Raw genomic sequence first — 109,667 nt, 5'->3', positions numbered from 1 at the left:
GTGAAAGCCGTTATTACCATAGGGTGTTTGAGGATGAAAATACTCCAGCCTGTCAACTCTCTGGCTTTCTACATCAAACATCCCCCTCCTTTCCCACCACCATATTTGCAATTCACACATGGCATGAGGCCACTTTTTCTTTCTGACTCCTAATGCCAGGAGATAGATGCTGTTCTGTCCACTCTGACTGCCAAACAAGGCACAAAGCAGGAGGGGAGCGAGTGCTGTGTGCTGCCAGCTGCCCCCCAGCTTCTTTATTCCACAGGATTGCAAACCCATCCATGGATGGGTATCCATTCTTTTGCCACAGGGCCCAGTGGAGCAGGGTGTAAGACTGCATGTAATATTATTAAAAGGTTCCCTTGGGTTGTTTTTAGCAAAAATGTGAATCTTCTGCTTGTTTTCCAGCAGAAGATCAGTTACAAAAACAACACCAAGCAGAAAGGCTTTTTTTGAGAACAGGGGCTCTGTTTACCATGTTAGCTTCAGGGAAAGTTATTTGGGACAAGGGAGGAAGTAATTAAATCCTTGTTTACCATCTTGGAAACCCAAATCCCTTTGGTTTACACAAATAAAGAGAAAATGGCTCAGTGGCATGAGCACATGGCTGTGACTAAGGAGAGCTAGGTTTGTTCCCTGCTCTAACTCATACAGCTCTCTCAGGCCTTTCTTCCCTCAAGATGAGATTAAACCCATTTGGTTGAATTTGGTCCCAGCTGAAGACCAAACCACTCATCAGCAGTGAAAGACAGGATATTCCTAATGTCAGATTTGTCCAATAGCACCAGATGTACTGACAAGTCTTGCAAAGGAACTGGCCTTGCTTCCCTGATTATTAGGCAGCTGTAATAACCCGTTGGACTAAACAGCTGAATTAAGACAAGAAGAATGTACTCTGCTTTTTGGGCTTCCCATACATGCAATGAAGATACCTAGTCCTTCCCCACCTGACAGTGGGGTGGAAAAGATCCTAATTATTACAACCTGCTCTAATGCTGAAATGCTGAAGGCTATAAAAGCCTGACTGGAAGCAGATCTCCCTACCTGAGAAGGCAGTGGTGGAAAGTAATCCACTGATTCCTAAATCCTTTCTGTTTGGTACATACACCTGTCCTGGCTGTTGTATAACTGATTTGGATCTCCATGGTGCTCTATGCCATCTTTTGTGAAGTGGTATTTCTCTCCTTGCTGTAGAGATTACAGTCTATTGGGGGAGGCAGGATGAAGCTGCCTGTGCTGAAAGAGCCCAGAAAAAGAGGATCATTAGTTCCTGATCTCAGCTGCAATAGGGCCAAGGCCAGGTTTGCTCTGCCTATAGAAATCAGCATTGCTTCATGTTACAAACTGAAGGTGTTATCAGACATCAACTTGAGGGTCTACAAGACTGAGGAGAACAGAGCAACAGGGACTGAATCCTACCTGAGCAGTGAAATGATTTGGTGTGAGAAAGCTCTCATTGTTCAGGGTCCCTCTGCCTTGGCATCCAGACAGTTATGGGTGAAACACAGACTAATCACAGGCAGGGAGCACATCAGAAAGCAGAGTGACTCTACAGACACCATCCAACAGGAGCCTCCTTGCCCTTGGTAAGTGGTCAGGACTGCCTCAAACCAAGGCAAATATGGGTCCTCTGGGAACTCTAATGTTTTACTGGATCACTTAGTTTCTCTTGATGAGTGCTGCTTCAGAGTCTCAGTTGCCTGGATCCCGGTGGGGATTTTGTTGATGGGGGTTTATTGACTTCTTGTTACCTTGAAGTTCCCACAGCGGGGGGAGTAAGAGGTAACTCCTGGAGTCTGTTTATTTTATGGGTTGGATTTTTAAGAGTTTGCCAATTGTACCCCAATTTTAGGAGAAGTCATTTGTTTATTTAGCAATGCACTCACATACTGATCCATAAAGAAAACTAGAGTGTTATTTAATAAGACCCAACAGAAGGTCAGCCCTGGTTCACTGGTAAACTGATCAATCCAGAGTGCAAAAAGCACCTCTAAGGAAACTCATCATGTCTACCTGAGGGAGGTACCAGCCAAATATCAGCGTGATTTGTACTCCACTGAGTTTTCAGGAGTTTCTGTGCCCATACCTTCCGAAAGAAAAATGCTAAAAGGTCCAAGATGGAGTAATTTCTAACAGCCTTTACTTCAGACCTCTGGAGAGACTTTCAGAGTTGCAAAATTTTTACAGCTGGGGCTGCAGATCCAAGTTTGCATCTGTGGGAGAAAGAACAGACTTGAATGCACTGAAGTCTCACAGCAGGGTCCCTGAATTTCCATACACTGGAGCTGAAATTCACCTCACCTCTCTTAGACACCTAAGAATTACTTGTCTGGACCTAAGACAGTTCCCTGGGCTTCTTCTACAGCTGCATGTATGGGATAACCTTGGGACAGCCATCATAGGAGGGAAGCAGCTTTCTGGGAGGAGCTGATTACTCCCCAATGAAAATTGTGGGAAATCTTGACAATTGCCTTAACCCCAGATGAGTTTCTCTTAGATGTCCAAATCAGGTGAGAAGCACCTCCCCCCTGGTGTGCCCAGTGACCACGTGCACCCATGGGGAAGGGAGCCACAAGGTGCTCAGGTCAATTTAGCTTATGCTGTGTCCCACATTACAAAATCCTCACATGACTGAGAGGCTTAAGATGCAAGCAGCCTTAATTCAAAGAGGCTGAGACAGATCTGAGGGGGTTTTACAAGTGAGACATGTCAGCTTTCACCCAGGGGATTTGCCATGGAGTCCTGGGATGGAGCCAGGTTGAGCAGATGACATCCCATGCTCATCCAGCAACAGTTCCCTTGGCAAACAGTTCTGGACCATTACTTTGCATGGCTGGGGATCCAGGTCACGCAGCAGTCCCTGTTCCACTGCAGCAGATGCCTTGTGAAAAGCTGGCAAGCCACACGTATTCCCAGGACCACAGGTCACCTTGGCCAGTACAAACTGCATATATTCTATGTATAGGGGTGTGCATAGGTAAAACTGTTACCATGTCTGTGCCCACAGAGGGGAATAATCCAAAGATTTTGAACCTAGATCTGTGATTTTTGACTTGATGAGGGAGAAAGGAACAATCAGGCACAATGTACCTACTAATCAATTCAAGTCACTGTGAAGAGGCACAGTAGAATGGAGCTTTCAGAAGGACTTTGCTATCACTGGGATCTTTAATACATCTGTTTAGAAAGGGATGAACGCACAGGCCTGCCAGGTCTCCTGCATGTCCCTGTTCTTCTCCACTGACTGCAAAGAGGGCCTAAACAATTACCTTAGATGAGATATCTGTATTTAGATGTCTTAAATCAAGCGAGATTACTTGTACCTAAGATGCCTACATCTCCCTGAGGGGTTTGCAAAGACATGCTAGTGCTAAACTCAGATTGAATTGGCCAAATGCTTTAGAAAGACCTCTAAATGAAATATCTCTAGATGCCAGCCTTCACTGACAGGCACTTAATGGCTTTCAAACATGGTCTCCTAGAAAATTCTGAAAATGTGGTCTTGTGTGAAGCTGAGGTTCCTACAAGCCAATCCTTCAGAGCCTTACAGGCATCCAACGATGCCAATGGGTATCTGCTAAGCCACAGTGCATTTACGAGACTTGTGCATTTTCAAAGGCCTCTAAAAATCTTAATCTCAGGAGTCTGAAGATACCACAACAGGTTGAAATGCCTGAAAATCCAACATTTCTTTGAAGAGAGATACAGGGAAGAGAGACTTTTCACCAATTTTATGTTTTTATTTTTGCTGCAGGCAAAAAACTTGAAACTTGGTTGCTGTTTCAATGCTTTGAAAGGAAAAGAAGCTGTTACTATTCCTGAGCACAATCAGAGGCCTGAGCTCTCTCTTTAAAGAACATTCCAGGTTGGGCAAGTAAGCAGGCTAACCACAACTGTGCTGTTTCAATTTGTTCCCAGCACAGCCAGTATGAGTTTATGTCCGCCTGCAAAACATTCTGGCCTGGTTTGTAGACGTGCTACTCACAGCTACCACTTAGATAAAGCTGTAGTGCTGCCCAGATCACCTTTTTGCACCTCAGTTTTCTTTTCCCGAACACAATAAAACCCATTCTTCATGGCCTAGGAGTGTATAGTGTCATACAAATATTATTATTTATGGTGATGAGAACGTGAGCTTTGCATGGTACAGTGGTCTGGGGGTGCCTACTTGCCATTATTTTGGAAAAGACAGGAATTAACCTGCATGTTTGAAATGCAGCATGTTGTTATTGCTCTCAGACAAACAGAATTACCTCCTCTTAAAATCAAAGGTAATCTGTTTTACTTCAGTGAGATGTGGTGATGTCCCCAGAAAACAAATAATTTTTGGCAAGTTGGAAGAAGCATCAAAGGAAGGGAAGGATGGCACGCAGCACAAATGGTTTTAATCACACATAAGAGTGAAGTTCCTCTAGACAGGCCTATGTCTGATATGCCATTGTAAATGCTCTGGGGAGCCTGGATTAAGAGCATGGATTAAACCAAGTGAATGGCACAAAGGTACTCAGGGTTCTTTGGCAGACTAACTGGCAAAGCTTTTGCCACTTGGCATTAGGCAGCGCTATACTGTCCCTTTAATGCAGTGTCCTGGTTCCACGACTTTGATTTTCAGTGGGTGTTTGGTTATCCGAGTCCATGCCTTCTTTTTGACAGCCACAGCTTCTCAGAACACACTGCACTCCTGTTTGACATTAACAATGAGGATGCTGAATTGGTTGTAACAAGGATGCACTGTCACTGCACAGCCCCTGGAGAGAGGGGAAGCTCTAATTTCAGTCCAGTCCAGTTTGGAGGTAGTCAGAGTGCTCTGGAGGTGTCAGCTTCTTCTTACGTGTCAAAGAGCCTGCAGTAGCTGCTTCCTAGACTAGGCATACTGAGATGCCTGAGTGGATGGAATAGATTTGGACAAAGTGAGCTTGGGGAAAGGCTTCTTGACAGGGCTGTTCCTCTTGAAATCAGTTTCCTCTGGAAATTGCTGACTTGTTTCACTAAATTTAGGGACTGGGAATGTGCTGATTTTATTAGTGTATTCCGTAGGAAACTGATGTTTCACTTCAACTATTTCAATACTATATAATGTATTACATCGTCATCTCACATAACATGTCCGTTCAAACTAGCTTATATAAACATCCAAACAAGAAAGTCAAACTAAAAATATCTAATATCATTTTAGTACTTCTGAAATGAAGCGTTTTAGCACATTCATTCAGCTGTATGTTTCAAAACTACGGTGCTCTCTTCCAGTTAGGAATGAAAGGACATTTGCAATGTCTGAATTGCCTTTGGAACATGAACAGCTTGAGCTGTGATGGTTGCTGGAGCTGCATGGCAGGGATTGATTGTCAGAATGCTGCAACAATTGTTCCCCTACATTTTGTTGGGCTGCAGTGGCATTTGGAGGCTACGGTCAGGGTTTGAGGCTCATATTCAAGTAATAAAGGTAATACTTGACCTTCAGTCACACAGAATAGAAGCACTGGACCTGATACGAAGAAACCAAGTGACACCAGGCATGGCAGAAATGGGATTTACTGTGCTTTGGCTAAGCCTTTACTTGATGTGGTTGCTGGGGAGAAAGATCTGATTGAAGGGCAAGTTGGGTATTTCCCTAATCACCTGTGATTAGTGGTGAATGAGGACTTGAGCTTGAAGGACCCTCAGTATTCTGTGAGCCTTGACGCAGACGGGGTCTTGATCTTGGATTAAATTTCTGGTAACATCAAGATTGGGAACAAGTCTTAAATGAGCACCAAACAAATGGGATTCAAACCCCCTCTGCAACCCAAGAAAATAAAAACTTCTTTAAAATTATCATTTAAATGGAAGTTGAGGCAGAGCCATTGAATTGACTATCCAGTCTTTGAACACCAAAGAACAACTCATACATAGATGATTTCTAAGCAAAATCTTCTGTTTGAAATTTGTGATTACTTATTATTATATACTATTGGTAAAATGCAGATAGCCCTGAATTTCTAAGCCAAGAATGGCCCTTACCCAAATTAAGGAACATTTAAGGGTGGCCTGTACTGGATGACTGGGAGTTCTTGAATTAAAATATGCCTCAGAAAGGGAGGAAACCAAAATATTATTCAGTCTGAAGCAATCTCATGCATTTAAGCTCCTGAAGGGCTTGTGTTTCTTTACTCTTGAGGTTCATTATGTCACCAGAAAAGCTTCACTATTTTACTGTGGAAGTAACACAACCACGAAACATTAATTTCCAGGAATGTGGAAACCATGAAATATGGGTTTTTCTACTAAATTAAGATTTTACTTTTCTCTCTTCTCACATAGGTAAGGGAACCAATTTTCATTATATATTTATGTATATACATTCTGGAAATTCTGATAGGAAAGATATACAAAACACAGGAAGAACATTTTTACATTGAAAAATGTATTTCACTGGTAACCACACCAACCATTTATATTCCGTTTTTCATCTTGAACCACTTTGCATTTGATATCCATCTTGGAACCACGTCTCTCATTACTGAACTGCACCCACTCTGGTGTACATATGGCCAGCTGATATATTGTGCCCTGTAAGCTGTGGCAGCTGTTTAGATTTGTATAAAATTCTTTATTCCCCTGTTTCCACAATGCCATTCTCTCACCATTGCAGTGACCAACACCACTCAGGTCTGCCTGGCACAGACACCACTGTACAAGGATCTCCAGTAGTCCCCAAGTATTCTATACCATGGCAGATGCCTCTGGCTGGAAGAAAAAGTGGTGAAGGTCATATTAATTTTTAATACATGTAAAGGAAAATACATAAATATTCCTCTCTTTTTGCTAATCAGTGTTACTAATTATAGGACTGATGCCTGTTTCCTGAAAAAAACAAGTGACCAAGGCTGCCAGAGTTCAAGAAACATTTGGACAATGCTCTCAGGCACATGGTAGGATTCTTGGGACTGTCCTGTGCAGGGCCAGGACTTGGATTTTGATGACTCTTGTGGGTCACTTCCAACTCAGGATATTCTATGATGCTAAGACTCCTTCAGGTATCTGCACACACTCCTGTGCACACAAACACCACATCAGTTTTTAGCAGCCTCGGTAGAATGAAAGCAATGTAGGTGGCTTGGAGGGAATTTGAAGTCTTTAGTTCTGGGAAAAAATCCTGAATGCAAGTGTTCACCTAAGGTTTCTGACAATGTTATATACTCAATTTGCATCCAATACCAGCTGATTGGAGTGGAAGAATTAGTCAAAACATTCTAGAAGCGTATGTGTCATGGGAACCATAGGTTTCTAGGCTACAAGACACGCCAGAATATTCACCATATCACCAGTGTGGTTTTCCTTAATGCTACAATTAGCAATGGAACATTAACAGAAGAGTTACTGGATAAGATTTGATGGCAGAAAGCCTTCTGCCATAAACTGGTAATTCTCAACATGTGCAAACATATTGCTAGAGAAGATGAGTTATGCAATTAAAATTAAAATTGGAGATTTGTTATCAAAGGACAGCAATGTGTACTAAAACCCAGCTGAGAGGCTCCCTTGTCTTGTTATCTTCAGGCTTCTTTTTTAGTTAATCTAACACAGCTGACAATATTTGACACAGCCAGTTCTGCCTCCAGTCATGTGAGGGATGTTTTATAGAACTCTTTTCCACTAGCACACAGAGATTTGTCATAGTGCAACTCCTTACAAAGTCTGAAAACCTTTGCCAGAATTGCATCTCAGGGGAGTAAGATGTGATAAAAATTCTGACAGAGTCAGAACGTTTCTAATGTTATCATTAATTTCTAGGTTTTTGAACAAGCCTTAATAACATTTTAAGTGCAAATTATGTCAAAAGTTCAATTCAAAAGAAACATTGGATTTTGTCTGGATAAAAAATTTTAAGCAATTTGGAAAACTGTGGTTGTGCGGCTTTCCCTCATAACAAATTTCAAAATTCCCCCTTTACATCTTCATTTAGAATGAAGCAGAATTTCAAATTCCGAATTTGTTTGCAAAATGAACTTCTGTCCTTCCACAGCACTTTCTGTGCCTCAACCAAGAGGGCAAGAAGCTTAATGTATAATTTCTGTGAGCCTTAAGGAGATGGGCTGCATGTTAGTATTTTCAAATCCAGGCTTATACAGCTGCTCTTTGAATATAAATCATAGCTTTTGGGTTACACTAACACTCTCTGCAGTTTAGCACAGTTGTTAATTAATACAATACTGTATTAGTTCTTTTTACAGTCTTACTATTAACGCTCCGTGAAATCCCATTAGCTCTGCATATGGTGCCAGACTTGTTCTGAATGTGGGAAAGAAAGAAATGTACAGTGGTATGAATAATAAAGAGAGGCTTTCAAGTGGTTTCCACTGTGAACATTCTGAAAAAAAATATTTTCCAGAATGTAATATGTGGGGCAAGCTTTTCACAAAATTTCAATGCAAACATGCAGATATTTGTCAGCCATGTTTTCCCCCAGAGTGTGAAATCCCTTATGTACCACTATTGTTCTATGGCAGAAACATCAGGAAGATTAAGTAGCTCCTAAAAATGGAAAATTAACCAGGTTGCTTTATTGTCCAAATTGACAGAAATGCAAAAAAAAACCCCAACAAAACACGCAAACAAACAAAAACCAAACTGCATAGCTGATGCCAATAAAAAGATAAAACTTTCCTTATATTCTTGATTCAAATATTTTAAAGTACAGGTAGAGAGGACAGTCAAAATTTGGGTGAAGTTTTCCAGAAGTTACTTGGATTTCCTGCTTCAATGATCTGACAGATCCTTTTTGAATTCCAAGAAGATTTAAGTGCCATAGTAAAAACCAGGCTCGTTTGTTAACACTTCATACAGAACACTCCAAAATGAATTAACTACTACAGAAACTTCAGACCTAATTATTTTCTACTAGATGAGTTTTGTCCAGTATTGACTCCTTAATGAGAGAGAGATCCGACAAGGAGGTTAGGAAAGCTTTTAAAAATGGAAAGATTGATGAAGCAGGCAGGATTTAGAAGCAGACTATTCTTGGGAGGAGCTGGCTCCATTGCCATTCTCTCTTGACCCTTTAGGAGTTGCTGCCCTAGACCAGTGCATGGTTAGGAGGATTCCAGTGGGCGCTTTTCTCCTTCCCGGTCCCATGGTTCATCCATAGTCCAGTCTCTGCAGTGTCATTGGGCAATCAGGAATGGGCAGGGCCTTTCTGCATGGCTAGCATCCAGACAGGGACACATTGCTCAGGGAACCCCTCCTGCCTCTCCTCTCGAAGGACGGTGAGTCCGCTCATTTCAATAAGGCTGTGCAGGATGTTCAGGTCTCGGATCACGCTGCTGTCCAGACAGTCCAGGGTACAGCCCTCCCTGGCCACATTGTCCTTCAGAATGATAACACCATTATCCTTCAAGCCATCCTGGCACCGGATGAGAAACTCCAGGAGATCTTTATCTGTCAGATATCCTACAGATGAAAAGATGGAAAATAGATCACTATTAACTATTCAGACTCCCTCTGTACATGTCAGAACAGTGCCTTGATCTGAGTCTCCATACCCTGTTCACTGCAGAAGTTCTAGTCCTGCCAGATTTAACTATGAAATCTTGGGCAAATCAACAAGATCAATAAATACAAACTCCAATCAATATTTAGGATCCGTATTGGTAGCAGCAAGAGATGTGGACAGAAGCCACTGAGGAGAGTGGAGAAAATACTAGGTGCTGAAGGGTTCTTCAATCTGGTGGTTTAAGTCATAATAAGAATCAGTGGCAGGAAGCTGGAGCCAAACAAATTCATATTGGGAATAAGTGACAACTGTTTAACAGTGTAAGCAATTACCCATTGGAAACTACCAACACTGGGGTTTACCACCTCTTGAAGTTCTCGAACCAAGTGTGGTTGAATCTCTCAAGATATGTTTTAATTGAACACAAACCACAGGCTTAGCATAAGGGTAAAGGAATGAATAGAAGAGCTTGTGATATAGAGTAGGTCAAACTAGATAATCACAGTCCCCTCTGTCTTTTATTGCTAAAAATCTCTGTAACTTTGTGTAGCACTATGTACCCACCAAAGGAGTTCTGGATCAAAGATCCAGCAAAGAGTGCTAGACCTTCCACAATGCCAGTTAAACTCCTTGTGTTACTCCATACCCCATGGGATTTTTGCAGGTATGTTTATATTTTAAAATAGTACTTTTGTCAATATGTTATTGAGATTCCGTTTCTTATCCTTCCTTCTCAAAGATCAGGACTTCTGTTATGTTAAGAACAGTGGTGTAGAGCTCAGAGAAGAGCAAAATGAGAACTCCCACGTGTGAAACATCTAACATGAATTAACAAGGACAAGTGATCAGAAACTGAATGAAAAACTTGGGAAAAAATCATCATTTGTATTTTCTACTCAAAATAGTTCATTTTCTTGATGGAAGATTTAAACTTCTAGAAATGGAAGTTGTCATTTCAAAACCACATTCTGACATAGCATGTCAAGTTTCTTTAACCACTCCTAACAAAAAACCCTAAAAATAAAAAATCCCCAAAACCTAAAGCTGAATACCTTTCAAGATGAAGGAAAATGGTAATTTCTATATGAAATGTAAGATTGCACTTTTATTTTTTTTACAAAATGACTGCCAGGGTTCACATACTTATGCATGCATAAGACAAATCAAGATTTCATTGGCAAGATTCACTGAAGCTTTTGAACACCTAATTTGGAACTTATTTTTCTCTTGGCTTTTAGTGTAGTTTCCTAAGAAAATGAGATCTTCAAGGTGTTGCTCTCTAGCAGACAGTCCTGCCCTCGCTCTATCAAATGAACTTGTTAGCATATTTCAGCCAAATTCAAGATGGGGTAGAAGTTTGATTACTTATTAAGATCACTCCCTATTTCCTTGACATCGATGGAGAAAGAAGATTCAGATCTGTGTCTATGCTGAGAAGAGGATATGTTCCCTTAATTAGGAGCCACATATCTGACCAACACAGCCTTACACAGGTCTGAGCTCATTCATCCTCATTTTGACTTGGATTTGCTCAAAAGCTGAGGCAGGAGTTACGTTTACTGCAATGACTCATTATTAAAGAAAAGCAAAAATACAAAGGAAAATTATGCTGGTCTAAAGCAATTTGTTCAGACTGCCTCTTAAATAATTCCTTCTGCCTTCTGAAACTGCACCATGGGCACTTTGGTTCACAGATTAGGAGAAAACCTTCTTTCCACTGCAGCAGATTTTTTTTTTTTTTTTTTTTTTTTTTTTTTTTTTTTTTTTTTTTTTTTTTGGTAAGGTACATAACCTGCATTATCTGATTGCCAGTCTGTTGCTGTAGATGCTGCAGGGTATTCACTGGGGTGGCTGCAGGAGAAGAAGCAGATATTCCTTATAGGAGGGGCTACTGTGGGACATAGCTAAGGGAACCTGTTTGATAAACATCAGTGGATGTAATAAGACATGATCTGATTTACAGTAATGGCGATTCCACTATGGCTTTTTTCCTGATTGTTTCCTGAAATACCTCCAAGTCTGGATAATCAGCTGACTCAGAAACCATTGTTCACAAGTGAGGCCAGCCCCGTGTTTCTCTCTGCACCACTGGTAACTAAGAAAGAGTATTCCTGCTCAAGAAAACCCACATGTAAAGCCTCCTCCTCAGCTGCACCTTTGCATGCAGGCTGCTCTCCAGGAACTGGTACTTTTCTCCAACACATGACCTGACAAAAACAACTTGATTTGTACCCACTGTGCATGTGGCTTGGGGGAACTCTCAGAAGTCTCTTGTGATGTTTTAGGAAGCAGTCCCAAAGATTTGAGAACTTCCTTTGACCACAGGCTGTCTATTCTGTGAGATGTCAGGCTAGAAGAATCACACAGAACTAACCTGAAACCCACTGAATCCAGATGACATCGTATCTTTGTGGGGCTGGTGTGAATTCCTGGAGGCTTTTGCAGTAATACATCTCCACTCTGTCCTCCTTGCCCTGCAGGTAGTTTGGGACCTCAGCCAGGAAATTCTCCATCATATCCACCAGTTCCACACTCTTGAAAACTGGCAACAGGACGTGCTTGCTGATCCGACCTATCCCAGAGCCACAGTCCAGGGCGCGGTTGGTGCCAGCTTTCCCCACCCCCTGTGGGATACAAGAAAATCATCTGAAATCTGAAAAATACCACCTGAAAAATCACAGCAACCGTGTTACCCACTACAGCCTTTAGTTCAGCCAGCCTAGTGTCTTCTCTCCTTATCTGTGCAGGGCTGTTGCAAGATTGATAAGAATCAGCACGGCTTTGGGTACCATTGTCTGAGCTGAGCTGGGCTGTCACATTCCCAGGCTGCTGCTGCTGGGACTTCTTACTGTATTTACTGCTGTACAGTAAGTTTTTGCTTGGTGTAAGAAGAGACAGAGTCTTTCACAAGCTCCTAGCTTTCTCAGAAGATCCACAGCTCTTCGTAAAGTCCTTGCAACTTCAAATATTCACACCTCAAAGGCAACTACTTGGCTAGATAAGCCTCATTCTGCACCCTGTGAAGGCCTAATAAAAAAGGAAGCATACACCAAATACTGCATTCAGGCAGTAACTTCTGCAGCACAGAACTCCCAAGGTGCCCACAGGCATTTCTGTAGATACATAGAATCCCTGGGATCAAAGTGCAGTTCTCAAAACAAATTGTGTTTGAACAAAGATCTTGGAGTGGTAGGTAACTTATGACAACTCAAGAAGTTTGGGCTGGAGCATATACAGAATTTCTCTTTTAGGCATAGAGACAAGAAAGATGATTGACTAGATTTTGCTTAACTGTTCCTTTTTTCTTCATAAATGTCATCTTTGGACAGAGATCAGACACAAAGAAACATGGCACAAAGGCTGTGACTATGAGAAAATAATGAGGGGCTGTAAAAGAAGCTTTATAATGAAAGCTGTATTTCACCCCTAAAGCTTCCATTCTAGCTATAAAAAGGCTCTTAAGAGCCTGCTGCTGTTCTGTAAAACAGAAATTCCAAGTCTACAAATGCACTGACTGTGGGATAGGAGCTCCCCTGGCCAAAGTTATCTGTTAAACAAATATCTTAAAAGCAAATGTAAACACCTTTTCCCTGTCCCCTGGAACTGAGTGTTGAAGTGAAAGCTATGGGCCAAAGTCCCTGCGGCAACTTCAGTGCTCTCAAAGGAAATAAGCCCAGGAAGGGTCTTGCTCTTCCTGCTTATTGGGAGACCCCCCCTTTGTAATGAACCAAGCATAAATCATGTAACTCACACTTTTTTGGCCTGGCTTCAGTGGGTAATTCAGTAGATTATTAAGGTCAAAGGACAGTACTGTCAATGACATGACTATGAATAGCCCAGCCGAGCATCTGATTACACGGAGTAACTGTAGAAAGAGCACACGGCCCTCAAGGGCTCTCACCAGTCTCCAGGGCTGCTGCTCCCAATTTGTATACCCAGGAAGATTAATCTCCTGATGTGTGCAAGAGTCCACAAACCTTCAACCCTATTGGACTCTGGAGACTACCTGTTTGTAGTTAGCTGGAAAATGGGAGCCATTCCTCATCCACAGGCTGCACTTAGGAGCACATGGCTTTTACCGAGGACCAGACTAAGAAGTAACAAGGAGTTCAGGAAAGGCGAAGGAACTGTGTCTTGGATCTTTACAAGGTGGATTTCCACATTGCTGGCTGGCACATACATACAGGTCTACACTGATGGGATTAACTAAAAATCTTTGAGAAAGCTGGTGAGAAAATCAGGATGATTTACCAAAACCATCAGCAGAATTCGACAAAAAGCCAGGTATCTCCTCCAACATTTGTGTTTTACAGAATCGACAGCCACAGGACCTTGCTCAAAACAGGGAAGTCATCTCCCATGATACATCACAGCAAGGACCTCCAATGACACATCTCCGTGTGCCATTGAGAAGAAGGAAAGGGAACAGTCATGGGAGATGAAGTTCGATCCCACACTTCGCTGGCTGAAAAGGAGCGAGAGCTTCGGGCAGTCAGTTGAGAACCCCTGTGAAACACCACAGGTCCATTTGTAATGAAAATGTTGACATAATTCCATGTTCAGCTAATATATTTTCAGTTTGGAAGTGCTCAGGGCTTTGACAGAGTATTAACATTTTCTTTGGAAGGCAAACATTTTCCCAAAAGTCTAATTGAGTTGAAAATCAGACTCCTTATTTAAAAAAACAGTATAAGTGAAAACTGTAAGCCAGAACAGGCTTCAAAATTTAAGACTGACTGCTCCTCTGACTATTTGCTTCCCATTACTCAGAATCACTGTCCTTTAGGACACATATACACCCCAAGATTGTTCTGTAAAGCTGAATAGGGCACTCATAAATTTCATTCGGAATAAAAGAGCTGTGGGATATGTTCCTGGGGCTACTTCAGGTCTTGGAAGAGCAGGAAGGCAGCGAAGCTAAGCAGGACAAAAAGAGGACTCAGAGTTCAAGAAACAGATAAAAATCACAGTGGTTTTCCTTCTAAATAAATTTTAAAAGAGCATGTTTTCAACAACATCTCTTCTATCACCCTGACCAAACAGGAGAAAAATCACTTTCAAGACGTTTTCATTCAGCAAGTGACCAATCATGCAGGTGAGTTGGGGGCAAGAAAGGGAGAAAGCATTTAGGGCAGAGAGGGAGCTGTAAAGTCAATATAATCTCCATCTGTATTATTTTACACACCTACAGCTCACAACTGATCCTGAATTAATGCTTTCTTTGTTTTTTTTAATTTTCTTTTTTACTCGCTACCTCCAGATTAGGCGCTTGGAAACACAGTGTCTGTGTGGACATCAAGGCATTAGCACACTGCCATAAATATGCAGGGCTGTAGCTCTGCTGATAACCCTTCCCCATGGCTGTACCTGAGACAGCCTTGAGCTTGTCTGCACAGCACTGTTGGCTCAAGCCATGTTGCTCTTGGTTTGAGTTCTGCCCACACACACATAAAACCTCTTAACTCGAACACAGTGGCACTTTCAACTCTGTTTGACTTGCCTGGGAAGGAGACAGGCTAAAATATAAGTAAAGTCCTTAGTCCTTTCTGTAATTCCTTCCATGTGCCCAGGCAAGATAAATTCTCCAATGGTAAAGAAATCTGTAGCTCTCTTTACAGTGGTGCTAAGAATCATGCTAAGAAATGCCATACCTGAAGGTATGCAACATCAGTCATGTAAGGGAAATGTCACTGTGTGGCATTTCCACGCCAGCCAAACTAACTCAAGAGGAGTAATTTGAGTGGAACCGGGCAACTAGTTTTTTTTTAGGGAACACTGGTTTTGCCAGAATATAAAGTTTTAGATGAATAAAAGTCTCTGTGAAATTGGTATTTCAAATCTAGAGAATAGTTTTAGCCAAAAAAACATGGGAAAGAATGTTGAAAATGTCAAAGTACTTCTTTTTTCATAACTTTCAAGGAAAAAAGAAACCAAACTTGTCAACTTTTCATTTCTAAAGAGCATTTTTTATTTTGGAGCTAACTTGAACTCTTGAAAACAAAGGGAGAAGTTTTTCAGAGGGTGAAACAATAAAAAATTGTTCAGTTGATCTGAAACTAATTTTCCTAGTTTCCAATTTTGTTAAACTTCTCTTAAAAAAAGAGAAAGTATATTAGAGCAATTGGTTTTTTCTATCTTGATCACCCTATTGGTTAAAAAAAATATTCATAGAGCCATAAACTTGGAAAGACAATTCATTAGCTTTATTATAAAGTCACTGCTGCAGAAAGACACTAAATATTTGTATCTGGTTGAGCAGGATTCCAATTTCAGTCGTAAGAAAGGAAAATAAACCACAAATAGCATAATCAATTGACTGCATCTCAAGAGAGGCTTTAACAAACTAAATCAGAATTAGCAAAAAGTGCAGACTCCTTTGTGTTCCTTTTTTATTTTTTGTCTTGTTTGACCTTGGCCATTCAGAGTATCCTTTCTATCCCTGGCTAATTATAGGAGTAGGAATTCTGCTCTGGAGTATTTTGTATCTGTCATCACACCTGATGCATTGGGTATGATTCCTCTTTCACATGTGAAACTCTCTTACACACTGTACTTCTTTCCTTTTTGGGTCTTGGGGAGGAGAAGGTGTAACAGTGTGACACAGACCTGCTGCAGGAAACTGCATCTATGTGATGTCTAGGCAGGGTGAAATCTTCCCCTGAGTACACACTTATGTACCACTTGAATTCCCCAAATGTCCTTAAAACAAGACTTAAATAAAATTTAAGGAATGTGCCTCGACTGCATTTCATTTTTTTCTGAAAATGCCATTTTCAGAAATGTCATTCAGAGAACATCAGGTTCATCTCCTTACTGAACCTCCTTTTTTATTTTCACATTTTGTGTTTGTTGACAGCATGATACAGTGAGGCTCTGAGAAGCCTTTTTTGCATCAGCATTAATACAAATGACTGTTGATACTAAAAAATGCAGCCATTCACTTGTGTTTTGCTGGCTCACAGCCCCTAAGTCTCCCGCTATCAGGTACAGCAAACTTTGCCATCACTTGGCCTTCACTGCTCTGCATGATTTCTATCTGTTGTCAAGCCACACTCATTTTCCATCCCAATCCATTTAAACTGTGCCTTTTTTATTTCCATCCACAACATCTAATTAACCTATTGAGCTTTCTTCCCACAGTGGATCATTAAGGCTAAAAAAAGGTCATCTGGCTATCCCAAATTTGTACATTTGAGAAGGAAATTAAAGATCTATGGTAGCATTATATAGAACTAGTCATTTTGTCAGCAGGAGAACTTAACAAATTTGTTTTGCTGTAGTTTTGTGGATTCTTTAACATTTAATACTGTTATCGAGCTGTTTAGTGGGCTCTTTCCCTGGGAGGAGGGAAGGGCAGTCAGAAAACCATCAGACCACACTTCTAAAGATTTTCAGATTTCCAAAGACGCATTTAGGACTCAACAGGATTTTCAGAAACCTAAGGACCAAAGTGATACTGCTCTTAAAATCCCACTTGGCATCTCCTCACAATTCAGGTCAAAGCAGACCTTTGAAGATGTTTACAGACCTTTAGTAATCTGCCTGAAAAGGTGTTCAGTGACACTGGAATATTTAAGGAAAAATATTATGCCTAGTGTGTAATTTATTCTATATAATTCCAGTGTGTGGGATATGGGGGGTTTGTTGCAACATTCTCAGAAATGTCTATGAATAGACAAACCAGAAACTGGGCATTCAGTCTCATCTAGTTTCCCAAATGGACTGCAGGCATTTTCACAGACAAATCTGCCACTGAAGCCAACAAAGATTTTATCATGAAAGGTCCCAGTCCTGCACTGAGAATTAATCCCTCACCCAGACCCAGCTACAAGAACGCCTTGCACAATCCTCATTGCAGCTTTGGAGAATTAGGAAAGGAAGTAAAACAGGTAAATAATGATGTAAGACCAGGCAAAATGTGCATTCATGCTGATGCATGACCTGGGAGAACTCAACTAGACCCAACAACAGTGGTGACCTGTGACTGCGAATCAAATGTGACACATGGTGCCACTTAAATTAGATGTGGCTGGACACCGTGCACATAATTTTTGACACATCCACTACTTCTTGCAGAAGATGAGATTAAATGACTCACCCCAACAAACTTCCTGAGAAATTCCCGGGAGGATTCAACATCTGTGTTGGAGAGCTCGATGTAGTCTCCCATCATTCCTTCTTCCGTGGCAGGCACCTCCCGGTAGAAGTGTTTGGCCCTGGCATAGAACTGCATCTCCCCATTGATGACTTGACTTGTCAGAGCGTAAAGTTTCACTGCAAGCAGATAAATCACTATTTTATTGTTACTGACAGGTATTTCTGGCTTAGTTAATTGCTCTGGAGGCATGATGACGAAGATCTATGAACTTCAGTTGAGCCTTCAAAACACCAAATCTGTTTCTAAAGCAAAGGTGGAACGAAAGGTGTTGGATTAAATCCTACAAGACCTTGAAGGGATCCAGCCCTCAGGCAAATTCGGTGCTTTCCAGGTTCAGAAGTCATTTTCAAACACTACATTTTCATGTCAGTGAAAAATCACTTCAGGTTTGAGTTGAACATGCATGCCAAGGACAGCAAGGGGTCTGATTTTTCCTGGAAAAGCTGTGGGCAGCATTTACTACTATGCAGGGTCATCATTTCTACTATCACTGACCTAACTGTTGTGCAGATTTCCAGATAAGCTTTCCAGCTATTGACAGCTGCATGAAGAGTGCACCAGGAAGAGAGTGGATGAATGAGGCACTTGCTCTGGTTTATTTTTAGTGATACTGTACGGTCTGTGGCAATGCAAGTCAGCTGAACCAAGGAGCAGATGGTAGTCTCAGGCCTAAATGAGTACGCAGAGGGGACACAATTTAGAAGAGACAGTCCTAAACTGTCACAGGTCAAGGGGCAAGGTAATCAGTGGGTGATATACTGAAAGGTTCCTGTGTGCCAGAGGCTTGGATGTTTCTTTTCATTTCTTGGCTACATTGCTGGTAACATACAGCAGTCAGTAGTTTGAAGCTGTTTTATTAAAACCTGTGAGTTCTGCTGAATAAAGGGCTATTTTGCCCTGTTCTTTAAAAACTGACATCTATCCTCCACATCCTGGGTTTTTCTGTACATGATGTGCATCAGCATATCAAAAGTAGTTGTTTTGCAGCTCAAAAGTTTGGATTCAGGCAGGCTGTAAATTTTGCTTGGAAATCATCACCCCTGAGTGCCTCATGTGTGCATACAAGTGTCCAGGCATTCTCCTGTGTGTATGACAGACCCTCCACCAAAAACACAACTCCAAGCCTGACAGTGAAAGCCAAGCAAAGAGGAAGGACAGAGTCACACTAGGAGCAAGCCTTTGCAAGCACTGCCTTGCAGTGTGAGACCAGCTCTCTGCTGCAGGTTCCCAGCGCGCTCAAGGCACTGGAAATGATCCAGCAGCAAACACCTTTTGAGTTCATAACAGAAGTGAGGGAGAGCTCCCTGGCAGCTGCATGCACAGAAAGACCAGGGGGCAGTGCTTTGTCACGGCATCTTTAAAATTCAACGGAAGCACTGCCAGCTGCTGCTGGGAAGGGGCTGAATAGGCCGTGCCTTGCTTATGCAGGCTGGGGAGCAGGAATTATGCCCTCCACACAGAGGATGACAGTAAGACCAAAGGCCCTGAATATAAGCCTGGAATGTACTTAATTGAGGGCAAGCAAGCTCAGCAGGGAATGATAAGTGTGTGCCAGCCCATCCTCAGCAGGAGAGTGACATTTTGGAGGCTAATGAGGGGGGGGGACAAAGGAAATAGGACGGGGAATAACTACCACCAAGGACCACTCGGAACAGAATAGTGCTATTGGGTTACATATAAGCAGCATGCCCAGCATATCCCTCATCCAACAAAAGCAGTATTACCAGCCCTTCTTGTCATCACCTGCTTAAGTCAACTGCTGAACGGATACTATTAAAGCTTTAATCCATTACACATTTATGTTATGCCTGAGAAATTTATATCACAAGAAGCACTGAGCCCAGCAAGGGTCAAACCTGGGAGTTTTACACACTCCACTGATTATATTCACGTACTCAGAAGAAACCATTTAGCTGAAGAAATTAATATGAAGGGGGCAGCAACCAATCCGCAGCACAGTTTGGTCAGGGTGGCTCTCGGAGCCTGGGAAAAAGACTCCATCAGTGGCTGTGATTTTTCCAGTAAGGGATCCCTATCCTTCTCCAGAAGTGGCACCATCTTGTCTTCTCTGCATCTCCTTTAGCTCCATTTCAGAGGTCAGCCTGTCTGCTGAACAGAACTGAATCCCTGCATGTTGGCTTTGCGAGATCCTCTATATAAGAATCCAGTGATGATTCCAGGGGTTGTTTAACAGACCTCTCAAGGGACAGTGATTTATCCCATTTTGCTAGATTGAAAGGAAAGGCATTTACAGGCTGTCTGCACACCAGGACAGCATGAAAAACAAATATTCAGAGTCCTTCTACTCAAAACATAACCCTGACCTGAGGCAACACATGGGGACGATATGCTGTTCAGAATATCAGATCTGGTGTGTGTGCTCTCACATTTCTTGCTCAGAACCAGTATCAGGCTTGCAGAATTCCTGCCAGGACTTGCATGCACACACCAGCTGATTGCAGCTCCTCCTGGGCCATCTGGGGCCCCAGAGCTCTGCCCTACATGCTGATATCCGAAACCAGCTCTGGGTGAGCATCCACAGGGACTTCTCTATGCATTAAACTGTGCAAAGATGTTTTTATGCATGTCTCCCACCCCAGGGCATGCAAAGACACGGGCCAATGCAAAGAATGGCACTGTACCCAAAGTTTTCTCCTGTGGACCCATAGCCTCACTCGTACAAGTGTCAGATCTAGAGGGATGATTTCCATCTCTTGCTCCCTCAGTGTTGCTCCTCCCTCTCAGGAATTTGCAGCACTGCCAACTCTCCCAATGTACAACCCAGTTTTCTAGACACAGTCAATCAACCTTACCTCTGATCTGCCTCGCAGCTGTACCTGGCATGCAGGCTCCAGCAGCAGAACCACAGGGTTCTGCATCTCAAGAGAGGACAGGCTTTAACAAACTAAATCTGAATTAGAAAAAGGTGCAGGCTCGTTTCTGTTCCTTTTTTTGTTTGCCAGCTTGCAAGAACGTACCCCAAAAGAGAAGCGCCACATGTCCTTGGTGGCCGTCAGTGTTGCAGCCGTGCCTCCCCTTCATCCAGGACCTGCCTAGCCAGAGGCATCTCCCTTTCCATGACCCATGTGGGACTATCTCATGCATCAGGAAATGAAATACTTGTGAGGCCTGCTATGGGTACACAGCCTGCCTTCAATGAACTTCGTGAAGCAGGGCATAAGCAGGATAGGACGACGCAGGCTGCAAGTTCCTCAGATATCACAGGGCAGGCAGCTGTCTAACACATGAGGTTTTCAGTGTTAGGGCAGGTAACTTGCAAGATTAAAGGTCAGAAATGTGCTTCCAGTAAAGAAGAAACTTTTTCATGGCACACTTGTCCCTCAGCTGAATCTGCTGGCAAGTCCCCAAGCAGAGATGGTTGAAGCAAACCCACTGCTCAAGCAGGCTGAGGGCACAAACGGACACCCTAAAGGTCACTCCAGTCATGGGACATTAATAATTTTCAGTCACTGCAAACACAGTCTCAATGCAGAGTGGTGATCTATGGCTGAATGCCAACCAATGTGGACTAGACAAACTATCCACCTGAGCCTTTTGCCCTGCAAAGTTCAAAACATTCTCTCTCATATTTTCTTATGGATCAGTTAAAAATGTTGTTTTCCAGTGCATCTCATCTAAATTTCTAAAGAAATGGACCACTTAATACATAAGACCTAGTGCAATCCCAACCTGATGTACACTGACTTACAGTTCTTGACTGCAGGGTTTCCTCAGCTAAATTTCCCTGGCAGAAATAAATGTTGCAAGCAATTTTTATAAGTTTTTATTTGTGAACATTATTTTGTGGCTCCAGTTGCTTTCTGCAAGATACTGAACTAATTCCAGTTTGGCTGAGTGCTCCCTTTTAGATGCAACATCTGCTTTGTGCATCAGCTGGAAAATAGTTATCTGCATGGATGGTAGAATCTACCTCTCTACTGTGGTCTGAGCACCATGTAAATTCTGTTTTATAGAGGATGAACATCATCCCACCCCCAAAGCAGATTTTACTTACAGCCACGTGCCTCACACACAAGAGTATTTGTCTCCAGGGATGGATCATCTCAGTTTTCCACTGCAGATCTCAGCCCAGTGGCACCGAGTCCCACAGCCCATGTAAACACGTGCATAATTTCCAGCACCAGAGTAGCTCCATTAAAGTCCACTGGGCTTAAGGGCTCTCACACACATTTAAGTACATTTTTGGATCAGGGCCTAAAGTTACTCATGTCTTTTATTTATAAATGTTACCCTGGTCTGTAAAAGTGACATGTTTCTCTTAACAGGCTGTGATACCAGATACGCTCAGCTCCTAAGTAAACATTCCTAGAAGTGCTCCACCACTGAACCCAGCAGTGGAGTGGGGGTAGTGTGGAGTTAGCAGAGTTTGAAGGAAGCTTTGGACCTTGCTGACCCTGGGCAGCACTGCAAGATTCGATGTGAGTCTTGGTTTCAGTGTTATTACTCATAAGTAGGGATAAGCACATGCTCAACTTCCCTGCTAGGTCACAGTGTTGCTCTAGTCCTTTAACACTGTTTACACAGAGATACCTGGCTCTAGTCTTGAAGCCTGAGAAGTTCAGCTCATTTCTGCTCTGTTCCACTCTGAACTGAGCTGGAAACTGTCATTATGCAGAGGTGTTCAGACCTGCCACATTCTGTCCTCTCCATCACAGAGAGCACTGGATCACAGGAAAGTTGAAAGGCACCTAAGGAAGTCTCTGGTCCAAACTGCTGCTCAAAACAAGGACAGACATGATGTCAGAGAGGTTCATCAGGGTTTAGACAGCTGGGTTTAGAAAGCCTCCAGTGATGGAGAATTGTACAACTTCCCTGAGCAACCTGTTCCAATGCCTGACTGCACATAAAAAGATTTTTTCCTTATAGCCAGTCTGGGCTACTTTTGTTTTGATTTATGGCCACCAGCCCTTGTCCTCATGCCTCATACAACTGTGCAGATCTTAGCTCCATCTTATTCATTACCTTCTTGGAGGTACTAGCAGGATGATATTTGGTCTCTCTTCTGGCTGAACATGCCCCATTCCCTTTGTCTGTCTTCACAGGGCATGTGCTCCATTTCCCTCACCACACTGGGGGGCTTCCAACTCATTCCATGTCATTTCCTGCACTGGGAGTCAAGACTCTACACATATGATCTAATGACTGCTGTAGAAAAGGGGATCATCACTTCCCTCAGTCAATTAGCTATGCTTTTGTTAATCCATTCTGGGATACTGTTGGCTGCCTTTACTTCCAGGACATTCAGCTGCTTCCTACCAAAACCCCACCAGCTGGGCCACTCCCTGGCCAGACACTGATCAGTCTGTGGTGTTGTTGCCAAGGGTTTTTCCTATCCAGGTACACAACCTGGCATTTGGGTTTGAATTTCAGTGGACTTGAATGGCACTAGGTTCCTACTGTCCCTTTCCTCCAGTCTATTTAGGTGCCTCTGGATGGCAGTCCTGACTTGAAGCTTGTGGGCAAATCCTGCCAGTTGGCTGCAATCTCTGAATGTGATGATAAAACAGTCCTTCAGCTCCTCCTGGTTATTGATAAAGATGGCAGGGGAGTTGAAACCAGATGAACTTTAAGGTCCCTTCCAGCCCAAACCATTCTATGGTTCTAAACAGGACAGGTCCCAGGACAGATCCTCATAGGATTCCACTGAGTTCAAGATTTGACCACAACTTTCTGAGCCAATCACCCAAACATTTTTTACCCACCTGACTGTCCCCCTATCCAGACCCTGACATCATAGCAGGATGCGAAGTTCCCTGGATGTGTATTCACAGCATATGAACTACTCCACCTGTCCTCGTGCCCACTTTTACTTCATGACAATAACCATGGAGTAAGAGACATGATGCACGTTCACATGAAGGCTGGGCTCACAGTCCATCTTCCATAGAGTCAAAGTAATTTGGATAAGCTGGCAATAAGCTTGTAAGCTCCTTAGTTAAGTTTTATGAGTCAGGTCATGGAAAGCCTGGCAGAGGGGACCTTTGGTCTGATAGAAATATTTTACAAAGCCTGTTGGCTAGGAATGGAAATTCAAATAAAATTCAGACAAGAAATAAAATATAGTTTTATGAGTGAAGCAATTAGGCCTGGAAACAGCTGAATGGTGACTGATGGATTCTCAGCCCTTTGAAACACTTAAACTAATGTATTTCTGTGTTCATAAAAACATACTGGGACCCAGAAAAGTTACAAGCACAATGCTGGAATTTTTACATGAAATTCTAAATTAGATGGTCATAATGGTACCTTCTAACCTTAAAATGATGTAGTGGTACTTACATCAACAGTAGGAAATCCTGCTCAGTTTCTAGTAAGTTGTGTTTATTTTCAAAACAAATGAAAGAATAACATTTTCATGGACTTCATGAGATTCCATCAACCTGTAATTGACTTCCCTTCCTTTCCATCTTTCCTTTCTTTCCATTGTTCACAGGTACCTACCACTAGAGATAGGAGTATTTATCTTCCATGTTTCATTTTAAATAGCTGCAGATACTGCTGCATTTAAAAAGCCACATTAAAAATACTAAGATGCCATGGAAATGTTTTTTCTCTTTACGGGATTCATGAATTCTACCCTTTGAGCAGAGTAATCACTGGCATCTGTACAGTTCACACAAACAGGTAAGATAATCCTTTTGCCTAAATGGATCATTTAATTAGAAAGGAACCCCCAAGAATTCACTTAAACAGATTGCACAGACTAATCCTTCCCATCTTAAAATTCCTACAGTTCTGACATGGAATGTAGGCTGAATAATTCTGCTTAAAACATGACATACAGACTCAAGTCAAATCTACTTTTTGGCTTTATTACCACTGGGAAATTTTGTTTCTTATTCAGGGTCAAATTTTCATAAGAAATGAACATTTTCTACATCTTAGAGAAAAAACAAACAAAAACCTCCAAAAACCCCAAACCCTCTTGCCATTTTGTACCAGAGGCTGTTATTGAAATTTGTCTATAAAAATTTTTTTGGAAGTGTTTTCCTCCCAGAGAACAAACAGTAGGTTAGACAGTCTGCTGCAGGGATCTGCGTAACAAAGACTCTCGAAAAAAAAATTTCAATCACTACCTTTCAAATCACTACCTTCACTTGTCCAAAACAATACAAACACCAGAGCTAAGGACACCCAGAATGACAACAAAACAGGTATCAGGCCAAAGAAAGAATGGCCTGCCAGCTCTGCTAGTTTTGCATTTGTTCTTCCAAGTTCCAAACAGGTCAAAGCATGTTTTACTCAAATGATGGCAAAAAAAGGAAAAGTCACCCAGAAAACAAACTACTCATTCACTCTTGCAGTCTTACCCTTTCCTTCCTCTAAGAATCTGTGGAGTATTTAGGTGAAACAACAGGGTACTGAACTAGAGGGAGTTGAGAGAGTTCTAAACTCTTCATGGAGCATTGTAGTCTCTCGAGCTGGGCTTCTCAAAACCACTACTCTCCTCACTGTCAGGAACGTGTCTGCCCTCCGCCATCTGACACCATCCACCTTTGCAGAGCACAGTCACACACACACACGGACACTCCTGCCCCAGCTACTCACCCAGAGGAAGCTTTTCCAGCAGATAAAGGTAACACTTAAAGAAGTCGTTTTGGATCGCCTTGTGCAAGACAAAGGACATGCTGTGCCGACAGAGTTCTTCGTCTGTCTTGTGCCAGCGTGACTTAAAGGCCAAATGTGCTGCTTTATAGGCCATGATGAAGATTTTTTTTGGTGAAAGTGGACAGCTCTTGTGGCTGGTGTTCCTTGGAGGACCTGTCCTTCCGAGGAGGCAGAGGCAGTGTCATTTAAATTGTGGCAATGTGCTGTCATTCTATATTGGGGTGTGTGGCAAGGGGTGGAGGCGGGTGAGAGGGGAGTGAGAAATGCTGGATCTTGGCACTGGCTCACAGTTATCCCTGGAGTGTTGCCTTCTGAAACAAGCAGGTGCTGGAAAGTGAAAAAAAAATCCACCAGGAAATTGCTTAGCCAGGGTAAAAGTATATCTACTCCAAAAAGGAGTGGCTTAAATTCAATTCCACTTTTCCTGATCTTTTCAGCTTTCACTTCGAAGGAACCCAGATATTATCCAGAATGTCCGTCTTATATCTTGCAGGGTGATTTTGTTTCTGTGTCTCTCCCCCACTATTAGTTCTACAGTCCAGGGCACTCAAAAGGAAGGCCAGAAGACAGAGCATGGATGTGCTTCTACACAAACTGTGAATCCTACTAAACTGTGATCATAGCAAGCAAAGAGAGAAAGCAACTGATTCAAGCATCATGTTTTGTCTCTGTGTGTGACAGGGCAAGTCACAATCTATGTCTGGGTTCATTTAACCTGTTTAAAGGGTACAGATTACCTCATCATCAGGGACTAAATGGAAGGAATTGCTGTCTGGTAACACAGGAATGGTAAAGTCAGGGAAGGATAGGAGCTTTTTGCTTTAGTTAACAAAATACAGAAGAGCAAAAAGAGATAAACTGCCTATTTACAAGGAAAATTTATTGGTTGGAAAAGAGCAGGTTCAGGCCACTGCATGAAGGGGGCTGTATATGTTTGTCCCATCCCAGAGGAGGTGGGACAAGGGGTCCCTCAAGGGACAAGGAGAGACAGGCATTGCTTCAAAACCTTAGTCTCTCCTTTGGTAGCTCAGGCTTTCAGTGTGGGACAGCCTCAAGCCTCCTGAGTTGCAAAGGGACCTGGCAAGGTGATGGTGACTTCCTACTGACTGCCCTGACCTCCACACAGTGTGTTCATAGGCTTCCTCTTTCCAAGCTGTTTGTTCCAGGTGTCTGCAGTATAAGTACACTGCAATGCTGAAACACAGTCAGGAAACAGAATGTTCCAAATACAAATGGGCTGCCCTACATCCCCAGAAGTACTGCAACCTCCTGAAAAATATCTGACCAAGTTTTAAGAATAGCACAAAGGTGACTCAACCTTCACCAAGGAAAATAATTCTTATTTGGAAAAATATACTTACTTTTCTTTTAAGTGGGATTGGTTCCCTAGTCCAGCTCACAGCTGACATGTGGGAATTTGTCACAGTCTAGGGGCTGGAACAGCCACCTGGGATGGCGGTGTGGAGGAGGGAGCCATACAGCCACAATACATAAGTAGCCTTATCCATAATGCAGATCTCCCTGCTTCATCCTGTCAGAGAGGTGTGCTCGACAGGGTGCCACAACAGCCAAAGGTAATCCTGGTTTCACTCGCCAAAGTGAGATTTCTTCTTACAAGACACCATAAAACCCATAAGAATTGTTGGGCACAGTGACATACACACTTGTCTTTCCACAGTACCATTCTCAACCACCCAACACAAACGTGCCAGAAATAGCAGTTCTGAAAAAAACAGGGTTAGTTTTTCAGGGTGAATGTTGATTATAAGTCTTTTAGATAAATTAATGGTGGGTTTGACTCAGAGTAGTCCTGTCCTACACAAAAAGAGTGAAGATCTCCAGAAGGCTGCATAAACACTACTCCTATTATTTTACCTGCATGTGATCAAATCCCTGTTGCAGCTCTGTAATCTATGAGTTGCTGTGAACACGCCCTTGGTCCTCAGATCCTAGTGCAGCTAAGCAGGTGAATCTCAACAGCACTGAGCCTTTTAAAGCACTTTCAAAGCACTTCCTATTGCTGTCAAAGCTTAGAGGAAACAGATTTGTGCCCAGAACTGTGTGATAAAGGTTGCATAAATAGCAGGGTTGGGTTTGTTTGTTTTGGGCTTTTTTTCCCAAAGTGGATGCTATATTTTTTATTTGTCAACAGCAGCATATTAATGCTTTCTTCTAAGAACAACTCACACTTCTAAGAACACAAGTGGTTCATGCTGCTTCTAAACCCATATTCTGAACAGGAATAGTATCAATTTACCCAGAAGCTGTGAACAATTCAAGCACTATTACACACCCCACATTGGCATTAACAAGAAGTCTGGGGCTTGCGTATGGGCACGATGACACCCATACTACCCATGGTATGACTGCTGAAATGTGAGCAAACCCACATCTCAACCTTAGTTTCCTTTTCCAAATGGCCATTTGACTCTTTCTGAAGTTGGAGCCAGCTAGCCATTCTTTTTCTTGGTGGTAGGGACCCTGGAGAATCCAGACCTCTGGATAAATTGGAGTAAACTAAAGTAACAGTCTACACATCCATAATGCATGACAGTCATTGGCTTGAACAGCTTCTGGTCTAAAATAAGAATGCACTTGTATTTATGTGGGTAAGCAAATAGTTCCTCTGTGTGACTTCCTCTTCCTTCCCACGAGATCAGGCAGTTCTGCGACAAGAGGTTTAGCAGAAATTAAAATGAGGGATCAGCTAGAGTGGCTTCTTGTTAAAATACCTGCAGCTGATCTCTGCCTAAGTAGCAGGTTTAAAATAAGGTATCAGATGGCTTATGATGAGTTGCTGCAAGATCCAAGGCGGATCTGTTTGTTGGAGCATCAGGGTATTTAAAGAGTTGGACTTGCTTTTATATTAGTAGGTAACCACCTGTCTCTGAAGATTTGAGCTGTACACACTACTTCTGAAACACATCCGCTGCACAGAAGAGAAAAATAAAAACATGTGCACTAGCTCCACATATCATATAGGTCACAAAGGGTCAATTTTGCCTTTAAATTACTGTGTTCTGCTTACAAAACACCTGGTATGCAATCTAATTTCCACACAGACAAGACATCAGGACTGCTGTAAGATTTCTCTTTATCTTAGAAAAGCTTCTCTAGTCATTCTTCTCCCTCACACTAATGCTTGGCATATGCTGTCAGGAATAGATGCGGTTAAAGCAAGTAATTTTTGTTTTATCTTTGACAACAGGTTTTTAAGAGTTCCTGAGAACCACGGGATGATGTCAACAGAAGAGGCACAGGCAGAGGGCACATGTGCAGTTCTGAAGGCAGTGAAGGACAGCTGCAGGTTGGATGGCAGCTGGTAAGCTTTACAACTGACTGCTGCCTGGGTTGTTCTGGCTGCAGCTTTGGTGGCTTATTCAGAGCAGCAGTGAATGCCCCTGTCTGGGTGTCAGGCTGGAAAACAGCAATATGAGAGTGGATGCACAAATTGTCTGACTTGCTGAGGTCTAGAACTCTTAGTCACAATCCTAAACACCACTCATGGGTCCAATTAGACTTAGCAGTTTTCAAAATTATTACTGTGAAAATACTTTCGTTTTGAGCTTACTGTGGAATTGACAAAAAAAAAAGTACTTTGGGTTGATGAGAAACTCAAATACTGCCCTTTTCTCACACACAAAAAAATTTCTATGTCAGGCCAAACAAAATGTTTTGGTTTGTTTGCAGGGCTATTTCCCTTCTTATTTTTTATTTGTCTATTTGCAATCCGTTTCAGGTAGATTTGGTTTCAGCTATCATTTACAAATGCAAACAAGAATAATGTTGTCACCAGCAGACTGGTCAGTCTTGCAAAATCACTCTGTGGCAAGGAAATGCAGAGCAAAGCAAGTCCTTGGGCAAAGACTCAACCTTGGGAGGATAGGACTTCTGATGTCTCAGGAGAAACCCTTGCTTTGAACCACATTTCCAAAGCAGAGTTCACTGCTTGTAGGTCAGGATGACTCACACCCTTCAGGGCATATCCTGCACAATTCCCACGAGCTTTCATGGGTGCAGACACAGCAGCAATCTGTTATCATTTATACAATTGGAATTTAGCAATCTGGAATTCCATCTAAAGCAACAAAACACATCTGAGCCCTATGGGTAAATACATTAAAATTAATGTAACAGAAATTGGCCAGAGCTCTATCCCTATGGAGGGAATACACACTTCTTTCCCTCTAATCCTTCTAGCTCTGGTGCCAACGCTAAATTACATTATAAAGGGAGTGAGAGAAGCCACTCTTAGGTAGGAGAAGGAGCCTGAAGATCATGTCCCAAGCACAGTGACAGTCCCAGCAGGACCCTGATTTGGAGATCCACAAACAGTATGCTAACATAAATAGCAATATTTGGGAAGACTTCTGCATGCTTTGGCCGTGAAGATTTTATTTGGTTCTGGCTAGGGACGCTCAGTAGTGCTGAGGATGAAGGGAAGGAAGGGCAGGGTTCCTGATGAAACTGCAGCAGGGGCTGCTCTGTTTTTCTTGATAAGAAGCATGACAGCTGTGCCCACAACATCTGGTTTTCATTGAACACTAGTGAGAGTTCCTTGCTGAGTCTCTTCCACCCCATATGTGGTGGTTTAATTGATGGAGCCTGAGAAGGTTTTAGGTCCAGCATGGAATGCCGCCTTTCACTGTGATATGTGACTCCAGATACAGTAAGGGCTGGGCTGCTCAGAGTCATCTTTTAAAAACATTTCTTTTCAATATTGAATTTTGAGTCTATTGCCCTCTGTTGGCTCAAGTGCAGGGTAAAGCTCCTTTTTGAGGTGAAAGCTAACAAAAATCTCCTCCTGGCTGAGTGGTGAGGCTTGTGGGTTTTGGGAAATGCAGAATCAAGTCTGCTGTAGCCTTGTGTGTGTGAATGTGCATAATTCCTATGCCCCTGTAGTTCTGTCTAAGAATGCAGGCACAGCTCTTACCAGGGAGGAAGGGCTCTGGAAACTGCCTGTCTTGGCCATTGAGGACTGCACATAAGAAGAATGTTATAAGGAATGACCAGAGGGGATAGTGGTTTGGAGAGCAGGGATAAAGAGGATGTTGCACATGCAGGAAACAGCACAAAAAGCAATACAGAAACCCCTCAGGGAGAACTGGGCAAGTGGGACATAAGTTAGCCCTCATGTCTTTCAGCTCTGGCATACAACTGCCAGAAACGCTTTGGTAAAAAGTCTCTCAAGGATTTATCTTCAATTCCAAAGCAAAAGGAAGATGGCAACCCACACCATCAAAGCACCTTCTGCACACAACACTGCCAGAAAAAACATGCCTTTCCACTTCCTCTCAGCTGGATCCTTCCTACCTAAGGCATGAGACTGACCCATCTGCTCAGACCAAAGAGCTACTGCCCAGTTATCCTGTGTCTGACAGCCACTGGCAGCAGAGCCTAGGGAACAGCCTAAATCCATTAGGTAGGAAATATGCTTTGGCTGGTTCTTAGCACTTACATGCTACTCCTGCACAGAGCCAGACCAGGTATCACAGTGGTATCGCAGTGGTAGGGAGGAGAAGAGAGATCCAACAGAGAGGAATTGTGCAGCAAGATTCCTTTATTTAATTATTTTACAGCTCTTTTATAGACTTTTTTCTTCATAGTCTAATTGGTCAAAGGATCAGCCACCCCTTGGGGTGATTGGCTAAAATCCTAAAACATCCATTGTCAAATATTTTCCTGCTGTACCATAAACAAGGCTTTGCAAGGTTGCAGGTGTTCATAGTTTATAGAACTCTACTAATCTCTTCCGTGAGAGAGAAAAATATCTCACGGGACTGGAAAGAAGCAAGAGAAATTCTTGCTAGCAGCATATTTGCATCCACAACCAGGTATTTTCCTGAACTCTTAGAAGGCCCAGGCATGAAGTCCCCCAGTGTGGGAAAACCAGGGCACATGCTGGTGATGTGACATGAGAGTGGTGATGCGAGGAGGGTACAGCCTTCCTGTGGAGTGTGAACATCCTGACAAAAGAGAAACTCCACCCTGAGAAAGAAGAGAGCGCAATGGGTAAGAACAGAACTATAGAAAGAAGTGCTGTGGGTACACCATGGACGACAGAGAGCATTTAACCTTCTCAATCTGCATCTCTTTTTGCAGAGGCAGAGATGTAAAGATCCAGACTTTCAGATCTGGAGCTCTGTGGATCCCTCCCTGCTGTTGGCTCGGATGGCAAACATCAGACTGGCATTTCCCTGATCTGATACAGCAGCACATTTCACAGCAGTGGTGGTGAACATCCTTTCAGTTAGAACAGTTAGAACAGTTAGAACTAAACTGGAAAATATATTGTTCTGTGAGCCACAGAGCAATATGAGTTTCCTTCAGATCTGTCTTTCTGCTTCTATCTGAAATAAGCCCCATAGCTCCTCTCACTTGCCATCTATTAGGAAAGATCCACCCTGGACAAGAAATTGCCTGTACTGCAGCCAGTCTGGAGCTGCTCTGGCCAGCAGTTCCTCTGTGCTGTCTGTCTGTCTGGCGAGTGTGCACAGAGGGACTGACCCCTCACTGCTGCCAAAGAGCTGAACTCTGCTTAACTCTCCCTCAGCACAGTCCCTATGATGGGTCTCTCCCTCATCTACCTGGCAGCCAGAGCACACAAACCTCTAGAAATTTAATTAACTTCCAGACTCTGTGCACATCTTTCAGTGGTGATTGCACTTGGCCAACATGTCATGAAGTTATTAAGAGGGAGGGAGAATAGACCTTAGATAGATGAATGCAGGCATAGGTAAGGCAAGACAAAACTAATTTCCTCAGGAAGTCAAAGCAAAACGAGCTGAAAAGATAAAGAAAAGTTGACTGCACGAAACAAATATGACAAGTGACCTTGAAAAACCTCTGGCACCTTTAGCTCCTGAGAAGGAACTGTCTGGCAGAAGCCTGTGAGTGTGTGTGAGAGTGTGTGTGTGTGTGTGTGTATGTGTGTGTGCATACCAGGGAGATGAGAGGGGGTCAGGAGCTGTAAGCAGCATTTTTTGTGGATCAGTAAAAGTATCAGGAGTATAATACCCCTTGCATTTCTGATACATTTCAGGATCTGTGACACTGCTGGCTTGATCAGCCTTCATCCTTAACCTGTCTCTGAGTTGTGTGCAGTTTCTCAATATCAGGAACTCGCCAGTTAAATCCTGTGCATGCCTAGGAACATTAATTTTTCCATTTCTGAAACACAAAGTGATAAACATCAAGGGGCAAGAAAACTAGATTAAACTCAGCTCTTGGACAGCATAAACACACAGGAAGATGGACTGCAGAGACTATAAATACACCTCTTCGTATGAAATACTGCTCTTACACAGAGGAGTGGCTCAAAATTTGCAGAAATCACCTCTGTTCAGAACTGAAGTGGAAACCTACATGATCAAGACTGGAAATTGTTTGCTTTGCACTGATACTTTCTAGATTAACTCTCAGACTAGAACAATTCAAAAGCCAAATGTATGTGTGTTGTCCTTTGGAACCAAAAAATGATCAAGACATGAAAGGTTTAAGATGGTTAAATGTTTCCTCCAGAGGCTGGGGATTAACAGTCTGGGCAAGTAGCAGAGGAGAGAAATAAAAAAAAAGAAGTAAAATAAAAGAAGGAACTCTTAAGTGACCTGACAAGGGAAACTTAAATCTTATTTTTAAGAGGTTAGGTTGTACTAAAGCTTGAAAAATTAAATCCACAGCTGTCTCCAGAGGACTATATCTCACTGAGAAAGCTTCAAGTAAGTTTATCATGTATCCAACACCTAGACATTGGACCTCAGGGACCACTAGGATAATATTTCCTCTGGATTAGCAAGAAAGCTAGCAAGTGACATTTGTATGAGACTAACTTTTAGTTTAAGGGGTTTTCTTATAAAATGATAAATGAAGAATAAGCACACTGGGAAAGAAAGTTCTTGCAGTTTGTAAATCTAACGCAACCCCACTATTTGTTTAAAAATGTACTGTTATCTCCTAAATTAGTTTTATTTGGTGACATCAGTAATTTGATGTTTTTACATCTGTCATCCTCCCAGTGAGGATCAATGTGTTCCTTATGAGCAATATTTTTAATCTCATAATCCCCTTTATGACAAATGCTTTTAATTTCAGAGACCACGAACACTGGCACCGAGACAATATATATAAAAAAAAATCAAGAGCAAAACTACAGGAAACACAGGATGGATCTGGCACAATTACAGTGCTTTCTTTCTTCTGGGATTCTTCACTACTAGCCAATAAAGCCCAGGATATTTTGGAATGTTACTAATTAACTCACCTCACTATGCCTTGCCACAATAACTGATATACCCCTGGGTTCCAGGGGAATATTAGGAAACATATGAGATGGTTGGCTGGGTGAAGTAAGGACAACTTTAATATGCTAACTTTGAAATCTGAAATCCAGTAGCAAATTGAGTTTTGTACAAAATAAAACTCAGAAATCCACAGAAATGCCAATGTTGGAGTTTTGTAGCACAAAGAACTTTTTATTTATGTACTTCACTCTTTCTGTGTCTATATAAAATACACTGGTGTGAGGAACAGACCACGGGTCCCCACAGCAAAATGCTGCCAGTCTGTGGATGGGTTACAGTAATGTAGCATTGCCCTGTTCTGCCCACAAAGAACATCAGTGACAACTGTGTTTTCCAGTTCTATAGAAAATCCTCAGTTGCATACCTATGTGCACAGATGTACATGTAGGAGGTGGAATGAAGAAAAAGCATACAGAGCAAATAAGGGGAATTGCTTAAACAGCTTACAGATGGTAACTAAATTAGTTGAAAGCTGAAGGATTGTTTTCTCAACACACAGCTCAACAGCACTGTAAAACTTCCATTATTGTAACCCAGAAGCTCCTGAGAACCAGTAATTTCAAGAGCTGAACTCCTGGTCTCTCATATTTTCTTACCCATGGCCAGCCAGACCAGTACCTGTTTCTTCCTTCCCCCAGTGCTTTCCAGGCTCCTGGAAAGCACAGCTGGGAGAGTGAAGGAATATTCTTCACCCCATGTTCTCTTCCACCTCTCTGTTGTCACCCCATACACCTTGTTTTGAACACCATCACCATCCTCCTCTGACAGTCTCTTCCAGGTGCCCCAAATGCTCTCCTGCCTTTCCTTCACCAAGCAGGGCAAAGGGGCAAGTGCACTAAATCAAACACAAGTTCAGCCTCTGCTTGGTTCCTTTATGATGTAAATAAAACAAATTAGCATCAGGGCAGACCCTGTGAAAGGATTTACTGTACACTCACCCACATTCTTTTTCTTAAACTCCTGATACAAAGACTGGTAAGAATGAGGAAGCATCAACTCATAAATCCTATGGTAAGTCATTCCATTTGTTAAGTGCTATCCCACTAAAATTTTATGCTTTATTTCAGGTCTGAATTCATCTAGCTTGAATGCCTCTCCTTGTACTTCCACTCTGCTACACTCCTTATGTGCTTAGGCTAAAATTAGGTGGAAACAAATACAAAAATACTATCTGTAAAAGTAGAAGGATTTTCCCTGATATGAAGACCAATGGTGGTGTTGTCCATGATAGCTAAAAAACTTAACAAAAAGATTTTGGCTGTGAAGTGTTGTGCAAAATCTTCACTTCTTAAAGGAAATAGCCATGGTCTGAGGTATTTAGAATAAATATTGAAAAATTGATATTTCCCTGTTGAATCCATTTGAAATGAGTTAAGTCAAATGTCACCAGAGCAACATCACTTCAGCTGAGGTACTCATTCCTTGTTCTCCCTTTGCTTTTTTTTTTGACAAAAACTGAAAAAAAGGCAATTATTGTTGTGCAAAGTAGAAACAATTTGATGACCACATGCAGAATCTTTTTCTTTTGAAGGGGAGGAATTCCTGATTTCTGATGCAATATAGACTTGTTCAAGTGTAAAAGAGACCGCTCCTTGAAAACACTTTAGCTAGTGCTTAACTTTATTACTGTGGCAAAATTAAGCATGTGCCTGAGTGGTTGCAGAGTCAGAACCATAAAATGTCACAGCCTTTATAGCTGTGAGTCTGCTTTCTGCCTGCTGCATCTAATAAACATTAAGAGGTGAAATTCTGTCCCCACTGGGGTCAGTGGTAAACTCTCATTGATTTCAGCAGAACCAGAATTTTGCACAAGAAATCCCCGTCATTGTCATTAGGGGTCACGAGATGACATGAACAGAGAAAAGCCATCTGTTCATTCTTTTATGGACACTTCCATATTTAATCTTTTAGGGCTGTTTGTCAGAAAATTAGGAGAAATGGAATATGCAAACCCTAGAGAAACAAATACTGAACATACACATCCAGAACATACTGACAGGTAGGTGTGGCACTTGGCAATGTGCTTTAGTCATGGCTTTGGCAGTGTTAGGTTTATTCTAGGACTCAGTCTTAAAAGTCTTTCCAACCTCCATGATTCTAAGATGCTGTGAAAATATACAACATGCTCTTTCTCTCAGCAAAATTCCTTCTTAAAGGACTGGTCTCAAGGCAGGCACTAGAAGTCCATGTAGATGGTTACTTTACTACAACTCCAGCTCCAGAAGGAGCTACAAGGCCATCAAAGAAGAGCAATTCCATGGAAGGCAGCGATTATGATTTCAATAGGCCAAAGGAGAAAACAGCACACTCTGCTCTACAGTGAATAGTCAAAAGAAAACTCTTTGAAGAGGTCGGTTTCTTTTCACATCTTTGGATGTTTCTTTTTACATCTGAAACAAGGAAAACCTACAGGTTATTTTCTTCCCTGGTTTGAATGAGTTGCAAATTGATACATTTACTCAGTGTTGGATTAAATATATTATAAAATAAAAATCAGCTCTTAATGGAGAATCTTGTTTTCATTTTCGTAAAGTCTCATATTCAAGAATAACAAAAGCAGCCAGAATTTGCCAGCACGATCATGTGCCACTGAAAATGCCCTTCTCTTGCACAGATGTCCCTATCACTGCTGATCAAAAAGGCATTCAAGAATCACCTTGATCTGTGCTCCAAGATTAATTCCATCCAGCAGAGCTAAGCCAGACCTTCCCTCTGCATATCAGATTTTGCTTTGCCTTGTCTCACTTCCTCCTCCCAGCAAAAATTTTTAAGCCCAGGGTTTATTACCTCCATTCCTCAATCACTTACTGTGTGACAGCACATCAGAACAACAGCATCTCCATCTCCCACTGAGCTGCACAGTCTAATCACCTAGCATGTTTCCCTGGAAGTCATCCTCTCAGAGTGCTCTACTTTATTTTAACTAATAAAGAATCTTAAGTAGTTTTATGCACAGTTCATTTTACAAGGTCTAGGAAAATATCCCGTATTCATGATTTTTCCCTACAAAACCACTGAATTATTTTTTTTCCAGAGAGCAAAATGCAATATTCAATGGATAGATTACAAATCTCAGGGTTGCTTTGGTTTCTCAACTCCACAAAACATGAGATTAGTCCATTACATTTTAACAATTCCATTGCTACAGAAAAACAGTATTAGTTATTTTGTTTGATTTTTTTTTCAGGGTGATGTGAAAGAAACCAGTCCCAATGCATTTTCAACATGCAGCCATGTCATATACTAAGGGCTCATTGAAGACAAGGGAAACATCTTTTTTGACTTAAAAATCACTGCTAGTATCAGTACTTTTCAGTCATAAGAGAACAAACAGGAAGAAATAAAATCAGGTTTACCATGAGGCAATGTGGTAGGTGCTGCTACAATGTCACTGAGTGTATTCTGTCCATCTGGTTAATAACATCTGTTTGCACCTTGACCAAAAAATAAAAATCTGGGTGTTTTTTGCATAAAAATGTTGTTAATTACTTCATCTGTGCTTATTCTACCATATACTTATATATATATATATGTACACGTACATACATCTACCACATGAGAACACTCCACAGTTCTGTTTTTCCTCGTTTTTTACCCACCTGCTTCGCTCCTCCTCCCCAACTTCTCTTCATGCAGCTTCCTCCACCATTCTCCTCCTGTTCTGATTTTCTCTGCAACTCCCATGCTCTTTCACACCCTTCCTCCCTCACTGCAAAAAATCTCTTCTTCAACCTGACTCCAGAACAATATTTCTTACAACTGTTCTAAGAAAAAAACCAAACTACTCCAAAATCCCCCAAACAAAAGAAAAAAGTAGAAACCAAAGATCTTGTACATTCCAGCTTCTGCTTGCAACTTCATCACCCTTCTGCCCCAAATACCATACTCTCTTTTCTCCTCCTCACATGCACTTCTACCATGCAGGTGAGGGGATCTCCAGAGTCTCGTCCCATAAACCTCATCACACTATAAGGGAAGGGATGTAAGGAAATGGTGCACTACAACATCAGAAGTTCAGGGCCGGGCTGTAGAACAAAACCTCAGGCAGCATGTGCTCTACAATTTAATTTTAAAGGATTCTTCCACACAATACATGGGTTTTGGTATTTATGCCATGTGGTTTTCTAAACCCAGCATCAACTAGTTGTCACTGACCAGCAGAATTATCTGATCTTGGCAGTTCTGGTGGCTCATTCCCTACAAAGCTGAAGTATTTCATTTGGACTCTGTCAGGCTGAGACAGCCTCTGCTGTCCCTTCAGGTCCTGTCAAACAGCCAATTTTAGCCGAAACATGATGGCACATTTAACTAGAATAAATGTTTCTTCACTTGTATTTTTCAGGTCTCACATTCTTTAGTATCATTCTCATCTTGTAATCTTTGACCTACTTTGCATAGGTGTCTAAAACTATTCTCCATTCATAGGCATATGTTACCAGATAAACGAGATAAATTCATAGTGAAATAAATGGAGATTGTCAGGTACTAAGTGCTCAGTAAATATCAGACTATTATATGGATTCAGAGTTTAATGTTTGGCTTATGCTTATCTGGAGAGCTGCTGATATCACTGGAGAATTATCACTCTGATTAGGTAGCTATATTTTTTTCTTTATGACAGTATTACTGTGATAAAAATAGAATAAACATAGTAACAAAGGCGTTGTGTTCTAGCAATGTTTTGTAAATTCATTGCACTAAGGTAGCACTTCATATTTCTCAGGGTACTTTCTTTTTGTATTTTCTGTTAAAACAAAGGCAGGGCACTGTGTGGATACCACAAAATATTTTATTCTGCTTGGTTACAGATTATGAAAGTATAAAAATTCTTAGTCTTTAATAGGATCAGTAGACATTAAGTATTTATGCTTAGCATTCTGCCACAATAAAAGCAAAAGCTTTGTTGTCTATTATTTATTTCTGTATTACCCCTATGACTCTGGGTAGAGAGAATTTTTGGTTGTATGTTATGGGGCAGCAAAGAGCACTCCAGAAAACTACAGCCCATTAAGATCCTTTCTGATACCTCCTGGATATGATGCTGTTTGCTTGTTCTTTAGAGAGGCTTGGAAACAAGATAAAGGGACAGAGGATTCAGGTGCTGGCTGTACAGTGTAACTTTTCCAATATGCTTTTGGACTTGCAGCTATTTTGCCTGAGTCTGGAGCTACAGCAGTATCATCTCTGTGCTCTCTGTGCGTCAGTGTCTGGGCAGCAGTGCTGCTGACCCAGAAGGAAGATTATGTTTCAAAACACCAAGGCTGCCTTAAGGCTGGGCTTAGCCAAGAGCTGCTGCTGAGGACCAGTGACCAGTTCAGATGGCCATAATGGGGCAGGACACCACAATAGCCCTTCTTCAGTCCTCCTCTAAATACTGCACACAGAGTCTTGAGCATCTCTTATGAGGAGAGACTGTGGGAGCTGGGGCAGTTTCGTCTGGAGAAGAGAGGGGATCTCATCAATTTGTATAAATGTCTCAAAGGCAGGTGCCAAGAGGATGATGCCAGACTGTTTTCAGTGGTGTCCAGTAACAGAATGAGGAACAATGGCCATGAACAGAAACACAAGAAGTTCCACCTCAGCATGAGGAAGAAGTTCTTTGCACTTCTTTTGCAAAGGGTGATGGCAGAATCTGTCCAGGAAGGTGGTGGAGTCTCTCTCTCTCTGGAGACATTCCAAACCCACCTGCATGCATCCCTGTATCACCTCTCCAGGTGACCCTGCCTTGGCAGAGGGGTTGGCCAGGATCATCTCCAGAGGTCCCTTCCAACTCCAGCTATGCTGTGATCCTGTGAACACGAAGTGCCCTCACTCTTGCTGCTCACAGGTCCTGAAGTACCTCTCGCCTAAAACAACTTCCTGATTAATTGAAAGCCCATTTCATGATTTGTCAGGAGATGGCAGTGATGTATATCAATTTCAAAACAATAAGCATTAAATAAATACAGAATACTAAGTAAAGGGTACCAACCCACCGACCTCTACTATAGCTTGAGTTCGGGTCAATTCTTACTCTCGGTCAAGTCTCTACCAGCTTGAACCATAGCTGGTCATATTGACGCCCAGAAACGCAACGTCTCAAGTTTAGAAACTTAACTCTTATGTGCACATTTAGAGGGAAAACCCAGCTTCTTCCGTTCATCTCCTGATCCTTTGTAAGCAAACAGCCCGTGAGGAGCCAGGACCCGGCGGGGCAGCACCTCCCCCGCGCCTGCAGGGGGCGCTAACGGGGAGGGAAAGGCGGGGCGGGCAGCGGGAGCGGCGCGCGTGCGCGGGGGCTGGCGGCGCGTGCTCAGAGCGCGCGTGCGGGGCGGGGCGGGGCTCGCGCTCTCCCTGGTAACGAGCACCGCGCGCGGGGCCGCGCCCTGCCTGGGCCGCCCCCCCCATCCCCTCACAGCCCCTCACCGCCGCCATGCAGAGCGAGGACGCCCGGTACCTCAAGAGGTAACCGGAGAGGATGGGCACGAGGCGCGGCAGTTCGTGCTGGGGATGAACGGGGTGGGGGGAGACCGTGGCGGTTGAGGCGCGGCAGCTTGTCCTGAGGGATGGAATGTGTCAGGTTGTGGGGCGGGAGACGCAGGTGTTGCGGGGTGTTGCAGAGGGGTGGATGGACGGTTGTGGTTCGGGGAATATAGGGGAGCTGAAGGTGTGGTGGGCGGTGAGTGGGTAGTGGTGGGTTGGGGGACAAGAAGGGGCTGTGGAGAGGGGGTGGAGGGAGGGGCTGACGTGTCGCTGGTTGTAGTGAGGACTGGCTTGGGGATGGATGGGAGATATTAGGTGGGGAGGTGACAATGGAGAGTATTTTGAGAGGGGAGATGATGACGTGGGTGGAGGTATCGGGAGTGAAGAATGGCTGTTTTGGAAGCTTTCTGGAGATTGTGGTGTGGTGGGTAAGATGGGTGAGGGGTTTGGGAATGGGAGACAGATTTGTTTAGGCGGTCCCCCCTCCGCCTGCTCCAGTCTGTTGGGTAGAAGGCTTGAATGAGGACAGGGAGGGTGAAGGATCAGTGTAGGTTACAAAGGCAGGGTAGGCAGAGAGATGGGGTAGGTACTGCTGGGGGAAAGGTGGTAGTTTGGAGGAGTGCTCTGGTCTGGGGATGGCTGTGGTGGCATTTTTTGGTGTGCTAGGGATGAGGCACTGAAGTGACAGCAAGTTGAGAGAACAGATGCTCTTAGGAGATGAGTGAGGAGGGTCATTGTGTGTTAGGTGTTGGGATGGGGCAGGTGGCTGATTTGGGGGTCAGGGATGGGATAAGAGACAGTAAGGCCAGGTTCAGAGAGCAGCTGGGAGACATGGACTGATTCGGAGGAGAGCTTGAGAGTATGTCATGGCAGATTGGGTGGGACAAGTGACATGAATGGAAGAGGTAGGTGTGGTATATAAAGTGTATGGTCTGGGTTTGATGTTGCAGATGTGATGAATGAATGGTGCCTTTTATCTATTTGGCAGTGAGACCAGTCAGCGTAAAGAATAGGGTCTGAGTTGGCAACTATAGGATCTCTGTCAGTTGTTTCAGAGGAAAAGTGACTCAATTCCAAAAGATGCCAGGTCATCTAGGCCTCTGTTCAGATGTGATGTGTGAGCAGTGTCACTTGCTCCTATCATGCAGGTGATTTTATCCATCATGTCTTGAATCGTACGGAGTTCCTGGTCTTCTCTTGTTTTTTACTTCCTTTCCAGTTACTAGCATTTGCAGAATTTCATGTTTAAATTGTCTAGGTTTTGCTTTTTCTCCCCTTATATGCCACATATTAAGACCCATAGTTGGAAACAGCGCAGGGGAAAAAACCCCTCCTGATAATCTTTGAACATTAGTTCTGTCATGACAGTGCTATGATGGGTAAAAAGTAAATGGCCACCCTTAGTTAAATCAATAGCTGTATCTTTGGAGTAGTGTCTGGTTTTTAGCCTTGCGTGTTCAGTTTGTTCCATCTTACATGATTTTGGAGGAATCTTTCCTTTGTAGTCATCCCTGCAACAAGTGTAGTTTTCTTTCTTTTTTTGGGAGCACAAACCCAAAACTACCTGCTGTGCTGTTTAATGTGACCAGGCTGGTGTGCAAGTCTGGTACTCCTCTGCTCCCTGTTTCCCTCTTGTCATCCTCCATGGGCACTCCCCCTCCCACCAAGTCTGACTTGCTGGGATTTGTTATTGGATTTTCAGCTTTACCCACGTGCGCCATTTGTCCCACTTTTCATTAGGATAGTTTGCTTTTGCTTTTTCCCTCTAAAGGAATTAGTTAATAAAGAATATTAACACTCCAGCCTTGGTTATGTGAGCTCAGCTTGTCCAGCTTTTGTCTGTAGAAAAGGCCTTCCTCTTTTAAACCTTGAAGTGAACTGCGTTCTTGTTGACAAAGCAAGCAGTGAAGTGAAAGGACAGGCTGATGTGCATGAGAGCTCCCCAGTGCATTGCTGCTTCTACTTGTTATAATGTTTGTAGTTTGAAATGTTTTATGAAGTGATTTACAGACTCAAGATGTGTAGAAAATTGGTAAAAAAGATGTTTGTAGATTTGGGGGAGAGGACGGTTTTTTTCTGTAAATAAAGATGTACCTTGTGATGCTGACAATCTGAATGCAGTGTTTTCCAAATGAAAAGCAACTTCAGTGGCTGGGGAGTACATTTTAGTGTAGGTCTTCAAGTATTTCACAAGTTAGGATTTTCAGAGAGGGAACTTGGCTGTGTATTGATTTGTGACTTCATTAGCTCAGAAATAGCTCAGGCAGAGAGGGTGTTTGTCAGTGTGAGAGGGTAGAAAATCTCTGCAGCTGCAAGTTGGTCAGTTTACACATCTGTCCCTCTTAAGGAAAAATTAAATGTGGGAAGTCCTAAAACAGTTTAAGCAGTCTTAAGCTAAGACTCTCCTGGTTGCTAAGCTGATCTGTGGTTTGCTGTTGCCAAAAGGAGGAGGTTTCACTCCTTCTTCTTCCTGATAATAAATGGGAGGTGTTGTTCCTTTTCTATAGATGACTTCAGTTCTGTGACACATTGAAAAGCTTCCTCTCTCCAAAATATGGAGAGTTTTCTGTTGGATTGCTGCAATTGACTGTGACAGGGATTGATGAGCCCTCATGTTGAACTCCAAGGTGACTGCCAGGAGCAGGGAAACATGGGAAGATCTAGTCCTTTTGGCAATGATGAGCTGTTAGTTCACCTTTATTCTTGTAAAACTTTACCAAACCCCTGTTGTCTACCCATCCTTTTCTTTATATCTGTAAATATTACTAAGCTGTCACTAACCAGAGCTTTGACTGTCAGGAGCCTGAGTCAGGAGCAGTTGGCATCTCCTGGTAGATCTTAATATGGGAGAAATATATTTGGAGGTGGGGAGTGAGAGCTGGATTCTTTTGAAATAGATTTGCCATAAGCTTTCTCTCCTGCAAGACTGGACCTTGTGAGAACAGAGAACATACTGTAATGAAACATCTGCATCAAGGTACTGTTAAAGGGGAGCAAACCCAAATATCTTCAAAAAACTCTTAAGTCATAAATGGAGTTTTGCTATACTCTCATGGAAAATGTTGCTCTCTAGCAGGGAGATATATTTGTTTGCTTTGTAGCTTTATGTCCTTGCAAGGCTGGTAGCTGGAACTGGACTCTTCATTTCCCGCAGCAGACTTCTCTGTGGTTTGTGGAGTTTTTTGGCTGTATCTCAAGACAAAGGTATTTTTTGCAGTTGTATTCTGCAGAAGGGAAAGTGGACACCAGAGTAGCTGGGTAGATGGAGACAAATCTCAAACATTTTCTGCTGAGAGTGGTTACACCACAGGCTGCATCTGGATTTGCTGACATTTTCAGCTCTATGAGGTTGAAGTTGTTTTCTCTGACCCAATTGACCCAATGCCAAGGCTACCTGCTGATATGACTACTGGTGAAGCCACTTGTAATTCTCCTTATGGACATGATCTGTCTAAAAAAACTGAACGTCCAACAAGAAAACACAACCCACATCCCAAAAGCTAAATCCACATTTTGGAGGTGTTTTTAATCTGCAGTGCTTTAGCAGCCTGGTTTATGGCATGACTGTACCTATTTGATTGGCAGTACCCAGTGGAAAAGGGACAAAAGTCATCTTCACCAATAAATAAAAAATGTGTCACTGTATTCTCTGGATATGGTTCTGCCACTGCTTGAAAACAGAAATGAGGTGTATCTTCATGCATCTGAGCCTTTCCTCAGGAGCCTTGTGGACACAGAATTCTTGGCACAAAGGAGGGGAGAGCAGGACAGGCCCTTATGGCACTGACATGCCCCAGAGTACTTCCCTGGAGAATACTTTTCCCAAGTATCTGTAGCTGTAGAAAAGCAGGTAGACATGATTTATATCTTTTGATGGCAGCTGTTGATTTTTGTAATCCCTCAAGCCTGGCAGCAGGCACAGTGAGGTGAAGAACAGTAGCAAAGAGGCTTGTGCTTCAAGAGAATAGTTAAATTGAAATACAAATTATTTGTAATTCAGTCTCGTAGAATTTTAACTACTAAGAACTAGCCAAGAGAGTGACAAAAAAATCTGTTTTTAAATGACTCCACTAATTAAGGCCATTAAACAAAGATTTGTCAATACTGACAAGGTTATGGGGAATCAAATGGGAAATTCACCTCCTTGGTGAAATGCATCTTTTTGCTCATTGTGGCAATTTGGAACAGGATAACTTTGATTTCTTTCCTTACCTGATTTTTGTGACTCAGGCTTGACCAGTGGCTTGGATGTTTCTGTACAACGCATAGTAGTCAAGAATATGCCACTGGCACCAGGCTTTGGTACAGTTGTGTAGGATGGAATATGGTATGGAAGGAGAGCAGTACTTGGGTTTAGGGTCTGAATAGAACAGGAGGCAGGTAACTGATTTCTGCTCTGGTATGTTTTCTGAGCTTTTCATTTAATTTTTTTTTTTTTTTTTCTCTTTATGACAGGAAGGTGAAAGGAGGTAACATAGATGTGCATCCATCTGAGAAAGCCCTCATTGTCCATTATGAAGTGGAAGCAACAATTCTGGGAGAGCTGGGAGACCCCATGCTGGGGGAACGCAAGGAATGTCAGAAAATGTAAGGTCATAGCAAGATCTGATAGTTTATTTCGATCTTCATAGTCGTAGATTCAATAACTCAACATATCACCTTGCCTCTAAGAAGTTGTAGGTTATAATCTTCATGCAGCTTAGTGCTGGGCTAGCAGAGGGTTTCAAAGCCAGGAAAGAACACGTACCTAGGAAGGTTAACATGTGAAACACGTGCTGTAAATTGCTTTTCAGCCATGTCCTTTAAGGTGTTTTGTAAAGAAAAGTGATTACTCCTGTTTTACATGATGGGTACTTGAAGCAGAGAAAAGTAAAGTGATTGTTTCCTGTGCAAATGGTAGTTCGTGTTGGAGCAAGAAATATCATTACAAGAACCTCCTTGACAGCCTTATGCTCCAGCTGTTGGCTCTCCTGTTGTTTTGATCTGCCCCTGCCCAGTCAGTGAATTCACTACAGTATCTGCATTTTACTTTTGCCTGATAATTTCTTTCAAGACCATTAAAATATTCCCCACTGGAAAAGCCCAGAGAACTATCAAAACTTCAGTTTTCAAGCTGCAAGGTTGGACCTATTCTAGAGGGTTTTATCTCTAAAATGATTTCTTTTTGAAAATTTTAGCTGAAGTTGCTACCTGTGTGAGTGCATATAAGAAGAATAATTGGGGGGGAAAAGAAGAGAATCCTTAAATTATCTCAAATTTCTGAAGATATCAGAAGTGTTCTTCTGTCATCAGATGCAAGCATAACTTGCATCTGCAGGGTGGTGGAAATCCTTTTTCCACCCTGTTGTTAATACCTACAGAGATTTCTTACTGCTCACTGCTTGTGGACCTGGCTGCAGATCTGCCAGAGCTGTGGGAGGCTTCTGGCACTCCAGAAGAACCTTACTGTGCAGACAACACCCAGAACTGTTTTTTATTTGGGTCTTTTTTGTGTGCAGTACTCCTTTGTGGTCCTGTGCACTTTTTATGGGGTATATTGCAAATCAGTTACTGTCTTTTGTATCAAAGATGGTTGTAAGGGATCTGTTCCTACAGCTGCATTTAATGTTGCTGCTTGTCAGCTCATGGATAGTTATGCTTCATCAAATCTGTTTGACAGTTGCTTGCCTTTTGGAGTTCAGAGACACGACTTTGACATGAAAGGCACAGGCACTGGGTGTATCAGGATCATTCTGCTTCAAGAAATTCATGACTGTGTAAACATAATCAAAGGACTGAAGATGAAAAAAATTTAAGAACTGAAAAGAGACTTGTCTGTATTGCAGAATTCGTCTGAAGAGTCTTAATGCAAATACAGACATTGGTTCCCTGGCTCGAAAGGTTGTTGAAGAATGCAAGCTCATTCACCCTTCCAAGCTTGGAGAAGTAGAACAGCTGCTGTACTACCTGCAGAACCGCAGAGATGCCTCAGCAGGAAAAGGTAAAAAATACAGGCACAAAGTAGCTTGGGATGGGGGTCCCTCTGCCTTGAACAGCTACTGTGTGAGGTGTTTCTAGCTGAGATCCCAATGTGCCTGATGAGTTCTTTGGGGATAGTGACAGTAGGGGAGAGGCATGGTTTAATCATCCTTGGAAAAAATTATGGTGTTGGAGTGAGATTGGAGGAAATTACCTTTCTAACAATGAAATTTATTTTATTATTTTGGTTAAACTTAGCATTGATGCTTCTTACTGGCTGCCTTGTGCTTTAGCAGGACTTGAGAGGTACAGATTCTGCTATTTGGTTCAGCCTCTTCATTTTGAATCTGCACTTGCAGTGACATCAAAAGTCTCTGTGAGGATCTTCCCAGAAAGATCTCTGGCATCACCTCTTGCAAGGGTGGATAGTGTGCCTAGGCTGAATTTGGGCTGTGTGTAAAGCTGGAGAGTTTCAGAGCCTGATGGTGTAGCAGACAGTTTGGGGTATTTCTCTCTCATCTTGTCATCTTAAGTTCCTGGCCTTTTGGTGGTCCTATTTATTCTTAAGTTTACCTTAAACTTTTTGCTCAGGGGACAGTTTAGTATTAAACATTAGATCCTACATTACCTTGTGGTTAGTAAGGTTTCTTGCAACCATGAAATGGTAAGCTTTGTTCTTGAGCTGGATTCCTAGTGAGACAAGTTTAAAACAAAGATTTATATTATATATGTGGTTTGACTGTACACACTTTGCATGTTTTACCTTCTTTCTCTCTGCATTTCTGTCTCTTGGTGTGTCACAGGGCACAAGCACAATCAAAACTGCTGAGGTATCTCACTGTGGAAGTGCATGTTGTCACTCTGGGCTTGCTCTAAGGTTTATTACCCTCTGTCTCCCCAGCTGATGGGGCTATAACTGATCGTTTAGACTGAGTTGACAAAAGGCAGCTGGGGGTTTGCCTTACTGCTTAGGGACTGTTCAGCTTCAGAAATCTGAATTAGTCTGGCAGATCAGCTGGTGAAAAGGACTTTGACCTTGATTTAACTAGAGCGTGTGTAACTTAACTGCACCCATGTCTTTTTCTTTATAGAAAAGAAAGAGAAAACCAGCAAGCCAAAAGATCCACCCCCGTTTGAAGGAACAGAGGTAAATATTGGTGTTAAAAGAGAAATGCAAACCCCCGTTTACTACTTCAGTAAGCAGTTATAAAAGGGAGGAGGGGAGAGGAAATGCTGAACTTTTGTATTTTTCTGCTTCTTGTTTTTTAAACTAAGAACTTGGTTTGGAAATATTGCACAATGGAAAAAAATTATCTCCACAAAGAGAATTGCATACATAAAGTGACTTGCATACTTGCCCCTCCAAGTATAGCATGCAGCAGGACAGCCAGTGAGGTCTGGAACATTGGACAGGACACAGAGTTGTGTCTGAGCATCCTTTGGTTTTAGGAATTATATCTCCTCAGATTTCCTGGTGTTCATTGGCAGTGATTCTGTGTGTGTTGGGGTTTTTTAACTTGTATTTTATCTTTGCTTAAGATGTGTACTCAGAAGCTTTTGTCTCACGACTGAATAACGTGATTGCTGGTGTTGAATTGCCATCTCTCTGTGAAACCCTTACTTCTGACTGCTTTCAGATTGATGAAGTTGCCAATATCAACGATATGGATGAGTACATTGAGTTACTGTATGAGGACATTCCTGACAAGGTGCGTGGCTCTGCCCTCGTTCTGCAGCTGGCCAGGAATCCTGATAATTTGGAAGAGCTGCTTATAAATGGTAATTTTAAAACCCAATGGTAATTTCTCTTGATGTGCTGTTAATTTGTGTCCAGGGAAAAGTAGTTCACCTTTAATTTGGGATTTTCTTTAGTTTGCTAGACTCTATTTCTCTGTATATAATAAGGTGGCCATCAAAGCCCAGTTGGATCTCTCTACAAATGGAAGCTGCTCAGACTGGTCTTAGGTGGGCCTAATACTGAAATCTTCCTGGCCTCTGCAGGCTTCAGCTTTTTTTTTCTGATCCTAGTTATTTTGATGCTAAATTAACTTCGGCTGGCATTACTGCTGGAGATGAGAATGTATTGTTGTATTCTGTAGATGAGGAAACTTGCCTTGAAAAGCAGATTTGAAAGCCGACATAAGTTGATTTTGTAATTTTCTTTCCTTGCCTCTTTTGCTAAGCCCTTATACCTTTACATTCCTTGAGTAAATGATGACTTCAGTACATACCTATCTTGAAGTGTCACCAAGGAAGATGGAATGGGATGGGAATGGTGAGCCATGAAATAATGGCTTGTCCCTATGAGTTGTTGAAAATATTTTAGTGCTTTGTGTTCCCAGTTGCTGCTTTTCTCATTCTGATCAAGTAACTTGGTGTACATGAAGAGAGCACATGAAGAGATAGGGGAAGGTGAATGGAAAAGTGAGATGAAATAAGACAAGGAGAAATAAATTATTAAATAATATGAAGTTCATTGGGGGGAAAATAAATAGAAAGGTGGATAAGAAATACTGTCTGTCAAGGTAGAATTTAAAGGAGGGTTGAAAGTGAAAATTGTCATGTTTTAGGCTGGGGACACAATGTAGTTTGGAACACAGAGCTGGCAGAGGCCACAAGGTCTGAAGGTTAGTGGTAGTTCTAAGATGACTTTGGTGTGTGGTTGCAGTTTCCTTCCATACTGTCTCCTCATAGGGTTTGTGACAGGATGACCACCCAGGGTACTCTCTAGTTCAGTACAGTCTCCAAATGGAACTTGTGAGCAGTGTTGCCTGTTAAAGTGAGATACCTGGGGAAGTCTGCCACTAGAAAACTGATAGATGTAGAATAAGGTGTATTCAAATTCTGAGGCTCACAAGATAAAAAGGAGGGACACAAAATGCTGATGCTTCTCTAAATCTTGTTTCACTTCAGAAACTGCCCTGGGTGCATTGGCTAGAGTGCTGAGGGAAGACTGGAAACAAAGCATTGAACTCGCTACCAATATAATTTACATTTTCTTCTGCTTTTCAAGGTGAGTGCAGAGTCCCTGGGTTTAGGGACATAAGGAATGTAGCTCTGCTTAGTGGCTTTCCATTTGTTTTCTGCACTGTGCTACGGAACTTCACTGAAACAGGAAAAACAGACAGAAACACACTTCTGCCTCAATTTTATTGCTTATAACAAAAAGAACCCTCATGGTGAGGCAGTGTCTAAGAGAGCTGGGAAGAAACTAGTAAAGATTCTGACTCATAGCTTTGTGTCAGAAATAAAAGGTGGCTGAGCTGCCACCTGTAATTTCCATCAGCACTCTATAGGGAAGAAACAATGTTCAAAACTGAAGTGAGTGCTTGCTCTTATTTAGCTATGCCAGTGTTTCAGCATACCCTGCCTAGAAAAAATTCAAGCAGAATTTGCATTTACCTTGTTTTTAGGTCTCTATTGTATTTCTGGTGAGGAGAGAGTGCTGTGAAGCACTTGCAGTATGGAAGGCAGGGCTGAGGGGAAAACCTTTGCCTTTATGCATGGAAAATTGGAATGTGTTTTTATTTTGACCTGGAACAACAAACTGTTCCTTGTCTTTCTACAAGTTGAGAAAATATTCGTGTTTTCAGGGATTGTTCCTGTTTTGAACTATTTTTTCAATAGGGAAGTGCTATAATGGGGCACACAGTAAATACCTTTTTTAATATTTCATGTGGTGCAGTATCGGGTCATTGCCAGCATAGATATCAAAATAGATACGGAGTTCTTGGCATTTATTCCTCACGAGTATTATTTCTTCAATGTAGTTTCTCTCAATTTCATGGAATCATCACACATTACAAAATTGGAGCCCTGTGTATGAATATCATAGACCATGAGCTGAAGAGACATGAGCTTTGGCAGGAAGAACTTGCTAAAAAGAAGAAAGCTGATATCCTTTTGATGTTCTGGCATAGCTTGATGGCTTCTGACTTGTCTTGACAAGTGTTGTTGGGTTATACAAGATGAGTATACAGCACCTTCTGTAAAAGCAGTAGAATTTACTAGAAAGTGCAAAATACAACTGCAGATATGAAAAAGCCCAAGAATGACGAGTTTGGGATGCTGAAGCTACTAAAGCAACACAAGAAAAAAATGCTGTATTTTATCAGTAGTATGTCTTAGAACAGATGTGCTGCTTATTAGGGTGTATTATATCCTGGCCTAGAAGGAGAGAAGAATCATAGCCTGGATTACAGGTGTACCAAGCTGTTGCTGAAGTAGAGTCTTGACACTGGGTATTCCATAGATCTCTTGCTTTTAACTAGTGATTGAGTAACAATTTTGAGGACAATTGTCATCTAGCCTGTATAACTTTTCTCTGAACTCCTTAACTTCTGCAATTCACTTGATGAAGATCCTGAAAATCAAACTCTGAAAAAGGACTATGAGAAAACTTACAAAAAATACAAAGGGCTGGTTGTCAAGCAGGAACAGCTGCTGAGAGGTACCAAATCCAAGTAGCAAATTATTTTGTTGTTGGTAAATGTGGCTGAGGGATTCCATTTGATTCTTGTTATAACCAGGATGTCTTAAACATACTGAATGTGTGGATGAATATGGAAGAGTGTTGCCAAAGAATAGGGAGAAGACAAGTACTCAATCAGATTGTTTGACACTATTAATAATTTTAAAAGCCGTTTGTCAGAAGAAGAAGAGCGAAAGTGATCCACTTTGCTTTGCTCATGATGTGGGTTTGGGAGGATTTGGGTATTTGGGTTTTTTGACTTTGCCTAACTTAGCTTCTGTCTGACTCATTGATTAGATTTCATTCTATCTCAGTTTCTGTACTAAAATACACTTAATTTTAGACTGAAATTATCTGAGTGGCAAACCTTTCCTGAGAGGGGCTTTTTAATGGTTCCTGTTGGAATTGAAATTTGAAAAAATACATACCACACAACATGAAAAGCTTCTAGTGATCATAATTTTAGGTTTTTTTTCAAAGCCATGATTAGAATTAATCTTCTTAATGCTTTTTAAAGAGGAATAAAAAACGTTCACAGGCAGTTGCCTTCAAAATGCATTGAAAAGGGAGCATAATGCTTCTGAAAGTCTTGTCTTCAGCACTTAGAGTGTATATAGAGACTTGTTTAGTTGTGTTGGTTTTGATCTGTTGGTATGATTTGTTAGTTGCGATTTACCTGCTCCTGAACCTTGCTGAGGATACTCGCATTGAGCTGAAAATGAGAAACAAGAACATTGTCCACATGTTGGTGAAAGCACTGGACCGGGATAATTTTGAGCTGCTTATCCTTGTTGTAACCTTCCTGAAGAAACTCAGCATTTTCATGGAGAACAAAAATGATATGGTGAGGCTTGTAGCACTCTACTGCATTGCTGGAAAGGTTGGAGTTCTGAAAACTTTGTGTGGTTGGAGGGAAGAGGGAGACACTAAGTATCTCTAGCTGTAATTATCCTGTTTTGTTACAAGTAAAATGAGTAGAAGAAAAGAAGCACAAGATCCAGTTGTAACCTACTGCAAACATTTCTGAGGAGCTGTCATCCCCAACAGAGAGTATGATCCTGCTGCTGTTAGCTCCTAAGAACTGGAGGCAGTTATTCTTCATAAGCTTTTTTTTTTTGTTGAAGTCTTACACTTTTGAAATTGTAACGTATTTTTTTTTATGACTTCAAGCTCTAGTCAAGTATCTCCTTTACGGATCTTTTAATAGATGCTTGACTTCACCTTTGTGCCTTTATTACAATTTATTAGATGAAAATGATACATTTTCCTTATCCAAGAGGTAATCTGAGATCCATGGTACACATAGATTGTGAGATGAAAAGATCTGTGTAAAAGCAGTAGTGAATTAATTGGACCTTTGCATGCGTGTACACTGAACACTGCAGACAAGAAGTATCTCCCTTATTTATATATGGTACTTGGTTAGGAAAATAAGAATTAGGTCTACAGCCCACTGATTTGCTGGCACACTTTCCCCATTCCATCTGATGTAGTGGAAAGACAAATGAAACAAAGTTGTTAAATTGATTTTATTTCAGAGTGTTCTAACACTGAAAGTGTTGGTCTGCTTCAGGTCAGCTGTCTGAGCATTCCTTACTGATAATAAAGATGATACTTTTTTTTCCATGGTATTATTAAGGAAAGCTACCAGTGAATAAGAAGGTGTTCTGATATTTATATTGGGCAATAATACAGAAGTGTCAAAGGCAAAATGAACAAAGATTAGTTGTGCAGCACCTGATTCTAGGTAAAACTGAACAATCCATATGTATTTATAGCAAATTCTTCCCTTGGCTATTCAAGGACCATATTAAATTCAAGGCAGTGAGATGGGAGTTCTTTCTATCATGATTGTTTCTGATCAAAGCCGTCCAGTCAGTTGTTTGATTTTTGCACTGTGCTGTGTGGGGAGAGCTGTAGTTTCTTTTCTTAGTATTCATTCAGTGTCTATTTATAACCAAACTAGTAATATACGTGGAGAAGTCTCAAGAATGCCAAGTAATTTTATGTGCCTCCTTCTGGCCAAAGAAGGATCTGGGAAACAAAAAAAATGAATGCATTTAAAAGATTATGTCAAATAAAAGCACAGAAATGTTGTTTAAAACATGGTAAAAATGTTCTGAAGTCTTGCCAGTCAATGTTCAGACGTGTTTTCTGGCTGGTAAAGTGAACGTGATCTCAGGAACTGATACCACTTCTCAGTTCCTGGATTCCAATTTTTAATTTGAAAGTGATACATGTTTCAAGATGACTTTCATGCTTTTATTAAATGAACATACCGGATGGCATGCCTCTTCTTAGAGCACATGCACACTTCTGTCTAGGGGTTCATTTGAAATTCATAATGAAAGGTCTCAAAGTCTTTTTGGATGCCAGTTTTCTGTCTTTCTTGGTTGGATCTGTCTTTGACTCTACTGGCAGTTGCTGCAGGATTGCTTGTGTTTAAGTTTAAATGAGTTTGCTCACCCCAATCTAGTTTTGCAAGTGATGTCTTCACCACATTCCTGCAGTATTCCAACTGTGAGGAATGTTTCCAAGACATCTGAACTTTTTGGTTCAAAATCTTTTTTAATCAATGTTTCCCAGTAACCTAGTCTAGAAGACTTCAACCACAAAGGCATAAGCAGAACTACTTCAGATGAAAATGCATTAACAGTCACTATTATGGCTACAAATTGGATATTGAAGCCAAAGTAAGTTTGGGTGGATTATGGATTTTTTTTTTCTTGAAATACAGGTTGAAATGGATATTATTGAAAAACTTGTGAAAATGGTACCATGTGAACATGAAGACCTGCTGAATATCACTCTTCGACTCTTACTAAATCTCTCCTTTGATACAGGCCTGAGAAGTAAAATGGTCCATGTTGGTTTGCTTCCCAAACTCACTGCACTCCTGGGTATGTTTTCTTTTGGTCTTACACAGACATTTCAGCAGGGACAGTGGAGCTGTTTGCATCATGATATGATGTGCCTAAAAGTTGCTGTGTTCTTTTGTCTTTGCCACTTCCTCACTACTCCCAGCTTCTCAGCATTTACATCATCTTGTCACACACAGGTTTAAACAGAAGTTTAGAAGGTTTCCAGTAGATTTATTTCTAGGTTATCCTAAACTGTAGAATGAATCTTCCAGTCTTTAAAATTACTTCAATATCTACCTGAAAACCATGTGAGTTGACACATGAATGATGTTTGTAGTTCTGGGGGAGCACCTAGGAAAAATAGCCAGCAACTTCACAGAGCCTAGCTGATGGAGGTACAAACTATATGTATATATATATATATTTATTTTTAATGAAGTTTGATATACCTGCTGGCTCTTGTAACTTGTCTAGCCAGATCAGAAATCTCCCAATTTTGTTAGTTTTAAGTCTAGGCAGTACTGATTTCTGTACTTACAGTTTGGGAATCTTGTGTTAAGATCATGCAAATACATCAGTTACAAGTGAAACTTTTTGTTGTCTCTAGGGGAAAGCCATGGAAACAATAAGGAGTTTGTAAAAAGCAGAGAATTGTTCTATTTGATCATTGTTGTATGCTGGAGTTCTGAGGAGGGATTTTTATTGCTTTTTGTGTGTTCTTTGGCTGATACTACCTGGAGGCTGCTCTGCTAGATACACTAAAGGTTTAGCAGGTTTTGGCTCTAAGGATTGCTGAGTGGGAATAGAGGATCTTGTCTTGTGTGAGTCACTGATGTAAGACATTGCTAGAGTCTTCTGACATACGTTGACTTTGGGATGTGCTAAATCCAGTGCAGATGGTGCGTCCAGATAATGGCTGGAGCAAGGGCAGTGCAGTGGTGAATCTGAGCTTTCTCCTCTAGCTTTGTAGTCTCTTAGGATTGTGTGTCTCCTTAATTCTTCTTCAACCTCAACATGGCCTTATTGCTGTTTAGTTAATACCATAAAAACTTACAGTGCTTTGGAAGCCTTAATCCTGTTGGTGATTATTATATAACAGCTACCTGATGTATCCTGAAATGACATCACCTCTTTTTATGCTTTCTATCCCACAACCACATTTGCACTGGTCTGAGCTAGGACGATGAAAATTGGCATTTGAAATCCCTCTTCTTTATCTTTTTATCCTCAAGACAATGTTATTTGGTAGTAAAGTGAACTGAGAAGTGGAAGCTGATGAGGAAATATCTTTTCTCTTGTTTGAGAGAAGGTCTGGTTAGTTAGTTTGATTCAGCTTTGGTTGTAAGCTTTCTGGAGCAGGAACTCTTCCCTTTTGCTCATACTGCAGATAATGCTATGATCTAAGGGAGGCTTCTGGGGGATTGTCACCCCAGACAATGGCACAACAAATATCACTGAAGTCCCTGCTCCCAGAAATTCCCCATTTAATTAGAGTCAGACTGAACTCACCAGTTAAATATCTGCTTTCTAGTGTCTGTTTCTAACGTGGAGAGGAAAATTGCTTTTCAAATGCCATTCTCTTAGAGTTGTAACTAGGCCTGTGTGGAGGCTGTTTAGCTCAGAAGAACTGGTTGCTAAAATTGGAGTCTGTTCCTGAAGTGGCTGTTAGGGTAATCTACTGCAAGTCCTGCTGGTACTTCCAGAATATTTACTGTGTGTTTCTTTTCTCATCTTGGAAGTATTCAACCATTTTATTCTCTTTTTTCTGAATTTTTTTTTTCATAGAGGCATGTGCTGTTTGCCCTTGCTTCTCCCCCTAGAATTGGTTGATACTTACGTTTGGTGTGCTAACGAGAAAATCTAGGTAGAAATATTGTCTATTACTTGTTTCTTTAAGCCATTGCTGTGATTTGTGAGACTCTTCTTGGTATGGTAATTCAAGCAATTCTCAAATGCATCACTTGGCGTATCCTATCTGAGAGAAGTCTGCAACCTGAATAATAAAACAGCAATGTGCCGGATGCCCCATTTATACAGGTTATTTGGGTATTAAACACACATTATTCAAGTCAGTACCCTTCAGTTTACATTTGCAGGTCATCTCCAAGTGCTAACACAGCACAAGAGCTGTTGACAAGTCCCAGTACAACTCCTAATGTCAAGAGGTCAAGTGTGCTGACTCAGCCTCCTGAAATTAAGCATTTGTGCATGCTGGGCCTCTGGGTCTTTAGCATGGGGTTTGAGATGAGTATAAATTAAGTGTAGTAGGTGTTTAAGGAGAGAGTTGAGATTGCAAAGAATTAAAGGATTTGTTAGGCAGTGGTTTAGGGCTGAGCATGGAGGTGGATGCAGTCTTCAGTTCTGGAAGATGTGCTGCTTTCCCAAGGGACACTTAACTGGGAGCAGGAAGGCTCTAAATGTAGGTAGTGGGGATGAAGCAGTGGGGATGGTCTGAATGAAGCAGTGGGGATGGTCTGGCTTCAGCTGAGCTCTCGGGAATGGAATAAGTATGCCATGGGTGTAATGGAGGACGACCATCTTCTTTCTTTCCATTGCACTCCAGAGTGTTGAAGCTGCTGTTGAAAGCATGGACATGAGAAATTCTGCTGAAGTCTCTGTTTCCATTTTAATTAGCTTTTCCTTTTTAATGGTGCCAGTGCCTGCTTCCCCATGTAGCTGTGCCAGTCAGCACCACTTGCTCATTTTCGTGGCCTCTCTTCACAAGTCTCAAGTATTGTATATGACAAGACTCCTCTTGCTCCCTGCAGGCACCCAAATTAATCAACTACAGCTGATCTTTGTTATACTGCAACTCTCGAAGAGCTGTGTGCTGCTGAGGGAAGTTTGGCTTCAGACTTGAGATCTGAAGCTGAAGCAGAGCTGTGGAGGCCTGTAAGATACAGTCTGCTGTATTCAGGTTTTTCTATATATAAGATGGTTGAGGAGCTATGAAAAGAGATTTTGTTGCTTTGTGTGACTTCCGTCCTTTAAGAAAACCTTTTAAATGTTGAATCACCCAGGCCCTGCAAAGAATGTCTTTTGCAGTGTGGCTTTGTTTTAATACTTAGAAATTTTGTTTAGAGTGATCTTTCCTTTCTGTGCCAATATGTGTGAAGTAGGACTTCAGTTGCCTAAGGTGAGAATTCATGTGACTTCACCAAGTGGTTTAAACTAGATGTTTGCCTGAAATGTGGAAAACACAGGTTCAGTGTCTTCCAGGCATCTCCTTGGAAGGAGAGACCAAAGCAGCCTGCTACACACTACTCTGTGGAGGTTTGCTTCACTCTTAGGGTTCTCTCATTGTGCATGGCACAATTCAAGGGAAGTGGAGTAGAGGAGTGACTTGCTTCAAATATGGTAGAGTTTAGAAAGGGAGAAAGATAGAGCTGAACTTAAAAACAGGATATAAATCTGTTTTCTTAATCCCTGGAAATGCTCTTCCACTGTTGGACATAAGGGAAATGTTACCCTTTTTCATAATTCTTCCCCTGGCTGTGTGATTGGCTTATAAAGTAAATGCCCTGGCAGCAAACAGAAGAAAACATTGTCTACAAGGAAGAATAAAAACCCCTCACTTTTTGTTTGGACCAGATCCATTTTGTTTTTCAGTTAAGTGGCCAAACCAAATACAAAATTTTTAGTGTAGCTCTCTTAAATACAGGCACAGCTTGTGATTCATATTCTTCTAATAAGGGTGCTATTTTATGCTGTGTCTGAGTTGTTTCTTAGCCTTTGTGAAGTGAAACAAATAGTTCCCCATTTGCCATGAGAACAGCAGGCAGTTTGTACAGCAGAGCCAGCTGAGTGCTGCTGTGGGGGTTATGGCAGCCTGCAAACCTCATGGTGAACCCCTGTTCAGAAGCAGCTCATGGCAGCATCCCCGTATGGTGGGCAGTACTGACATTCCTGGGTCCTCCCATCAGTTAGTTATCCCTCTCTAAGTATGCAAATTACAGGGAATGTTGCAAAAGCTGTTACAGTGGGAACTGTTGCTGCTTAAAGGGTAAAAGGAGTAGGTCTGGCTCCATGCAGGGAACATTTTTTTTATGATGTGTGTGCTCATCTCCCAGAGCTGCTGGACAGTTCTTAGGTGTACTAAATACATATTGTCTTGAAATGCCGTTTTCTTTTCCCCAGTGCAAGCCATGCTGAAAGAATAAAACTCCATTATGCTTGGAAGTCAGGCTTAAGTATCTCTTTGGTTGCCTGCAATTACTGTCCGCTTTTAAAAATTGAAGGCTGATTGAATACAGATACTGGTGAGCTAAAAAATGGGTGGGTCACAAAACAGGACCAGTTGCAAATCAGGCCCAAATGGAACATGGAGTGCAGAAGGGTTGTGCATACAACTGCAAAAGTGCCACACAGTGCCAAGATGGTCAATCTCAAAATGATTTTAGGTGGTGAGGAACATCCTGGGTTATGTTTTCCAGCACATATTACAGTGGCTGAAAGCATTTTGGCTTTGTGGATTTGTGTTCAGCCAAGCAGACGAGCATTTGTTACACAGCACTCTGAAATACAGTGTGGGCAGCCCCAGGCAGCAACGCTGTGGTTTTGCCAGTCACAGATTGTGCCTAGCCTCTCTGCCTTATTGATGTGAGCATCCTGGCACGATGCTCTTAATTTCTTGGTGTTCTAAGACTTAATATCAGCACATTGAGAAGCAGTAGCCACCTAATCTTGAATAAAAATTCAAGGGCTGTGCAATGGTTTGCAAACTTCAAAGTAATTTAGACTTCTCTGACTTGTTGATTTAAGCTGGAGAAGCCAGAGCAGAAAGTAGCACTGACAGTCTGATTTAGTCCTCAGTGAAGAGCCTGTCTTTACTGGATTCATTGATAAATTTTTTTCTGGGAACTGCTGAAATTCCTCTGATATTTTTCCATTCTTTACAAGTTGGGTTTAATGAGCAATCAAAGAATTGCCAAACAGTTGTATGTTGGGCTTCTTAACAATCAAGTCTTGATATGGTATGCAGCCAAGCTGGATTACATGGTGACTGCTGTTTAAAAAGCCAAGTAGTACTTTGCTCTCTAATTAACAGAGTGCTGTGGGTTTTTAATGCTCTATTCCTTTTATGAAAGTTTCTTTTAAGAAGGCTTAAAGTAGATGTGCTCTCTTTATGAGTTCACTTAGCCTTTTTGTAATGAATTTATTATGGAGCTTCACACATCTGTTGAAAAATGGAGCTTCTTATAGGCTACTGCAGTGTTTTTTCTGACTTTAATAGGCCTCGTTTATCCTATAAAGAAACATACATTTTCTTACCTGATCAAGTGAGCAAACAATAAGGGTCAGATGTGGCAAAGACCTAACAAAAAGCACATGTCCAGCCATCAGGGTGAGGTGAAGTCATATTGGGATTGCTTGAAGTTATTAATGGCAGTAAAATTTATGCTTCCTCCTGTTTTCCCAATTAAATTGAGAAACCTTTTTTTTCCTAAGGTGGCTCTGCAGCAGCTGGTTCCAATACTACTTGTGTGAATGTTGCCTGGGGTGTCTCCATTCCTTTATAGTAAAGGCTGGCTGAAGCACATTAAGTAACAGTTCAACTACAGGGACCAGTCTGTTGGAAAGCAGTAATTATTAAGGGATTTATTTTAATGGTAGTGTTTTTATCATTTGTGGTGAGTATGGCCAAGGCTTAAAAAAAAAAAGAAAAACCCTCAACAACAAACAAGAAGAACCACGACACAAAAAAACCCGCAAACCAAAACCATCTCTTTAACATTCATGTTCAAAATCCTTATTAGAAGTGCAGATAGACCTAAGCATATCTGAGTGACTTAAGGAGAGTGTTGGGTGCACAGTGTGTCTTAGAACCCAGCACTTAAATTTAGATACCTTGAATGTGGATCAGACACCAAACTTTAAAGAAAAATTGACTTCTCATTTTGAGAAATGTAGAACTCAATGTAGAGACTCGTCAGTGTCAGGTGAGTGACAGCTCATTGCTGTGGTGTGCTGGTCACAAGGGCATGTGTGTATTTAGCTGTGTTACTGGCTTTTTTAGTAAAGAGGATAACTTTGTTGTGACAAACTAACTTCGTGTGTGTTGACTGAAAATAGAAATGTTCATGGCAGCAGCAAGGACAGGAGTGGAGAGATGGGGGAACTGAGCTGGTGGAAAGTCACTGAACTGATGCAGGGAAAGGATCCCCTGAGCCAGTATTTCTGTTGTGGAGCTTACAGTATGTGACTGATAATTCAATGCTTGCAATGGTTTCTTAGCTTATTGCAAGAGCAATACTTAACAGTGAAAAGTAAATCTAATCTTCTGCTGAACTGTTGACATCTGAAAGCTTTACAGAGCTTAACTTAGATGCCTGAAGCATGACAGAACACAAACAACTAGTTCCAGTTTCTTGGAAAAATCTTCATAAAGAAGGGGTGGGGCACTTCTGTAATCTTCCTGATCTATGGTAACATCATCATAAAGCCTCTATGAGGGTCGGGGTGGAAGAGAGGAGCACCTTTTCTAGAGCTGTTGTGAAAGCTGCTCACAGAGCAGTGGCCTCAAAGGACTGCGTGGAACAATTTTGCTGCTGGAGTAGTCCTAGAGATCCCGAGGATTTTGCAAGTTTGGATGTAAGGGAGAAGGTTACACTCTGCTTTCCCTCAAGACTTGTGGAAACATCTTAACTCACAAGTTTGTTCTTTACTTAAGAGTTTCTCAAATTATTGTTGAAGTCTAGGAGACCAACTGTAGATTTCCATGTCTGCAGTTGCTGAGGTGAGAAATGCTTTGTCAGTTGATAATATTCTCTTCAAACCGTTTTAAATTGGTGCTTGAATAATATGGAGCTCAATTCTTACTATCTAGAAGACTCAAAAGCTCAACCATTATTTAACCCCACTTTTTGGGCTTAGTAGATTTGAACGTCAGCTTTGTACTTCAGCATCTTCAAAACGCTGGTAAAACCAGTTTCCATTTCAAAGTGGTGAATCATCCCTTTCTCAAGGCAAGAGGCAGCATCCTGCATTGGGTTTATTCCTTCTTCAAGCAGGAGCATGTTGGAATACAGCTGCACCATCCATTCAGAGCTGAGCTGCTCTGCTGTGGAGCCAGGAACACAGAAAACCTCCACCTATTTCCTTTCCCACTGAATTCCAAGCAGATTAGAAGGGTGTGTTTCAATCAGAACAGTCTCAATATTTTCTAGGAATTTTAATTGGCACAATTGATGTACTTTAATGAAATATAATGCAGAAATGGCAAAAATTCTGCATGTCCTGTACATTTCCATTTAATCTATGTAGCTTGGTGGAGACTTCTAGAAGAAGAGCTTTGCTTGGAATTTTTTCCACCTACTTTGGAAGTGTCTGTTTTCTTGGTTTGAATCAGACTAAGAACCTTTTCTGATTCCTACTTTCTAGTAATAAGGAACACTAGTTAACTCTTTTTTCTATCTCTTGCTTTCTTTCCTGGTCATAGCCTAACCCAAAGCAATATTTTTGTGGAGAGAAGTAGCTTTACCTTCTACTTTCAGGGATAATCCTATCGCCTCTTGATTTCTCTCTAATCTGAACTTTCAGTTGATTTCTCTCTGCTTTGTGAAGTATATTGGATATTGCAATTAATCAGCTTCCAGTTTCTGTGTGAAGTCACGTGAGTTCAAGTATGATTGGTTATAGCCCATCCTAAGGAACAAAAATGAGGTATGTTTTGCTGTAGGAAGACAAGCCTCAAAAAAGGACACACCTAAATATGGCAGTGTGTTAATTACCCAGTGGCTGTGCTGTGTTGTCTTTCTGAGTGGCAGTGCTGCAGTGAGGTGGTTACTGAATGTTTTTCAGTCTGTATTGCATGGAATTTAGGCAAAGAAGTGGAGCCTGAGACTCCAGACATGCAGCTTCATTTTGTCCTGTGTTGCAACATTAAATAACTCAAATTAGTCAGTTTTTAGTCCTTTAGGATTCATCACTATAGTTCTTTCTTGGTTTCCTAGAAAAAAAATTGTAGCCAGGTTTCAGATGTGGCATATACTGAGTTCTTTGGGTGAAGGGGAAAAAAACTTCAGAAAACTAAACCCCAAACCCAACCATGGCAACACTGAGATTTTAAATTAGGCTTATGGTACGAAGCCAGTTTCAAATAACATAAAGGTGGCACAAGAGGGGTCATTAGTATGTAATTACTATCATAATGTTTTATTTACAATGTCTAGTCTCCTTGAGTCTGAGCAGATTTGAAAATTCTTTCAGGTTCTCCTGATAAAATAAACTGATATATCCAATATGATTTATATTTACATATGTAAATCAAACCAATATGTGTCTAAAGCACACATGGACTAACTTTGTCCAGCTGTTTCAGAGCTGGTTGTGAGGAATGATATGGGATAGAGGTAAATGGAGATACCTTTCTATAATTTTTTTCCTAAAATCACTGCTAATTAGGATACATTTGAATAAACTCTTGGTTAAGCTGTTTTCTGACATTAGGGTGAGGCAGTACATAGATCTGATACTCAGTTTGTGGCATTCCTATTAATGTAGATTTCTTACTTGCCTAATTCTGCAGCAGATCATGTTAGGGTGTTAGAGTTTGAAAGTGAAATAAAGATTCACTCTGCCATTTTAACAGGTATTTATCTTCATTTGTGTTCTGGTTTTGATTTAGTGGTGTTAATGTTTTGCACATGGGTGGGATAGGGCATATTTCATACCTATTGTGGAGACATTGATGGTTCCACTAGAAATGGTAGCTATTTGATTTACTGATAGTGTTATATTGAATAATTTAGTCCATAATTTATATTCTCATTTTTACTTTAGCATTTGAAAACTGAATGCTGTTGCTGCAACTGAGACTGGCAATTCAGTTTTACAGCTCTAGGGTTTCTCTTTTTGTCATGGAGCTAATGGATGATTTTTTATTTTAAGCTCACAAAGTGAACCAAAATGTAGGCCTGATCTTGTGATCAAGAAACCCTTTTTTTTTCTTTAGCTTCTGCTACTAATACCATTTAAATCTTTAACCATAGTAAGAACAAAACATGGAATTCAGGCATTGGTCCCCAGAACTGGCACATGGCTTCTTATTAATGTTCAAAGGCTAAAAATCTGAAGCCATTTTGAACTCAGAACCCATCATGTATTTATTTCCCTCTCTAATTTGCAGAAAACTAGTTGTGAAAACAGCCCCAGGGACCTGATATTTTTCCATCCCATCTGCTCCAGCTGAATTACAGCTGCAAAAAAAAAAAAAAAAAATCTAAGTATTGTTTCTATAAACTGTTGAGTGTATTTTATAACACAATAATTCCCACAAAATCAGTAACTGCAGTTAATGACTGGTTTGTTAAGGCATTAACTGCACTCAGCTGGGAATGATCAATTTCTCAGGAATGGCAGTATAAGAACTAAGGCTAATTCAGTTACACTTTCAAATAATTATTTGCTTAATTAATGGTAGATTCTTGTGGAAATCCTATCAAAGTGCTCATGACTCCCACATTTAATATCCAATGAGTTCATTATGATTCATGTTTTATTGCCATAAATACCAGAAGAATCCATAATGACTAGGCCATTATTTTCCAGGGCTGCCCTTACTGCTTTAGGCCGTTTGGCTATTCCACCTTCAGTCATAAAAACCTTGATGCTCAAAACTATCAGCATTTGTAGGCCACAATTTTCTGGCACCCCACCAGAACTTTGGTGATTTTTATGAACATGTTTGGCAGAGATCTGGTTTTTCTTTCTTGTCTTGCTTTTTCTAGTTAGGGCAATAATTGATGCCTACTGTATGCAGTCATAAGGAAGTCTTCCTTGCAATGTCTGCTTTTTCACGTGTGGCCTTCAGCAGTGGTCAAAAATAGCAAAAAGGTATCACTTGCATGCATTGGAAAGCTGTTTTCCAGCCAGGTGCTGGGCAGGGTTTGAAATTTTTACAGCCAAGTCTTTATGCAATGCTTGACTCAGGGTTAATTCATTAGCATTCAGATGAGTAGAAAATAATTAGAAAAAGGAAGCTTGGTACTGACATATTGAAGTAATAGTTAACAGATGCCAGTTTATATTTTTGGAAGGGAAGTACCAATGTAAAAAGATGAGAATTGGCTTGGTAGGTTTGTCAGTCTTCTGTCACTTCTTACACTTTTGTGTAACCTTCAGCCTGGAGGTGATGCTTGGTGTTCAAAGTTCTTTAACTGTTTTATCTGTTCTCTTCCTAATCTTCAACAAACTGGTTTTGCCTGGTCTCCAGTCAACTTTCCAACAGGGTGTATCCTTCCCAGCTGAGCACAAGATGAACGGTTTGTGTTAAATCATGTGCTTAGAAACAGCCACCTTCTCTTGATTTTCCTGGAATGTTTTGACTCTTTGGATCAGGAGTTGCTGCTGTTTTGCGTGAGAACTGAAAAAGTCAGAAGGTTCTGCTTTTCCTTCACCAAAGTGCCTCCATAGGGAAAGCAAAGCAGTGAAACTTGCAGACATCAGACTGAAATTTCTTCCTTTCTGGGAAATTAAAATCAAATTAAAATGCATACACCATTAAAATCTTAAAAGGTGGGTTAGTTGCAAGCTGTTTTCTTTTAGTTTATTCTGTAGTTTACTTTTCTCATCAAGTTAATAGAATTCACTTGTTTTACTCACAATTGAAAAGTACTTCCTTGCTGAGGCTGTGCAAGATGTGTCTCTGATTTAAATGCTTTAAACCCTTCTCTGTTCCCCCTATTGACAATAGGATGGGGGAATTCAGGGAAAATTGGTCAGATAACTGCACAGCAAGGAGGAATTTAAATTCAGTTCTTCTCTTTGAAACTGTAGCTGTCTTTGCCTTTTGTGTGTCACGAGATCTACTTTATGGAACATACTTTTGGAGAATGATTTAAGTGCCACTCGTTAAAAACCAGCTCTTAGGAGTTCATTGAGATAAAATAAGTTTATTTGAATTCCAGATAGTCTTCACACTTCAGGTTGAGTATCTGGGGATTTTTGATTATTTTTGGTAGTTTTGAAACCAAGGTAGTGCTGTCATTTAGCACTGATAGCAAAGGTGATGTTCAGGCATCAGAAAGGTTATTGTGACCAGCTGGACCTTTGAAAAAAAGGGGTTAGAAAATCGTGCAGAGTTTCTTCTAAAAAAGAAAACAGAAGGCCTTTACTATTATATCAGCCTATTATAATTGAAAATAAGCCACTAATATTTCCAAATATCTGGAAGCTGGTAAGCTTACCAAATGTAAAACCGTACCTTAGCTGATGCTTTATGTTAGCGCAAATGAAACTTGCAAAAATGAGGGGGAAAAAAACCCATGAAGGACAGAGGTTAAACAGTAAAATTTAGCATCGTTCTTGTTAATGGTCTGCCAGTTCATATGTGCTGAAGCTCTGGTCTAACTTCATTCCAGTTTTTCTTGTTAGTGTTTTGGGCATCTTTTCTCTCTTTTATACTGCCCTACCTTTTACTTCACACACTGTTCCTGCATTATCCAGGTAAGTGTAATTGTAATTTGAGTCTTGTGTTTAAGTCCTGAATACAGGCATGGAGTGAAGTGTTAAGAGCAGTATAAACAGATTATTTTTTTTCCTTAGACCCATGAAATTTGGAGGAATAATTTATTCTGTAAACTTCTAAATTTGTATAGAAGTAGCCTTTACTTGTATGTGTGGGAAGTTTTTTTCATGTAATTATTGTTTTCACAGTGCTACTGCAAGTGAATAGGTAGGTAAGATGACCAGTAACAGGAGAAGCACTAAAGATAACACACACTTCATTTTGTTTGCTGGTACATTGTGTGCTTTTATTTTTGTAATCATCAGAATAGCTTTCACATTTGGGCATTATCCTTCCTCCAGCTGTTAAATGTATGGAAGATTATAATACCAGTTACGATTTTTTTGAGCAGCTAAGACTCTAGAAGGGTTTGAAAGGTCAGCTATGATTTTAGGTTAGACATGGCTAAGAATACTTCACTCACTTGTATGGCGACTGCCGGAGGGGTTTCACGGGTCTCTTTTGATAGTTCAGTTTTGAAAAAGGCTCATTCTTAGGATAAAGGCATCATATCCTTGCTGCTTAATGGAAATTCCAGCTCCCAGTGATGTATGCAGAAGGAAGGTTTCACTGTGTTGGTTGCTGTTTGACATCTTTTTGTTTGCCAAATTATTAGACAGGAATTTTCTGACTTAGCTTGAGTAGAAGGGGGGGGTGGGGTATTGCTGATGCATTGTGTAAGAACCGTGAATGAATTTTGAGTTGGTGACCTCCTTAACATCCTGGTTTAACTAACGTAAACATTCAAATGGTGGTTTTATCCCATATATAGCCAGTATCCTGCTCATATAGGGCTAGAGGAGAACTTGAGAATGCTCAGTCTGGGTTTGAGCAGTAAGTCAGAAACAAATTCATCTGTGTTGTTCTTAAGCAGTTGTATGTTTGTGTAAGATGATTTTATAGGACCTTTCGGTTAAATACTTCACACCCCACTCACATTAACTGCTCCAATTTTTCTTGAGAGTCTTCCTCTTTGGTAAATATTAATATGAAAATACACTCATGTAGTTTTTGATGTGTATGAAACACAAAGGCACTGATGGGATAATACTGTCATTTAGGATAGTAAAACAACAGTATGTGATTTGCTCGAAAGTCAGTGGATTCCTTCTACAACACCTCTTAGTAGTAGTTCTTATTTTTCTTTCTGGCGTTGGTACATTCTTTGTTATTTCACTTTGAGACAAGCTTGTTATTTCAATAGGTATATCCACAGCTAAATCTTAATTTTCTAGCTGGAAACTGATTAAGCCTTTCTCAGGATGGCCAGTCATTATCGAGCATTCCTTTCACAAAATATATTCCTTGCAAAGTGGGATTAAGAAAGTGTTTTGTGGTGCTGGGAAGAGGAAGGAATATTTACCATTGCCTTGGTTCCCTCTTTGCACTAATACGTCGTTCATTTGGCTAGGCCAGGCCAAGACCCTTTCACTAATGTGCCATTTCTGATTTAAATTTTCCTTCTATTAGCTAGGATTGTTCTGCTTTTCATTTTTCTCTTTTGAGTGTTTAACAACAGCTAAAAATACTTCTATTAATATATTTTTTTTCTCCTTGTAGGAAACGAAAATAACAAAAAAGTAGCGATTTGCATTCTGTATCACATAAGCATGGACGACTGCTTTAAATCGATGTTTGCATACACAGACTGTATCCCACAGGTATGTGATGAGCTGATAAAATCCATCTTCCCTTGTGCACTCAGTTCCTCGCTCATGGCAGAGCTCGCGCTGACACCCGCAGGTGACAAGGGGAACAGCCGCGGTGCTGCTCACAGTGAAGCACCTCGTCCTCAGGCAGGGATTGTTCTTCTGGGTTTTCATGGTCCCCAGCAAAAGCAGAGGTGACATGGTCTCTATCACTGCTGCTGACACTTGAGCTGCACCAATGAACTGCTGAAATTACAGGTGACCTGGTGGATTCCTACAGAAGATCAGGAATGCTTGAGAGAGATTAAAGCTTGTGCAGAGCAGGTCCTTAGGGAATGTAGTGGAAAGTATTTCCTTTGCAGTTTTAGAAGGCATTCTTTCCTGATCCCACTGGGCATCAAAATTGCAGTGTCTCCAATATTGCAGGATATGAACTGGAAACCAGCCAAGGAGGGTAACATTGCTACATGACAATTCCTTTTCCAACTGCAGGCATGTACAACAAGGGTGTCTTGATGACTGTGGAAGGCTCTTCACCGATCTTTCAGGCTGCATTTTGTTACTTAACTCATTGAATCAAGCACAGACAATATCATGGGGTTTGGGGTTTTGTTTGTATGTTAGGTTTTTTATGTGCATGTGTTTCATTGTTTCTTGTTGGTTTGGGGTTTTTTGTTTTATTCTAAAGTACTAAGTCTTCTCTTACTGGTCTTTTTCTTAGCCCTGGTGAGGCTGGAGTTGAGCAAGCCTGTGTTGCCTAAATGTAAAAGCTCTCTGGTAGCTTTTTCAGAATTGCACCATGGTATCTTCTTTCCTGCCAAATGTGTTTTTAACATCAAATTCTTCCAGAGTGGAAAGTAGTCATGGAAAGTTATCAGAATGTTTCTGGTCATTATGTCATGACAAAATCGGTGAAGTTTTTCCACATACAAGATAGTTTTGGATAATAGAGAGGGGAGAACTGGTGGGAATAACTCATATATGTCACAGAGCGGTCTTGTAAGCATCCTGCTAACTGTCTTTTCTACCACAAGAAGCAATTATTTGTTAAGGCATTTGCATAATATAAGGGACCTGATTTGTTCTGAGCAGTTACTGGCCAAACTCTAATTCCTGCAGCAGTGTCTCAGGACTTGCTTGTGATGTGCTTTCAGGGAATCTTGGTATGACTCTTGGACCCCCAGTGCTTACAGAGCTGTGTCCCAAGACTAGTGGAGCAGGAAACAAGTCTGCTGCCTTCACTGGGCTTTAGTGAAGTAAACAACAAAATTGGAAAGTAGCCTTGGCTACTATGGCTGTTGATGCTTCACAGGTCATGTCCACCAACAGTTCAAAAAGAAGTTGAGCAGCTAGAGCTTAAATTTTACTAATGAATATTCAAAATTGGGATGGTTATCAAGAAGACAGATAGAAAGCATTGGGAAGTGGATAAGGCATCAGGAAAAGAAAATTACTGTTTTAAAAGGACTCACTGCTATATAATTTTACCCAGGAAACCCCAAATCTCTTTTCAGTGGTGGTATAAACTTTGTCTGCATTTGTCTCTTTTTGAGGAAAGGTGTTCATCTAGACTGTCAAATACTCAATAATGAATGTTTAGCTGTTGTAGAAAGCGCTTGGAAAAATCAGCCCCCGGTAGTAATTCTGACTGCGTGAAGCGCTTGCCGAGGGCTCGCGCGTGCTGTCCCGGGTAAACATCCTTGTGGATTGCAGGAGTTAGTGGGTGCTACTCTAGTAACAGTTAAAAGCGAGTATTAACAGTTCATTCTTGTTTAGACCTCAGCAATGCGTGTTTTGTTTAAATAGGTGCAAATGCCATCCAGATGCTTATAAAAGCCTTTATTGGTAATAACCTGGCCAATCAAAGGGCATGGTTAGGCAGTGATGTCATGGTGATATTTAATATTATACCGCAGAGCGGTGTGCAAGGTTCTCCAAAGCTGCCCACATGTTTTCCACCACGGTTGTCCTGTTTGGCCCCTCTTTGATCTCTAAGCTTCTTTTCAGCTTAATGCTGGTAAACGTCCTCTCTTGACAGCCCCCTTTGCTCCTGTCCGCCATTATCTGCTGAAGTTCAGAAACCAGAGCATCACTTCAAACAGCAGAGTTGGGGAGTAGCCACTCAGGAGAGATTCCTGAGGCATGCAGTTCTGGCATAATCATTCAAAGATGTTGGAGCTAGGCTTGGGGAGGGGGTTGGACAGAGGTGTATGTGAACAGAGAGCTGTGGGGGTTGGCCTCTGGTCACTGGTAAATAAGTGAAGGCAGGTGCCAGAGAGTCTAGACACAGTGATTTCAGTCCTGGTCTGTGGTATCTGATACTCAATATGGGACTTGTCTGATTGAACACTACTGCCTCTTCATTGCACATGCTGCAGTCTTTTTACTGCCTTCCTGTTAAATCAGTAAAAGATGACAATGGACATAGTAAAAGCAGAACAAATTTAATTTTAATATTTCCTATTTGGCAGCAATTACTCTTCCTTTTGAAGTGGCACAAGAAGCAATCAAATTAAATGAAGACATAATGGGAAACATGGAACTCATATGAAACTATTATTTTAAAATTTGAACGGCTTTAATTGAAACTGGATATATTTTTTCTTTTTATAGAGAAGTAGTTCAGTAATTAACAGTGTAATCCGATCTTGTTAAACATTTAATTTCCACAGATTTTGTATTGTGTAAGTAATGAGAATGTTTCCCTTCAAATTATTTGAAGGGTTTTAAAAATCTGTTTTTAAAGGTTTTGTAACAGAAGAGTCGCAGGGGGTGACTTTTGAATGCTTGTGTTCAACTTGTTAAGTGGCAATTTTCTTCTCTGTTAATTCCCTCCTATGTGACTGTCAGGCTTAAGGATTTAATAAAGTAGAGATTTTATAAGTTCTTAAAACAAGCTAGAGAACTCTGCTTTTACCTTTTTAAGAAAGGGAGGAAGAAATCAATGATAGCTTTTAAATGAGTACGTGTAAGTCTCAGGAAAGACATAAATAGCTATGTTGTAATGTAGTTTTTTATTTGGGGTTTTTTTTGGGTCCATTTGGAATGACAGCCTTCTATCTGTCTGGAGTAAAATACTTTGGAGGGAATTCCTGCAATCCCATTGTTTCTTTTTATTTTCTCCTCTTTAAATGAACTCTTAACCTATTTTCTCTAGCTTTTGATGCATTACAAACTTGTCTTTCCACCAGGGGGCAAGCACGCAAATATTTAATGATTAGTTAATCATTGAAATTAATGATTTTTTGTTGCTTTCTTCTCCTCCCTCCCTTTCTGACACAAGCTGAGCAGCAGTTTTTGTACCTTATGTCCTCCTTAACTTTAGGTTTAGTTGTTTCCTCTTCCAGTAATCTCAGCTTTGTCGCCACACTGTTTTGCATTATAATCTAAACATGTCTTATGAACTGAGTGGGTTTTAGAAGCAAGCAGGGTGATGTCCCACAGCCCTGAAGTTGTGCAGCTTGTCTGCCAGGATTGGAACCAGAGGGAAAAGAAATGGGTTTATTTTAGTCATGGTCATCTATTCAAAATGCCATTTCAAAAACTGTTCCTATTGAACCAAATGAGCCCATATAACCAGCCTGTGATGTAATGGATAGTACAGGGCCAGGTGTGTAAAACGGTGGCAATCCATAGGTTATGAGCCTTAGGAATCACCTGGGAATTCACTGACGTTTGCTGAACAGTTTGAACAGGATTATAGGTGATTGTCTACTTACATTAATGTTACCAGAAGAATAGGGTTACTACTGAGGATTCTTTGGGATGTGGCAGTGTTCAGCTCTAGCTGGAAGCTGCAAAGATAAAGAGCAGTGCTGCAGATAAAAGCTAAACTACTAATCAGTGGAGTAACCTCACAGCAGAATAGAATTATTTTGCACTTGTTTGCACACGTTTAGAGTCATAATTCTATTAAACTACTGGGTATTAATCTGACTTTCTGTGGAACTAAGTTGTGGGGGTTTTTTCCTGTGTTAAATTCACCCAGGCTTTCAAAACAAATTTATCAATTCACAAGTACTAAAAACCACTAAAACAAAAATTTCAGTGGTAGCAATAAAATGTAACTATGCCAAGTTAATTAAAGGTGATGAGTGATTGCCATTTTTGGCACTTTATAAGGATGGTTATCCCTAAATAATGGAACTATCCATCTCATGCCCTGACCTTTGTAACTTCTACTGTTCCTGTAGAAATGCTGAATATTAATTTTTTTAAAAGGTACTGTAGTTGATATTATAACACTGCTTTTCTAATGCTTTGGAAAAATTAATGACCCAAGTGTGCTTGTGTGTCTTTGCAGTTAATGAAGATGCTTTTTGAATGTCCTGATGAGCGAGTTGACCTGGAACTTATTTCTTTCTGTATTAACCTTGCTGCCAACAAAAGAAATGTGCAGCTTATCTGTGAAGGTAACTGGACTGAGGTTTTAGTGGGGGTTTTGAGATGACAACAGTTTATACTTACATATGTAAATTATGTATATTTGAGTTATTTATAAAAGTATATATGTGTTTTTAAAAAATGAAATGCATGTGTTTGGATAATGATTGCAAGCAAATGGCCACATATCCTCACATTTGCTCTTGGCGGCAGGAATGATACTTGAGGGAGATGACCACACCCCTTGTACTTCCACACAGTCCTGAAAATAGGCTGATCACACTGCTGTGGGAAACTATGGCTGTATGGAGACATCAGGATTTTATTCTGCCTCATGCCTAAAATCCAGCTTTGGCTAATCGGTGTTTTACCTGCCAGTATCAAATGAATAGCAGTAATGTCTTTCAGTTGCATCTTTCCATTAATTTTTTTTTTTAATTGAGCTTCTTTCAGGTTCTAATATTTTGATTCATGGTCTAGATGGTTCTGCATTTCTTTCAGTAGCTCTGGATTGCTTTTAAAGTTTCATTATTTTCATACTAGCAGTTTTAAGTGAAACAATATTCCTCAGTAGCTCCAACTTTCACTTATGCTCAACAGTCTCCCTATGAACTACTGCAGTCAATTACTAGCCTTCAAAAGGGACAATTGCAATCAAGAGATTATGTGACCTGAAATTCCACTTGAAAATTCTGCGCATAGCTCTGTAGAAGGGGAAGCAGGGAGATCCAATTTTATATTAAAGGTACAAGTGAAACTCAAGCTAGCAGCAGCTTTTAGGTAGGCAGGGTGATCTTTTGGAAGCATGATGGTAACACTGGGATTTGCTCCATGTAGTCAAGTACTTCAGATCTGTGTATGTTCCCATATATTGATCTTTGGTAAATAAACTTTTAAAACCATAACAATGTGTTTATTCCATGGAATGGGGAGAGAAGTGTCTGCGCTAGGACCAGCAGCTGTGCAGCATCTCCACTAACTGCATTCGATGCTGGGATCATGGCTTGGATCTAGAACTTTCTTAGTCTGAATAAATAACTAAGCACACCGGAGGCATTTAATTATTTATCTAACTTAGTGTCCCACCAGGATGTGTGGTCGCAGTAGTCATTTCAGAGAAGCTGGAGAATTTATACAGAGCAGGTTTTTTCTTTTCAATTTAAACATGGAAGAAGCAATAGTTCCTATCTAGATTCTTTATTTTTTCCTTCTAAACTTCTAAAGCTTAAAGCATTTTTTTGGGTGTGTGTAATTTTTGATCAGCCAGTACTTTCCTAATTTTTTTTTTATTTGGAGTATTTTCTAAGTGTTTGGTTTTTTTTCAGGAAATGGTTTGAAAATGCTAATGAAGCGGGCTTTGAAGTTTAAGGACCCGTTGTTAATGAAGATGATCAGAAATATTTCACAACATGATGGGCCAACTAAAAGCCAGTTTATTGTAAGTATTAGGTCTTACCTAATGTGATCTCTGTTTTTTATGCTCCTGGAAAAGACTGGCTCTGGAGAGCTGCTGTGGTTTGTTTTGATGGGTGTCCAATTTAAGTTTTCTTGTCTGTCCTGGGGTGATTTATGTTTTGTTTTTTAAGGCTATCTCAGCTAGTAGATCAGAGTTTGGATCCCCTGCTATGGGGAAAACAGATCTTAAGCCTTATCCAGTGGGTTTCAAAACAAACACACAAAACCAAGCAAACAAACAAAAAAGCCTGAGCTGCTGGGGTGAACATCATAACAATTAAGTTATCCTAAATTTCTGCTTTTGAACCTAGACAGCAAAATCTGGTGCTTTTTTTTTCCCCCACTGTGCCAAGTGTGTTGTATTTGTGGGTATTTTAAATACTTAATATTTAAATATTAATCCTGTAAAGCCACCCTTTAAAAAGAAAGGAGGAAAACACAACATTCTAATCATGGATATTTTAAACATACTCTTAAAACGTGGATTGACTATCAAATTGTCTTAAAGCAGTAGGAAATGCGTAAGTAGAAGTCATTATTCCCCTGTTCATGTGCTCAGAAAACTTGTAGTTATTTATTAAAATCTTTAGGTAAAGAGCTCCATTACTGCCGCTAATGCAGGATGGTATTCTCTATCTTCATTTCCTTTTTTTCTAAGAGCTTTTTCAAACTCTGTATTGTAGTAACTACTTTTGGAACATTTAAATAAACGATTTGAACAAACATCCCTTGAAGGTGAAAGGATGGAGAGGAAGAGTGCTGAAATGTTTTATTGGATTATTCAGCAACTGGAATTGAAACTGCCTTATTAATCCTCATTTCAGGAATAAAGTCTCTTTAGTTTTCCTTTGAGAGCTAGCTTCAGTTTTGCTGACTTGTGAGTTCTTCAGAAACTCAGATTATTCATTTGTAATGGTTGTTCCTGTATTTTCTTCAGGAATATGTTGGTGATTTAGCAGCTCAAGTATCAAATGATGAAGAAGAAGAATTTGTGATTGAATGCCTGGGAACACTTGCAAATTTGACCTTACCGGAGCTGGACTGGGAACTTGTGCTGAAGGAGTACAAGCTGGTTCCATATCTCAAGGATAAGCTAAAACCAGGTCTGTACAAAGTTTGGTTGGGCTTTCAAAGCAGAGTCTCTGAAAAAATATTTAGAGTGCTTGGAGTAGAGTCTGTTTACCTTTATCATTTGTGATTGTTTAGGAAAACCTAACACTGAAAAATAGAATCATGTCTGCAGATAAAAATACAACTGCCAGTAGATTAAGGATTCCTGAGAGAGGTAATACTTTCTGCCTTCTGACTTAGCAGGTTCTGCTGAGGATGACCTCGTTTTGGAAGTGGTGATAATGATCGGGACTGTTTCCATGGATGACTCCTGTGCTGCTCTGCTGGCTAAATCTGGAATCATCCCTGCGCTCATTGAGCTTCTAAACGGTACACTGCCGTGTTTGACTTGTGAAAAGCAAGAGCTGTAATTGACACTGCTGTTTCCTTGCAAGGCAGGGGGAGGTGTTTGTATGTGGAAGGAGGAGCAGTCACTTCCTTAGTGACTGATTCTGAGTACTAGTCTAATAGATTTGGGGTTTCCCACACCTTCACAACTTTAAGCATCAAAAGCTTCTATTTGTGAGATTTGAAATTGTGGTGGATATTTTCCTCTTTGCAGCTCAGCAGGAGGATGATGAGTTTGTCTGCCAGATCATCTATGTGTTTTATCAGATGGTGTTCCACCAAGCCACCAGAGATGTCATCATCAAGGAAACACGTATCTTTTTAAAGATTAAATATATAGATTTGCAGCACTTAATCTGCCATTGCTGGTGTTTGACTTAGATTTCTCATGCAGTAACCGCATGATCTCAGAGGTTTCTTTGTAAATACTTATTTCAGCTGAAGAAAAAACCCAAGCAGCCTAAGCATGTAAAGGGACTGTAAGAGTAATAGAGTAATAGTAAAGATTAGAAGTTAGTTTGCTTTGAAGCAGGTAGGGGGATCACTGGACCAGATGACTCATTAGTTGCTGTCCAGTCTGATGTACTGTATGGATTTGTTTTGTAAATCATAATGAAATTCATTGTTCGTAGAAGAATGTATGCAGAGCATAGGCAAACTTCTTGCACAGCACCATTATACATATGTGTTGCATGGCCTGAAATTCTGTGGGCCTTAACTGAATGTTAAATTTTATTGAAGCATTCAGAATGGGTTGAATGAGCCCTGGTAGGGATAGCAAGTTAGTGATTACATTGCTAACAATACAAAGAATATTTCTTAATGTTCTTTTTGCCTTTAAGCTCTGTGGAATATCTGAGAAGGCAGCTGGGTGGTTGTTCTTTGTCTCCTGTTTGGATTCCTAGGTTGCTAGCTTAAAAAAAATTAAAAATATAAAGTTGGATCTCTTGCTAATTCTGTAACTATAAAGCACCAACATTTGAAAAATGCTTTCTTGCTACATGACATGAAAAATTCCCGCCTCTGCTTCTTAGTGAAATTTGCAGTTTGAATAACCTAGGGTCGGGGGGGGGGACGGGGAGCAGAAAGAAACATGTTTTTCTCCTTAACAGTTTCTTTGCAGAAGCCCCAGCGTATCTTATAGACCTGATGCATGATAAAAATGCTGAGATCCGCAAGGTTTGTGACAACACTCTGGATATCATAGCGGTAGGTCTGATTTTCTTGATCCTTCCAGAGCCTCTTTACACAAGAGAATTCTAAAATAATTAAATATATTGCAAATTAAGAGTATTTTTCATGTGCAACTTTCAAATCATTTCATTGATAATAATGATCATTAACCGATCATTAGGCTGTGCATCAAACTTCCAGAAAGCGTGTATGTACTTCGAAAATTTATACTAGTTAACTTTACACTTTTAAAGAGTGCTTTTAGACTTAAATAAATTAATCACATTACATAAGTGTGCCAAGCTTTCATTATTTCCTAGTTCTCCAAACAAATGGATTGTTACCCTTTTAGCAGCTTTTATTGAAGCAGCTTTTATTCAGCTTCTCTACATTGCCTGATGCCAATTTGTTTCAAAAAGAAAATGTTGCAGTGATCCTGATGCTGGCTGTTCCCTGCTGGGGGAACAGTCACTATAATATTGTCTTCACCTCTTGGATACGTTTCCTTTAGCTACATAACTTAGTTTATCCAACTATCCATGGATCACAGTAAACTTTTGGGACAGTTGTATTAAACCGCTAAATTGGAAAAAAGAAAGAATATTAAATTACAGAGTGCTCTTGAGGATCGTACTGACTGTACATACTTTTGGATATAGAGTAACTGTCATGAAATTAAATCTTATAGCTAAAGAGAACTTTACTGAGTCAAGAGCAGCAGTGCCTTTTTCTACCTTATTGCCTTTTCAGTCATCTACATAGTTTCTTTTTCAGTTGAATTGTGTATTGCAGCTTGTTCTCTGAAAAGCTTAATGTAGTCTAAGGCCTAACTTGCACTGCAAAATATTACAGTCTAGCTTCCCTTTTTCTGTTACACTCATCAATAATGTCTTCCAATTTAATATTCCCCTTAAACCAGTAAAATGACATAATATTTTCTGTACTGGAATTCTTCTTATTTGGATCTGGTTTTGCTTCGTGGAGGTATGAAATGAAAATTGTGCTCCAGTAGCAGAGTTGCTGTTGATATTCATTAAGGGTGAGATTTAAACTCAATTTAAACAAATTCAGATGAATTTGCACTTAGTGCTTATTTATGATGGGCATCATGTTCAGCTTACCATGATCAGCTATTTCCAGAGACATCTCCAGTGGAAGTAGCAGAAGGATTTTTATATCTTCTGGGTGAGGCTGGACAATCCAAGTGCATCCAACACTTGTTTTACCTTGGGGCCAGTGCAATTTCCAAGTGACTCACACTTTGTGTGTTTATGACATTACTTGTTCATACAGAGAAGCTTTACAGTGAGGTGCACAGTAATATCTAGTTAGTGAAAAATTGCTAGTAATATTATTAAGCAAAATTTATAGACTCTAGAAAAATAAACATACAAAAATACAGCTTCGTATTCAGTATTACCATCTGAGTAAAATGTACTTGGGTTTTTTTCCCTTCCTAAGATCATCAAATATTTATGGATGGGTCAATGAGGAGTGCTAAGATAATGGATGGGAAAAGCTTTTCAACTTGCAAAAAGCACTGGACAGGACTTTCAGGGCCTTGAGGGAGAATAAAGGGAAGAAATTATATGATACTGTGGTTATTGGGGGGTGAAGAGAAGACACCAAACACATACTGAGAGCAGCTTGCATGGTGGTAAATTGTATTTTTCTTTATTTGTGGAGCAGTGCCACACTTAGAATGGTGTTAGCTGGTGAGTTAGGAGAGTTCCTTTTCCAAAAAGGTCTTTCTGGCTTTATCATCTGAGTGTTGGGGTTATAAGTTGCATAAACATGGCCCTGAGGGGAGCAGGAAGCATAATGTGCTGTCTTTTCTGGAAGACAAAGGGAACTTTGATTGCTTTCTCAATTATGTTGTAATCTGGTTGCACTTGTGTCTCTCAGTACAAAAAATCCCAGGCAAAAAAGGCAACATATTCTAGATGGTGATGGGAGAAAATATAAGAGAGGAAGTTATCAGAAGCTCAGATCTTGATAGGTGTTTTGCCACTCAGCTCAGAGGAATGTTAAAGCAGGCTGTAAACATAGAGGTATTTGGTTGTGTGGCAGTTTCACACAAGCAGTGCCTGCTGAGGTGTCTGGACAGATGTAGTCTCCAAGAATGGTGGAACTTCTTATCTGTGATAAATTCACAACAAGCAAACCTTCACTTTTCAGTCTTCTTGTTGCATACATGCTGACAGGAGTAGGTCCTCTGATGGAAATCAGAAAATAAATGTTGGGGAATAGATGTGAAAATAATTTCTACTCAGGGAGACAAATGCTTCTTTCACTCATCAATGAGCTGTATATACTGTGATTGAAATAGCGCTGGAGAAAATCACATGGCTTATAAGCCTTAGGGGAGAAATGCTTTCTGTAGTAAAGTAATTGTCATAGAAATTATGGAAATGTTACACTAGTGATGATTTGTTTAATATAGCTTGGCTGGACTCTGCCATTGATGAACTGAAACAGATGTGCTGCTTTAGCACAGTATATACTGGGCAGTGTCAGCTTTGCACTGGGGGAAGCAAGGTACCCCTTTTGTCAAAAAAAGTCTGAGTTGATGATTTAGGGATGCTTCAGTCTCAGCCATGTGCTGAGTTTTGGCAGCAAGCAGCTAGTTCAGTGTACTTGTACCCCTAAAGTGGGGCAGCTCTCACAGCTTAGCTGAAAGCCTGAAATCAGCAGCTGGTATAGGAGTCTCAAGCAAATTAATTTCCCTTTTCCCTTGCTTCAGAAGCCTAGACAACTGCAACTTCACGCTTGTGGAAAGAGATGTCAGCTTACTTGAGATGGTTTTATTCTGTTCACCTTGGGCAACATTATCAAGAGCCAAGGGGGCCACTAATCTTCAGGTTTCTTATTCTTTCTCTGCTCCTAGCTCAGTTTTATTGCAGTCCAATTATTTTCCTCATTTATTTAAAGGATATTAATCATCATCAGGTCCTTGGACTCTGAAGTCTGACCCTCCCCCATTCCCCTGATCTTGTTCACTGTCTTTGCAGCTTCAAATCCAGACCTGCTGCACCATCTTGTTTCTCTGGTGATCAAGAATGGATCACAATACTTCCTGCAGGAGTAAAACATCTTTTAGATAGCATTGTAGCTATGGGATTTAGGAAGAGCCTCTTGGCTAAGGTGTTTTTTCAGCTCTTGTTCTTTGCCCTGGGTATTTGTAATGAATGGCAAATAATGTTTGCCTTTTATGGAAATCATTGTTAATGAACAGCTTGCATCTTTCCCTGTTAGCTAAACTCTCTGATAGAAATCCTCCATGATGGGAATGCTGGAATTTCACATAAGAAGCAGGAATGTGCTGTGAACCCTCTGTGCTCTGGGATTTGGGGCCAGCTGTGTGAGATGTTGGCCAGCTCTCTTAGAGTCAAGAAAGAGCAGACCACAGGGATTTGGTGTGGGCTTTATTTGAATAGGCAGCATACTCTGGGAAGAGATAACCTCTGACTCTAGCTTGGTGTCCTCTTTCCATGAAGGGTGCTGTAGCCACTCCAGGAAAAAAGGTTCTCCCGTCACTTGACAAGATGCCCTTTCTGTGGTGCATCTTGTTCCCCTGTTATCCTGTAGCAAATGTGAAAACAGAGGGGTGGTTTGAAGGGCAGCGAGGCACTGGGGCTGCAGCTGAACTGCTGACATGTTTTCTCTGTTCATTGTTAAATATGCCATTAGTCTGCTTTGGTGCTGGTAGCCTCTTGTGGCTCTGCCTGCAACAGAGTAACCACAGGCAGCTTTAGATAGGGCAAGAGTGTCCTGATTGTTTTTGTCTTCACATAATACCTATCTTGGACAGATTCCCTTTCAGCATTGGTGCTTGCTCTGTGGACTTGTAGGACTAGGAACATGAGCCGAAACACTGATCTGTTACTTAAATAACAGGTTGCCAATGAGATACCTTACATTCCTCCAAAGGGGAGGAAAAAAAAGTTTCTCTAGTCTGCTACTGACAGCTTTCGGAGTGCCCTACATTTTATGTAGTCACTTAAATTTAGAGGGCATTAATGGTTACTCTTTGTCTTGCTGTTAGTTTCAGCTCTCAGATTTCTCTGAGCTTCCTGTCAGAATATATTAAGTGAGGAAGCTGATTGTGAAGCAGTGACTCTGGGTTTCACAGGTGTAAGTGGTGGAAGGAGTTTTTTTTTTTTCCTGGCCTCTGAAGGAATTGCCCAACAGTGGTACTTTCCCTAAGGTAGGTGTGGTAGACACCTGCAGAAGGTGATCCCTAACATCTGTTTCTCTCCTTGGTTTATAGAGGCACGTAGTTAAAATCACATGCCTAACTTTTGGATAGCTAGACAAGATAAATATCTTCTTTCTTAATAAATAGTTAATTTAATCTTTTATGTGAACAGTGGTATTTTTGGGGTGGTTAAATAATGAAGAGTGTAACATATCACCAAGTACAGCCTTGAACATAATGAGCATTCTACTTATTGTATAGCAGTTTCAGTTCAGTATGAGGAATCACATCAAATGAACCCTATTACAGACCCAATTAAAGGGCAACCACATTAAAGTGAAAAAGGAAAATCTGTTTTTCATCAGCTGTGAGAGAACACAAAGCAGATCTGTGTAGCTCTATGTTATCCTATAGTGTGTTAATCAGATACAAGGTGTGACGGAAGCCAGTGACAAAGGGGACCCTGATAGGGAACAGACACTCTCTGATAATAGGCCAGTTAACGCTTCATAATATTTCAATGGGTCAGTAGTAAACAAAGTTGGAAGTAGAACTTCAAAAAGGATGGCACATTCCTCCCAGAGTCGAGCCATACATCTTCTATGACACTTGTGGATTTATGGAAACCGAATGTTAAAAACAGTGATGTCAGGGAGCTCCAAAGAGAATAAAATCAGCTTTCAGAATTCCTCCTTTTAAGTTTCTGACCATGACTGCAGTGTTTGAGGGGGGTGGTGTTGGAGACTAGGCACATTCTGTTCACTTTCTTGTTCTCCCTTGCAGTGCTTTTCCAGTAGCCTAGCATTTAAAAGGACTGGAGGGCTCAAAGCTATGGCTGTATCTCCATGATTTTTAGTTTTCTGGTTTCACTGTTGCAGGAATTCCTTTGTAAAGAAAGGGTGCTTCATGTGTTTAAAACCCAAAGCCCAACCAAAACTTGTAAGTAAGTTTGTAAGTTAAAAAAACTCTCAAAATAATAATAAAAAAGGTTTTAATAACTCAAAATATAATTACTGGAAGACTTGCAGTGTTTTAGGAAATTGTTTTGCTCTACATGTCTTTAATCTGGTTTCTTTGTGCCTTTTGGCTGTGGTCCTGCATTTACAGGTTTTCTTCCATTCTGATGTTGTTCCATTAATCATTTACCCAGTGGTGGTTCTGCATATTTCTGTGGAAAACCTACAGACACATTCCTGATCTAGCAGTACTTAAATGAACTTTTTTTTTTGTGCTGAGGTTATGTAAATTTTTCTAGATTATTGCAAATCTTCCTTTTCTGTGATTGCTGCCAGAATGAAACTCCTGACAAAACTGATCATTGATCTAATTCTGGTGCAGTCACTTCTTTGTAATATTTTGTACCTTGCTTTTTTCACTGGGAATGAGCAACAAGAACAAAATTGCCAAACTACTTGAATGGATAAATTGTGGTTTTTAAGTAATGTGCTATTCAATTGCTAATCCCATTTTCCAAAATTTAGATGAGTGATTGAGGAAAAATACCTGGGAGTCTTAAGCCTCTTAATATAGGGTGGGAAATGTAGAATATATAGGAATATTCTGCCCTGCTGTCATCATTGAAAGGAAAAATCAGTTAGAATCTGAGAAATGTTAACTTATTTTTGCAGAAGGATATAAGAAGTTGATGTCTATTTCTGGCAGAAATTCAGCATGTTCAGACAGTGGTGTGGAAAGGAACTCTGATGTCAGGAAGTGGGATACGTTTAAGGTTGTAACTTTGGGAATATTCAAGTGTTTTCAAAGTGCATTGATGGTAAATGGGAATTAGGTGATTTAGCTGATGGCCTTTTGGCTTTTGAGAACTTCTAAAGGTAAACAGGATAATGTCAAAGGGATTCAGCTTCCGCAGAGGTTAGTCTAATTTGCTGTTTGTTAAATTTGTTTCTTTTCCCCCACTTCTTTGCAATCATGATTTCTGGGAAGTGTTCTTAAGACTGCAGTGTGATTTCTGGCAGTTACAAGATGTTTCTCTAAAGCTTGTAAGTAATTCACAATTGCTGGAGGCTGACATAATAGCTGGTCCAGGGTTTAGCTCTGGCAGATGCAGCAAAGGAGCTGTTTCCAAGATGCTGGTTAGGTGTCATCATTGAAAGTCACTCCTTGTCGTCTTCTTTTTTTTTTTTTTTTTTTTAATGGGTTATTTATAAATCTCAGTGATGAGCTTGCTTTTTCCAGGGACATTCTTGTTTTTACTGTTACTTCTAACTTTTCTTTTTAATCAAGAGTGGAGATGGGGGGGAAAAAAAATCAAGAAATAGCCTGAGGTGTTCTTATGCAAACAGTGTGAGGTGTTTGTTGGGTTTTGGTAGTTTGGGGTTTTTTTTTTTGTCTTGTCTTTTCTCCCTCCCTAAGGCTGCTGTAATACTGATAGACAGAAAATGGAATTTTGCTTGAGGCCCCTAGGCACTGAGAATATCTATAGATCCCACAGGTGGGACCTGCTCTGGGTATGGAAGTTGTGCAAGACACCAGGTTTTGGACAGGATCACTGAACAGGAGTGTCAGGATGGTGAGGAGTGGAATTAGCAAGGTCTAGGAATTAGCGTTGGTCAGAGGTGGAATTGGAGAAATTGAGAATAATGAAATCTTGGATGTTCTAGATACTTGTTGGCAATTTCAGAGAAGCCTCTGGCAGGGCCAGCTGGCTTTTGTGTTAGCCACCAGTCAAAAGGTGGAAAAGGCACAGGGTAGAGAGTGTTACCTGTGCAACACATATTATAGCAGTGAAGACACGGCTGGTTGAATATTAAGTCAGTTTAAGACCTCAAGTTCAGACTATAGCGCTTTCAGAAGTTTAACATGAGCCACGAAGCCAGCTTATTCTGCCTTCTCTGCCATTTTATGGCCTCTTGTTGTAGACAGATCTACTTTGGCATGTCTAGCAGGAGCAATTTAAGAAGTTACCACTTCCACAACCAAGGCGTTGTCACTAATTGTGTGTCGTTTTCCTGTTCAGAGCTAAGTAAAACAGATTTTTAAAGCCTTAAACTACTCCAGCTTAGATCTCTCAGGAAAGTCTGTCTAGATCATGTGTTAACCACCATGAGAGTTAAGAAATTATTTTCAAGTTTTCTCTCCTTTGTAGTTAGGTTAGAATACAGTGGAGTGGGATGTGTTTCATAAGGGTATTTCTTCCCACAAGAAGAAACATTCTGCTTAGGGATGTTATCCTTGTTCACAGTACTTTGGTTTAAAAAAGCACTAATCATGGTGCATGATTTGTGACTATTCCCGAATTGATACCATCTGCAGATTTCATATGCTGATGAATTTCCTAGAGATAACTGTGCCCTATCTTCCCAGTAGGATCAAGGAACTGAGTGTTATCCATGGGTCAGTGTTCCCTCAGTGGTAATCACCAGCCCACAAAGTCTGCTCTGTTTAGAAGATCCTTCTCTGAACAGCTGATTGCAGTGACCATAGCTATGTCACTTCATGCTGATGTTCCTCTATATGGAATATCACACCACTTCAGTGCAATTAGGCTGTAATCCAGATTGAAATTTGATGCCTACATGTTTTTCCATAGTGACTGGAACCTATATCCTGTTTTACTCAGCTTTCTGGAGAAGTTCCTCTCAGAGTTTAGTTGTGTACCATTTTTGTGGCTGTTCAACATTATACATAAAATTTGACATGAAGTTGAAAATTAAATTCTTGCTGGAGCTCATGAAATAAAATAAATGTATTGGTTTTATCACAGCCTTTCTCTTTAATTTATTTTTTTAGCAACTAGTTGTCCTAGTAAATGCTCATCTAATGAAGATGTGCAGGGTATTTGGCCAGTGTTAATAATTAATTATGAAAAGTCCCCTGAAGATTGGCAGTAATTGGGTCTTCTTAATTAAACCAAATGAGGAGACTGATGATGGAACTGTTCTGTTCAAAGCAGGAGTTTTTTCTGGACGGTGTGAGGTTCCAAACCATGAAGGTTTGGACTTCCAAACCATGAAGGACTACTGCATCACAAACCAGAATAATGCCCAGTGCTTGCAAAATCCCTTCTTTGTTCAAAGAATGTGCAACTGAGTAGAGCATTTAAGTCATTGGGCCCTGAACTTGCATCTTTTGCTGATGTTGGATTCCCCTGCCATTTCCTGTTACACCAGCTTTGTCTAGAACTCATTCTAAAACACTGTGTGGTGATTTTTAACAGGAATATGATGAGGAATGGGCTAAAAAAATTCAGACAGAGAAGTTTCGATGGCACAACTCGCAGTGGCTGGAGATGGTGGAGAGTCGGCAGATGGATGACAGTGAGCAGTACCTGTATGGTGATGATCCCATTGAGCCCTACATCCATGAAGGGGATATTCTGGAAAGACCTGACCTCTACTATAACGCAGGTAATGCAGCACATGTCAGTATTTAGCACTGGGATTGCCACTTCTGCATTTGGAGTGGGAGCTTGAGCTGGGCCTGACTCAAGCCAGCAGGACAGTTCCCCTTTTGTGTCATTGGGAGCAGCACTGATGCCAACCAGGGATGGGCTTGTCCGTGCTGGGATGTTAATGATGGATTAAGTACTGTATATCCATGATTTTAGGAAATGTTACAGGTCTGCAGAAATATGAGTAGGCCTGTCTCAGACAGCTGATGGACCATGACAATGGATTCAAGTAAAGGTGGCCCAGCCCTGTTCTTCCCACCTATTTCTTGTGTACATTGCTTGTTTGCTCTGTAAACAAAAACCTTCTCTTATCCCTGTTAAATTCACAGCTGTGGGATTTATGCTGAATTTTGTTCTGCCTATTGTGTTAGTTGTGTAATGGGATTTTTACTGCAGATATTGATAAAAGACTTTAGTAGAGTCACATCAAACTTGTGGATTCCTTAGCAGAGGCCATCATTCTGTGACTTTAAACTAATCTATCTCTATGATTTAGTCTATCTAGGTTTTAGGGAAGTGTGTGAATCTCTTCTGTAAACGCTGATTTATCTAATCCAGTGTTACCAGCTGTTTCAGAGGGAGGTTCAAAAAAACTTTGCAGGAGACAATCATGAAATAATTTCCCCAGTGGATAAATAACTTTTTGTAACTAGGAGTTGGCTTGCACTCTCAAACTTGTGGATTTAGATCCTTTTCAAACTCCTGGATAACTGAGTACATGGATTTTTGGGGTTTTTTTAATTGCTGGGTTTTTCTTTTTCTGTGTTTTACATTTTCCACATAAGTGTCCAGTCCTCTGCCATGAAGCATGAGTCACAGAACTCTGTGACTCTGGATTAATTGGCAGGAAGAGTAATTAGAAAAACAAAACCACTAAATCCCATAATCTTCACTCATAGTTGCTGCAAGAAGATAATTCTGCAAGATCTCAGAGGCATTTCAGATACTGTTCTCAAAGGATATCAGAACATAAGGCTGCTTTTTCTTCTATTTTTGATTGCATATGTCAGCCATAGCAACTTGTCTCTTTAGTGTCATATTTTTTTTTTCTTTTGGCTCCTGTAGCTTTATCTTGCTCTACTAAACCCACAGGGTTGGCAGTGGGAGCCAAGTGTTGTGCCCTGTAAGGGCCTTTTCTTACATCATCTCCTTGGGGCTTCCTGAGGTAAAGGTATGCCTACTGTAGTCTCCCTTTACAGGTCTTGATTGCTTATTTCATAGGGACAGTTCTGTTCCCAATAGTGGGAGCTAGAGATGGAGTGACACCAATAACACTGAATTTCCTGGCTTTCAATCATTTATGTTACAGGCTTAATGTTATTTGAACAAAGGGATTTTTTGTGTTGGAATTGATATTTAACCAGGAAGGAGAGGTAGAATTCCAGTGATATGTTCTGCAGATGTTTGAAATGTGCTTTTGTTTTTAAAGGTAGCCCTTTTTTTAAAGAGTGATTATATTCAAAATGCAGATTCACTTCTCAGGTTCATTGCAACAAGTGTCAGTAATTGTGTGCTTCTGCAATTTCCTAGAATTCAGCTTTTGAACTGTGGCATCTCAAAAGGGACATAATATTCCTTTGAAAAGGCTACAGGTTAATGTACCAGTTGGAGCAGGGATTTGGGTTTCTGAAGGACAGATCATTACTGAGTGAAAAAAACCCAAACCCACCAGAAATACAAATCTTTGTGCAGTCAGAAATTAAATACTTGTATTTCCGTTTGATAATTTTAGGAGTGACCTACACTGATGGCTGACACTCAGTACAAGTCCCACCTTGACCGTAATAGTTCTTGAACTCACTGATAGCAAGATGAGTTCCTTATTTCATGACAGACCAATCTCTCTCTTGCACAGCAACTTAAATCTACATGAAAAATGTGGTAGAATCTCTGAAGTTGCCGTCCTGAGCTCAGTGTCTCTCTTGCTCTGAAAGTACATAACCTAATTTATGTTGAAATGTACATAACAACAGATGTCCTTTAACTGTGTAATCACATTTTATGCAGCTGATGCTATCCATGTGCTTTCATTTTCCTATAAATTCATGTGAGTCATAACTCTGAGTGTTATGGTTTAACTGTTAACACTCTTGATTGAAGACACTTTAAGTAGTGGTAGCAGTAGCCTCAGAGTTAAAATGTAGTGCTTGCTTTATTAATATAAAGACAGATGTTATTTTTAAGTTTCTGTGCTCTCAAAGAAGCTTTAACCAAGCCCAACTCTTTAGAATGCATAATCTCTTAAATGGATTGGTTTTGATCCAAAGTGCTGCAGGTATAAAAGTGATAATGGTCCTCCTCATTTCAGTTCAGTGCAGCGTACAGACTAGGTGGTGAGATAGGAAAATTTGGCACAAGTGTTAATAAAAGGCCATTTCGACTTTCCTTTCACTTCTTTGGACATTTTCTATTTGTATGATGTCACAGGGCACTTGTGTCCCACTGAACATGCTGAGAGAGGAATATTCATCCCTGCCAGATCACTTGCTTGTCAAGTCATAGTCCCTCACATACTGTACGCACATGTCTACAATTAGAACACAGCTATGTACAGCAATCTGATGCTGCTAAAATGTGGTCTGATCATGGCTAGCATTTTTCATTTGCAATCTGCTGCCTTGGATTCAGTCACTTTCCCATGAGGTATTATCTTCTAAATGAATCTCTGTAGCACCTCATCAAATGTCTGTTAGAAATCTAGATGTGTCAATTCTATTCCTTTTATCACTTGTCACTATATTATCTTCAGAAAACATCAGGTAAATTCATAAAGCACAGGGAGATTTGTTTGAATGCCAGAGTCGTCATCTCTAAGCCCTTGTGTCTGTAAGTAACTTTCCACCGCTTCCTGCGCAGGCAGTTTTAGTAGTTTTGAAACCACAGAGGTTAAGCTAAGTGGCCTGTGACTCCCTGGATCTTATCTCTCTTTCTTTAAAGTGGAGTGGCATTTGTAACTTCCTAGTCATTAGGAATCTCTTTCTTCCCTCTCTTAAACTCTTAATGTATCAGTCTGAATGTACCTGTTTCTGCCCTAGTTTTATGGGGGTGCTTTCTGCACTTCAAGTCTGGAATCGTTTTCATACAGTAATGGAGACAAACTGATGTAGGGTCTGTTGTAATGAAATAGCTCGTTTTATCTGATTATAGCCTAATACTAACTACCAAGTAAGAACTGTGCTCTTAATATTAAAAAGAAATGTGTTTTGTGATGGGAACAGCGAAGAGTTAAGATGGGTTCTCCTTCAGCTGGGGTCAGTTCAGTGACTTTACTTCAAAGACGCTCTCTGGATTTACATTGATGTAACAGAAGGAAGATGTTCACTCCCGATTTTTTTTCCTCATACAGCAAGCAGAGAATGTGAAGCCTTTAAGGAATACTTCTGGCTTTACAAATGTCTGCATCTTCACATGCCAGTGTTGTAATGTAAAGGAAGCACAAAAAACCTGTAACCTGTGTTCTTGAGAGGATATAATGTAAAAAGCCTGCCCTTGTAGGAAAGAGCTCTGAGACATTAAAAGATGGGCAAGATAAAAGAAATAGGTTTGAAGTCACTTTCTTGTTTTTCTTACCAAGTTTGAAGAGAGAGGTGCAGGGTAGAGTCTGAACAATTAAGACCTTTTCTGCTTTTTTATTTTTATGGTGCTGGCCCAGATTAATGTTTTACCTTTTTCATTGCTTGTTCTCTGGGCTTACTTTGATGATGGGAGAGACAAGATTTGTCTTGAAATAACTTCTATAGGTTTAAGGAAGAAGGGCTAAGAGACTATTTCTTAGGTATAGCAGTTTTCAGGGCCGTGGGCTGAAGTTGGAGTCCCAGTAAGGATTTTTGGTACTTGATGTTGCTGGGTTTCAGTATTACTGTTGATTTTTGTTCCTCACAGAAATATTGTAAGTTAAATTCCTAATGAATTGCTAAAAGAAACCAGGACAGGTTGTTTTGCCCACTTGCCTTCAAGTCCTGCTCCTTTACAAGTCACTGTATCTTGTTTTTCTAGATGGGCTGATAGCCCCCGATGGAGCAGTGAGTCCAGATATCTTCGGGGATTACCAGCTTCAGAATGGAGACCTGGTTGGGCAGCACCCCTTCTCTGGCAAGTAAGTTGCTCTTAGTAAAGAATTCTTACCATCCAACAACGGCTCTTCAAGTTTCTTTATAGGGCTTCATTTGTAGACCTCAATAATTTTTGCCCCATAGCAGTAGGAATGATTTACACTGCAAAAGCAGTTCTAGTCTGTGGTCTGAATCACAGGTCTGTTTTAACATCCTAACATGTTGTAATACATCACAGCTTTCCAAAAGCTGTAGAGTAGAACAATAACACAGAACACACCACTAACTACCTGTTATGACAACTACTCAAATATTTTTCAGACATTGGGAAAAACATCTAAAGAGAGGCTTGAGATGCTGATTACCCAGATGATGTTTGTTTCCAATATTCTTAAATTTAAAAGAAGTCTTTCAGCTGCCAAAGCTGTTTCTGTGGTTTTGGAGTTTTTTGGTTTTTTTCCATTAACCTAAGTCTTCCCAAGGTATCCTCAGTTAGGTTCCTGAGGGCATTTTGAAAATGGGCTATATGAGCAAAAGGCATCAGCTTGGCTTCTGGGAGATGTTTCTCTGAATTTCCCCTCTGGTCAAAGACCACTCCTTCTCAATGCTGGCAAGCTGTTCCAGTTTGAATTTCTGAGTAAACATCTCCCATGAGTTCAAAATAGAAAAGACTCATTTCCAAGAATGAAATCTTCATAGATCCTGATGCTGTAGTGTTTAGGAAGTGCCTTTTATAAAGCATGAGTTCTGTGCGCTCATTAGCAGGAAATAGTTCAAACACTTGATAGTCAAGGTACAGCATTCACTTCAACAGGATCCAGCTATCTGGATATGCCCAGCCCTGGGGCTGAAGCTGTTTCTTTCCAAAGGGTTCTTTTCATCACTGACACCTTTAGTCACCATTTGTAAAATGTAAATTATTCACAATATGTACAGCTGAAGCAAAAAAAGATTTTCCTCCCTTACTTTGGCTTCCTGTAATTGTTCAAGGGTAGTGGACCGTTACTTTTGTTGGTTTATTCTAACTGGGATGCACCAGAAAGCTGAACATTGAGTAAGGGTTGGAATGGTGGTAACATTTTCAAGGACAAATTAAAATAACTAATGTGCTCTGGGGAAAAAATAGGCAGGATTTGAGATGGATCCTCTAGAAAAAGTAACTATTGAGTTCAGAGTAGTGTGAATCTGTGTTTGGGAAGGGGATGCAGGTGCCTGTGTTGATCATTTACAAATGTGCAACCTTTGTTGCGGAGCTTGCAGGTGGGAGAGAAACTGAGGTAAGTGTGGGCTCTGTGCTGCTCTTGGAGTCTTAGTATGTGACTCACCATTTTAAACTTCAGAATAGACACACAACCCACGCGGTGACAGATTTCTTTGTTAACCAGAACATTGGAGGGTACATGCTCCCAACAGTCTTCAAACCCACCTGGAGGTGTGGAGAAAGGTATGTAGGGTAGAGCTAGTAGACTCCTTTGTTTCCAGTAAACTTAGCTAAAGCCCCAGTCAAGATACTCTTGTTTTGCCAGAAGGCTTTCAGCTGGGAAACAAAACCATCTTCAGTGTCCTTGGTTAAAAGTGAAGGCTCATCACTCAGCCTCAAATTGCAGTCCCGCATCAGGGAGCTCCAATAGTAAGCTGCTTTTTAATCAGATTGTATTCTGACTAACATGAGTAGCAAAATACACCTGGTGTGTATCTAGTTAAATTAAGTATTTGTAGAATTTTTTTGCGTGTTTCAAGGTATTCTGAAGGCTCACCTCAAGAAAGAAAACAAAGAAAACAGAAAAACTGCAGGTTGGCCCATTGATGATGGCCTCTGGAAATACTCAGATTTCTTACTAGAATTCTGTTTTCTAGGAAGACTTCTTTCAATATGATTGCTCCATGGACTTATCTGCAGTCCAGACACACAGTCTAATTGGAAACAGTGTGGAGTGCTGCAAATGTTCTTTCTTATTTGTAGCAGAGCAGGAGTGAATTGTTTGATAGAATAGATACTGGCAGCTGAGCGGCGAATCCGACTTTTCAGATGTGTGTCATTATGGGTTTGAACTGCTTGGCGCCAGCAGCCAGGATTTCCTGATGCTCAGACCTAATGTAAAATGCATTAGTGCTCCGAGGCATGAGCCATGGAATTGCCAGTCCCACAAGTCTAGAGCGTCAGACCCTCCCTTCTCCCAATTTGAACTGGTGTTGGAAGGTAAAACCATACGTGTTAGAGAGCCTAATTAAAAATAATAGCAGCAAGTCAAGGCGCTTTTTATGTGTTATATAGTGTACATTTCAGCCATACCAAAACATAATTCAGGGGTATTTTTATGCTTACAGTTTAAAGCTAACAAGAACCTTATGTCAAGGATTTATTTTTAACCAGTTCCAGCTTTTAATAAATCAAGATTTTTGTTATAAAAATAGTTCATTTTTCTATTATTAATATTTGAATATGTTTTCAGAAACTTTTTTAGCAAGAAAGCTGTGTATGATTTTCATAGACAATTAGCCAGTCAGTTAATAGTAACACATTTTGGAAGTTCAAAGAGAGATGTCTAATAATGAGTAGATACATATTTTTGGTCTGTTCATTTGTTACACTTTTTTATTTGTTGCATGTTTATTTGTTGTGCCGGTGTCTTCTGGTCTTTGCCTTTTATATTAGGCTTTTCAATTCTGTAATTGAAGCAGTTTTTGCTGAGGAGTGGGGTGAGTTCTCAAGTCCTTTTGCCATTTAAGACCACCCTGTCAATTTTGGGGTAGGTAACAACCATGAGCTGACTTCTTGCTACTCAACCTTGAATAATTTAATCCTTTCTTCTCCTTTCTGCATTCCTATGACAAAGAATGAGGATATGTTACCCTTTAATTTCTCTGAAGCTATTTCCTGTCCTTGCAATGTGCTTAGAGTGGATCAGGACTTACCCTTGCCTCCAGGAGAGCTGAACAAGTCAGCCAGAAAGTCCCAGGTTTTTATAGCTCCTGCACATCACTGAGAAGCTGAGTTTGTGTTGAACTGGTGTTGGCGCCCAACTGAGCAGCCAGTTAGAACCATGGACTTCCTTGTCAGGAATATGGTGTTCTAGCAGAGGTCCAGGGCACCCTCTGCCATTGCAATTCCACACTGTTTCATTTGGGAAAATTCAGGGGAGTTGGAGCAGTGACTGTATCCGAAGGTGCAATTGCTGAAGTGTTTGACTCCTGTAATCCAGCAGGGATACCACAGCCATATGTTGTGGAGTCCTTGTCCCAGGAGACACTGGATCTACGTACCTAGAGCTGCTGCACAGTCTTAGGCAGGTAGGGAAGTGCTTTTTTGAAGTCAAGCAGAATAGGAATTTAAAAAAATTGAATTACAGATAGGCACGCACTGGGTTACCCGCACTGGGGCTGTTTTCCCCTGTCATTTTTAAGAGGGAAACATGAAGTGACAGCATTGGCAGTAAAAACATTTGTTGATCTAGGGGAATTAGGTGGAGTGGCTTGGAGAGTTTTTTTCAAAGACACTGCCTTCTCTTCACGGGGTTTCTTGGACTTCTTCTTTGAAACCTAGAGTATTGTTACTCTCAGGAGCTGAGAATGCCACCTCACATGATCAGTTCCTGCATTGTGAAGTACAGAAAAACTTTGAAGGGAATTGTTAAAGTATCTAGCCCTGAATTCAGTTTGTAGATTTGCTTGCATGCTTGCTGTTCTGGACATGTCCACATCCTGATAATTGTTGTTTTCGTTACTTGTCATCGTGAAGGAGAAGCAACACGAAAGTGAAGACCTGAGAAACTGCCATTTTTCTCACAGTGCCACCCTGAGAAATGCTTTGTTTCTGGTGATCTAGCTTGTGTGTTTTGCAGCTTCAGTTTACAGCTCTTATCCCTGAACTATATTCTTAGTGGAGTTGTACTGTTACGTATGAGGCCTATAAATAGAATTATTTCGGAATGTAACATACACAGGAGCAGTGATAAAGTCCATAAACAGCATCTCTTGTTTTCTTCAAAGGTTTGGAGCAGAATGCAGACAGATTGTAAGGTATGTCTTCGATTCAGCAGAAAATATGTAGCTGAGGAGGTTGTTTTGACAGCTTGTATCCAGGTTTTTTTCATTGGCTAGGAAAAGACTCTTGTGATTAGATTACCAGCTTTGAATCATCTTACTGTCTTTCAGAAGCCACGTGGGCATTAGGCATAGATTTGAAATTTTCATCTGTTATTAAAATTTGAATTCAAGGTTTCTGGTTCTGATAAGTCTTAATATTGAGTGAAAGTTTTATGATTGTGGCAAACAAAAATCCCTCACTTTTGGCTGATGTGATGACAGCTTAGTGTCTGAGCTGCAAGGGATAAAGACCAGCTGAAAGACATCTTCCACAATCTCTGGTCATTTATCAACTTTTAATCACCTTCTGGAGACTAATTACTTTCTTAAGATGCAAACATAATAACGATGGCTAAATACCTTATAATAGAGATAGCCACAGTATTTTTCTTGCCCTTTGGGGAACAGGCCGCTTGTTAACCTTTCCTAGCTACAACTAGGTAATGATACAAACTCTGAGTACAAAAGCCAGTTTTTGGTTCGTATCTTCAACAGAGTTCTCAAACCTTCGCAGTCTGTAGCTTTGAAAAGATTAATAGTTAGGAATGCTAGAAGCTGGCCAGAACTTACTTTTTTTCCCTGAGGGAGTTTTCTCCAGTGCAGGATCCGTTAACCTTGTTATAAAATGTAGCAGAGCTGCCATTGCATAATCCTCATTTTCTCTGAGACAAGGCCTTTCTGTGTGTGCTGTTCCCAGCATGTGCACTAACAGCTCTTCCCAACAAGAGATCCGACTGAGGCTTCTTCCCAGGAAGCAGTAAGGTTTGGCGTGTCAAACACAGCCAGTTTTATGGGGTGACTGTGTGTCTCTGTCCTTGGTGAACATCTTTCCTCTTGCCTGGATTTACAGCCTAAAACTGTAGTTGCATTTCTTGTTTTTGCCATGGCAGGTCATTGGGATATTTTGTGAGCTCAGTGTCTGGAGCCAGGTCCTTGCAGGCTGCTCTGTGCTGGCCCCAGGGAAGTTGTGGCTAGTGTTGGCAAATACCAGTGTGCACAGCCAGGCTCTTGTGTCTGGGGTTCATGGAAACAATGCCTGGCCATAGGTCCTGGTGGGAGCACAGGGAACACTCTCAGTGTGACCTAGCTTATCTCTAGCTGGGCTAACCACGTGTAATGTCTGCATGTGCTAAAAGTCCACACTGAATGGCAAGAATGGGCATATCCATAGCCTTTTTTCACTTGGAAACCCTGATGAAAATCAGATGGGAGTTTTCATGGTGGAACAACCTAGAGCTGTAGCCTTTCATTCCCGTTGATTGCTGCATTGTGGTGTGAATTCCCAGTCATGAGTCACAGCTGAACAGCTCCCATCTGGGTCAGGTACAGGAACTGCAGCAGGTGCTTGCAAATGTGCACTTTGTGAATGATTATCAAAATGCTTTTAAATGGTTGTACCTGTAACTTACATCCTACATTGACATTTATAGCGCTATTCCATATAGATCCTCATCTTCAATTAGATTTGCTAAAGGAAAGGACTGAAGGAATTGGTGATCTTGATGACCCTGCCAGGGGCATCCATCTCATCCATCTACTATTTTCAGTAAAGTTCAGCACAGTTTATTTAGAAGTTCGAACATTCCCTTCCCAGCCTCTCAGGAGGTAAGTGACATCTTGCAGGCTGTCTCTGAAGGTGAAAAACCACTCTTGTTAGCAGACAGTAGCAGGGATCAGTGGCAGAACAAACTGTTTTATGCTCCTTAGATAAAATCATTCTCATGTGGGGTCTGTGCTGAGAGTACCCACATCTCTTTCCTCCTCATTTGAACAGAGGCAGTAATACTTCCCTGTCTTAGAGGTGGAGAGTGAGTATAAAATCCTTTAATTAATGGAAAGAAAACCTAAAAGAGTATAAATTATTATTACAATATGATTCTACTTTGAACCATTTTACCATAGTGATGTTTCTTACAGCTCTGTACAGTATTTCTTCTTTTCTCTAATTAAACGTCATATTAAAAACAAAACCCAACTTAGTTGCTTTTGGAGTGTGTTCAGCAGAGTTGTACTCAGCTTCTGCCACTATTTAATTTGCATTTCCCTGGAGAATTGAATTAGGTTTTATTAGTAAATTGGGCCTATAACCTTGCAGGCAGGTTTTATTAGTTTATCACACATCAGTATTAGCAAATTGTAAATCCCGCTGAAACGAATTTGAAAAGGCCTTAAAGAAAAGTCCAGAACCAGTGAAGTTTCTGGACACAAATAAGGGAGTTTATTTTGGTTGGTTTATGTATTTTTTTTTTAATCCCAAAAAAATGTTGTTAGTGGCAGCAGAGTCACCTTTTTTATCATACTCTTTTGTCCTAGCTTCCTACATGTTTAGTTTTACAGAAGTTAAAGTCAATATGGTCAGGAGGATTTCACTAAATGTGTAATAAGGCTCTGTATGGCTTGAGATAAAGCACACTTCTCATTTTTGTGTACAGCCTACACTGACTATTCCTGGGGAACAGGCAGAGAAGTTGTTTTGTTCCTCAGTGCCTATACAGGTGCTGCATACCCCTGGAACTGAGATCTTGCATCTAAAAGAATAAGGATAAGGAAGTGATGAGGAAGTGGGAACTGCTGCCTTTTCGAGGCTTTTGGTCACAGTCTGGGACAAGCTTGTTGGAAGACTTCACTTGATTGCTTCAGGTCCTGCCTGGATCATGGCCTAAATCAAAATTCAATGTGTAGTTGTTCTCCTTCAGTACTGAAATGTGGCAGTGGTGCTTCCAGCACAGGAAGGCTTCATTGCTAAGAGCTTTTGAATGTCAGCCAGAATTTCTTTGTGTCTTACAGTAATTTGTTTCTGTACCAGTACTAAACTAGTGCTGTCTCTGTCCTGTCCTTGTTTTTTTTTTTTTTTTTGGTAGTGGTCATATTCCTGCTAGCTGTTACTTTATTATTGTTTTCATACTGTCTTCTCAAAGCCTTGTTTATAGAAATGCTGCAACCTGACATATAATCACTAATTACCACTAATATGTATCTGACCAAATTCTGCTGTTATGCTGTGGACAGTTACTGGAGCATTTTTGGAGACCAGGGGTCTGATTATTCCAGAGGATGAAGATTCTGCCCTGTGGCCCATATTCATCAGTGAGATTTTCCCAGAGTTTGGAGAACTTCTGCACCGCTGAAGGATTAGGGCTGTAGTTGAGGAATATCCATAAAAGGACAATATTATTCATATCCAATGTTTGATATACAGCAACTCTTGAATGTGCTTGGCTGTTTATTTGTTGTCACTGTGTTCTTAGGCAGTATCAGGAGAAGCTCCCAAGCAACTCTCCATGGATCCCCCACTCACAGACGATGCCCACAGTGCAGCCCACAGTCCCTGAGAGCTGATAGCCAAGGTGGGCAGGGAACCAGAGGTGAGGAGAAGGGAAGTTACTCATCCAAAGTCAGGTGCCAGAGCTGGAGCAGGGCAGGGCTCTCCTGAGCACTCCCGCAGTGCCCCAGTGACCAGACCACACCATCTCGCCAAGGTGTGTGGTCTGGAGCTGGGAAGGATCAGGTTGCCCTTGTTTCATTTACTGTAAGAGAGGTTTAATTGCTCCCAACAATTGCACCAGTGTGTGAGAGATGAAATAGCTTGCTGGGGAATATTTTAAAGGCACAGTTTTTTCAGCAAGCTGCAGATGCCATTTGGGAAGAGTAAGTATTGAGGTTTTAATGCACTTCAGCTCTTTTGGAATCCTGGATACTTGGGCCTCTTTCACTTGCAGTCACTTCTTTTACATTTTTTAGTTGCTTTTTATTTTATTATATTCCACCTGCAGTTGGCCTCATTTAACCATTATGGTTTAGGTGGCTATTAAGAATTTTAAAAGAATACCAGAATGCTGTAGCAGTGAGCTCAAGTCCTTTGGAATGTCTTACCAAAAAATCCCCCAAACTTGGGTCTGTCTCTTCTGAAATGTAGCATTAATTAATTCCCACGTTCTGTCTGCTGCTCAGTCCCTCCAGATGTGCTACTAGGAATAGACTGGCTGCCTGGTTACAAGCCATCTGGGCTCTGTAAACTGATTTGCACTTATATTAAACAATAAGTGAACAGAATGCGGAAGAGTTATTAAAGTAAATGTACATTGCTTATAAATCTCAAAGTAAAACATTAAAATGTAGTAAAGGGGAATGGAATGCACAAATGAAGACCTGCTTGTTTTTAATGAGTTTAGCTGTGACCTTCTCGATTTCAACCAAAAGAAAAGAATTTTATTTTTCTCTTTAAAAATAAAAAAAAGAAAAAGAAACTATAAAACTGCTTACAGAAGTATCTGAGACAAAAACAAGGAAATATAATGTTCTAAACTTGACTGGTCCAAACCACTCAAGCTGCTGTGACAGCTCATAAAACTGAGAGTAGTTTTTAACTGGACTCTGTTTTACATTGCCAGAGTGAATTTTCCTTGCAGGAAGTAGCCAGAAGGTTTATTTAGTTTCCAGACTGCTGCTTTGATCTTTCCATTCTGTCACTTCTCAGGTTACATAGCCCTTTTTCACTGCAGTAAATCTGCAACAGTTAATGAGAATAAAATTTCCTCCTTCTCACTGATCACATGCTGTTAAATGCCAAACCACAGCCAGCAGCGTATTTGCAGAATTCGGCTGCACTGTACAAAAACAGCACAATCAGTTTAATCTTGTTGGTTTTGTAATTCATTTTATTGAGCTTTCCTTTTTCAAGTGACCTATTTTATCAAGACAAGTGGTTGCAAGGCCAGATCTGGAAGAAAGATTTAAAACTGTAATAAAGTGAGGGGTGTTTTGTATGCTGGGTTTAAGCATGCTCACAGGATTCAAAATTAAACTTAAAATGAGGAGTTTTAAAAAGGCCCATATATCAGTGGGGTATTTCTTGTGCTTATTATCTGAACTGAACATGTGCTCTGAAAAAGTCTCTAGCATAAAAACTAATATATCAAATTAATTTCTTTGCCAAATACTTAAAATTGTTTTGATTCTAAGATTTTATTCTGATTCTGTGTTTATCAGTGTCAGCCATCCAACTCCAAAGACTGACCCACCCTTTTCCCTCTGTGGAAAACTAAGACGATGTTTTTTGAACTCTGAGATTTAAAAAATAATAAATAAGCTTATGGAGTTTATTTGCCTTCAGGGTTTTGAGCTTTTAAATTTTTTTTTTTCCAATACTCCCGTAGCAGCTTTTTTGGTCTGGAAACATTTGATTTTTCATTTGCTTAATTTAAGTTGAATTTTTAATATAATACTGCTACTCCAAGATACAGATCTCCAAGAACACATTCCTTGTCTGTATTTGTATCTGCCTTGTTTCCCGATATATATAGTGTTATTCCTAAGAAAAAAAAATTGGTAAGAGACACTGAGATTTACTTTCTTCTTGATTTACACTAAAAACGTTGCTGATTTGGGTTAGATCTTGACAAGATTTCACTAGGACCCTGTGCTTATATATAAAAGTGTTTGAAATCAGGACAATCATCTGTGGTGGTAAAAAATATTTAAAGTTTCTTCATCAGTAATAATGCTCCAACTGCATTTGCTGTGTGTGCTCGAGTGAGCACTGCAAATCCCCCAGCAATGTTAACTTTCAGAAAAAAACTGAAAAGCTTTGAAAGCTTTTATTGGCTGCAGCTGGAAGTCAGAGCAGAACAGATTTCTTGCCTTTCCCTCCCTCCTTCCCTCCAGCATCTGGATTTTCATCCACACCGAACTGCCCTGCAGACAGCACGACTGTCACCAGTGGCCTGTAGCTTTGGCTCCTCCAGGCATTGGTGCACAACAGGGAACTTTTGTCCCCATTTGTGTTGAAGCACAGAACTGAGTGGCTGCGCTTGGGCTTGAGGAGTTTGTATAAACATTTAAAGGGAAAATTCTTCAGCTAAGAGCACTTCAGTGCAAGGCACCAAAAAGTTCCATTTTTGTTTCTACTGCTTATCTTTGAGTACATTTTCAGTGGCCTGCCCTGTACTCTAGCACAGGAAGCAAGGAATACTTCCTCTGTAGAAATGGGAAGGCTAGTGGAAGACATGGAGCTGATCCTGATCTTGTCAGTGACGCCAGTCATCTCTGTAAAACTTCAGGATCTTATTTTGCTCAGACAGTCGCCTGAAGCTTCTGTACCCAGCCTAACACTGAGCTTGCTGGAGACAATTAAAAGAGAGGCGTGAAAGCGTCCCAAGCCAGCCCTATTACTAGTTTAGATTAAGGCAACATACTCTTCAGTTTATGGAGTTGACACATACACTTGGGACTGTGCAAGGAGGGAGGGGGAGGAAAGGACATCTTGCTTTTTATTGCCTGTTCCTCGGGGCTTTTTTAATTTGTTTTAGTTCCTTATTAATTCTTAAGAAATGGATGTATCTAATCAGTGGGTTTGGACAGTTGTTGAGCCAAGAGCACAGGAGACATTCCTGTCAGGCTCATAATGGAAAGCCAGAGCTCCTGGTTTCCGTTCCAGCTCTGTCTGTGCACTTGACCTTTTAAGAAATCCTGTAGAGAATCACAGAGAAACTCTCTGTCCGTGTGGCAGAGCTGTGAGCCTGACTGCAGGAATGCTACAGGAGCTCTCCCAATGCCCTTCAAAGAGGCAACATGGCTGCACGAAACAACTGCAGCCTTTGAGCTGCTGTTTTGACCCCTGGTCTGTTGGAGATTAGTTGCTTTTCTAGCAGAGCAGAAATAATCTTTTTTTTCCTAAAGGGTTTTAGAGAATAAGCAAAAGTCTTTTCTGTCTATATGAGTCTACTTTGAGTCTTCTCATTACTGTAGTTTGTAATTTGGCTGTCTTTAATGTCTGGAGTGTTTTCTCTTCCAATACTCTGATGGGAAACTGAGGTCATGGAGAAAAGGAGCAACTTGTCCAGGATCACACAGCAGGTAACTGACAGAGCGAGAAACTGAGGCCAAATCCCAGGCTGTGTTTGTAGAGCAGGGATGGCAGGAGCTACAGCTTTCAAGCAAGGCTTGCACTGCATTTGGCTAAGCAAGGTCATTTGGTTTTGGTTCAGTGCTTTTCTACTATTCAGTTGGGAAATATTTTTTTTTTAATGCTGCCTTCCCTCAGTGAATTTTGGCGTGGTTATTGCTTGGTGCATAGCTGGAGCCTGACACAGAAGACACAGTGCTCATTTCTCCACCATTGTCAGCTTTGCATTTGTTTGTAATTAAATGGGAGAAACAGCAGTATTGTGCTGAGATACAACTGGGCAACAAGTCCAGAAGCAATTGGAAACTTTAAGTCATTAAGTACCCTGAAGAAAGCTGGATCACATGGAAGGAGAGACATGATCATATCCATAAAAGCTGTATTATGATGCACAAGGGAGATAAAGTATTAATGCACAGGTTCATTTAGATATTTTCTGTCTTGTGAACAGATACAGTATTACTGTTTAAGAGACATTAATGTTTAATGCTAATGTAGAGATGGACTTGTTGCTTGATGCAGTGGGCATAGTCAGAGTTCCTGCCACGAAACTCCCCTCCCACTTGAGCTTGAGGAATAGAAATCATGGAGAAAAAAAGCGCGTCACAGATAGGGGAGAAAAACTTGGGGTCATGAGAGGCAGAATTTAAGAGACTTGTGGTTTATAGTTTAACGTCATTACCAGTAGTGGGAGAATCTACAGTTACAAGACATTATATAAAGAAACATTGTTTTTTCCTAAGGCTTCTCAGTTATGGAGTTTCTCCATAACCCATGGTTTGCGCTCTTACTCTGAAGGACAGAAAATTTATGGCCAGTGAAGAAAAACCAGAGGTAACTGGCTTGTAGGAGGAAATGGGATCATCTTCTACATTACTGGACTTGAGGCAAGGAAAAAAGCAGCAGGCCTTGTGTGCCCCTTTCTGATGCCCTTTTACCCTGTCATGGTGGCGTTACGAGAATGAGGTCCCATCCAGTGCTTAGCTGACAGGGACTATCAGGGGAAAGGCCGCAGAGTCCATGGCTTCAGAGGCTCTGAGCCTTGGTTCAAGTGTGATGGTTCCTTGGAACCTGCAAAGGATTAACTAAATGTGTCTTACCTGCAGATAACTTTTGAAGCTGGAGGTCTGTATGTGTTCTGTGGAATTCAGAATCATTTCCCACCTGCCGTGCTTGGATGCACACTGTGCCTTAATCCCTGCTTGTGCAGTGGGTCAAGGCCTGGATGCCCCCAGCTCCCCCTGCCTTTCTGTGCCTGGTCTCTGTGCAGAGGAAACCTGTGGAGGGAGGAAGGGAGGGAGCTGCAGCATTCACCAACCAGTCTGTTAATTGGGCTGGCAGGATTGAGCATCCCTTATGTGATTATACTGCCCTGCACAGCAGCCCTTGTCTCAGACCGGCACTCATCAACACTTCAGACACAAATAAAAACACCCACTGAGATGAGAGAAAAAAGATGGACTTTGCTGCTGGCAAACTTCTGTGTGTCTTGTTGGCAAGTGTTATAATCAGTAAACTGCACCTCATTTGAATAGGTTATAATGCTGTGCTTGTCTTGAGATTAGAGACTGGTGTGCCACTCCTATGGCCCTGGCACCTCCTGAGGGAAAAGTACGGCGTTCAGTATTCATCTGAACGTAATGTGTTTTATCTGTTATACACAGGAACTTGATACAGCGTTGTGGAATATAGCAGTTTATGGCATGAGAGTTTCTAAGGGAATACAGGATAGGAACTGTACTGTCACACATGAGTAGATTCATGGAAGAGAAAATTTAGGACTTCAGTGATGTGTGGCTGAAATTCTCAATGGCTACCTGGGCTGAGATGGGGATGGCTTGGGAGTGAAGACAATGATTTTTAGAAACCATAATAGCCAGTATATAGAGGGAGAAGGTACAGAGGAAACAGTGGGACTGCTATGAACTGTACTGATACCAGGCTTCTGAAAGATGCTCAGAACTCCTCTGGTTCTAACCCCTTTCTCTGATCCTCAGGAGTTTTGTAAAGCTGCAGGTGTGATCAGAGGTGCCATGGGTGTCGACAGAGGCTGCCTGTTTACACCTGCATGTAAACCCTCCTAAGCAGCCCTGGGGCATGTGGAGAACTTTGATGTGATTGCTTCATTAGGACTTGGTAGGGTTGCTGATGAGTTGACAACTTCAAGTAGTGTTTGGTTGGTCTTACCAAGGTCAGAGAATCTACAGAATTAAGATTCTGTAGATTTTTAAAAAATAAAATAGATTTTATTTTTAATAAGATTATAAAACTTGTATCCCCACGGAGTAGCTGAGAGCCTCTGAGACATGAGGACTTGTTGATGCAGAGTAAAGAGGGAAGATTGATGGGGTTTTAGAAAAAGTTTAGAATAAAAAGAATTGGAGACGAAATCTTGGTTCTGGTGGAAGCACTCTGTGTGAAGCTTGCAGTTCATTTTCAGGGGGCAGTAATTCCACGGTGCTTTAATTTTGGGCAGAAATGAGTGAAACTTTGGCGCTAAAGTGTGAGCTCCTAAACTGGTATTTCACCCTCAAAGGTTTTCCTGGGCCACTTTGACCTACACGGGCGGTCACAGTCTTTCACAGCACACACTGGTACAATGTTTGCCATACTGCTTCATGCCTCTGACAGACCTGTTTCCCAGGCAGTGCTTCTTGCTGGGATCACTCCAAGATCCATGGATCCTGCTGGGGGGCCTTTCAGTTGGATTTCAAGTGTTTACTTTTGACCAAGAATCTCACCAGTGATGCTGGACTTGCCTTTCTGAGGCCCTGCTTATGCTGGAGGAATTGGTACCTAGGAATTAGGCTGTGGTTTGAGAGGCCCTGTCAGCAGCAGCACTGGTACCAGTGTGAACACTGGTGTGGACAGGCTCAGGGTGTGTAGCGTCAGGGGAGCTCCCAGAGCTCCGTGGTCACTCTACACCCAGGTGTTAATTACCCAGCCCAGACCATGCTCGCGAGCCTCTCCTGGTACCCTGCACTGGGGAGCAGCACAGACACCTGGGGGGGAACCCCAGCAGAGGATTCCTGATGGAGTGCTTCTTGTTGGAGCCTGCCAAGCCTTCCAGATGTACCACAAAGCCTATCTAGTCCTGGAGGCTCTGGGGGCAGGAAGGAATTCAGGAGGAAAGTATTTTTTGGATGCAGCGGGATGCTGGCTGCCATTTCCTGTTGGGAGAAAGGACACAATTGGTCTTCACATCTTAAATTTTGTCAGGGCACCTAAGATCCTACATGGGCATATTAATTTGGATGCTCTGAATCAGAGCAAGCATCAATAAGCAGGGCTGTTAAGAAATCTCTCCTCACTCATGCACATCAGGAACATTTTCCTCTTCGGCATGTGTTCCTCAGTTCCCTAGCAGTACAAGCAAATTGGAAAGTTCAGCTGTCATTTGGGGAAGGTCATAGATCACACTAGCTGCCTGAGTAATCCAAGAGGTTTTAAGTATCACAGCATTTAGTTTAAAGTGAAATTTGCTCTGACAGGGGCTGGCAGACCAATAGGAAAAAGAAATATTTGTGCTTGGAGAAGTGCATGTGTAGAGACCTCGAGTATAACTGATGGCTGGAAGTGATTTCAGTCTAAAAAAAACAAATCATTAAGAGAGTGCATAGGGGTAAAATACACAGTTCATATTTTAAAGGGTCTCAAAATGAACCAGCAACTGAGGTTAGCAGTACATAGTAATTAGCTGGGCTGTTCACTGTTTAACTCCATGAGCCCCAGGCGTGGAGCTGAGCTTTGCACAAGAGCACAGTTGTGCTGTGCCAGGGTGGTGGCGAGTGCCGCTCTCTGTGCGCACATGCGATTTGTGAGACAGAACTGCCTGCAGTGACTTGCAGATTAAGGCAGCAGCCTGAGCCATTTATCTGAGGGGGTGTTGTGGTACTGTGTGATCCATATCCACTCTACAGCTGTAGGGTTGTATGCACTTTGCTGGGTGTACCCAGTTATATAGGAGTCAGCACTGGGAGGAAAAAATACCAAGTCAGGGATGAGTATTGTTGCCCCAATGGCATAATTATGTGTCACTAACTTTAGAGGAAGACAAACTGGTGCTTGCTCTGCTGAGCACTGAGTTTCCTGGTAGATGCTGTAGCTTAAGGCCAACAACACATTTTTCCTAGGAGCAAGCCTTGAAGTTGATTGCTGGTATAAATCTGAGCACACATGGCACAAATCATGATCTCAGGCCAGTTGTTATCCAACAAGTGTTTACAGCCGCAGAACTACCATCTCTGCTGGCTCTCCCCTTCTGCTGTTCTTGGCAGAAGGGGCAAGGATTCATCAGGACTTGTTTTTAAACCCGTCTTCACCTCGGTGGGTTATGCCCTTGGCCTGGCAGCCTCTGGAGCAAGCCAGACTCCGGTCTCCAGGCGCGTGTTGGCTGTGTGGTTGTCCTACCCCTCCGTCACCTCCTGGGCTCAAGACCCTTCCCTTCAACTCCGACAGGCTCCGTACTGCAGGCTGCCAGTGCAAACAATCCAACAGGCAAAGCTGGTATGCTTCAAGAGCACTAATGTGTAAAAATGAAGCCAATTTTTTTCAAACATGGTCAAGATTTTATTTACTTCAGGGAAATATTTAGATAGGAGAGAGCAGTGATTTGATCAAGGTGTTTTAATGTGATTTTCTGGGTTTTTTTGGTTTTTTGTTGGTTTGGTTTTTTTTTTTTTTTTTTTTTTTGACTGTCCAAAGCAGTTACCAGCTGATCCATCTCTTCCAGTTTTCTTCAGGACACTAACATATGTCTGAACCATTTGGAAATAACTGATATTTCTCAAAGTTTAAACTCTAGGGATCTTTACCTAATTACTTACACATTTATTAAAAAAAATTTTTAAAAGCTGATTTGTTGAGAATGTAATTGAAACCATATTTTCCCTGCTCTCGTTATCAATTTAAATACATTTAGAAGTTCTTTGAATAAGGATTACTGAGTTGGAAGTGGCTGGAAGAGCTCAGCCTGCACGGATAGAGGCTCATTGCCACCGCGTGGCTCAGGGTGTTATTACACCTCACCCCAAAAAGCCAGTGGCGATGTAGCTTGGGGTGTATAAAGGAGTTCAGGAGAGGTTTCAGGCTCCTGTTTTTGTTGCGTCCCTCTTTGCCACAGTAAACCTGAGGATGGCACTACTGTGAGCCAAGGCATGGCTGCTATGAGCTTGACTTGCAGTCAGCAGCCCCGGGCCCCCTCAGCCTCCTCACTCACCTAAATATCATTCCAGAATGAGCTTTTCAGTGGCTTGCAGAAATGCAGAAATCTTCTGTTCTACCACACTTGTATTAAAAACAACTTATCCACAACTAACATTGTTATAGTCACAGAAAACATAATGGAAAGATAAACCCAGAAAAGCGTTTTCTGTTAAAATAGCTCTTCATTTTAAATCAGCTGTGGATATTTAAGGATCTTTGGAAGAAAGCAATAAAATTCCTGAGTTTAAAGGTAGCCTTAAAGGGTCCTGCTTCTCCCCAGTATAACGTGTGTGGTATCACTGGGAATTTGTAGAAGCACAACAGAACCAGACTCTGCACTTCCAATTCCCACTATGCCTTCTTTTAGTACATTATTGGCTCCTGGCACTGGCAGTACTGAAAGAACCCTGAAGGAATTGGCATTGGTTTATAGTAGTTTGTTAATTGGTTTGTTTTCTGAACTGCCAAACAGACTGGTCAGCTTCATGCTTGTCCTTGTTGGCTTGTTCACAAGAGCTTTGGGCCTGATACTGAGACACTGCAGCCAAAGGCAGCTTGGGTGAGATCTGTCTGTCAATCCTTTTGCACGCTGCAAATCAGTGACAGAAGAGAGGCAGGGACTGGCTAAGGTGAGTGCTTGGTTTGGGGTTTCTGGAGATGAGAGATAAACACAAAGTAACAGGATTTCTCTTAATCCCTTCTTTCAGGAGTCTTTCAAGGCTTCAGGCCTGATAATGAGAAAGCTGTTGTTTGCCAGGTACAAAGGAGGCATCTGGAGAAGGTGCCTCAGAGGTCATCAGCTCATTTCCTAATGGGCTTGAAAAAGGGTAATAGGACTTCAGAGTGGATACAGGAAGGAATGGGCCGCCAGAGGCAGGTGTGGAGCCAGAGGAATGTGTTCACAGAGCTTCGCACCACTGCAGCATACACCAGGGCCACTCTGCTTCTCTCTGCTGTGCTGAAGGGCGAATCAGCCTGTAAGGTCTGATGGCTCTGTGCGGGAGTCAGGAGATGGGTGTTGCCAATTCAGATACACACAGGCAGATGTGGAAATGCAAAGCACTTTCAGGAAACAGCATTTCTCAAGATACAGCCAGGTAAAACAGTGATTTTTTTCTCTGCAGCTTGGCTATTAATTGTGTCCCTTCCCTCTCAGAGGACAAATCTCAGCCTCAGACCTTCCACCTTCACCTGACTATCAGGATATCTCATGAGTGAACTAGTTTTCTGAGAAACCGGGCACTAGGGATCCTTTTCTAGGACCTCACTGAGATACAATCCAAGGAAAATGCCTTTGTGAGGACAGAGTGATGGACATGTCCCCCCCTATGCAGCTAAGCCCATTCAGTCCAACCAATTGAGCAGTGCCAGCTTCTTGCTGAGCCAGGGCCCAGGGCCCACCCATTGTACATCTTCTGGAGGGGTCGTTCTTTCCCTGCCTTGACTGTTGCATAACCCATGTTCCATATGGATAATTGGCAGTAATGAGGTTCAGCTTTTCCCCACTCCAAAAGCACTTTGGTTCTTTGTGTTTTGACAGTCTTCAGAGAGGAAATTCAGCTCCTTTCAATGCATCTTTAGTCAGACAATAAATCAGGATCCTTTTCCATTTGTCCCTCTACTGAAGCGGAAGCTAAGAATTGACATAGCCATGAAAAGGCAGTAATCCAGTGTCTTAGGCAATGCTCATTTTTCCTCTACCTCCTGCGTGAGTTATTGTTGAGCATGAAGTATCTGCCACTCTTCCCTATGCAGTTTTTGTGTTTTAGTATCTAACTCATTGTTGTGGGACTTTTTAGGTGTAAAAGATGCTGTTTTACATGAAAAATTAATTATCCTGTCTCATTAGTACATAGCCTTTCAGTATGTGATTAATTCCTTCTGCCATTTGGCTGCCAGTCTTGTATCCCACCAGAAATACCATCTTTTAGTGAACTGTGTTGCTGTGCTAGATATTCTCACTTTTAGCTGGTGTTCTCCATGCACCTCAGAAATGAACTGAAGGCAGGGAATGAGACTGTTCAGATGTGCTGTGTAGAGCAGGATTACAACAGACTTAGGCAGAAGCCTGAAGGACATGGTAACTTTAATGTACAGAGGGAGACACTGAGTCACGAAAGTGCTTGGGCAGTAAATCCATGAAAGGAGGAAAGAGAAGACTTTTGTCTCTTCTGGGGTTCTTCTTGGGACTGAGAGCTTTTCCCTGATAGAAGTTGCACTGATTTCTCTGCAGTGTTTCTTTTCCCACCAGGGAAGCGGTGTCCAGAAGGGGAACACGGCTTGCAAAGTTGCCTCACAAAACCGTCTCTGTGGCAGGAGCTGGAGACACCAGCACTGGTGTGCCTTCCCTACCATACAAACCCCTTCAGTTTCTCCTTGTTTTTTTGTAGCATTGGAGTGGATGGATTTGGTCAGACCCCAGGGGTTCCTGGGCGCCCGGCAACTGCGTACGGCTACCGGCCAGATGAGCCATACTACTACAGCTATGGAGCGCGGTGAGCCTGGCCAGCAGCACCTGTCCCCTGGTAATGCATGACTGTACCACGACGGCTCTAGCACTGTGTATCCTTTGGCATGTGTAGCTCCACATAAACTTAACCTTTCTGGGTCCAGTGTGTTAGTGACAGTGTTTACTCTTTGGTTGCTCTTTGTTATTATTTTTGTACAGTAACTGTGACTTGAAAGCAGGAATTGGAAACTACTGGACTGGAAAGTGTCACATTATGTATATTAAGCTACTAATTTAATTTCTATTAAAAATAAAAACCTGTGTGGTCAGCAGTGGTGAATGTGTTTCTAACCAATGTTTCATGTGTTTTACAAGGCACTTAAGAAGAGTGTTCCATGTGCAGTTTGTTTAACATGGACTGTTTCCCTCTCACACTTCAGTCACAGGAACACCATTAAGCCCCAGCATCTCCTTGGCACTGCCCTGACACATAGTTTGGACCAAAGTCCAGTCCTGGGTCTGAACACTTTAATAATGGAAAGATGGCACAGATTCACTCCCCTGGAGCTTCAGACATTTACAGTCTATTTTAAATGCTTGAAAACACTTAAAATTAGAAACTACAAAACAGATTATCTTTACCCTAGTATTTAAACAGAGTTCTGTGGGCTGAGAGAAGACAGCCACATCCATCCTGAGGGCCAGCAAGAGAAAGAAACACTGTACCTTGGTTCAGAATCCAGAGGCAGAGCCTTTACCCCAGCCTCCATATCTGGAAATGCAAATCCATCCTGTCCTGCTCATTTCTGGGGTTTAAGCTGGATCTAAGCACGGATCACTGAGCAGCAGAGACAAGCCAGGACCCCTTCATGCTGGAGTCCCAGTGTAGTGATTGTTTTATGCCATGTTTTGAAACACAACCTGCAAACGGAATTCAGGCTAAAGCTGTTCTTCAGCTGTGCATGCCCACTGTAAGACACAGAAGAAAGGGATGAAAATGCCCTCTCTGCCACAGCTACCAAGGCAGCAGTTCAAATTTTCACTTTTTAAAGGAAAAGTTACTTCTACTTCATTCTTTTTCTTTCGTTAATGCCTGTTGATTTGCAGATTTGTTCTTCTCCTTCTTCCTCCCTCATTTATGGCTGAAACAGAAAGCTGACTTGCATCAGGGGCTGATCCTACTAAACCAGTAATTCCATAAGACTGGGGTCTGTGCTGGGAAGGTGATCTTCAAAGGCATGAGATTGTTTAGGAAGCTGACAAATTCTCAGTCTTATACTTCAAAAATGCCTTTGAAATTTAAATTGTTTTGAAGCCCTTTGTTACTTTACAAAGTGTGCAAGTACTTTTATAAGCACCATTACTCCCTATGTTTCAAGCTGCATGACTGGAAACAAGTCTAAAATTAGCCATGGTATTTCTTACCAGTTTTCAGCCTTGTCCCTGTGCTGGCTTCTTGTTCAGGGCTTCACTCACTGGAGGTAGGTGGAAGAACAGCGTTGCCAAGATTAAGTAGTATTTTTTAAATTATTTTCTCTACCACTTTTAACTAATTCCGACACCGTTTCTTGGAACACGTAAGATCTATCTAAGAAACATGGCAGAAAACTTGAACTATGGTAGTGGGTTTCCAGTGTTGTACCTTTCTCGATTCTTTCCTTTGTTCTGAGCTCACACTGGATTTGCCCAGAGGTTGTGCCACGTTTAGTCAAAAGCTTTCAGATATTTTTACAGTTATAGCTGTGAGAGAAATTCCCCAAACTGCACACTCAGGCTTTTCTTCTGAGACTGGCACTCACTCGCTCATCAGGCTTTTCCAGAAATTAGTGTGAAGTTATTTAAAGCAGTTGTCCTTCTCATGGAATGTGTTTTGGGGGAAAAACAAAATGAAGTGGGTCCTTGGAGTATATGCAAACTATCAGTGAAACTGAAGGAGCCTTTAACTGGAAGCTTCAGGTTAATGAGGAGCTGCAGTGGAGCTCCAGCGAAGAGGTGGGTGTCTGTAATTGTAATACAGTTGTGACCATGCTGAGAATAAATGGCAGTGGAAAAATCTCTGGCTGCATTTTTAGTATTCAGTGTTAGGAGTTTATGGGAAAAGAATAAAAGATCAGTATTTGTAGCTTTGCCTGGCAGCAGCTAAGAGAAGAACATCATTTATCTGCAAACAGAGCTTGGTAAAAATTACTCAGCACTTAGTAGCCTGAGGAGAGAGCCTGCTAGCCAAGATGAAAACCAGCTGTGCCACTGCACTCTCAAGGCAGGAGAGAGGCTGATTTTCCTTTTAATTATAGTTCCTGAGCCAGAAAGGGGAAAAAAAGATAGGAGTATGTAGACTTTTCAATGTATATCACATTTCCTGTGGGTGTCAGAGGAAGAGGGGAGAGTCTGACTTGTTTAATTACCTGTATTTATGGATTCAGTCCCTGGGTACTGTATCCTGCATAAAACAGGGTGAGGAGGGATCTGCTTTCTTCTAGCAACATCTGCAACTTTTGTCCTCTTTTTCCTGGTTTCTCTCCCTGGCTTTGTAGAGCTCCTCTTTTCTTTCCCTACAGCAGCAATCCTGACCATCCCAGGAGTATCCTGTTTCCCAGCCTGCTGCTAATTAATTAATGAGTTTGGTTAGGCAAGTGTTTTAGATATAATTAGGCTGTAAAGTTAATAGCACAATGAAATAAGCAATGGCTGAGAAGCTCCTACGTCTGGTAGCTATTAGAGAAGCTTTGTACAGATGTACGGGCTCATTTCTGAGAGCAATCTGCTCCGTGTAGCCACCTAAGATACTGTGTTAAATTATTATTTGTACTACACCAGTATTTAGGAGCTTTCCAGGGCAACAGGGTGGGGGAAAGCAAATGTAAACAAATATTCTCATTCCCGAGAGCTCATGGAGGACCTGATTCAAGGTCTTTCAAATATCCAGGAGGTTGTGGAGCTGTCTGCTAAGAGTTCAACATGTGCATTTCATTCTGAAATCAGACTGCCGTGATTGTGCTTAATTTAATCCACTCTGGATTAAATGAAACAGAAACAAGATGTATCTTCCTCTGGAATAAGCAGGACAAGCTCTGTTCAGTTACAAGAGATTTTGGGCCCCTCTGGCAGGTTCTTTAATGGAATTCCTGTAGCACAGCACTGGTAAGCTCAGCTGTCCACTCATGATGGCAGGAGGCTGAGAATAGCGACAACCTCTATTCCTTCTGTGACCATCCTCAAAAACCATGAAATACACAAAGCTGGTGCAATTCATGTCACCCTTGAAGCTCTGGTGATGAGCTCATTCTTTCCTTCAGGTTAAGGTTTTGGGGTTTTCTTTCTTCTGAAAGAGCTCTGAGGTGCCAGGAGGGCTGTTGGAGCTGCACAGACAGTGGGAGAGTGCACTCCCCTGCCTGCATTTGATTGGCACAAGGTGACATTTGCAGCC

At 41.2% G+C, this 109,667-nt stretch overlaps 2 protein-coding genes across 3 annotated transcripts; one reads left to right on the top strand and one right to left on the bottom strand.

Annotated features, from left to right (window-relative positions):
- Positions 1–8,629: 8,629 nt before the first annotated feature.
- On the bottom strand, positions 8,630–25,383 carry METTL11B (methyltransferase like 11B). Its single transcript, XM_032118523.1, has 4 exons — positions 25,200–25,383; positions 17,571–17,746; positions 11,847–12,096; positions 8,630–9,429 (listed from the first exon to the last, which is right to left on the bottom strand). Exons 1-4 carry the CDS (start codon positions 25,351–25,353, stop codon positions 9,155–9,157), a joined length of 855 nt encoding a protein of 284 aa, XP_031974414.1. The 5' UTR covers positions 25,354–25,383; the 3' UTR covers positions 8,630–9,154.
- A 14,468-nt stretch (positions 25,384–39,851) lies between these two features.
- KIFAP3 (kinesin associated protein 3) lies at positions 39,852–106,580 on the top strand. Of its 2 annotated transcripts, none has more exons than XM_032118100.1 (20): positions 39,852–40,003; positions 44,477–44,608; positions 45,847–46,001; positions 47,071–47,126; positions 47,617–47,758; positions 48,893–48,992; positions 49,750–49,874; positions 50,331–50,429; positions 51,116–51,294; positions 53,188–53,350; positions 66,378–66,478; positions 70,770–70,878; positions 72,175–72,287; positions 73,242–73,407; positions 73,619–73,744; positions 73,977–74,075; positions 74,886–74,971; positions 83,311–83,500; positions 87,541–87,640; positions 106,182–106,580. In XM_032118100.1, the coding sequence occupies exons 1-20, from the start codon at positions 39,972–39,974 to the stop codon at positions 106,288–106,290; spliced, it is 2,382 nt and encodes a 793-aa protein (XP_031973991.1). In that variant the 5' UTR covers positions 39,852–39,971; the 3' UTR covers positions 106,291–106,580. The 2 variants fall into 2 exon arrangements, with proteins under 2 accessions (XP_031973991.1, XP_031973990.1); XM_032118099.1 differs by having other exon boundaries at positions 73,616–73,744.
- The last annotated feature ends 3,087 nt before the right edge of the window (positions 106,581–109,667 follow it).

The sequence above is a fragment of the Corvus moneduloides genome, chromosome 9 (assembly GCF_009650955.1).
Source record: "Corvus moneduloides isolate bCorMon1 chromosome 9, bCorMon1.pri, whole genome shotgun sequence".
Classification (NCBI taxonomy): domain Eukaryota; kingdom Metazoa; phylum Chordata; class Aves; order Passeriformes; family Corvidae; genus Corvus; species Corvus moneduloides.
This window is presented reverse-complemented; position numbering and strand designations above follow the sequence as displayed.

Coding starts and splice junctions, on each gene's coding strand:
- METTL11B (XM_032118523.1), bottom strand. CDS start 25,353: ATGGCCTATAAAGCAGCACATTTGGCCTTTAAGTCACGCTGGCACAAG. Junction 17,747..25,199: donor GCTGGAAAAGCTTCCTCTGG/GTGAGTAGCTGG, acceptor ATCTGCTTGCAG/TGAAACTTTACGCTCTGACA. Junction 9,430..11,846: donor CTGGATTCAGTGGGTTTCAG/GTTAGTTCTGTG, acceptor TTTCATCTGTAG/GATATCTGACAGATAAAGAT.
- KIFAP3 (XM_032118099.1), top strand. CDS start 39,972: ATGCAGAGCGAGGACGCCCGGTACCTCAAGAG. Junction 46,002..47,070: donor AGATGCCTCAGCAGGAAAAG/GTAAAAAATACA, acceptor TTTTCTTTATAG/AAAAGAAAGAGAAAACCAGC. Junction 73,745..73,976: donor GCTCATTGAGCTTCTAAACG/GTACACTGCCGT, acceptor TCCTCTTTGCAG/CTCAGCAGGAGGATGATGAG.